At 37.9% G+C, this 144,179-nt stretch overlaps 6 protein-coding genes and 1 pseudogene across 7 annotated transcripts; 5 read left to right on the top strand and 2 right to left on the bottom strand.

Annotated features, from left to right (window-relative positions):
• The first annotated feature begins 1,421 nt into the window (after positions 1-1,421).
• On the top strand, positions 1,422-4,332 carry LOC133876116 (probable inactive dual specificity protein phosphatase-like At4g18593; annotated as a pseudogene).
• A 6,429-nt stretch (positions 4,333-10,761) lies between these two features.
• Positions 10,762-14,360, top strand: LOC133876115 (uncharacterized). Its single transcript, XM_062314401.1, has 4 exons — positions 10,762-11,061; positions 11,163-12,395; positions 12,488-13,483; positions 13,573-14,360. Exons 1-4 carry the CDS (start codon positions 10,762-10,764, stop codon positions 14,182-14,184), a joined length of 3,141 nt encoding a protein of 1,046 aa, XP_062170385.1. The 3' UTR covers positions 14,185-14,360.
• A 29,732-nt stretch (positions 14,361-44,092) lies between these two features.
• LOC133875828 (pentatricopeptide repeat-containing protein At4g21065-like) lies at positions 44,093-46,449 on the top strand. Its single transcript, XM_062314069.1, has one exon. The coding sequence runs from the start codon at positions 44,401-44,403 to the stop codon at positions 46,159-46,161; it is 1,761 nt and encodes a 586-aa protein (XP_062170053.1). The 5' UTR covers positions 44,093-44,400; the 3' UTR covers positions 46,162-46,449.
• A 33,820-nt stretch (positions 46,450-80,269) lies between these two features.
• Positions 80,270-86,726, top strand: LOC133874795 (peroxisomal 2,4-dienoyl-CoA reductase [(3E)-enoyl-CoA-producing]). Of its 2 annotated transcripts, none has more exons than XM_062312654.1 (5): positions 80,270-80,627; positions 83,734-83,918; positions 84,625-84,794; positions 84,877-85,099; positions 86,391-86,726. In XM_062312654.1, the coding sequence occupies exons 1-5, from the start codon at positions 80,326-80,328 to the stop codon at positions 86,543-86,545; spliced, it is 1,035 nt and encodes a 344-aa protein (XP_062168638.1). In that variant the 5' UTR covers positions 80,270-80,325; the 3' UTR covers positions 86,546-86,726. The 2 variants fall into 2 exon arrangements, with proteins under 2 accessions (XP_062168638.1, XP_062168639.1); XM_062312655.1 differs by having other exon boundaries at positions 80,276-80,604; positions 83,759-83,918.
• A 393-nt stretch (positions 86,727-87,119) lies between these two features.
• On the bottom strand, positions 87,120-119,530 carry LOC133874794 (ATP-dependent zinc metalloprotease FTSH 12, chloroplastic). Its single transcript, XM_062312653.1, has 19 exons — positions 118,994-119,530; positions 116,871-117,055; positions 116,017-116,243; positions 114,957-115,234; positions 113,876-113,953; positions 113,499-113,741; positions 113,275-113,415; positions 112,999-113,166; positions 108,337-108,449; positions 106,857-107,073; positions 103,322-103,393; positions 100,111-100,230; positions 99,900-100,016; positions 99,629-99,805; positions 93,420-93,539; positions 93,211-93,285; positions 92,562-92,669; positions 91,762-91,842; positions 87,120-87,675 (listed from the first exon to the last, which is right to left on the bottom strand). Exons 1-19 carry the CDS (start codon positions 119,411-119,413, stop codon positions 87,598-87,600), a joined length of 3,018 nt encoding a protein of 1,005 aa, XP_062168637.1. The 5' UTR covers positions 119,414-119,530; the 3' UTR covers positions 87,120-87,597.
• A 2,661-nt stretch (positions 119,531-122,191) lies between these two features.
• Positions 122,192-125,910, top strand: LOC133876114 (protein FAR-RED IMPAIRED RESPONSE 1-like). The gene is made up of 6 exons (XM_062314400.1): positions 122,192-122,297; positions 122,416-122,694; positions 122,800-123,407; positions 123,597-123,929; positions 124,117-124,639; positions 125,816-125,910. The coding sequence occupies exons 1-6, from the start codon at positions 122,192-122,194 to the stop codon at positions 125,908-125,910; spliced, it is 1,944 nt and encodes a 647-aa protein (XP_062170384.1).
• A 4,203-nt stretch (positions 125,911-130,113) lies between these two features.
• Positions 130,114-130,961, bottom strand: LOC133876113 (uncharacterized). Its single transcript, XM_062314398.1, has 2 exons — positions 130,873-130,961; positions 130,114-130,780 (listed from the first exon to the last, which is right to left on the bottom strand). The coding sequence occupies exons 1-2, from the start codon at positions 130,959-130,961 to the stop codon at positions 130,114-130,116; spliced, it is 756 nt and encodes a 251-aa protein (XP_062170382.1).
• Positions 130,962-144,179: the final 13,218 nt, after the last annotated feature.

Below are 144,179 nucleotides of genomic sequence, written 5' to 3'. Positions count from 1 at the left end.
TACTATGAATTATAATAAAGGAATAAGTAAATAGACTATAGTTAGATTAAATTGAAATTGTTAAACCAACCTTTGGGTGTGTAAATCATTGGGATTCTATAATCTAACTATTCTAATGTTTCCCTAACTAAGGATAGTATTGGGTCAAACAGTTCAAGCCAAGGTGTTAAAATATTAGTAACTTTGGATATTTTGGGTAACAAAATTAATTAGGATAAATCATTAATCAAATTGGCATACAAAGAAGGATAACAGTGCTTGGCTTTTTTTTAGGAAAGTGAAAAAACCAAATAAATGGTTGAAGCGAGGAATTGCGAAAATAACCAACGAAAAAAGTGTATTGAGTCAGAAGTTCACCTTAACGGCCTACGAAACTTGTAAGTATAACTACTTACTGAGAAATGATACTATTTTACTTATTGAAGCATTTGTTAAAGTGTTGAGATATAATTATTTAAATTACATGAGCCTGAGTATTTTATGAATAACATGATTATATGTTTTAATTATTTTTACATGTATTAAAATAATTTGTGAAATGAAGGAGGATGATTATGAGATCAAAGGAATGACTTGAAGAGAGACATGTTATTGCACATTTTTGATTAATGAGAATAAAAGATAAATAAGAAACTAGAAGGTTTCCTATGTTAACTGTGGAAGTCGAAGGGCTCTTCCAGGTTAAATAAGAAACTATGAAGTTTTCCTATGTTAACTGTGGAAGTCAAAGGGGCCTTCCAGGTTTAAATAAGAAGCCAGAAGTTTGAGGGTGTTCTTAAGTTAATTGTGGAAGCCGAAGGGGCCTTCCAGATTAAATTAGAAATCAAAAAGTTTTAATGAATAATGTTTAAACTAGGAGCCGAAGGTGCTTCCTATAGACGTTAACTGAGGAGCCAAAGGTGCCTCCTGATAGCCGTAAACGAAAGGTTAAAGTCCTTTAGAAAGCCGGATGAGCCAGAAGAGTCTCTTAGAGAAAAATGAGAGAAGAATGCATTTTATAAAATGAATAATGTGATTTATATGTTTTGAGATTATTGAATTGTTTCATTAATTTATATTATATACATATGCATTTTATGTGTTGCAAGTACCATGTATATTGATATATGTATAAAGCCATACGTATTAAAGAAATGTCACTAAAAAGATAAGTGAATTTTATGTATTATTAAACAGTTCTACAGTGCTTATCTTACCGGCTATGAATTATGTAAAATGATTCTTTTTGGTAAACTGTAACTTTTATTATAATCACCATGTTGGAGACGTTTGCTAAAAAGATGGCTCATATTTGAAAATGCTCAGTAATTCCTTATACTTATTGAGACCGTAGACTCATTAATCCGCCTATGTAATTGTGGATCACAATTGCATAGTTATTGTGGTAGAACTTCAAGGTATGGAAAATTGCAGGAAAACTCATGGCAATGCTTAGATATCTTTTCTTGAGGTACTCAAGAGCCCTAGACTTATGAAGTTCTGATTTGAGTTAAATCGATATTTATAGAATTTGTTTTAATGCCACGTGTGGTATATTGTAGTGTTGATATATAAAGAGTAAGATTTGAGTTTGTAATGACTTTACAATGTGTAATAGAAGCTCTGGTATGTCTTATTGATGAGTCTATAAGATCAATTGAAAGTCAAAGCTTTATTGCTGATAATTTCCACTATGAGATGTATGAACTCTAATGTTATTGAAGTTGAGTTAGTAGTGCTTAGTGGAGATTGGAGATTTTCACTTTCATCTTTCATTAAGTAAAGGCGGGGCGCTAAAGTTCCTAATGTAACATATGGTGCTTGTGCAAGTTGTGGTTGTTTCTTTTAGTCATCTCCTTGGTGCAACAGTATAGGAACTAGTGCAGATAGGGGTTTTGACAAGAGGCGATATCCAACCATGATATAAGGGCAAGCATGGCACTTGTGAACAAAATGAAATTAAGGGCAAGCATGGCACTTGTGAACAAAATGAAATTCCACATAATTGTAGCATATGGCTTGTTGCTTTGGCCCTAAGGAAGGACAGGACATGGAAAAAAAAAAGAAAAAAAAGAGAGGCTAATATACTAGTCACATTGGATAAGCCTTTGCAGGAGAATTTTCCTTTTGTTCAATTGATTCTATGGAAATATAGTTACAAATTATGTGAACAGGTGTACTGATACAAAGGAAAAGGCGATGTTAATATATTCAAATTGCCATAGACTCATAGAACATCTCTTTTGGGGCATGAAATAGAAAGTGGGAATCTTCAATCGAGTTTCCTCTGAATCTTAGGGGTCTCATCGTATGCTAGCTCTTTGGTTCTCACCAAACAGAAGTGTTTTCCTGTTATGAGTGCGCTTCATTTTAGGACAATCTCTAGCCCTATGATGTGGTTTATATCTAAGATTCAATGTTAAACATTCTTGAATATTTCAAAAGCACCCAGGACATCTACTTCTAACCTCAAAGGATTGATTTCATTGGAATATGAAGTATTGATACTGCTATAGCAGCTACCTTTTTCATGGCATGAAATCTCAGAAGGATGCTTTAGCCCTTTAGTGATACTCCAAACTCTAGGTATTATGTCTCCGTAATAGTTCTATGCATGGGAATATAAAAGTGATCTCCACGAATAGTAATTTAAAGAACATAGAAGACTCACCTCACCGGCTTAAGATCTTACTCGTAAGACTTGATTTGAAATTTTAGTGTTTTCAAGTTCTGTTATTCAAGATGTTATTTACTTTATTCATTTCATCAATTGGGCTCTTGTTTTTCTTTTCTATGGTTAAAATAGTGACTATCTATAATTTCAAATTTGAAACACGAGTGTCATCTCAAGAACACCTAGCTAGAATTAAGCATATGATCTTATTCTATCCTGTCTATGACTATTATCTCACTTTCAGTCTTACGTTACGGTCCTAGCACATTAATAAATACTAGGAGTGGTTTTCTTAATGCGTTTTCTCTCTTTCAGTATTGGCAGTGAATAGGGAAAGAGGAACATATTAAAAGCATATGCAAATGGCTGCTACTAGTAACACTGATTTGGAACCCATTCGAAAACTTCAAGTAACATCAGATAGCCATATGCCAGCGGCAGCTGCTGATAACTCCAATTTGGAAACCATTGGAAAACCTCAAGTCATAAACCTAGTAGGGGAGAATCATGCTTCAAGTGGCAAAAAAGAAGTGGTGATGCGGGGAAAAATACAAAAGGAACCTGTTGAGTGCACATCCATCTTTGTAGAGCCCATGAAGTGGATGGAAACAGGTGATTTATTCATATTGTCTTTTGTTGCAATTTATAATGTTCACAAAATGCTAGTTTTAGCTTTGATTTTGAGTTGGCCAGTACAAGAAGGTTATGTGCAAGAGAGACTCCATTGCATGGGCTGCAAAGGCCGCTTGGATTACTTCAACTGGGCAGGTATGTAGTGCAGCTGTGGAGCTTGGGTTAATCTTGCATTTCAGCTGCACAAAAGTAGATTAGATGAGTGTCATATATGAGGCGAGCCACTCTTATTGCTTCAGGGTTGTGGGAAGTTCTAGTAATTATGCTGGCGAGAGAGGATAGAGCTTCTGCTTTATTGTTAGTAGCATATAGGTCATCCAATTTGTGTAGCTGAAAATAGTTCATAGAAGTTTATTATGTCTGGGACTCTGGATGACTGATGGAGGCAAGAGGATCTATAGACAACTCTAGAGAGAAAGGGGAGCTTCTCTCTTGGAGAAGAGAGTAAGGGGAACTTCTCTCTCAATGAAGAGAGAAACTCATAAAAGGAGAGCATGTATGAAGGAGAGTTGGAAAACGAGGAGGGAAGAACCATGACCATGCTAATTTCTCCCTCCATTTTGCAAAGCCTTCACTACTTGCAATGCTTCACCTTTCATTTGAATCTTCTGGAGCCCCAAGTCTTTGGCAAAAACCACTACTGCCAAAGTTACTACTGTTTCAGCAACTATAGGATCTGTAATATAAGGTCTCAAAGAGATCATGGTTGCCAAGACACAGCCTTGACGGTCTCTAATAATGACACCCACACCCATTCTCTGCTTCGTTTTAGCCACTGCAACATCCCAATTGACCTTGGCCGCACCCACAAGAGGAGCATTCCATCTATGCCTTCCCACTTGTCGGTCGACTACTTGTTGATCACGCTCTCTTGAAACAACTTGTTTATATTCATCCAATGTCTATTTTTTTTCTTATTCATATTTGTATTTGAGAATTGAGATCCCCTAGTGAAAAGATTTGAAACAGTTTTTGCCCTGATTTGAGAAGTCTATATGACCTGAATAAATTATAATCTTGACTGCTATTTAGCATAGGTTTTTGACCATGTCATCTAGTGTACAATTTAGAAGAGGATGAATTTGCGTTAATGGTGGTGTTGGCATGGAAGATATGGCTTGGTAGAAACTTGATGGATAGTTTTTGGGGGCAGTTTACCCATCATTCTCAACTTCCTTTTCGCCTTACCTTGAGGGCACAGTGGCTTCGGCCTTCTTTTATAGGAATAATCAATCGCTTAGCTTCTTCGTCATTGCTTCCCAGATTTGTCAAATGAGTGAGCCTGGAATAAAAAAGAGTTGAAATCAGATCGACATTATTTCCAGTAAATACATATGTACGGACTTTATTGTACTTCTGGAGTTACCTTATTAGCATAATGAAGTCTTTTGCATTTGCTTCTGTTTTATAGTTTTGTTGAATTGACAATTGAAAGCATCACAGACCACTTAAAACTTGACATTTTTATTGGCAATGCACTTGCATATGTATGGGCATACCTGATAATAGGTTTTTTTTTTTTTTTTTTTTTTTACAAATTTCTATGGACGTTCAAATCCCAATAAACCATGGCCACGGTATCGTCCTCGGTCACTCTCCAGGTTAAGGTAAATGTATTTACACTTGGGTTTTAGCATGTACATCTATATGTTGGACTACTAGCAATTTAATTTCCTTTAAAATAAAAATGGTTAATATTGGATTGAATGAATAAGGAGATGAAATGAAGAAGAAAATGAAACATTCAAGGAATGGAAGTTTGTTTTAGGTCATTGTTGCTGGTCCCTTTTCAGGACCAAGTGGGCATGGCTATTGATGTATACATTTTTGAATGTTTTGAAGAAATGGAGCATGGTATTTCTTTTTAGACAAGGAACCAGACCAGCTACTGTATACGTGAAGCATAAAGGGTCTCATATTCATAGAAATGTACTGGCCTTGTAAAATGAATGTTTGATTGATGGATGGTATCATTGGTATGGTCAGGTTTAATTGGGGATAGAAGGAACTTCTTTTGGTTTTGCCCCCTTCATGGTTGGGAAATGATACTGTTGATTTTTTTTTTAAGAAAGATTTGAAGTATGTTGTATGTTCTTTATACATGGCATGGTTTAGGTGGCCTAGGAACTGATTCTGTTCTTACGAATGCATGGTCCATCCCAACATAGTGGTGGGTATGATTAGTATGGTGGCCAAGGAGGCCATTATTCTGATAATCCAGTGTCTGCCCAACTTTCTACTCCTGTTCCTTCACATTCTCCTGGCCCTTCCCCTGCCGCTGCTATGGGTTCAGTCCAATGACAGGTGAATTACAATTATGGACAGCCACAGGGTTCAGATTATGGACATTCAGGCAGCACCTCAGCAGAGCGAGCTACGGACATGGATATGAAGAACCCAAATATGAAAGTCATGGTCCAACAGCATCCCTGTGGAGGACATGGAAGTTCTCAGACTCCAACTGCTTGGAGTCGTTTTTATTTTTCCTATAATATATATATATATATATAAATTACTCTACTAAATGGGCGTCGATCCTGCATAGGGATCCAACCAATATAATATTTAATTACTATAACTAATAATAAATTCTATTAAATATAAATTAAAAGTAATATATATATATATATATATATATATATATATATATATATATAATGGTCAGCATAACAATCATGTTATCCCATTCAATCATAAAATAATTTGGTTATACAAGCATGCATATATCTCACAATTTTGGAAGACGTAAGTATATAGGCATATCTAACTTAGAAATCACGTAAATCATATACAATTTAGTTAAATAGAAATGTACATATGTTCTTTTTCATTAAGAAATGCATATTAATACGTCTAGTTCAAATCTTAGAAAACATCTCTAAATCTCATGTAGTGCAATGTAGTCATTTAACTTTGGCCCATATTAGCATCATACTAGGGGACGAACTTTGGCTCATATTATCCATTACGGAGACAACTTTGGCTCCTTCTCATTCATTATGGAGACAACTTCGGCTCATTTATCTTTTAGAATTATATGGAGACAACTTTGGCTCCACATTCATTACTTATATACACATGCTCATATTTCATGCTTTCTCATTCAAATAGCATCATGTCATCACATATTCTTTCCAATACATCTTGTAAACTTCTCAAAACTCATGAAAACGTCTCAAAAACGTCACTTCATAAACATTTCATCAAATTTCATAAAACATTCTCAAATCTCATTTCAGCATACTTTAAATCTCATCAAAATATAACTCATCATCAAAGCATTTCTTGAACATATTGAAAACAACCACAAGCATATACATCATCTCAAATAATATTGGCTCAAGATTTAACAAAACATAATATTTCATTTGCGTAAATCAAAATAGGTTCTCAGTAGGTAAAATACTCACTTTGGCTGCACGGTTTACGGCTTAATGGAGAATCCTCAACTAAAGCTTCACAATGTATCGCTGCATTTACACGTTGTATGATACATTAACAACAACACTATATTTTCTACTTTAAATTTACACTTTAGCTCTTAGATTGCTCAAGAGCTACTCCCATGGAAAACCCATAGAATTCTAGGGTTTTATTTGACAATCCAACCACAACAAGTACTAACCCATAAGATAATCGTAGGGTTAGGCACTCAAACCTACAATTTAAACAATAACCCCAAAAACTGGGTTTTGGAAAACTTACCAAAATTCACTCAAACGTGACTCGGAGCTTGGGGATGGTTTAAGAAGTTCCAAAACGTGCAAAACCTAAAAAATATTGAAAGATTAAATTCAATCTTTCAAGAATCAATCCAAAATCTCAAGAGACAAGGGTTTATGAAATTACCTTAAATCAATCGATCAAAACGTAGATCCCTTTGCATAGAGTGAGGGGCGATATAGGATCGGAAGAATGAGCAAAAAAGACTAATTTTTCACTTTTGTATCACAGGGTGTCCGAACACGATAAGTGCATGTTCGAACAAACGGACTCTGAATCGCAAAACCCAACTTACTGCCTTGGCTATCCAGATAGGGGTATAGCCTATTCGAACATGCTACTCAGTATGTCCATTTGGACATACTGCATTTCCCGTTCGGACCTCGGTCCATGCCCGTCCGGACACAACACTCAGAAACTTAGTTTTGAGTGTTTTCTAAGTGTTTTCTTGTCATTTTACTAACTCTAACCATTCATTTAATCTAATTTACATTTTAAATATTCAAATAATGTCTTGCACATTATAACTAATCTCGGGTAAGGCTATCCGAACGCATAAATTATTTGTCCGGACACGTACGAAAACTGGGACTTATTAGAAGTCCACAGCAGCGGACACCAACTTCTTGCCAAGCCTGTCTGGACATAGATTTGCCCAGTCCGAACACGAGCTGAAATTTGAACCTACTGACTAAGCCATCCGGACACAGAATTGGTCCGTCCCGACGCACAACTCAAAAACTCAATTCTAAATATTTTTTAAGCGTTCTTTTTGCACATCTTAACTAATTATTCACTTAATTAGTCTAATTCATATTTTTAGCACTTAATTAATATCTTGGACGTTACAATTAAGGCCAGTGATACTGCCACTTAATTCTTTACCTCTTTATTCTTGCGTCACTGATTTTATTAGTATTCTCGTACTTGTGAAAGCCCTATCACATGTACATAATATTTATGTATGCCCTACCAAAATGCCTTGGCTAGAGATTGAAATAACCAATTTATAAAATTTATCTGAAGGGGAAAATTCTTGTCATTTTTAATAAAAAGGATTTAGATTCCTTTTTCAGAAAAACTTTTTCAAAATGTTAGATGTGATTACCCAACACACCGGGAATGTTGACAAAGTAAATGTCTCATCCATAGATGTATCAAAGCCACCTTCATGTCACATCTGAGTATACGATCATCTCAAGATCTAGAATCAATATAATAAGTAGTCTTTTATGAGTTATTGTCTTTCCATATCGACAATATCTTTTATGAAAGACATCTCCTTGGTTCGTTCAGTGAAGACCACCTACACATCAACCTAAAGCCTTCAACTTTACTTGATCAAGGTAGATCATTAAGGTTCGATGTGTAACAGTCTTTCGCAAATGGAATGCCTAATTCCATTACCGACTGATATACATTATGTTAGGGATCATGCACATATTGAGTAAGCGCTCAGAAATCAATCTCAGGAAAATTTTTGCTTCAAGATAAACAAGGCTATATAAAACAAATACACAAGTTCGAGGGGTACTTACAATCGAATTTGGCCTCCCCAAGGCATGTAGGGCTATTTAACTCTGGCTGAGATTCTCATTGGATGTTGAATGATCAAGAACACGTTCTTGACGTTTTTTGTGTTCTTGATTAAATCTTCAAATCTTCTCTTTGATGACTGATTATGACCGTGAGTATGGACTCATAAACTATTCTCAAATCAATAGAATAGGTAGAAGTATAACCTTGTGATAACCAAATATTCTCATTTGAATATTTCTCACGATCATTTTTGCACGTTCTTGTGCCTTTCACAAAAGTATTTGTGAAACTCGAGTATCGCATTTTTTCAACTTATGAATCGATAAATTCTATCAATCAGTGAATTAGTGAATTAGTATTCATTATGGTCATTTATTTATAGACTTCGATTTACAATCATGATTGGCTTAGGAGATAAAATAGAGTTGTAGTAGAATTAGGAGTAGAGTCATGGATGAACCAAGACTGGAGCTACAGTAGAACTAGGACTCCTAGTCCTATCCTACTAGGTGCACGACCAAGGGGTGGAAAACACTTCCCATGGCCTTGCATCTCATGGCCATGAGGAGAAAAAATCTCCCCATGCGCCTGGGGCTAGGGTTAAACTATACACTCTTAGCATGGGCTTGAGTTTATCCCTTAGGCCCAATGCTCCTTTAACTCCACTTAAGCTTTTTAGAATAATTTTCAAGAGCTAAAAGCTCTTTAATTGCTTAAGCCCGTAGGAAATAAATTCTTAAACCCAATCATCTCTAAGTGATAAGGCACTTAAGAATCATATTTCTTTAGCCCATGTTTTATCAAATAAAACAATCAAAATAACTAAAAGCATGATCGAAGCCCAAATCAAATGGTAAATTTACATCAGATCAAAGAGGGACCTAAAGGAAAAAAAATATAATCAGCTTCAATAGGTTTGTGACAATATCACACGACACTGTTTATCACAATTAATTTCACTAAACAAACGTGATTGCACTCCAATATGTATTTTCAAAGTAATAAATTAATTCTTGCATACTTATTTATTACTTATTACCCCTCCATGAATCATTTCATAGTTGAATCGAAGTCAATACACTATTTCTTTATTCACTACCTCTTTTATTTGACAACTTGATTTAATGACATAATATATCCTTTTTGTACCCTATGAGATTTCATCTCAACTTGCACAAAACAAAGTTTCAGTAAATACCACTAAAACACTCAAGCCCGAGTTTTAAGATAATCATTTCCATTAAATCTATAACAAGGGGAATATTCCTTATCTCTTTGGGGAAACTTCACAAAAGGGTACCCAACTATAGCGTTTTTTCACTTAAGGGTACCAATGTAGCAAAATGTTCAATCGAGTGTATGAAGTTATCAAAACCGTTCAATGTAGGGTATTCCATCACCCTTCGTTCTAAATCGATGACGGAGGCCAAAACACGTGCGTTTCACGTGATATTTTAGCCTCGAACTACCACTTTTGCCCCTCATCTAAACGTTCAGATTTTTTAAACTTAAGAACAATCGGTCGAAAAAAAGTCACAACTCGAAGCAACTACTCCCTCAAACACTACTCACCCAATTCCTTCTTGTGACTCAGAACCCTAATCTGGTGCATTTCGTTCTAAATCGATTCGGCTTTCGGCTGTATACAGAAGTGAAATACACAAAGGGTTGAGAAAGGTAACCCTAAACCCTAACTTATATTTTAGTTTATTTATGTAACCCTAATCTGTCAAAGTTTACTATTTTGTTAATGGGTTAGTGGAATCCGGTTCAATTATGTGATTTTTGTATGTTAATAACATCATGTTTGTAGTTGAGGGGGTTTTCACATCTGGTTGATTTTGTTTGGGTACCATGTTTAGCGCTACTGTCAACATCTAGTTGTGTTTTTATGTTAGTGAAAAAGGTATATTTTTTACGTTTTGTGGTCCCTCATGTTGTGAGTATCTTGTTTGGGGTGTGTTGTGATTGGTGCTGGGTTGGTAAGACTGTGCAATGTGCTGCTTTGAATTTTGTATACTCTTGTGGTCCCTTGAGTCTTTTTGATGACTGTGCAATGTGCTGGTTTGTTTTTGTCTGTGATGAAGTGGTCCCAATGACTTTATCTAGTGACTGCAATATTGTAGTGTCTTATTCGTTTCTTTTTGTCTGCTCATTGAATTTTCAATTTCATTTTTAGTTTTTTTTTTTTTTGTCAGTTTGTAGGACACATAATGTTTAATGAATGTCTTATGTTTGAGGTGCACCACGGAGGTCGGTTTAATAGGAAAAATGGGGTAGCCTATGTTGGTGGGGATGTAACAAATTACCCTGACCTGTATGACAAAGATGAGCTGTCTTTTTTTGAGGTGGAGACTGTAGTTAAGTGCTATGGGTATAGTCCCGGTGATCTAATTTATTACAGAATACCTAACAAAAGTCTAGATGAAGGGATACGGCTTCTGTCTTCTGACCATGATGTCATTGAAATGGTGGGGCACCACAATGGTCATGGAGTAGCAGAGTTATATGTGGTTGGATTTATTTTGTATGATGTACCTGTAGATTTACCTGGAGGAGAGGAAAGTGTTGATAAGGAATATGAAGAAGAATATGAGAGAATTACTGTATATAGGAGAGATCCATTTGGAATGAGGTTCTAAGTGATGACTCGGACGCCTTAGAAGTAAATGCTGATACGGGGTATGGAGAGGCAGGAGCTTCTGTCGAAGGAGAAGATGTAGGAGTAGATCAAGAGTTTGTAGGAGAACCATCACACGTAGTAGAAGAAGATTTGGAAGCAGAAGTAGCAGTAGCTTTAGCTGCAGCTGAAGATGAGTTTGCACAAGGTGTGGGTAAGGGTAAGGGTAAGGGTAAGGGTAAGGGTAAGGGTAAGGGTAAGGGTGTAGTTGAGGGTGAGGATGAGCCTGTTTCCGATGTGTCTCGGAGTGATATACTGATCACTCCCGATAATACTAGTGGAGATGATGAGCCGGATTCTTCAAAAAGGCCGTGTGTCACCAAGAGGGTGCCATTTTCAAAATCTGATTTTGAGAAGCCGACTCTGCAGAAAGGTAATACTTTTGATAGTGTGTATGATTTCAGAAAAGCCATTAAACAGGCCAATATATTGAAGGGGAAGGACTTAGTTTACCAAAAGAATTCTAAATCAAAAGTAATTGCAGTGTGTGGAGAGAAGAATTGTAAATATAGGGTTTATGGAAGACAGTTGACGGGTGAGGCCACATTCATGCTGATTTCGCTTAGGCCCAAACATACATGTGCCCGGAAATACAAGAATCATTTGATTACTTCCAAGTGGATTGCTGAGTGGTGCTTGGACAGTTTTAGAGATCAACCGAACATGCCTGTAGAAGTCCTGAAGAAGAAGGTGAAGAAGAAATGGAATGTTGAAATCCATCCTAGTACCCTATATAGGGCTAGGAAGAGGGCACAAGAGGTGATTTATGGGAAGTTGGGTGAGCAGTACCATCATCTATGGGACTATTGCGCGACAATCAGAAGCACAAATGTAGGGAGTTGTGTTATTTTGATGGTTGAGAGACCTATGCCCAAAATGCCATGTAGATTTCAAAGGATGTACATATCCTTGGCAGCAATGAAAAATGGCTTCAAGGATGGGTGTAGGCCTGTGATAGGCCTTGATGCGTGTTTCTTGAAGGGGGTTTACAAGGGACAGTTAATGGCAGCTATTGGAAGGGATGCCAATAATAACATGTATCCAATATCCATGGCAGCTGTAGAGGCAGAGACCAAGGATAGCTGGTCATGGTTTCTTGAGGCACTATTGGCTGATCTTGGCCCCAGTGGTGTACGTAGATGGACTTTTATTTCAGATAGACAAAAGGTATCTTTCCACTTATGCTTTTTATACTGGACATTTCATTCCAGATTATGTGGTATTTTTCTATGTGTTTGACTTGCTTTTCATGTGTGTAGGGTCTTGTACCAAGTCTTATGGAGGGGTGCCCTAATGCTGAGCATCGGATATGTGTGCGGCACTTGTACGCCAATTTTCGGAATGACGGTCACCGGGGGGTATTACTAAAGGACTTGCTGTGGAGAGTTGCTGCATCTTACACACAGAATGAGTTCTATGCTATAATGGAAGAGCTTAAGGGCCTTAATCTGCCAGCCTATGAGTACCTTTCGAAGGTTGACCCTGCAACTTGGTGTAAGGGATGGTTCAATACATATGCAAAGTGTGACCTCTTACAGAACAATTTGGCCGAGTGCTTCAATTCTTGGATCACCAAGTTCAGAGATAAGACCATACTGGTAATGTTGGAAGGCATTAGGACAAGTTTGATGAGAATGTACCAGCGGAAAAGAGAAATTATAGCTGCGATGGAAGGCAATGTTGGGCCAAAAATTAAGGAGAAGTTGGAGATAGAAGAAGATGAGGCCGGACATTGTACACCAACATTTGCTGGTGATGGTTTATTTGAGGTCGAGTGCAAGGTTAGAAGGTATGCTGTGAATTTACCTGCCAAGACATGTGGGTGCAGAAAGTGGGATGTTTCTGGTATCCCATGTGTTAATGCCATCTCATCAATAAGGCATGGTGGAGGCAACCTTGAGGATTATCTGAGCCCATACTTTGGCAAGGAGATGTACCTAAAGGCATACACACCCATCATCTACCCTGTACCTAGTGAGGAGCAGTGGGCTAAGACAAATCAACCCATCATTGAACCACCTAAGGCAAGGGCATCTTCAGGAAGACCTAAAAAACTGAGGAACAGAGAGACTGATGAGACCTTAAGTCTCTACACAGTTAGAAAGGGTGTTACGAAGAACCAATGTAGGATGTGCAAAAAATATGGTCACAATACTAGAACATGCACTGCGAGGATGCGACATGATGAAAGACAAGAACGTAGACGGAATTTCTATAGAAAACATGCAGCAGATCTTGACTGCAATCTTGACAGGGTAAGTGTTTCCTGTGTTATATTTATGATTGCAAACTTGTATGTTATTCAATGTTGTTTACTAACTAGTTTATTTGATTTTGTTTGTAGTTGGATGGTTCATCCAGTGCCCCATCTGTGGCCCAATCTACTGCATCAATGCCAAGTGCCCCATCCAGTGCCACATCCAGCGCCCCATGTGTTGGTAATCCTACTCACCCAACAGGAAGTAGGGGTCAAAAGAGGAGAAGAGAAGATCGTTCAAGCAGTGCGTCTGGACAAGGTCAGGGAAGGGGTGCAAGCAGTGCATCTACACAAAGTAGAGGTCAAAGGAGCACAAGAGGAAGGGGTGCAAGCAGTCAGGGTGAAGGCATTGCTACTGCACAAGGTAGGGGGCAAAAGAGCAATCTCGGGTTGGCCACCAGGACAAGAATATCTGGCAAGTTGAGAACTTCTGTTTTACAAACAGGAATGCACAAGAGCAAAGGAAAACTCCTTGTCGATCTCACTGGAAACCCTGCTGGACCACCGAAAGTTCCAGGGGGTGGACCAGCATGCTCATGGGGTCCTCCCAGAAGTGCAACTGGTATCACTTTTAGAGTTGCTCCCCCTGATTTCGACATGCACAATTTGGTTGCTGCATCCACTGTCATTCCTCAACCAGAAGTACAAGGAGTTGCAAAGAAGAATGACAAAGGGAAGAAAAAGATGTGGAGAGTCTGAACAATATTTATTTTGTTATGTTAAATTGATATGAACATGGTTTATTATTATGTTGACATATGTTAAAGTGTGATGATAGTTATGTTATGTTATGTTATGTTAAAGTTTGATGAACAAGTTTGCTAGTTATGTTATGTTAAAGTGTAATGAATATGGTTTATTATCAATAATGAAGTTAAAGTGTGATGATTTTGTTAAAGTAATTGGTTATGCAGATTATGGTATGGAAGTATTTGGTTGTGCAGGATTGTGGTAAAATTTGGAACAAAATTTGGTACCAAGTATTTACTGCATAACTTGGTACCAAATTTGGTTATGTTGCCCACTTGCAACCATTATTGTAAATTGATTAGGCAGGTTATGGTATCAAGTGGATTTGTGCAGGTGTATCATTGTGGTGGATTTACTATCCATTTTGTAAATTTGGTACCAATTTTGCAACAAAGTTTGGTACCTATTTACTGTCCCTTTGCAAATTTGGTACCAAATTTGGTATGCCAAGTGCCCAAGTTTGGTACAAAAGGAAAAGAGAAGTGCATAATGTTAATGCTCAAGCATATGAGGATTGTGGTCAAATTTGGTACCAAAGTTGTGGCCAAAGATGCTACAAAATTTGGTACCATATTTGGTTATGCCCATTTGCTGCCCACTTGCAACCATTGCTCATAATTGAATTGTGCATAATGAATTACCATACCAAGCACCATACAATGTCAACAACATCAATATTAACAATAACATTACAGAATCTTACACTACAAAATGTTCAGAGCATTACAAAATACTACAACTACAACATTAGCATCTGATCAACAACAAAATTGATCAATTGATCATCCTACAATTGATCAATTGTTTCACTGCAACATCATTCTTAATGGAAGAAACTCTCTGCTGTACGAAGGATATACCAGCAACCACATCAACATCACCCATGAACAGACCAATGCAATTTGGTACTTTCTCTCTACTGACCGAAACTTATCCTTTTGTCTCTGTAGTTTGAACTTGTATTTCTCAGCTTCAGCCCTGCATTTCTCAACTTCATTCTTGTATTTTCCAACTTCATCCAACCTATTTATTCGACTCAGTTCATGTTCGGCCTTCAGTGCCTTCAGATTCTCGTGCCAATCTCTCAATCTCGACACAACTCTCTGACCGTAGACACAGATTTCAGGATCACGCCATTTAAAATAATCACATCTCACCTCTGGTTTCTGAATAATCGAAAATAAAATAAAATCAACCCATTTCACGGCAAGTCAGAGATAGAACCCTAAAGGAAAAAATTTGAGGAAAATCAAAAGGAAAAACTTTGGGGAAAATCAAAAGGAAAAATTTTGGGGAAAATCTCTTACCTTGTAATCTACACATGAAAAAAACCTCCTACCAAAATTACTTAGGGTGAACGACGTCCAAGATGATGATGTCTTTCCACATTTGCATATTGGACCGTTTGATCTGGACTCTGTCGACTCACTGTCGGACATAGGCTCCATTTCACCCCGGCGCCGTAACTGCACAAATGGCCAAGAATAAAAACCCGTCTCCTTCATGAACGAAAATAGGAGTGAAGTTTAGGAGGATAATGGCCAATAATAAAAACCCACCTTTTCACGATGTTGTTGGATGAAAATGTTTGAGAGCCCGATCTCTCTAGTTCGGCTACTGTGTTGCGTTGGGAGGGAAGAAGAGTGTGTTTTGAGTTCGAGTATAACGAGTCTTTTGATCGTTTAGATGAAGGGCAAAAGTGGTAGTTCGAGGCTAAAATATCACGTGAAACGCACGTGTTTTGGCCTCCGTCATCGATTTAGAACGGAGGGTGACGGAATACCCTACATTGAACGGTTTTGATAACTTCATACACTCGATTGAACGTTTTGCTACATTGGTACCTTTAAGTTAAAAAGCGCTATAGTTGGGTACCCTTTTGTGAAGTTTCCCCTATCTCTTTGTTTCATAACAAAGGATTTGGACTCCTTCTTGAAGAAGGTGTTCCCACAATGCTACATGCGATCACCCAATGTACAGATATGTTGACCATAGATTTGAACTCACTCTCATACATCAAAGTGACCTATACTTTATATCTAAGTTCACAATCTTATCAGGATTTAGAGTAATTGTTATAAGTTATCGTGAACGTACATCATTCTTTATCATAGTGTTGAAAGAATGATGAATCACGTAGTCCATTTGGTGCATGGCACTACTTTGCTCTTACACCAACATATCAACCCAAAATCCTACTTGCTTTTCCTAATCAAGATAGATCGTTAAAGTTGACATGTTATACTCTGGATGGATTTCCTTGTTCCATTTACGACTATGAACAATCTTTAACAATTTACAAGGACCTATGACTATTTTCTTTTGTGTGATAATTTCATTACTCACACCATAGTCAAATACAATGTAACTTAGAGACCTTACACGTATATAATATGAAATTATTCAAACATATTTGTACATGTAAAACATTAATGTATATGTCCAATGTTCAATATTATACAATTATAGGAAAGCATCATCAATGCAATTGGAGTTTTGGACACCAGTCCCTACACATAATTTCATTATTCTCTTTGTTCTCACAATTTATGTGACGTGGTCCCTCAATCAAAAAAATCAATTTACATGCAACAAATGCTATGTGCATGTAATACCCCAACTATTTATTAAGGTTAAGTGAACCTTAATTAAGTTAATCATAAAGTTAGGGTGGTTAAGAGGGAGAATGTTAACTTTCTATCTCAGCCAAACATTCGAATTAGTAAGCCAAACATTCAACTGGAATAGTACATTGAATGTTCGATAGTACATGATAAGCATTGAATATTGCATATTCAAGCCCCTTAATTCGCATATGTTAGGCCCTTAGTTTAGTTATGATATGATGGTTTGCATTGGTTTTATGTTAACAACATTCTCAGGACCTAAAGGAAAAACACAAGTAGTTATTTGGTTTTTAAGCTTTAAATGTAGTGAAAGTAAAATATAGCATTCTACAAAGCAAATGGCTCGAGCGCAGCTTAGCTAGGCTTGAGCGCCGCACCTAGCTTAATGAACTCGAGCGCAATTTACACCGAGCTCGCGCGCATTACCCACATCATTAGGCTTGTGCGCACATCAAGAAGCTCGAGCACATACCTCAATTCACATCCTACGCTCGAGCACACCTCAGGATAGGCTCGAGCGCAATCTGAGCTTGAGCACAATTCCAAATGGTATTGAGCGCAGTCGCGCGACAGAAGCTGACATCAAGGCAAAATCATAAAAGGAAAGAAGTTTTACTTCTCCTACTTGGACTAGAAGTCCTAGAAGATCACGAATTAGACTATTGTGCGGCAGGCATGGGGCATCGCCTTGCGAAGTGGCCAGAATTGCCACACCAAAAGCATAACCCCAATCCGCACAAAATACACCAAGGTTTGACATTCCACACTTGATGCACTGTGGAATGCTGACATTGTCATGGCTCATAGAGGCACCCTCTTTTCCAAGAAGCCTAGAACCACAACCATCCGATGGCTTCTTCGGCGTAGGGTAAGGAGGAGCTCCCAATGGCAGTGTTCGTTTCTTACTCACATGTTCTACTGCTGAAGGCTCAGCACCTCCATCAAACACAGATGGATTGTGCTCGTCAATGTATTGCCGATGGTTTCATGGCACTTGCCCTGTCTAGGCATAGCGGCCATCCAACTCATCATGAAGCCCATCATGAATTCCACAGCATAGGCCCAAAATTGAGCCATGTCGGGCATGGGTAGAGGAGGAGGAGGAGGAGGCGAAGGAGGTGATGGAGGCGGAGGTGGCGTAACACCATTCCCATCATGCACCAATTCCTTTCCCTCACGTCGGAGGAGAGGTCTTTGTCTGCGCGGCATAGCTTTGTCTGTACAAAGTTATGCCATATAAACAACAACACTTAGAACAGATACATTACAAAATCCATGCAATGCACACAAGAATTTTCATTTAAGCTTTTCCTATCTTTGTTGTAAGCTTTTAGAATCCTACAACTCTTTTGTTATACTTGGACTCTAACTCAATCCTAAACCTTTTTTTTTTTTTTTTTTTTTTTTTTTCCGCATTTCTTAACCAACTCTAAAGCTAACTGCTCTGATACCATCTGTTGTGACGACCCATTTTTTATTTTTATTTTCTTACAAACATAAATGAGTTATCACAGTGGCACGACTACATGTCACTCAGTCAACATATGGTACACATCCCATAATATGTACCTAATAATCAGAGTTACATCTAAGCAGCGAAAAGCATAATTAATGTGTAGTGGAACACATATCAATAGCGGAAACATAATATGTCTATCTGTTTAAGGCTTTAACATAATAATACTCTAATTACACAACAAAATGACGGTTTTACAATACACAAGTGTCACACAGGACATGAGCCACATACAAAACAACTAAAACAAATGCGGACTACCCACGAGTCCGTGACGTATGACTGTCGCAATGTTTTCCAATCATAGCATCCATACGCTAAGCAAGCTGGTCATCATCTACATCCGTGGAACCTGCAGCCAAAGCATCAATATCTGCATGGTTGTGGGGTTAACCACATCCGTACAAGTAAAATTATAAGTTCATCGTCTCGGTATATAATATCGAGTTCTCAGTAGTATAATAATCACTGATTTTTAGCAAAAAACCAACTTTTCTTTTAGTCTTACGTTTACAATAACAGCTACTAATTTTTTTTTTTATAAGATTTATCTTTTGAAAACACGTGTAGCTGATACAGTAAACACCGACCCTTAAGAAAACATTAAAGCATACTATATAGCTGTGTACATATATAGAAGTTTCATACATCCCACATTGGAAGCTTTTACATATATACCCATTTACAATATATTACTTTTTGGATCGGTGGCTCAGACTTACGTGCACACGGTTACTCCATTACAAATTCATGCATACACATGGGCGTTTAGTAAGGAAACAATGGCATCTTGCCTACTATATAGAGACACAAGTATTCTCAGGCTTAGGCAATGTTGGTATCTTGGTACATTGATGCTCGAAGGCATATCTATACAGAGGCACAAGTATTCTCGAGCTTAGGCAACACAAGTATCTAAGTACATTGAAGCTCAATGCCCTTTAAAACAGTAAAACAAGGGCATCTTGCTTAACTATACAAAGACCTTAGCATTACTAAAAGTGGTTAATGCCGTATCTAAGTACATTGAAGCTTAGTGCCTTTGATATAACAGTTTGATCATGCATGCACTCGAGCGGAGCTCTAGTATACTAGCACGTCTTTACTGATGAACAAATGACAGTTCGCCTATCTATACAAAGATACTAACATTTCCAATTCTGAGCAATGTAAACATCTATGTACGTTGAAGCTCAATGCTTTTAAATCATGCAACTAGTTGATAGAAATATGCATATGTTCTTGTCCGTTAAAACTCATATGTATACTAATATGTCTAGCATAAAACTATTGTATATCATATCATGAAAACATCACACTTATAAAGACAAGGCTATGCATGCTCATGCAAGTTTCTGTTTATTTTGGGACGTGAGCTCCTGATTTTACATCGACCAAATAGAATCGGACGTGAACCCCCAATACTACTTGCCGATTAGAGTGAGACGTGAGCTCCCTGTTTTACATCGACCAAATAGCATGGGATGTGAGCCCACACTAGTTATCGTTTCCCATGGGACGTGAACCCCCACTTTGTTATCCATGGGACGTGAACCTCCACTTCGTTCAGTTCTGTATGCCATATGCTTATGCTTTTTGCTTGACAATATATTATATTTCATTTTCACAACCATGCCTTTAACACATGCTTTCAATATAAACCATAGATAATTTAACACATCAATTCATCAATCAATACTTGCATAATTTAAATCCCAACTGCAGCAGGCAGTCAAACATTTAAATCACAGTTCAAATCACACTTCACACACATTTCAATTTGCAGTAACATCATTGGCATAATTTAAACATACTCAAAACTACTTAAATCATTCAAAACATATATCATTAACATATTGTCAGTTCGATAAGAAAAACACATCATTTGCATTTCTATAAGTTACATAAAAATGGTTTTTTTTTTCTCAGTGAGTAGAATACTCACCTTGGTTGCGCGGATAACAAGCTCGACTAGGTTTCCTAGACAATTCCTCACAATGTGCCACAGTAAATTAATACATTGCACAGTTCTTAACATTTTTCTAATATTAAACCAATACGTAACTCTTAAATTACCCAAAAGCTAACCCATGAAAAACCCATAGAATTTCTAGGATTTCCAATCAACTACCCATAAACAATAAATACTAATCCAACAATAAACAACACTAACCCATAAGATTTACTTAGGGTTAGACAACTAAAACCACCATTTAAACAAATTACCCAAAAACTAGGGTTTTGGAAAACTTACCAAAATTCACCCAAATGCTAGCCAACACTTGGAGAATATTTTGGAAGCTCCAAAAATACAAATCCTAAAGAATATCATAGATTAAACTCAAACACTTCAAGATTCAACCCAAAATCTCAAAGAACATGAGTTTAGCATTTTACCTCAAACCAGTTGGTAGAAACATAGATCGAGCTTCGTAGATCACATTTCTGGGGTTAGGTTTAAGGTTGGAGGCTTGGATTTTCGTAGATCTAAGGTTTTCTAAGTAAACCTTAGAGAAAATCGTGTAAAGGGAAAGAGATTCGGCGGAAATGAGTCCAAAAAGTCTCATTCTCGCATTTTAATCCAGCGCCGTCCAGACGGGACATGCAAGGGTTCGAACGCGCATGTTTTTGAGTTGCAAGACAACTGGTTTTTGGGACTACCGTCCGGACATGAATAAACAACCATTCGGACGTGAGAGCATTAGGCAACCTACTGCCAGCCATGTCCCGAGCTCAGTTTGGACTTGGTCCGAACCCTCCCTTACTGCCATGGCCATCCGGACAGGGGCAAGCAACCGTCCAGACGTAGCCGTCAGGAACTCTATTTCTTGAGCTTTTAAACGTTTTCTTGCATTTTCTCAACACTTAATTAACTTTAGTCGATTAATTACTCAAATTTTATACTTTATTCACTAAGTAATGTCTTGGACATTACATCTAATTCATACTTTAAAAAAAAAAACCCACATTACATAGAAGAAATCAATAGGATTAGTGGCTAGATTTTTTATGAGAAAAGTGCTTCAAAGTTTCAGCAACTTCTTGGAATGGAATTCTCCTTAACAAAAGTGATTTTCAGCATCTCCATGAGTGGCTAAATCATCCATAGGGTATTGATGTAGCCATTTCCAAGTAATTATGGTGTAATTGTGTTTTTCTATGAGAATTTTATGAACATGAATGATTGTTGTTTAATCTTGAGATTATTCCTTAATGTCTAAATTCGATTTTGATAAACCTTTTATCTTGTCTTAGAAAATTGTTTATCTTTATTGAACTCAATGTTCTTATTTTCTGTGATTATGTGAACGATGGTTTTAGAACTGTATTAATGGACACAGAATCAAGAGAGTTTGATAGGACATGCCTAGGAAGAATAAATTGCTTTACACCCTAGTTAGTTTAATTTAGGTAAATCAATTTATGCTTGCCGAAAAATGAGTTATGCTTATCCCTTGATTATGTGTAAACTAATTAGGAGATTTGATAGCCTATGCCTAGGAAGGATGAATTGTTCTACACCTTAGTTTAGGTAGAGCATTCATACATTGCCGAAAGATGAGCTATGCTTATTTCTTAATAAAAGAAATTTCTTGATGACATCGTTGGGTACTTGACAAACACACACGAGTCATATTATTCATGTAAGTGAAATTCTCATGCTAAATGCAATTTAACATTTTTATGAGGTTAGTGATGAAATCAATTCCCTATATCTTCTCCATACTGTCTTACTTCTATTTTTATGTTTTTATTTAGTTTCAATTAAAAAACCAAAACCAAATATCTTTTCTGAATTATATTAGAGTTAATCTTAGTAACTTAGGCCATCTCTAACAGACTTGTTACTTTAACCAAAAGGATCAAATTTGACTATTTTGAACATTTTTTCCCCTCCAACAGATTAGCCACTATGACTTTTTCTCTTCAACATTGAACAGTGAATAGCCAACACTGGCTATTCACTGTTCATCTGTTTATGAATTTTTTATTAATATTTTCTCTCTCTCCCTCTCCTTCTCTATCATTTAATAAAAGAAAATGATTAAAAAAATAATATTTTAATGAAATGAAGAGTAGAATAAAGAGTATTGTTGGAGTGTTTTTAACTGTTGGAGTAGCTAAAGTAAATATTTGTAGTTTTTGAGTAGCTACCTTAACTTTAACTGCTGGAGATGGCCTTAACAACCAAACCAGTAGTCCTTGAGGTTCGACACCTTCACATAGACCATATCCTACAAAGATTTCTTCAATTGCGAGTGATGTATTTTATTATTGATAAGCTCACGACCACATCAATATGCCATGAATGTTTATCAAATGTCGCGTAGCACAGCTCAAGCAATCAGATTGTGTGTCAGAGAGTACACCGAACGTTCGATCATAAAGCCGAACGCTCACTCAAACCCTGAGATCGTTGGATAAATAGTACACCAAATGTTTGAGAAAGCAGACCAAACGTTTGATGTTTGGCTATACTATAAAAGAACACTTCAGACTTATCCATGCTGCTTTTTGAGCCTATAAATACCCACTCCTTTGTCTCCTTCAGCCTATTTCCACCCCTTTCATTTAGTTTGTTCCTTGTGAGTGCTTGAGGGTGTTTTAAAGGAGGAAGGCACATTTTTCATACCAAAGAGGTAACTTTCTTAACTTAGTCCGTTTTTAGTAGAATTATTAGGTTGCTTACTGGCTAATTTGTTAGTATTTCTTCCTGGCTTTTCATCTTTAGTTGGTTTTGGCTTTAACACTAGCTCAACAATAGATTAGCGTATTGTTGATGTTGGACGTAACTTTTTCGACATGGGTTGTGACGACTCAATTTTTTTATTTTTTATTTTTTTGTTTATACAAAACGGAATCATCACTGTGGCATGACGAATTAGTCTTATGCCAACTCAACGTACGCATCCCATAATATGTACTGCTAGTTTTATTGGCTTCATTATATTGATAAAATCACTATCATGTAATGTTGTTGTCTTAACAAGGATACTGTATTATTTCAGAAGTTTGCAGAAATTCAAAGTTTATTTCTCTAATATGGAAAGGGCCTTAATATGACAAGTTTCAATGTCACAAGCTCCAAGAAGGAAATTTCAGAGTTCCAGGAAGATTTTGCAAAATTTCTAACTCAGCAAAAGTCAGATCTCTTGTTCATGTCTGGACCGTCCAGTGAAGCGTCCGGACGCCCTCCTGTGCCGAGAAGATTCTGACAGCTCAGCGTGCATCCATCCAGACGTCAGGGCAACACGTTCGGACGCTCTTCAATGTTCGAGAAGAATCTAGATTTCCTTTGCAAACACGGATCAAGAAAGGCAGCTTGCAACCGTCTAGATGTTAGGGCAACACCGTCCAGACGCGGCCTTAATATGAAAATGTGTGAAGCGCGTTATGGAAAGGTAGTTGCACAGTTCACCGTCTGGACGCTCTATGCCTTCATTCGGATGCCGCCTAGAGAAATCTAAATCAATGGCGATTTAGGTCTACTAAGCCTATAAATAAAGGTCTCTAGGCATGTATTATTCACAGAATTCGGTATTGAATTCTCTAGAGCTTAGAGATGGTGTGTATGTAAAAATTGTGAAGATTTACTAGCTCTCTAAGTGCTGCCCAGTGTGTGGTTCTTGTTTGTGTGAAGTCTAGCTTAGGGAGGAGCCCTAAGCTAAAGGAATCCATTGAAGACCCCTTCAGGTAGGAGACCTAGTTGGGAAGCGTTCACATTGGGTTATGTGTCTAAAAAATAAGTGACATCTAATTTACCGTGTGTGTGTGCACAATGTGTAACAAAATATTGTAAATTCGAAATTTAAAGAACACAAATATTTTATTAATGAAGAGGAAACTCAATTAAGAAAAAAACCACTCCGGGGCAGCCAAACCCAGGAAATCCACTATTAGAAGACAAAGCTAGTACATAGACAATAACACTCACATACCCGATACAGCGATCGTATCTAGCACTCTGACACGTAACCCAAGGTGAACGCCTCCCAACCAAGTATCCTACTTGAAAGGGTCTTCTATAGATTCCTTTACCTTATGGCTCCTCCCTAAGATAGATTTCAATGATGAGCACAGTAACAACACACAATGGCAATGGCTTGAGAGCTAGCGAATCTTCACAATTTCTCCCTAAAATATACTCTCTAAGCTATGAAGAATTCAATACCAAATTCTGTAAATTGTACATGCCTAGAAGCCTTTATTTATAGGCTACAAAAGACCTAAATCGACACTGATTCAATTTTCTCTAGATAGCATCCTGACGCAATCTGAGGCCGTCCGGACGGACAATTGTGCAACCGGCTTTCCTTAAAGCGCTTCACGCAATACCATATCAGGGCCGCGTTCGGACGGTGTTGCCCTAACGTCTGGACAGTTGTACATATGGTGCACGTAAATACCATAATAAGGACCGCATCCAGACGATGTTGCCTTGATGTTTGAACGGTTACAATTCTTCTCCACGTCTTGCCTTATCAAGGATAGCATTCAACGGTGTAGACCTGATGTCTAGACAGATGCAGTTGTCTTCCCATATCTGTGTTTGAGAAGGAAATCTGGTTTCTTGTCAAACACTGATGAGCGTCCGGACGCGTTGCTGTGATGTCCGGACGGATGCAACCTTGAACAGTTCGAAACTTCTGGACACTAATGGGCGTTCAGACGTATGATTGGGTTGTCCAGACGGAAGCTTGGGATCCGACTTCTCTGACTTGGAATCTGCATAGAATCTTCTTTAAGCATCTTGAAACACTTTTCTGAAATGAAGACTCTGAAATAAACAGCATCCCTGATAAAATGGCAACATTACATAATAATGATTTTGTCAAACAGAATGCAGCCAATAAAACTAATAGTGTCAGAGTGAAAGGTATGATCGTTGCATCGGGGTATGTGAATGTTACTGCTTTGTTACTAGCTTTGTCTTCCAAATAGTGGAATTACTGGGTTTGGCTGCCCGAAGTGATTTTTCTCTTAATTGAGTTTCCACTTCGTTAACAAAATATCTGTCTTATTTCAATTCAGCACTTTGATATTTTTTTACAAATTGTTCACACACACACACGGTAAAGTAGAAGTCTTTATTATTTTTCATGTACCTAACACATCAGAAATAATAAACAATGCAACGGAAATTATTATCATAAAACTAACAAGTGTTAATTACAACATCAGAGCCATACATCTGTCTATCTATTTAATTCTTAATCAAAACATTATCTACATAAAAAATAGCTATACAAAATAAGTTTTACATGCAACACAAACCATACACAAAAGTCTATACAAAAATACAGACTATCCTCAAGTCCAACACATACAACCGTAGCAATAAGCTTCAGTTGTAGTATTTCAAATACAACGCCACAGGGTCCTCATCGATGTCTGCAGTTGCTGCAACCAAAGCATCAACATCTATATGAATAGGTGAAAGTATGAGTTCACCAGCTCAGTAGTATAAAACGCACTGGGTTTTCGCAATGAGCCAACTAATTTCTTTTCTACCTTATGTTTATCATAACACCTACTATTAACTCGATGTTTTCCTTTTAAAAACACTTCGTAGTTGATAAGGTAAACACAGGCTTGGTCAAACATGTGAAATCGTATGTAAATAATTCTCGAGACTTATCTATACTCATATGCAAGAATTTCACAACTTTGGAAAATTACTGGCATACAAGCATATCTAAGTACGGGAACACATGACTTCATAACCAAGATATATTCATACACCAGCTTTCCACAACTTCGGGGATCACTAGTATTTTAGCATATTTAAGCTTGAAACCATATGTCACCATACCTTGACATAATACTCAGCCATACAAATATACAAGTACTCCACAACTTTGGGGAATACAACCGTACATGCATCTCTAAGCATAAAAATTAGTGACCTCATAGCTTGGTTATACAAGCATACAATTATTTCACTACTTCTGAGAATACAAATATACAGGCACATCCAAACATAAGAATCAATGACATTATATCCTGATTATACAAGCATACAAATATTCCACTACTTCAGAGAATAAAAGTATACAGGCATATCCAAACATGACATCGTTTAAATCAAGCATGAAAATCAATGACATCATTACCTAGTTATACAAGCATACAAATATTCCACTACTTCGGAGAATACAAGTATATAGGCACATCTTGTAGCGCCCCAGATTTTAAGACATAAATATAATGTCTTAAAATAGAATTTAAGACCTAGAAATAGAAATTTAATAAATATGAATATTTATTAAATAAATATTCATTGGTTTTAATATAAATATTTATAAGATTGAATATTTATTAGAGGTATAATTATAGGTCTAATTTATTAAAACACTTAATAAATCGGAAGCAAAGAAAACACGATTGAATAGTAGACCCGCAGGGTCGATCGATACACATCGTCGGCTGATCGATCGACCAGTCAATTGATCGACTCAATCAGCCACTTGATCGACCTTCTTCAGCAAACAGTAGGTTCACGCACCGAACAACTGTCCATTTTTTAAGAGAAATATCTCTTATTTCAAATTCTCCCCAACCGTTAGATGCGATCAAAATAGGATGATCTAGGCCATCCAAACTCCTATAAAAGAAACCCATCCCCTTCACGATCAACGCATCACTCTTCTTCATTTTCTTCAAGTTATTCTCTCTCGGTCCTCTCTTATCTCTGTGATTTTTGGGTGCATCATACAAGAAGCAGAGAAGCTCTATTCCTTTCTCAATTCTCTGTTTCTCTTGGTTCCAGCAGCCATAGTTGTAAAGAACTCTCTCTCACCGTGGGTAAGCTCTCTCTCTTTTTCTTTGTTCTATCTCTCTCGGTTGCTCTTTCCTTTTCTGTTCTTGGTGGTGCAGCAAGGAAGAACTTTCCTTTTTCCTTTGGTTTGGGTTGTAGGAGCTCTCTTTCTTCTCTCTCTAACTCCCTCTTTCTCTTTTTTGCTCTATGTGTGTGTGTTCGGTGGAGAAGAAGAAATGATAGAAATAAGAAGAAGAAAAGTAAGGGAAAAGGATCCTCTCCATTGTCTCACACTCTTTGCCTCTGTTATCTTCGGTTGCACCAGAAGGAAAAATAAAAAGGAACAAAAGGGCCCTCTCACTTTCCCTCACTGCCGGTTCCTCTAAAGTGTGTATTTTACAAAATATCCTAAGGATATTTTTGGTAGGTTTCTAAACCCTTGATTTATAGCCTTTGGATTTTATAAGTTTTGTTATTAAAGTATTCTAATGTTTTAAGTTGTGGTTTTAAACAGGGTTTTCAAAATGGAGTTATTAAATTATAAAACACGTCGTTATGATGCCTGAGTAAAAAGATGATATTTTACAAATATCGCTGTCGTGCTGCCCAAATGCTTTCAAGTATTTTTTTAGGCATTATTGATACTAATGCCGTTATTCTGCTCAATTTTATAAAAGAATAAAATTGGAATTATTTTATAACTATGACAATTAGTTATATTAACTTTTATGTCTATAAAAGGATATTATATTGTTGATTAAAAGTTTTTTTAAAACGATCCTTATGTAAATGACTATTTTAATAAAAAATGATATTTTGGTCATTATTTATAAATACTGTTACAATGCTCACATGAATTTGTGGCATTATAATTAAACAGTTTTATCCGTTATTATGTCTAAATGATGTTAAAGATTATATTAAGTTTTAAGAAGTCAAAAATGAGAATAAGGTTAAAATGTATTTTTAGTGAATTATACTAATTCACTATCATTGGTATTAAATTATATTGCAGTGAACAATTGTCTGTGAACACTTTTTGAAGAAAGAAAGAACTATGAGTATTCTACTCACTAAGAATGATACCAAGTTCTTTAATATGGTAATTTATAGGTTTATTTAATGATATGCAATTGTTTAGGTATATGAGTGAGTAAGTATTACTAGAATACTTACTGTTAGTATGTGATTGGCTGCATTCTTTTTGACAAAATCACTATCATGTAATGTTATTGCTTTAACAGGGATGCTGTATATTTCAAAGTTTTCAGATATTCAGAGTTTATTTCTCTGATATGGAAAGGGCCTTACCATGACAAGATTCAGTGTCACAAGCTTCAAGAAGGTAATTTCAGAATTCCAAGAAAATTCTTTGCAGATTCCAACTCAACAGAAGTCGAACCCCTTGTTTGCGTCTGGAGGGCCCAATAAAAGCCTCCGGACGCTCATAAATCAACAACATCCATCCGACGACGTGGGAATACCGTCCGGACTCTTATCAGTGTCTAGAAGCTTGGAATAGTTCAAGGTTGCATCCATCCAAACATCATCGCAACACGTCCAGACTCTTTTCAGAGTTCAAGAAGATTCCATCGTTCCAATGCATCTGTCCGAATGATGTGGCAATACCGTCCGAACGCTGGTCAGAGTTCGACATGTAAAAGGATTTCCTTCACAGACACAGAGATGGGAAGACAGCTGCAACCGTCTGAACATCAAGTCTACACCGTCTGGACGCTATCCTTGATAAGGCAAGACATGGAGAAGAATTGCAACCGTCCGGACATTAGGGCAACACCGTTCGGATGCCAGTCCTTATTATGGAAATTGCGTGCAGTAGTGGTGCAACCGCCCGGACACTAGGGCAACACCGTCCGGACGCGGCCTCATTCAGAAAAGATTTTCAGTGCTTTATGGAAAGACGGTTGCACAGTTCACTGTTCGGACGGCCTTAGCTTGCGTTCGAAAGCCGCCTAGAGAAATCAGATATGGACTCGATTTAGGTCTTCTTAGCCTATAAATAGAGGTCTCTTGTCATGTAAAAATCATGAATTCAGTGTTGAATTCTTCTATACTTAGAGAAGGTGTTTAGGTAGACATTGTGAAGATCTGCTAGCTCTCTAAGGGTTGCCGGTGTGTGGTTACTTTGCTCGTGTGAAGTTTATCTTAGGGAGGAGCCCTAAAGTAATGGAATCCATAGAAGACCTCTTCAAGTGGGAGACTTAGTTGGGAGGCGTTCACGTTGGGTTACGTGTCAGAGTGCTAGATACGATCGCTGCATTGGGTATGTGAGTGTTACTGTCTATGTATTAGCTTTGTCTTCTGATAGTGGATTTCTTGGGTATGGCTGCCCCGGAGTGGTTTTTCTCTTAATTGAGTTTCCACTTCGTTAACAAAATATTTTGTTCTTTAAATTTCGCATTTACAATATTTTGTTACACGTTGCACACGCACACAGTTAAATTAGAAGTTATTTATTTTTCAATTACTGAGAGTGATACTTGTTTGATTATATGGTGATATTGGTTTGTTTAATTATATGGTGATATTGCTTCTATGATGTTGTGATCTCTGTTACATTTAATGATGTGTTATGTTTGCGAATATGCATATTTTAATGCATTGACATTGCATATTATACTGTCATAAGATATGAACCTGCTAATAAAATAGGACCAAAGGTTAAAGTCCCAAGGCATCAATCAATCAGCTAGACCGAGGGTTAACATCGCGAGGCAAAGACCAAAGGTTGTAGTCCCAAGGCACCAATCGCCAATAATAGGATAAGACCGGTTTGGTTAGAGACCCACTACACCTAAATATCTATCTATAGTAAGACATGAGATGGTAAAATACCCCCGGCAATGATAAGATTGTATCATGTGTTAAAGTCTCACGGCATCTATCTATCCATCTACACTAATGACCGGGACTGTGCATATAGAATTGTTAATAAGACTGTGCGTATGAATCTGTCATTACATTATGTTATAGTATTGTATATTGTTAAATGAATCAATGTCATTATATTATTGAATGCAGTTGACTTACTGTATTACAGTATGGGATTGTGGTAATAACCACAATCACATGCAAGTTTGTGCAGGATGGAAGGAAGGACGAAACTACTTGCTAGTATTTATGTTAATTTTATTTGTGACCTTTTATGTTGATATGTAATATTTGATATGTTGGATAAGACAATGGTTATGTATTATTAAGTGCTGCATGTGGCACATATGTTATTGATTTGAGTGTATTTATTATATTAGAACACATGGTTCACATTTTTATATAATGAGGTAATTCAGTCAGCTCTGTTGTGTTATATTCTCAAGTTTTAAGAAAAGAAAAAATATTTCCCTGCAAAATCTCAAATCTGATGATGTCGTAATGTCACGTGAAAATTCAAAATTTTCACTTGAGTCTTTTTGTAAAAGGCGGGGCATTACACATCTAAACATGACATCGCTTAAATCATCATATGCAATCTAGTCAAATAGAAATATACATGTTCTTTCCCATTGAGACTCATAGACAGATTAATATGTCTAGCATGAAATACATCATAAAACATCACCAAAACTTTTCATAAACTCATGTCATGCATTGACTTATAATAGGTGGCAACTTCGGCTCATATTATTTACTATGGAGGCAACTTCGGCTCCTATACTTTCATTATGGAGACAACTTTGACTCCCTTTACTTTATTAGTAGGGTTAAATACGTTTTTAGTACCTGAGTTTTAAAAACTTTAGTTTTTGGTACCTGAATTTCAATTCGCATCACAGATTGTACCTCTATTTTGAGAAAAGACCAAATTAGTACCTCAGTCAAGTTTTCTGTCCAAAAACTAACGGTCCGCCATGTCACTGCCATTTAGCACCACTAGGAACACGACACATGTCCCTTGCGACACGTCAGTACCGACATAATTACCAAATCACCCACATCTTTAAAAATTAATTAAAAAAAATAAAATTTTAAAAAAAAAAATCAAAAAAAAAAAAAAGCCACCCCATGGTAGAGAAAAAAATAAAATAAAATTGAAGGGTTTTAGCCCATGGGGGTGGCCAAAAAAATTTAGAGGGTTTGCCCATGGGGGTGGCCGAACCACCCCCATAGGCCACGGGGGTGGTTCGGCCACCCCTAGGCCGGCCAGGACAAAACCCTTCATTTTTTTTTTTTTTGGCCATTGTTTGGCCGAACCACCCCATGGCCACCCCCTTGGCCAAAATGAGGGTGGCCGGCCACCCCCATGGTGGCCAAAGGAGCCACCCCTCTTGTTCTTCTTCTTCTTTTTTTTTTTTTTTTTTTTTTTTTTTTTTTTTTGTATTTTTTTTTTAAATATATATATATATATATATATATATATTATTTTTAATTAATTTTTAAAAAGTGGGGTGATTTGACAATTATGTGGGTGCTGACGTGTTGCAAGGGACATGTGTCGTGTTCCTAGTGGTGCTATGTGACAGTGACGTGGCGGACCGTTAATTTTTGAACGGAAAATTTGACTGAGGTACTAATTTGGTCTTTTTCCAAAACGGATTTACCATATGTGATACGAATTGAAACTCATATACCAAAAAATAAAGTTTTCAAAATTCAGGTACTAAAAACGTATTTAACCCTTATTATTATGGAGACAACTTCGGCTCCATTTACATTATATTATAGAGGAAACTTTGGCTCCTTAATCTCTTTATACATAATCATGCTCATGCTTTCAACAACATATCACTTTCATAAATCAATAAACATTTCATGAAATCCTTTACTCATAATAAATCTCATAAATCGTATCTCATTCTCATTTCCATAAATCATACTCTAAAGCTCATCAAAACATAACTCAATCCACATTTTCATACTCATATCTTAAAACACATAAAACATCATCAAAACATATCTCAATATATTTGAAAGTATTTGAAAGAATTCTTAAAACACATTATCATAAAATATCATCAGCTCGAGTTTAAGCAAATATAACATTTGTAATATTCTAAAATCACACAAAACATAATATCTTTTTCTCATTCAGTAGAATACTCACTTTGGCTGCTTGACAATTCGGCTATGAAAGCCATGCAAAGTATCACTGTATAATACGTTGTGATGACACATTAATTCTAACACATAATATTTCTAACTCTAATATCTCACTTAGCTCTTGAATTGTTCAAGAACTAAAACCCCTGTGGAAAACCTATAGAATTTCTAGGGTTCCATATGACTGATGAGTGTCAATTATTGTATATTTGGACCCCTTAAATTACATTTGTTAAACCTCTAGCTTTATTGTTTTCTAATATTTTTGGTTAGTTTTGGTGTCTTTGTGTTTTGCAGGTCTTTGAGAGAAAATGTCAGTTTTTAAGCAAAATTGCAAGGAGGCGGAAAAAACTGTCACATAAATGTACCTTGCTCTCAGAAACCATCACTCTCGAAGGATGTTTTACTTGTGATTTGGCAACACCAGGACACACAGACGATCGAGCTTCTCCATAATTGGCAAGGCAGGACCGAAGTTACACTTGAGCATTAGTTCTTTGGGCCATTCGATTGGAGCACCAAAAATCAAAGAGACATGTTAAAATCCAAATTTGGCAAGAATTGAGAGCTGTGTACTTGGCAACACCGAATTATTGCACACATTATTTCTCTCCGAGTAAGCACCGAATTTCTATACCAGGGCAGCAGCGCCAAAATATGAGGATTATTATTTTCCTTTCGTGTACACGTGAAGAGTGGGGGGCACCAAATCAGGACACATTTCTTATTCCTTTGCAAACACGTGAACATGTGGCGCAATATTGGAGTGCAATATATTTTAACCGAAGAACCCATTTGTTTTAGACCTGGGAAGACCGAAAAGGAAAGTAAGCACATTGATTTGCCTTGTACTGATCACATGCATTACTTTTAGGCCTAGAACGTGCGTGAGTTACATTCGTTTTTCTGTAGCTCGTGAGCAGAGGAATGGACAATTCCCTTCCATAAGTGGCATCACCGAACCATGAGAAGATTATTCTCCAACTCGTAGCCGTGCCGTAAATCAAGTCAATTTTCTTTCCAAATTGGCAACAGAGATTGAGAAGAAACACATATACGTGTGCGACGCCTTAGAGATTCTTGGTACAATTTTTGGTATGGTGTGAATTTGAACGTTCTTCTGATGTTCTTCACACTTCTCAATAATTCTACAAAACAACAAAAACTGAGAGACACTTCCGAGGGTCCTCTTCGATACCTAAATTAGCTTATGTGAGAAAATAATACCCTGTGCATAAAAAATTAAGTCTTAGTTTATACCTGGGGTATGGGCCTATTTATAAGCAAAGAGGTGGAGTCAAACTTGAATTAGGATTGCTGCTCCTTGTTGATCTAGAATTGGTGACAGAGTTCTAATTGGACTTTGATCCTTTATTAGACTTCTGATCTGATATCTTATTAGACTTCTGATCTGATTATTCTTCTTATCTGATTGGACCATGAGTCCTATCCCAATTCCACCAGGGATAGGACTATTGATTAAACTATACTTGGACTAATTAGAATCCTATCCCAATTCTTTGATTTCTCTGGAGTAGTTGTTAAATGTCTATCTCCTCCTTGGATCGGGTTGAGTGAAATTTATCCCCAATAGTTACCCCTCAATTCCATTATCCGAAGCTTGCTTGAATAATGGGAATTCTATGTCTAAGGAAACTCGAGCTTTGTCTCCTTCTGAAAACCTACAAAACCCGACGGTCAAATCCGACCCCCTGGCTCTTTCTCTCTCTCTCTCTCTTTCTTTCTTTCTTTCTCTCAGCAAGGATTGCTCCGAGATGCTTTCTTGTTGCTCTCGCCAAGGACCGATCCGAGAGTTTTTCTTCTTACTCTCGGCTAGGACTGATCAGAGAGTTTTCTTCTTGCTCTTGCTCTCGGCTAGGACTGATCCGAGAGTTTTCTTCTTGCCCTCGACTAGGACTGATCCGAGAGGCTTTACCTTGCTCTCGGCTAGGACTGATCCGAGAGGCCTCCCCTTGCTCTCGGCTAGGACTGATCCAAGAGGCTTTACCTTGCTCTCGGCTAGGACTGATCCGAGAGGCTTTCATCTTGCTCTCGGCTAGGATTGATCCTAGAAGCCTCGCCTTGCTCTCGGCTAGGATTGATCTGAGAGGCTTTGCTTCTTGCTCTCGGCTAGGACTAATCCGAGAGGCTTTTGCCTGCAAAAGAAGCGACATCAATGGGTTCCCAGTCCCTAGACCGGGAACACTCTGATGCTTAAGTTAGCTCTATTCTTTTATTCTAAAAATACTTATTCCCAAAATCTGGGGAATTTTCTGTCTTTTATTATAACTAGTCTGAGTTAAAATAAAAGTCTAGTTCTTTGCAAACATAAATGCTAAAAATAAAAGTCTAGCTTGAAATTCCCGAGAGTCCTTTCTACATGATCACGAGCAGATTCTGTTGTTGCCTTGGCTCTCTATGCCGTGGGCTTCTACTTCCTCAGTCCTCTCTTCTTTCTATGTCATCTCGGGGATCATTCTTCTGATGCCTCTCGTCTAGCTGAGGATGGTCTCGGGGATAGTAATCCAGTGGCTGCTGATCTCGGGGCTGTTATTTCCTGGCTGGTTCTGTTGCTCTCCCAAGAACCGAACTAGCTTGCCATTCTTTATGAATTCTTCTATTAACAACCTTAAGGTTACACACCCCTCGATGTAATGACCTGCTTGTTTATGAAAATCACAATACTTGCCTTCATTCCTGTAAGGAGGATTACCTGGTATCTTTTGTGGTTCCCGAAACATAGGATCTCTTTTGATCTCCATAAGGACTTCTGATATCTCGGCATTGAGAGGTGTAAAGTTATAATCTTTGAACTTCTTTACCAGCCTCTACTCTTCCCTATAAGCTTTTCTGAACTCTTTCCTTTTCTTTTCCGGAGCTGTCTCTTAGGGTAGCCTAGAACTAGCCATAGCCTTCAGCGTCTCTTCCTGATTGATGAATTCTTCTACCTTATCCATCAGGCCCTACAAGGTACTCGATTGCTTCCGGACCAACTTCTTCATCAAAGGCTCATCGGGTGAAATTCCCTGATAAATGGCAGCAAAGATCATATCACTACAAAAAAAAAAAAAAAAAAAAAAAAAAAAAAAAAAGGGTGTTTTGAGTCCTTTTTTTAAAAGCCGTTTTAAGGCCTTAAAACGACTCAAAAGCCGTTTTCAAAATGGCTCAACATATGGCATATTAAAATCTAGTTTTGAGCCGTTTTGAACTAAAACGACTCTAATTTGAGCCGTTTTGGACCAAAACGACTCTAACTAATTGGAGCCGTTTTAAGAACTATAAAACGACTCTAAATGTTTTTTTAAAAAATAATAATAATTTTTTTAGAGCCGTTTTAGGGTCCTTAAAACGACTCTAAATAAAAAATTTTACAAAAAAAAAAAAAAAAAAAAAAATTATTTTGGAGTCGTTTTAGAGTTTCTAAAACGACTCCAAATAAAAATATATATATCAAAACCCCTTTTTCAGTACACTATACATCCAAACAAGAATCCCCCTAACCAGGAACAACACCAATAAGCTGGACTAAATGGCTACAACCAAATCGCCGAAAATCAGCTTTATCTTCTAAGCAATGGGCTATTATCATGGACATATAGCATAAATCAGGGACAACATCTTGGGAAAGTATTCCCCATAATCATCAAAGAAAATGAATACATTAGCCAATAACAAGATTTTTAACTCAAAACTATTCTAATTCAAACATCAACCTTCTGAAAATGCAGAACACTGACAGTCATACCAAACACCAAATGGAAAAACAGGGGAACCATTCAAAACCTAAATGTTAGTTACAAAAAAATCTCGACTGAGTTTTTTTCCTCGTGCTCTTCTTCCTTCTTTGCAGCCTTCTTTGTCTTCTTCTTCGGCAACTCGGGCTTCGACTTAGCCGTGCTCTTCTTCCTTCTTGGCCGCTCGCTTGGCCAAGCTCCTGGGCTAGTCACCATCGTTGGCGGCAACTCGGGCTTCGTTGGGTCTTGCTGCTTGCCACTTTGTTTCTTGGGCGCCATAAGAGAGACAATGAAAGAAAGCCTCTCTCTCTCTCTCTCTCTCTCTCTCTGATTGCGTGTGTCTCTCAGTTGGATGCTCCCTCTCTTTTTCATCTTTCTGGGTTCAGGCGAAAAGAGGATAAACAAGAAAGAAAAAAGAAAAAAAAAAAAGAAAAAGAAAGAAGACAGAAAGAAGTTGCCTGTTGTTGCGTGGGGCAAGGCAGTGAGTACCTTTTATAAGTGAAAAAGAAATAAATGAATATTGAAATTTTTTGATAGTTTGAGGGGGGTTATTGACACAATTGGTATTACCACGATCGATCACTTAGATCGTACCACGATCGATCGTGGTACGATCTATGCGATCGATCGTGGTACGATCTATGCGATCGATTGTGGTAGGATCATGTGATCAATCATGGTACGATCAATGTGATCAATTATGGTAGGATCTAAGTGTGATCAATCATGGTACGATTAATGTGATCGATTGTGGTAGGATCTAAGTGTGATCAATCGTGGTACGATCAATGTGATCTATCGTGGTACGATCTAAGTGTGATCGATCGTGGTACGATCAATGTGATCGAACGTGGTACGATCAATGTGATGGATCATGGTACGATCAATGTGATGGATCGTGGTACGATCAATGTGATGGATCGTGGTACGATCAATGTGATGGATCGTGGTATGATCAATGTGATGGATTGTGGTACGATCTATGTGATCGATCGTGGTACGATCAATGTGATAAATCGTGGTATAATCTATGTGATGGAATGTGGTACGATCTATGTGATCCATCGTGGTACGATCATGTTCCATCGTACGATCTATGTGATCGATTGTGGTATGATCATGTGTGATCGATCGTTTTGATCAAAAAGGCTCAAAATTATTTCAATCCGTTCTAACCAAAACGGCTCAAATTAGAGCAATTTTAACCAAAACGGCTCAAAATTATTTAGAGCCGTTTTAAGTAAAACGGCTCTAATTAAAGCCATTTTAACCAAAACGGCTTTAATTAGAGCCCTTTTAACCAAAAATGGCTTAAAATTATTTAGAGCCCTTTTAGAAAAGCGCTCTAATTTGAGCCTTTTGAGTTAAACGGCTCTAATTAGAGCCATTTTAACCAAAACGGCTCTAATTCGAGCCCTTTTAACCAAAACGGCTCAAAATTATTTAGAGCCCTTTTTAAAAAGCGGCTCTAATTAGAGCCACGTTTTTAAAAGGGCTCGAATTAGAGCCGTTTTAGTTAAAAATGGCTCTAATTAGAGCCATTTTGTTAAAACGACTCCAACAAAAACGACTCAAAAAGCCATTTTTTTTTTGTAGTGTATCCTTAGTCGGATCTTCGACTGTAACCTTCTCTCGGTTGAACCTGGCCATAAACTCCTTAAGACTCTCATTGCTTTGCTGGTGTAACGACAACAAATATCCCGAAGGCTTCTTCTTTGTCCGGAAAGCTAGAAATTCCATTAGGAATATTTTGTACAACTCCTTGAACTGATCAACAAAATTTGGGGGCAGCTTCCTGAACCAGTCCTGGGCATTCCCCGAAAGAGTAAGGGGGAAGGCCTGACACGCTACTTCATCGGGTGTCCCATGAGGTCTAGATGAGCTCGAAAATTCTCTAGGTGATCTAGAGGATCTCCGTCTCCAACATAACTTAGAATTTGGAGTACCTTAAACTTCTCTGGTAGGCGATAGTCTGCTACTTGTCTAGTGAAGGGTGAGTCTGTACCCTTTAGGAGCTTATCCACAACTACGGATTTGCTTTTGTCCTTCCTTTCCATCTCCATGTATGTGCACCTTCTCTCCAAGTTGGCAATAAATCTGCTCAGCTCTCCTTGACGATCATCCTCCCTCCGAGGATTAGTGTTGCTGTTGCAATCTTCTTCCTCATGCTCATCCCTGTTCATCTCGGGATTGGGCTGTCCCAACCTCCTGCGCAACAATTCTGCATTTAAGGCTTCAATCTGAGCTTCTAACGCTGCTATGCAATCCTGGTCTCCACTGGGCGGTGGAGGCTGTGGATTATTTTGAATAACCGGTTCCAGTGGGGCTCTGGGCTGTCGGTTGGTCTGGCTTCCGGAATGTGTGTTCATCACTATGTTGGATCTTCTTATTCTTTTATGAGGAACGAATGATCGTTTCCCACAGACGGCGCCAAGCTTTTGGTACAGTTTTCGGTATGGTGTGAATCTGCACGTTCTTCTGATATTCTTCACGCTTCTCAATAATTCTGCAAAACAACAAAAACTAAAGGACCCTTTCGGGGGTCCTTTTCGATGCCTAAATTAGCTTATGTGAGAAAATAATACCCTGTGCTAAACGTGTAAACAAGGGGCACAAGTCAGAATTGTATTTTTTTTTTTTCTTAGACTTTCAGTTTTGTAAGTTCTCTTTACACTATTTCTTCTTGCATTATTTTCTTTTTGTCACTCAATGCTTTTGATTTCAATTAAAGTTAGCATGATTCTTTTAGTTATGAGAGGCTAAATCTTCAACTAAGATTGAAGATGAAACCTCGTAATTGATAACACCCACGTTCTTGTTATTTTACTTATACAATTTCGATATTTATCAAAATATTGTTCAAGTCCAATATTCAATTAATTGATTTATGTCTTTTAGTTGAATGATTATTTATTAAAAGTTAGATATTCAATGTGTTTCAACCAATGGATACATCGAATTATTTAATTTGAAAGAGGATATCCTAGTGATTTGTTTACCAAACGGGCACATTGGATGATTTAATCTCAATTGGATATTCGTTGTGATTTGTTTTTGAGTTGGATTCATTGAATGATTTAATACGCATTTTTATGGAACCTTGAATAATGAATATAGCTTAATTGTTTATCGGGTGTATGAATAAAATACAAGAACGTGGTGTTTAATTTGGCGAGGTGGATTCTAAAACCTTAGTGTTTTTTATTAATTGTTCTTATTTAGTTTTAATTTAGTTTATTATTTTGCTTGATGAAAATCTCAAAAATTCGGAACTAGGTTAAAATATGATTAGTTTAAATAAAAATTATTTTCGCAACGCAATTCCCTTTGGTTTCGACCTCACACTTGCACACGCACTTTGCTACGTACAATTCGTGCACTTGCGAATAATTTAAAAAAACTCACAACAACGACAACCCATTAACTAAAAATAATAACCCATACGATTATCTTAGGGTTTGACACAAAAACTACAAATTTACAACACTCAGACAAAAATTAGGTTTTGGGTCTTACCTTGATTTCTCACCAAAATGCAACCCAATGCTCGGAGGTTGTTTATAATACTCCAAAATACACAAAACCTATAAAAAATTGACAGATTAAACTCAAACTCTCAAAAATCAACACAAAATCTAGAGGGACTAGAATTTTCGGATTTACCTCAAACCAATCGGTAAAAACGTAGATCTTGTAGCATGGATCACATTTCCGGTGTAGTATTTGAGTTTGGAAACTTCAATGTACTAGGATCTAGGGCTTTGTCTCAAAACCCTAGAAAGAGAGAGAAACAAAGAAATGAGTTGAAATGGGCTCGTTGGTGTCTTAAAATGCGCGGACACGTAAATGACCCGTCTGGACACGCATGTGTGAAATCACAGACATGAACTCTCTGGGAAGCCTATCCGGACACGAAAATCGTCCGTCCGGACACACGTAGAAACCGGGACTTACTGGAGTCCCTTTCACAGGCCGTTTGGACATGGTAATAGACATGCATTTTCTGCCCAACCCCTCCGGACGCCAAATTGGTCCGTCCAGACACGTGCCGAGAAGTGAACTTACTGACTAACCCGTCCGGACACAGAATTGGTCCGTCCAGACACACCACTCAGAAAATCAATTCTAGATGCTTCCTAAGTGTTTTGCTTGCACATTTTACCTAATTATTCACTTAATTAGCAAAATTCATATTTTTAACACTTAATTTGTGATGACCAATTTTTTTTTTTTCTATACAACATACAAAATTAGTCATCATAGTGGCACGACTACTTGTCGCCAAGCCAACATATGGTATATACCCCATAATATGTACCTGATATACAGAGTCAACATCTATGCAGTGGATACCATAATCTGTATAACGGAAAGCACATTTATAAACCATCAACTATTATTTACACAAAAGAGCCATTACAACGTCTATCTGTTTAAGGCTTTAAACATAACATCAATTATATACTCAAAAGAATGGCTAATCAAATACATGTGTCACAAGCGACACGAGACAAATACAAAAGACTACAAAATAATGGACAGCCTATGGTCCAACAATTATAACTGTCGCGATGAGCTTGAGTCATAATATCCCAAATACAGTGTTGCGAGGTCATCATCTACATCTGCAGTACCTGCAACCAAAGCATGAACATATATACGGTCGTGGTGTTAGCCACGTCTGTACAAGTGAAGGTATGAGTTCATCATCTCAGCAGTATAATACTCACTAAATTTTCACATAGAACCGACATTTCATTTTATCATTCGTTTACAATAATAGCTACAATTTATACTTATGAAAATTCGACCCTTGAAAATATATTGTATTTGATAAGGTAAACTCTAATATTTCAGAATCATGTAAACAACATACTACATAGCTGTGAATGTATATACGTATTCCCATCTATCGCTTGGAAGTACATACATACAAGCCCATTTACACATATTATCTTTTACATACATAATAGGTGACTTAGCTATACATGTATACAAGCTTTCCAACCCTTAGGAAATACTAGCATACAAGTATATCTAAGTGAAAAACATATGGCATTAGACATGGCTATACAGAGATACAGGCATTTCCAAATTTTGGGAAACACGAGTATCTAAGCACAATCAAGCTTAATGCCTTTTAAAACGTTTATGCAATCTAGCTATAAACATATACATATGTGCCATCCCATTCGACCTTATAGACATATCGATATGTCTAGCATGAAAACTCATCAATACACTCTAGCCGATAAAAATATACATATGCTCTTTCCCATTAAGACACATAGGCATATTAATACGTCTAGCCATGAAACATATTAAAACATCACATAAAACAATGTTATATATGTTTATCAATTGTTCTCATTGGTTTCTGTTTCTGATGCCCCGGGACACTTTGCCAGTGGTCTTACACATACTTGTTCTTGATGCCCCAGGGCCCTTCAACCTGGTGGTCTTTCACATGATCTGCGAAGATATCTTTCAACCTTAGTCTTACGTTCAATGTCAACGATTTCCTACTGTTTCTAATGCGCCAGGGCTCTTCAACCTAGTGGTTCTACACATGGTCTGCTAAGATATCTTTCAACTTTGGTCTTACATTCAGCGTTAATGATATCGTTTCATGCTCATGCTCAAATCATCATGCATTTACGTTTCATTATCATACTTTCAATACATAACTTTCTCATAAAACATAAACATTTCATCAGATCATTTTCTCAACACAAATCATATAAATCATGTTTCATTTTCATCATACTTTAAAACTCAATTAAAACATACATCAATTCATATAATTTATATCTCAACCCCAGCATACATTAAAAACCCATCAAAACATTTATCATTTCATTATTTCATACTAGTCATTTAAAACACATAAAACTACATCAAAACACAGTTCAAATCATGCTTTCATATTCATATCTCAAATCACTTAACATCATTATCATATCTCAAATCACTTCACATCATCATCATATCTCAACATAATTGAAAGTATTTAAAACACTCAAACACATATAATCAACATATTGTCTGTTCGAATCAAAACAGACATATCATTAGCATTTCTATAAAATACGTAAAACATAATATCTTTTTCTAAGTGAGTAAAATACTCACCTTGGTTGTGCGGATAGTGGGCTCAACTATGGTTTCCTAGGCAATGACTTGCAGTGCACCATTGAAATCAATACACTGCACCATATTTTAGCATTTCTATTTCTAAACTTCCCAAAAGCTCTTGAATTGCTCAAGGGCATAACCCATGAAAAACTCATAGAATTTCTAGGGTTCCATTTGACAACCCATTAACACAAAACATTAAATCATAAGATAAAACATCTGATTTCACCATATGATAACATGTACATCATGCGTATTTATACTCACTAAGTCATGAACTTAAGCTTGTATCTTTCTACCTATGAAACATGTATTGTTTTGTAGATAGTTTTGAAGATGACGGACCGCATGAATCGTTATGTTCACCTAGAGGACATAATTCGGATTATTTTTTAGGAGCTTAATCTTGTGTAGTTGAAGACCATGTGGGCTGGTGATGAGGACACCCGTCGCAATATGTTCGAGGCCTTGAAACTTGATGTTTTTATGACTCTTAGATTTGGCTTATAATATTTATGTTGTGTTGATGACTGGTCTTTGACCGTAACATTTGGGAGAATTATCTATGTTATGATATTTTAGTTTTGCTTTGGTTGTTTTTCGGATTGTAGTTTTAAATTAGTAGATATCTTTGTATGTAAGTGAAAAAGTCTTCCACTATAGGCTTTATTCGGAGAGTGTGAGATCCCCGAGTCTTATTCCTTATGGAATTTGGTTGGGATGTGAACCATGAAGTTAATTACTTGTTAATTAATTTCACTGGATTGTTAAAAGGTGACCATGCCGCATAAGTAGGGGTGGGCAAAAACCGCAGGATCCGATCCTACCCGCAAAACCGCACCAATCTGACCCACAGGAACCGATTTTTAGGTGTAAATTTGCGGGTATGGATTTTTTATTGGTATATCTGTGCGGGGCGTGGTGCGGGTTGGGTGTTTTAAAAAAATCGGAGCCCCGCCCCTCCCCACACTGCACAACAAACAAAAGCGTAAAAAACCCTAATATTCTACCCTTGCACAAACACCCCGCCTCTCCTCTCCCCGCACCGCACCGCACAACAAACAAAAGCGTAAAAAATCCTAATATTCTACCCTTGAGCTGCAGCCTCTACCTCTTTACTCTTCATTTTCATTTTTCTTTCACCCTTCTCCTGTTCTTCACCACGCCGCACACTTTTTCATCTTCTTTATCTGCGCCGCTCTTCATCTTCTTCATTTGCGCCGCACACAGACCAAGTCTTGCCTTCCATGCGCCAAGAGTCCACGATGGCAAGACCTAACAAAACCCTAAGTTCTAACTGAGTCACCCCCTTCCTTCGAAGTGCGAACCCCGAGGCCCTCCATCCTCAGTCCCTTCTTTCTTCATTTTTTTTGGGTTTGCAGGTATTTTCAATTTTTCAGAGCTTCACGAGTCTCGTTCTATGGCGCCAAAATTAGGGTTTGTTTGTTTGGTTGCTTTCTATTTTATTATCAATCAACAAATTGTTCCTTCGGATTTTATGTTTGTATGTTTCTCTTACAATTATTGGTGGTTGATCTAGGGTTTTCTTTAAGGATTTGGTTTCCTTTGTTGTTTGTGGTATTTTTCTGTTTCCCCCGTCCCGCACCGCACGGATATTTTCCATTTATTGCGGTTCATGGGTTGGATTTACTAAACCCGCAGGGTTGCGGGGCGGGGCCAGCCAAAAATGGTGGAAATCCGCCCCGGCCCGTCCCGTGCCCACCCTTACGCATAAGCTTTGAGCGATGAAAGGGATAATAAGGTAATATATAGGCATTTCTCATTTGAGAGAGTATGACATGACTCCTCCAAGCATAAAATAAAAAATAAAAAATAAAAAAAAACAAAAACAAAAAAACAAAAAAAAAATTTAATGAATGAATGAATTGTTTTATCACTAAACCAAAAGAATACAACCACAACTAGCAAAAAGCTAGAATCGCATCAACAAAACAAATCCCAACGAAGGGACTTAAACTCAAACAACATAGCAACAAAGTAACACCAAACACTAAGCAGAGAACAGATCTGCAATCAGTGCGAAACATCCAACCCAATGCCCCAGTTTTCACAAATGACAATATTAGAAGTAGACACTTTGAACCTACCTTTACAATTAACTCTATCCTTAATATCCCAAATTATGTCGTTCCTCTGTAACCAGAGGTGATAACCACTGCACCTAAACTCAACTCACATAGAGTAGCACTAAAGCTTCCAGCTAGCCCTCCAATCCCTTAAGCCAAGAGACAGAACAACCTTAGCCCAATCTATAGGTGAATGATTGTGAATTCCATGGAATTTTTGTACAGCTTGTAACCCACCCATATATGATATATGATATATGTCTACATAATTTCTTATGGGAATTATGCAAATGAGAAATCCGGGTGTCCCAAGACCAAGCCTTCTTCCATGGACGCAATCTACAAGTTGCACGCTCTTCTCCTCAAGACCGGCCTTCACGATGACCCTCTCTATCTCCGACGCCTCCTGCTTTCTTGCGCCGCCGCTGCCCCTCACAGCCTGTCTTACGCTCGCTCCCTCTTCGCCCACATTCCCTCTCCAGACATCTTCGCCTACAACACCCTCATCAGAGCCCATGCCCACTCCTCTCCTTCCCACGCCCTTTCGCTCTTCTCTCAGATGCGCCTGGCTGCCGTCTCGCCCGACGCCTTCACTTTCCCATTCCTTCTCAAGGCCTGCGCTCGTCTCCAGCTCGGTCAAGGCCTTCACTCACTCATCATTAAGCTTGCTTTTGATTCTGACATTTACGTTCAGAACTCGTTGATAAGCTTCTACGGCCGCTGTGGTTCTGTTCAGCTTGCTTCTAAGCTGTTCCAAGAAATGCTCGAGAGGGACTTGGTCTCGTGGTCGTCCATCATTGCTTGCTTTGCGAACAATGGTTTCGGGTTTCAAGCTTTGGACCTGTTTCGGCAAATGCAGCTCTCGGTCTCCGAGGATATAAAACCCGATGAGATTACTATGCTCAGCGTAATATCGGCGGTTTCAAGCTTAGGGGCGTTGGAATTGGGTCAGTGGGTTTATACTTTTATCCGCAGAAGCGGGCTGGAGCTTTCTGTTTCACTGGGTACTGCGCTTGTTAATATGTACTCGAGGTGTGGGTCCATTGAGGAATCGATTCGAGTGTTTGATGAAATGCCTGTTAGAAACCTATTGACATGGACGGCGTTGATTAATGGGCTTGCAGTGCATGGCCGTAGTAGAGAAGCTCTGAGGGTCTTTTACGAGATGGAGAAATCTGGCTTCTGCCCGGATCATATCACTATTACCGGGGTCTTAGTTGCTTGTAGCCATGGTGGTCTTGTTGAAGAGGGTTGGCAATTTTTTGAAAGCATTAGAAAAAAGTATGACATGGAACCACTGCTTGAGCATTATGGTTGCATGGTTGATCTCCTTGGCCGGGCAGGCTTGCTTTATGAGGCCTATGACTTTGTGGAAAGAATGCCAATGAAGCCAAATTCTGTGGTTTGGAGAACTCTGCTTGGAGCCTGTGTAAATCATAACCATCTTGAGCTGGCAGAGAAAGTGAAGCAGAGGATCTATGAGCTTGACCCTTTTCATGATGGTGATTATGTGCTCTTATCAAATGCGTATGGTGTAGTTGGTAGATGGGTTGAGAAGGAAGGAGTGAGGAATTTTATGAGGGAAAAGAGAATCAGCAAAAATCCCGGCTATAGTATAATCAACATTGACCAAGTGATTCACGAGTTTGTTTCTGGAGATAGTTCGCATCCCCAATCTGAGGAGATTAGGAAATTCTTAGTTTCAATAATCGAAAACTTAAGGCTTGGAGGTTATACTCCCTATACATGTAATGTGTTACATGACATTGAAGAAGAGGATAAGGAGCATAGTCTTGGTTATCACAGTGAGAAAATGGCCGTTGCTTTTGCACTCCTTAGATATAAGGATAGCAGGACGATAAGGATCATGAAGAATCTTCGAATTTGTCATGATTGCCATAGTTTCATGAAGCATGTTTCAGATAAATTTGATAGAGAAATCATCATTCGGGATCGAAACCGGTTCCATCATTTTGTTAAGGGATCATGTTCTTGTAGGGATTATTGGTGAAGGATGCTCTACTGCCATTACTTTTTCCTTTTTCTTTTTTCATATTGATAGCTCAATGAGATAACTCTAGAGTAAAATGCATGTGGTCAATGTGGAACTGGCGTGTTACAACCTATGTCAACACTGTTTATTGATAGATAAAATATTTAATTAGGCAATATCATAGTTAGGTCGTTTCCTCAGCTACAAGGACATTGATAGGTTGGTGCCATTTCGGTTTCATAATGTTGAGAAAGATCTATTTGTGTTGAAGAAATTATGTGAATTCAGTTACATTTATCCGAATGAAGTACAGATCGTTCGAATGAACATAGTTTTACATGTGCGAATAAGTGAGATATAATGTCAGATTAATGCTGCTGCCATGTGTTTGTTCCAAACGATACTAATTTCTTCATTTGATGGCAATTGCTTTGAAATTATTTTTCCTTTTCATCCTTTGGGATTTGCCCTTAATATAATTGAAATACAAATAAAAATATCTACAATTTTTTGTTTTTTAAAGTTTTGTTTTATTTCTAAACATTTCTTTCAAATTGATAATTTGCACCATTTGGGATTATATATATTGTATTATGCTCTATATCGTATCATCAATACAACACATGAATTTATAAATTTAGAACTATTATTTTGAAAATATTATTATTTTTTCAGACATTGTATTTATATATCTTTCAGAAACTATATTTCTACCATGATTTTGAAAGATCAAATACAAGAAATTTGAGACTAATATTTGTTAAAATTTTATTAAGGGATAACTTCACATAAGGATACCGAAATATCGGTCATTTTGATTTAGGGGTACTGAACTTCCAAACACTCAAACTAAGGTATCAAAGTTTCCAAACGTCTTAATAAAGGGTAATCTGTTAGGAGTTGCTATTAAATCCTACAAAATTCTCAAAAAACCCCTCCTGTTTTTTAGGGGAAAAAAAAATTGCTAGGATTAAGGTGTTGGTCAGAATTTAACGTAATTTGCAAAAACACCCATGCTTGAATCTTTGAAATATTTTTTTAAAAAAAAATTAAAAAAATAAATACAAGAGTATTTTAGGAATTTTGATTATTCTTGCTATTAGGATGTGTTTATCATTTTATCCTTTGATTAAACCAGTAATGTAAATGTTTATTTAAACACTAGTGATGATGACGAAAAATTATCAAAGAGAATTAATTCCAAACTTATGTTGAAGGAGCTCAGGTTCTGATGCAGAACGAGAATCGTGGATGAAAGAAAAGAAGAACAGCGTCTTCAATTCTGTAAAACTAACAATAGCTTAGAGAAGAAAACAAACATAAATTTATGTATTTCTCAAATATTCATTATCAGAGTTCTAAAGTTGTTTTCTCCATACAACGAGGTCTCTTTAACTAGTAGAAAATACAAAGCCTCCAAAGGAAATAAACTAATTGCTAGAAACCTAAATATGAGAAAATCTCCTAAAGTTGGAAAACTAAAATTAAAAGACAATGAATCCTTTCAAGAAGCAAAGATTCAACTTAAAAGGTAAATACTAACTAATATAGAGCCTAATTAACTGAAAGGAAGAAATTTGAATATATTGACAAATTCCTAAAGATTTGGGAGATGATTTTGGTCGAAATCTTGTGATTGAGCCCCTTTCCTTTCTTGATCGAATCTCCTAGATTTCGTTCATTAATGTACGTGCTAGCTGTTAGAAAGTCCCGCTAGCACTGAAAGTCCCACTCGTGAAATCCACGCTAATGCCCAACTGTACATGTTAACCAATATCGTCGGCCTTAAAAGTCCCGCCGGTAAAATCCTTGAACATGGTTGTCGGATTCTTGTTGCATATTCAGCTCCTGTTGTAGCTAATACTCTAGGAAATCATCACTCATCTTAGCCAATACCGTCGGCACTGAAAGGCCCGAAGGCATATCGCCTCCTGCCATTGACCCTGTCGGTGATATACAAAATACATTTCCTCTTGTACTTCTAGTGCCGGAGATTGGTTGTTATCTTGCTCAACTAGTAAGGGATGTCCCACTTGAAGTTTGTTGTTAGAAGGAACCCATTGTTTGGTTCTAACGATATGGTATTTCCGTCGTAACCCCAGCTTGCCAACAATTCGACAATTTGCCACATTGTCGTACAATCCCGATTGTACAAGTTTGTCGGCAAAGATCGTTATTGGGTAACTTTGTCAGTAGTAACCCAGTCAAAAGAGTAACCCCCTTCGATAGTAACGCCATCGGTAAAATGACCTCGATAAAATGAGCCCCTCGGTAATATAACCCCCTCAGTAAGTCCTTCAAGAGGCCCCGATCGGTCTTCGCATAGGACACAATGTGTTCCATATTTGCGCATGTGACGACCCAATATTTATATATATATATATATATATATATATATATATACAAAATGCATTATCACAATGGCATAACATTCATAAGCCAACATCAATACAACATATCTCATAACATGAGCATAACATGTCAGAGAATAAACCTGTAGCAGTGGAACTTCTAACATTAACTCAAATAGAATAATTACAACATACAAAGTCATTTAACCATCTATGTAATTAAAGCTTAACAATGTATTAATTACGTAACAAAAGAATAGCTATACAAAAGTGAGTCACATGTTATACATTGCCATAATCAAAAAGCTATGAAAAAATGGACTATCCATAAGTCCAACACAAACAACCGACGTAAAGAGTCTTAGTCGTGGTATCCCAAATATAATGTCACAGGGTCTTCGTCGACATCTGTGGTACCTGTATCCACAATATTTACATCTATACGATCGTAGTGTTGACCACATCCGTATAGGTGGAATAATGAGTCCACGATTTCAGTAGTATGTAACTCACTAACTCTTCTCAATATAGTATGTGACTCAGCTATACTCGTAGACAAGCTTTCCAAACCTTCAGGAAATACAAGCATACGAATACATCTAAGCAAGAAACATATAGCATCATAACCCAGTTGTACTCATATGCAAGCATTCCAGGCCTTTGTGAAATACAAGTATTCCAGTACACCTAAGCATGAAACCACTTAAACCATTATATGCGAACCAGCCATAATAATATACATATGTTCTATTCCATTCAAACTCATAAGCATATTGATACGTCTAGCATGAAATACCACACAAAACATTTTATGCATCCCAGTTGTAACAATATACATATGTTATGTTCCATTCAAAATTTACATACTGATACATCTAATCATGAAAATATTATAAATCATGTCACATATCATCATCATATCATGCTTTCCTTTTTGTGGTCAGGAGGATGATGCATCTTCTATGTTTCATGAAAAATTTGTATTAGAAAGGTGGGTTGTTGGACCGCGCTTGTGATTAGGCATGTGCAAAAGGGTGAGAAACCCATTGTGAAACCAAATTTGAACTCTCCATTAACCCCAAAATCAAGGCCTACGATACTCTACAGCACACCCTCTAAAAAAGCCAACCTAGAGAAAAATGCAAGTGGTTTGCCATTGCAGGCCTTCTCCTCTGTACTGATGTTTGTTAGGAATGGTGATGCAAAAATACGATTGCGCAGAGAAAAAAAGAAAAATTCTCATTCCAAGATCGAACTTTATGAAGAACATGTGAAGAACATTGCTATTTTAAAAATTAAACAAACAATGAACACAAGAACACTTACTTGGTATTACTGCCACTACTTGACAATTGGGAAAAATCTTCTTGCTCCTCCAATATGAATCCTGTGTAGCCTTAGGGATGTTGAGACCTTCAAGTCTTCTTACCAATGACTAAGAATAACTGAGAGTGCTCAAGAATATAAAGCTCTTAGTAAGTAGTGAAGAACTTAAGTAATAGTGTGTTTTGAGAGAGATACAGGATTCTCTATTTATAGACTTAGCATAGTGGGAGAGGAGACATTTTTTAGCCGGTTGTGAAAACCCTAGCTTGCACATGCTCCAAAAACACAGCCAGGGTTGGGGACTAGTTCCCCAGCCTAGGCTCTTATGTTGTGGACTTAGGCTTGGGTTTTATCCTCAAGCCCAGTCTTTTATTCATACATCTCATGCACTATTTTTTCTCTAACCCATGTTTTAAACAAAAGCAACTCAATAAATAAAAAGCCTAACATGGTTAATTTATATTAGCTCGGTGACAACGGTGAGAGACCTAAAGGAAAAAATAAAAACTAGCATCAAATAGGGTTGTGACACTTGTCATCTCATGACTATCACAAGTTACTATTTAATTCCAATTGATTCCACTAAACAATTGTACTTGCACTATATTTTATATTTTTTAATAATTCAATTAATTCCTTGAACAATTTTTAATATTTGACTTTTGATTTCTGCATGAAACTTTCTATAGCCGAATTAAAGTCAATAATATTGTCACTTTAATTCTACCTCTTTATCCTTGAGTAACTGATTTGATTTATTATTCTCGTACTTGTAAAAACTCTTTTCACCATGTACATAAGTATTTTAGTGTCCCCAAATGGTAGCTCAATCGGCTGGGGACCACGCCTCATGAAGCGAAGGTCACTAGTTCGAATCCCCCCTCCCCCCTCTTGTGTGGACATGTCAAAAAAAAAAAAAGTATTTTAGTAACTCTACCCTAACCAGATATTGAGAATAATTCAATCCATAAAATCTACATCAAGGGAAAATCTCTTATCCTTTAAAGAAATGACTTCGATTCATTCTTTAGAAAGATGCTACATGTTATTACCCAACACACCAAAGATTTTGATCGCAGTAAAGATCTCACTCCTAAATTCATCAAAGTAATATTCACTTGACATATGAGTTAACAATCCTCTTAGGATTTAGAATTAATTTCACAAGTCTTTTTGTGAGCTAAGTTATTCCAATTGATAGTGTTTCATAGGAATGAAAACTTGTTGGTATGTAATTGGCTACATTCTGTTGGACAAAATCACTTTTATGTAATGATGCTTTTATACAGGGAAGCTACTTTATCCAGAGTCTACACTTCTGTTTTGTTCTTCAAAGAAGACTCTGTGTGGATTTCAAGGCAATTAAATTCGGTTCCCTTGCAACTGTCCGGACGACGTGATATTCTGTCCGGATGCTCAATTGTCCAAGCATCATCCGTCCGGACGACGAGAACTTTCCATCTGGACCTTCCTCTATGTCGAGAAGCTTCGAACTGATACAGCTTGCATCTGTCCGGACATTTCAGCAGCACTTCCGGATGCCACTCAGTGTTTGATCAGCCATGAGATTTCTTTCCAAACACAGATATGGGAAGACAGCTGCAACCGTCCGGACGATGTGGATTCTCGTCTGGACACGCTCATTCATAAGGCAAGTCGTGCATTCAAAATCCAGACGTTCGGACATTAGTCTTCATGGTCCGGACACTCAAGCTTCAAATATGGAAATTGCGTGCATCAGATCAACCGTCCGAACGATAGATGCTATGGTCCAGACACGCCAAGCCTTGATATGGAAATTGCATGCAGCTAAAGTACGATCGTCCAGATGCTAGGGTAACACCGTCCGGACGCGAGTTAAATCAGGAAAGAATTTCAGCGAAATTTGGAAAGCCGATCACACAGTTGTCCGTCCGGATGCCTTATGTCTACTGTCTGGAAAGCGCCTAGGTATTTCAAGCCAGACGCTCATTTGAACCTGTAGCCTATAAATAGAGGCCCCTAGGCTTGAGAATTGTAAGAATTCGGTATTGAATTCGGTAGTGCTTAGAAAGTTATATTTTAGAGTTATTGTGCTGAGTTAGTCTCCCTCAAGCATTGCCAAGTGTTGTTGTTGTGCTAAATTGAAGTCTATCTTAGGGGTTGGCCTTAAGGTAAAGGATTCCATTGAAGACCCCTTCAAGTAGGTGACTTGGTTGGGAGGCGTTCGTGTTGGGTTACACGTCAGAGTTCAAGGTACAACCACAGCATAAGATTATGTGAGTGCTACTGCTTTGTAACTAGTCTTGTCTTCTGAATAGTGGATATCCTGGGTTTGGCTGCCCCGGAGTGGTTTTTCTCTTAACTGAGGTTCCACTTCATCAACAAAATATCTATCTCTTTTGATTTCGCATTTTGATATTTTGTTGCACACTATTGCACACACTTGTTAAAATTAGAAGTCTATTTAATTTTCAATTGGTATTAGAGCTTGGTACACTCTATTAAGATTCAATTCTTGAGTGTTATCTTTCCTTTTAACTTCTTGTTTTATTTCAATGTCTCAAAATCTTAATATTGTTCCTGCCTTTGATGATACAAACTATGGCTATTGGAAAGCTCGTATGCGATTCTTTTTAAAATCTATTTACTGTTAGAATATTGTTGAAACTAGTTGGACTAAGCCAATGGATGCAACTCTCGAACTAGTCACTGAGAAAAATGCACGACTTTCTAATGATAAAGCCTTCCATGCTCTATGTCAAATGCTTTCACTATCTAAATTCGCAAGAATCTCAAACAATGAATCCGCTAAAAAAGCGTGGCAAATCTTAGAAACAACATATGAAGGCACCAAACTTGTTAAATCCGCCAAACTTCAAATGTTGATTTCTAGATTTGAAGAAATTAAGATGTTGGAAGATGAGACATTTAGAAAGTTTTACTCCAAAATGAGCGACCTAAGAAACTCAATGGCGATTCTTGGGAAAACTGCCTCGGATGTAAAACTCATCCATAAAATTCTAAGATCTTTGCCTGAGCGTTTCAGAATCAAGGTAACTACAATTGAAGAAAGCAAAGACTTGGAAGAGATGAAGATTGAAGAGTTGGTGGGTTCTCTTCAAACTTATGAGCTGTCCTTGCCCCCACTCAAAAAGATGAAGACCATTGCCCTGAAAGCTTCCACGAAGAAGGTTGAAGTCTCATCTGGAGACGACTCTGAGGATGAAGAAAAAGCTGTGGCAATGCTGGCCAAAAATTTCGGAAGATTAATGAGAAATGAGTTGTTCAAGAAGAATTTTTTCGAAAAAATGAAGAAGGCCCCCAGAGAATCTAAACCTGAGGAAGCTAAGAAGAAAGATCCCAGAGGCCCAAGATGTTTTGAATGCTCAGGGTGTGGGCATATACAAGCTGGCTGTGGGAACCTCAAGCAGGGAAATGGGAAGGCATATAATGCGACTCTCAGTGATGAGTCTGAAGAAGAAGAAGCTCCTGAGCAAGAGAAATTTCTAGCCTTTGTGGCTCCGCATGTAGAAGATGAAGATTCTTACTCAGAGCACAGTGATGAAGATGGGGAAGAACTCAAGGAGGCTTATAAAACCCTCTCTGTAGAGTTTGAAAAGCTGAGGGAAGCTCGCAAGCAGCACATTCATGATCTGAACAGTTTACAGACTGAGAAGAGTTTGTTGCTGCTCAAAATACAGGGGATAGAGGAGAAGCTGCTAGAGACACAGCTACAATTGGAGAGGGTCACCGATGAAAAGCTGACTCACATGCTATCAATCCAAAAGAGCCCAACTGACAAGACTGGTCCCAGGTATGTAGCTCCTTCTTCTGATATTCCCTCTACTTTCAAGACTGTCTTTGTTAAGCCTACAGTCCCCGAGCCTCCACCCACAGTTGAGGATAAAGGGAAGGACAAAATAAATGGAGATACTCCAGTTACTTAGAAGGTACCTACCATCAGAAGATCTCTCATATGCCATCACTGCGGATTAAGTGAGCATGTCCGACCCCAGTACTCCCTTCTCAAAGCTCAAAGAGCAAAGGTCAAGAAAGAAGTGCCCAGACAAGCAAATTATGGCACAAGACCTCTGGTCCAGTATCAGACACCATGGCATCAGGCTCCTTGGCATCAAGACCCAAGGCATCATGCCCCACGGCGCCAAGCTCCCTAGCATCAGCGACCTCAGTAGAGATTTGTTCCTGCCAATCATAGTGGCAAATCCAAGACCAACAAATCCAAGTACTTTAAAAAGTCGCAGAAGAAGGAGGATGATCAATACTACAAGGAGCTACCTATTTGGATGCAAAGCATGATGCAGTGGATGAATCAGCAAATGAAATCTTGCCAACAACCACCCATAGGAAGGCAAGCTTGGGTCAGGAAGAAGGAAGACATTCACCCCTTGAGGGGGAATGGACTCACCTAGTCGATGAAGGTATTCATGCCTAGGATTTGGTTCATAATCCTAAGGCATCAGGTTTGAGTGCATTGCTTATTCTTCTACCGTTATATCTTGTGTTGCTTTGCAATGAGGAACCACTGTTGTTTGCCCCCTATTTCTCTTAAGAGAATATTGCAGGTACTATCTGGGGAAGACAGAAAAAGCATGTCGGGCGACTGTTTTTCTGTATTGGCAATTTTAATCCTTCACAGGTTTGATTTTGCATTATTTGCTTATGATGTTGTTTCCATATGGCATTTTTTTTAAAAATAAAAAAATAAAAAATATTGGGGGAGAAAATGCAGGAATTTTATTTTTTCTTTTCTTGGCATGTCAGATATTGCTTGCATTTTTGCCTGATATCTCAGTTCATTGTGCATTAATTGACTATGCTTAAATATGATTGAGAGTTTATGACTTTATATCTACCAAGTTTTTAATGTGCATGTAAAAGTTGGATAGTTACTTTCCCCATGCGATGAAAATGTGCACTATCCAAGGCTCCCCTAAGGTATGCTTCTGGAAATTATAAGAGAGATGTTTTTGATAAGATGATCAAATTGACCAACATGCTAGTTGAACCTAGAGCCTAAAAATTCTAACATTCTCTCTAGGTTGCAGCACCAAAAGAATCAAGCAGTTATTCTTATGAATTTCTTGTTATATGCTTATATTCACTACATTTGTGCTGAATTAGCTTTTTATCTTGTCCTTCATGGTGCAAGTAAAATTTTGGCGTGTCCTTCATGGTACAAGTAAAACAATTAGGTGCTGCGTCTTAGGGGGAGTGTATTGGATGAGCGTTGCTAGGCCTTAGTAAATAATAAGGTTTTACTTTTGACTGATCTTTCATTTATTTTCTCCATTGTCTATAAAACTGGTTGCTTTTTGTCATATCAGTGAACTTCATACCTTATTGAGAAAGTCTTCACACACACGCATTGTATGAGTTGAGTAATCTATTAAAATTTTCTGTCTATAGGAAAATTTTGTGCTGATTGAAATCAGAACTCTCTTTTATATCTCTGCATAGTTTTGAGATGTTATTTGACTGTTTATCAATTGATTATACATGCGTGTTCTAAAGCTAACATTAGGAAAAAAAAAAAAAAAAAATTTCTGCAATTTTTCCTTCAATTTCTGTGTGAAGCGTCTGGACGGCGTCTCTTTGCGTCCGGACGAATGTGGCTTAGGTGTCCGGACGGTAAGGTTACACGTCCGGACGCACGCGGCCTGTCGCATGCTTATATGGCAATGCACGTCCGGACGAGTTAGTGATCCGATCGGACGAGGACCCCACAAGTTTTAAATCGATGCTCAAACCCTAGCCGCCACATCTCCATTTGTTTTCACTCGATTTTTTAGTACTTTTTGTCTTCTAGTGCATGTTTTCACGCGGGTTTTTGCATAATATCGGCTTATTTTGTCCTCTTGTGCATTTTTCTCTCCATTCCAGGTACTTCTTCAGTTCTTTTTATTCTTTTTAGGGTTTTGCTAACTGTTAGAATATTGAATCTTTTGGGAATATGTTTTGAGATTCTATGTTGCATCTTGGTGACATCTGTTGTGTTGGGAATATATGTTTTGGCATTATTTTGTAGAAACATGTCTACTGGCAGTCCACAACGTAGAGTCTGACAGAGGACAGAAGGAGATTTGGCAACCCTGAGAGCCAAAATTATGGACAATGTTATTGCCGAGCGGAACGTTGTTCGTGCTGGCATTATGGTGGCTCCTATGGACAGTATCCACGATATTATCCAGACCTACCACTGGAGATTTCTTCACAATTGTGCTTGTGTTGTGCTCACCAGGCTGGTCAGATTGTTTTATGCTAATCTCGAGGTTGTTCAAGATGATGACCATAGGATGGTTCTTCAGTCCTTTATGGAAGGACATGTTATCACTGTTGATCCTCAGATTATCAGTCAGTTCATTGGGGTTCCTATGCTCCAGCTTCTTGCCAACCCATATAATGAGGTAGTCTTGCCTCTTTCTCTGGATGATCTCAGAGAATTTTTCCAGGCTGTCCCTCTGGGTGAGGAGCGTGCCACTACCATCAAGATCGATATCCTGTCTGCTCCGCACCACATGCTTTCCAAGATCATCCTGCACAATATATGGCTTGTTACTAGGTGCAAGCATATTTTGGGAGTTATCCTAGAGGCTCGTGATGAGGGCAATACCAGTTTCCCCTTTGGCTGCCTACTGACTCAGATCATTTTACAGTCAGGCATCAATGTCACTGGCGAGCCCAAGATGAAGATTCAGAACCCCATCAGCAAGTAGACGCTGATGAAGTCTAATGCCCAGCTGAGACTAGATGATCAGGATGATGATCCACAGCCCCCTCATATTCATATAGTAGTACCTGATATGGCATCCTCTTCTCAAACTGCTCCTCCACCTCCACAGCAGGATGCCGGCTATGCTCAGATATTGAAGGCTTTGGCTGCACTTCAGGGAGGCATGAGCTCTATACAGCTGGCAATTTCATCTATTCAATAGGAGGTTCACCCTACTAACCTCTGTGTGGAGCAGAGCTAGCAGGACATCCAGAAGTGTCTCAGGCATCATCATCCATCCAGCAGTGATGATGAGGACGATGCGCCTATGGCTGAGGCATCTTGATTTTTTATGTGTGCGCCTGGTTTTTTAGTGATTTTGAGACAGTTTATCTTTTTGTCTTTTTGTGGATTATTTGCTAACACATTATAACTCTTGGATACTTTATTACTCTATTTACCCTTGTCCTTCTAAAAAATTTAGGGGGAGTAATTGTTGTGTGGTTTTTCTTATTACTCTATTTTACTCTTTGTCCTTTTGTGACAAAAAAGGGGAGTAATTTTTGATTTGGACCAAGATTGTATTTTTAACCCGTCAAGTGATTTTTGTCCCAGAATAGCCAAAGGGGGAGTTTATTGGTATGTAATTGGCTACATTCTGTTGGACAAAATCACTTCTATGTAATGATGTTTTTATACAGGGAAGCTGTTTTATCCAGAGTCTACACTTCTGTTTTGTTCTTCAAATAAGACTCTTTATGGATTTCAAGACAGTTAAATTCGGTTCCCTTACAACCGTCCGGACAAAGTGATATTCCGTCCGAACGCTTAATTGTCCAAGCATCAGCCATCTGGACGATGAGAACTTTCCGTCCGGACCTTCATCTATGTCAAGAAGTTTCGAACTGTTCCAGCTTGCATCCGTCTGGATGTTTCAACAACACGTCCAGACGCCACTCAGTCTTTGATCAGCCATGGGATTTCTTTCCAAAACACAGATATGGGAAGACAGCTGCAACTGTCCAAACAATGTGGATTCCCGTTCGGATGAGCTCATTCATAAGGCAAGTCGTGCATTCAAAATCCAAACGTCCAGACGTTAGTCTTCAGGGTCCAGACGCTCGAGCTTCATATATGGAAATTGCGTGCATCAGATCAACTGTCCGGATGATAGATGTTATGGTCCGGACACGCCAAGCCTTGATATGAAAATTGTGTGCAGCTAAAGTGCTACCATCCGGACGCTAGGGCAACACCGTCGGGACGTGGCTCAAATCAGGAAAGAATTTCAACGAAATTTGGAAAATCGATCTTACAGTTATCTGTCTGGATGCCTTATGTCTACCGTCTGGACGGCACCTAGGTATTTCAAGCCAGAAGTTCATTTGAACCTATAACCTATAAATAGAGGCCCCTAGGCTTGAGAATTGTAAAAATTTGGTATAGAATTCCATAGTGCTTAGAAAGTTATATTTTTGAGTTGTTGTGCTGAGTTAGTCTCTCTCAAGCCTTGCCAAGTGTTGTTGCTGTGCTGAATTAAAGTCTATCTTAGGAATTGGTCCTAAGGTAAATGATTCCATTGAAGACCCCTTCAAGTAGGTGACTTGGTTGGGAGGCGTTCGTATTGGGTTACACGTCAAAATTCAAGGTACAACCACTGCATAAGGTTATGTGAGTGCTACTGCTTTGTAACTAGTCTTGTCTTCTGAATAGTGGATATCCTGAGTTTGGTTACCCCATAGTGGTTTCTCTCTTAACTAAGTTTCCACTTCGTCAACAAAATATCTGTCTCTTTTGATTCTGCATTTTGATATTCTGTGACACTATTGCACACACATGTTAAAATTAGAAGTCTATTTAATTTTCAAAACTCACATGGTTCATTCAATGCATTACACCTACACATTAACCTAAAGTCTTTACTTTACTCGATCAAGATAGACCATTATGATTGATGTGTAATAGCCTTCACAAAAGGAATGCCCAATTCCATTACTGACTGGGAACAAAAAGGTTTTTAAACTACAAAATTTATAGTCTAAGATCTTGTATGATAACATTACTTATACCATACACTATATTCAATGTAATCAAAGGACCATTTACATTAAAATCATAAATAAGTGTGTAAAAAGATTATATGGCATATGCTCAATTAAATAAATTAATGAATAAAAAATTTATTCATTACATACTGGAATGTCATATAAATGAATACATTGGGATTTAGAGCATAATCCCCAACAATGCTCTCCTCCATCCTTCTCTTGGCCCTACTTTTCACCATGGCCATAGCTCGAGCCTAACCCCATCCAGGGAGTCCTAGCAGTTCACCAAATGTGAGAAGAAACATATCAAGAAGCTCAAGTCCTCATTAAAGAGGTATGCGCCTAACAATATGCCAACCCTGCCTATCAAACTCACCATAGAGAAGACATTTGGTTACGATTTTCCAACTTTGCCTTTGAGGATAAGGGCCAATTCAACAAGGAGTGAATGTTATAGGAATGAAATAAACAAGAGTTGTATGAACATTATAGGAATGAAGGAATTGGGCATGAAGAATAACATGAAGATAAGTGAGCTGTCGAAGAGGTTGGATAAGTAGAAGATGTCGGATAAAAAGCTAAGAACAATTGTGGCCACTTTGAAATTAAACATATGCACAACCTTCTTTGACTCCAACTGCCCAACACATGCAACTAGTCACTTTTCAGTATCATGCCTTATAGAAACAGATGAGTTACGTGACTATCAAGACTTGGTTGTTTACATTTATTTTGGTTATTCTTACTATTAGGATGCATTTATCATTTTATCCTTTGATTAAGCAGTAATGTAAACGTTTATTTAAACATTTTTTATGATTAATAAAATGATTAGAGAGGATTAATTTCAAACTTATGTTTGAAGGAGACCCACTTTCCTCTAAGAACCTACCCTAATTTACTTGTTGTGGACTTGATATTCAAGTTCATGATACCGATGCTTAAGTTAGCAATGTTTAAGAGTGGATTTTCTATTTGAGGATCAAATCTAGAGTGTCTATTGAAAGAATGGTTATGTGAACATACCTGAAATGATCATATATCCTCTCCTTATGCAGAACACCCATGATGGAGTAAGACCTTGGCTAGGCGTCGTTCACAGATGGAATACAACCTTGTCCAATCATAGTGCCGAAATATGATCGTGTTAATCGCAGTGCCGAATTACAGCTTACTGGTAGGGTATGGTCATAATCTGATGCTGCATTGGATTTCATGCTAGCTAGCATTTAAGATGAAACCTAGATTAGTTATTCTTTGAGCCATTGTAATCCCCCAAACATTTTATTAGGGTTAAGAAAGCCTTAACTATTGATGAGGGATTAAGGTTGAATGAAGAGGTAATTTTTTGATTCTCTATTCTGGCCAAACATTCGACAAGGGAACACCGAACGTTCGAAACTTAAGTCACGAACGTTCGAGAATCTAAAGTATGTCACTGTTCACACAACAGTTTTGCGTCAGAAGGTACACCAAACGTTCGACCGTATGTCAGAAAAGAACAGGACAAGTGTGCAGGCGTATGTCCAAATAGTACATTGAACGTTCGATATAAAGGACGAACGTTTGACTAAAGTACACCAAACGTTCGAGAGGAAAGCTCGAACGTTCGATGAGAGTTTGTGTGATGTCCGAGACATTATGTATTAATTAAAATACAAAATTTGATTAAATAATTGATTAGAGTTAATTTGGTGTCTTTAAAGTGCAAGAGAATATTTTTAAGTCCGAAGAAAAGAAATTACAAAAGAAAATAAGAAATACAAATAGTAGAAAAGAGATAAAAGATGAAATGATAAATGAAGGAGAAATTAAATAAATGGAAGAAAGATCAGATTAATAACGATGGGGAGAATCAAATTCTGAAGGGAAGAAAAGTCAAAGACCAAGAGGGGTATTCCATGTTAAAAGAAAAGGTGAAGTGTTAGGTGACTACAAGACAAAAGAAATAAAAAGGGTATATATATATATATATATATATTGCGCCCCACATTCAAAGAAAAATGATGAAGGGCAAACGCCCTTCACACAAAAAGGGGGACCAAATGGCCATTAAATAAAAATAAAAGGGAAAAGGGCCAAATGGCCTTTTCATTTGAACGGACATCGTCAATTTTAAAAGGCTCCAGGGAGCCTTTTTTTTTAACAGTTCCGAAAATGGTGAGTTTTGCTCACTTCTCTCTTAAGGTTTTAATGGAAAAAACCATGATCTACGGAGATATAACCGTCCAAATTTAAATCCGACTTCAGAAACGTGATCTACACATAAGGATCTACATTTTTACCGATCGTTTTGCAATAAAACACTAAACTCATGATTTCGTGATTTTGGGTTAAAATATTGAAATGTGAGTTTAATCTAGTGTTTTCTTTAGGTAATGGGTTACTTGAAACTTACTTGAAGCTACCCAAACCATAAGTTTTGGTTTGGTGAAATTTTGGTGAGTTTTCCTCAAACCCTAACTTTTGGGTATTTAATTTTAATTGAGTTTTTATCTGATTAACCCTTAGTAAATGCTATTAAGTTGATAATATTGTGTTTAGGGTAGTGTTTTATAAATTATGGTTTAAGTTTGAAAATCCTAATTTGATGGGTTAAATTAATTTGGGGGTTTTAAAGTGTTTACAACCTAGATTGTTAATTTGTGGATTAATTGTGGTTATTGTGATTATTAATCCCAAATTAGCTATAGGTTTTGTAAAAAGATATTAGTGAATATAATTTTATGGCTAATATTATTAAAAGTGTTAGTGAAAATAATTTATGAGTTAGTGACATTAATTGCGGGTTAGTAATAAATTAAATAGTGATTTTAATATCTAACACTTAGTAAATACATTGGGTTAGTCTTGTTTGCGCTTTAGTTAGTGTCTAGGATTTATGGGTAGACGTTTGGAATCCTTAAAAAAAATATTATGGGTTTTCCAACGGTTTAGCCTTGAGCGATTCAAGTACTAATTATGGTGGTAATTATTTAAAGTGCTAAATAGTGCAATGTGTTATTCCACAGTGGTACATTGCAAGGTAGTGTCTAGGAGACCTAGTGCTTAAATCCGCATAGCCAAAGTGAGTATGCTACTCACTGAAAAACTACTATTTTTTTATATTATGGATTTGCAAAATATATATGTTATTCTATAAAACTCAAACTAACTGTATGTTGATTATAACTATTTTGGATGATTTGTGTACTTTTGAGTATATTGAAAATATGATAATGTTTTGAAGTATGAATATGATATATGGAGTTGGAATGAATTATGTGACTATATGATGTTAGTTTTTGTGTTGGCTGCATTCTGTTGGATAAAATCACTTCTATGTAATGTTGTTGCTTTCACAGGGATGATGTTTTATTAAGAGTGTACACTTCAGTTATGAGCTTCAAGAAGACTCTGTGGAGAATTCAAATCAGTCAGTTCAATTCCCTTGCATCCGTCCGAACGACGTGCTATTTCGTCCGGACGCTCTTCAGTCAGCAACATTCGTCCAGAAGACGAGAACTTTCCGTCCGGACGCCCATTAGTGTCTAGAAGCTTCAATCGGTTCAAGTTTGCATCTATCCGGACGTAATGGTAAATCGTCTGGACGCTCTTCAAAGTTTGAGAAGACCCAGCGATCAAGTGCATCCGTACGGACGACGTGGCAATACCGTCCGAACGCCATTCAGTGTTTGACAAGCATTAGGGTTTCTACCTCAAGACACAGTTATGGGAAGATTGTTGAAACCTTCCAGACGATGTGTGATCCCGTCCGAACGATGTCCTCCATAAGGCAAGTTGTGCATACAAAGTTCAACCGTCCGGACGTCAGTTTTCATGGTCCGAACGATCAAGCATCATATATGGAAATTGCGTGCACCAGTTCAACCGTCCAGACATCAGTCTTCAGGGTCCGGATGCTCAAAGCCTTATTATGGTAATTACGTGCAGCTGAAGTGCGACCATCCGGATGCTAGGGCAATACCGTCCGGACGCGGCCTTGTTATGGAAGCTTTCAGCGCTATTTTGGAAAGGCAGTTGCAGTTTACCATCCGGATGCTCGATCAAGCTGTCTGGACACCCTCGGGTATTTTGGTCATAACTTTTTATTCAAATATCGGATAGGGACGAAATCAGCATCGTTGGAAAGCTAACAAAAAATACTGTGAATTAATGGTCCAGACGGCCATTACTATCATCCAAAGCCATCGGGACGGAAACATCCAGCGTCCGGACGGCCCTGCAGAATTTTCCAAAATTGCTTTTCGGACACTGAAACAGTAGCCCGTCCGGACGGCCAAGGCTACCGTCCGGACACACATGCCAGAGACTCTGATTTTGACCTTTTTTAGGTCTTCTAAAGCCTATAAATAAGAGGCTCGAGGCATGCATTCGACACAGAATTCGATAGTGAATTCCTTAAAGCTTAGAGAGGGTGTTTAGGGAGATATTGAAGATCTGCTAGCTCTCTAGCTTTTGCCAGTGTGTGATTTGATTAGCTGTGAAGTCTATCTTAGGGGTTGGCCCTAAGGTAAAGGGTTCCATTGAAGACCCCTTCAGGTAGGAGACCTGGTTGGGAGGCGTTCATCAACAGTTACACGTTAGAGAGCAAGGTACGACCACTGCATCAAGGGTATGTAAGTGTTACTACTTTGTATCTAGTCTTGTCTTTTGAATAGTGAATATCCTGGGTTTGGCTGCCCCGAAGTGTTTTTTCTCTTAATTGAGTTTCCACTTCGTCAAAAAAATATTTGTCTTCTTTAATTTTCGCATTTAATATTTTGTTGCACACTGTTCACACACACTTGTTAAAATTATAAGTCCAATAATTTTCAATTTGTATCAAAGCAAGTACACTATGTTAAGGATTTATTTCCTGAGTGTGATCCTCACATCTCTTTGTGACTTCTATTTTTTTGATTACACATTTTATCATGGATTTCTCTCAGTTATCTGAAGAAATTTGTGATATTGAGCTCTCTAAAGTTTTTGCTAAATTGGATAAACTTGTTTCTCCAAAAGAGCTCAAAAAGGTGAAGCAAGAAAAAGAGTCTTTGAATGTTCAGTTATCTGAATCACAAGCTTCGATTGACTCTTTGAGATCTGAAAATACCATGCTATTTTACATTATTGATACATTTGAGAATAAATTAAAAGAATCTGAAGATCTCTTGAAAAAATTCTCAAGTGATAATTTGAAGAGCATGCTTTGTATTCATTCAAATATTTCTAACAAGCCTGCTTTAATTGTTGATGATATGAGTACTTCTACTTCACATGCTTCTGATTATGAATTAGATTCTGTTGATATCAAGCCTGTGATAGTAGATGCAGCTTGTTCTGAAAATTCTTGCTTGAATAATTGTGTGAAGCCAAAATCCAAAGATACAGGTACACAAGCTCATGGTAAGTTTGCCCCTACTTGTCATAATTGTGGGAAGATTGGTCATATTAGGCAAAATTGTTATTTGTCGAGATCCCACAAGCCTTGGATTAAGCAGGATGCTCTGAGGAAAAGTGAAATTGAAGATTCTTCCTCATCTAAATATGTCATTCCTCATAGGAGACATATAAAAGGTAAGGGCAATAAGAGCTACATCAAGCATTATACCTCCGATGGCTCTTCAGGCTCCACAGCATCAGCAAAAGTTTGTTCTTGACAATCAAAGTGGCAAACAAAAGAAGAACAAATCAAGGCACTACAAGAGAAAGCTGCAGAAGCCCAAAGGCAGCCATGGCTATGAAGGATTGCTAAGCCTAATACAAGGTATGCTAAGGAGTATGGCGAACATGGACATGACCTGCAAACCATCTCCACGAGTTAAGCAGGTATGGGTCAAAAGGATGAGACCATTCACCCCTTAAGGGGGAGTGGACTCACCTAGTAGGTGATGTCTCCCATGCCTAGGATTTTGGTTCCTAAATCCTAGTGCATGTCAGGTATGTTTGCATTGCATTGTTTTTCATGTCATATTTTATTCATACTTTGCATTCTGTTTGAGGAACCATTTATTCTATCCCCCATATTTTCTCTTGCTATCTTGAGAAACTTCGGCAGATTTTTTTTGGGGATGACAGTTAAAATCACGTCGGGCGGCTGCTTTTCTGTCTTGGTATTTCTAAACCTCTCTCCCTGAGGACAGGTTTGATTTTACCTTACATGCTGGGACTAGATGTCATTTCATTTTCTATAAGCATGTCTTTGTTGTTTTTTTGTTTATTGGTTTTCAACAAAAAAAAATTTGGGGAGAAGATGCGGAACTTTATTTTTTCTTTTGATAGCTTTTCAGATATTGCATGTGTTGTTGCCTGATATCTCAGTTCATTGTGCATTGATTAAATATGCTTATATATGATTGAGAGTTCACGCATGATATCTGCTAAGTTTTCCTGTGGCATCTTAATGATAGATAGTTACTTTCCTCATGCGATGAAAATGTGCACTATCCAAGGCTCCCCTAAAGGTACATCTTTCCTGCTCTAACTTTTTGCTTCTAGAAATTCTGGATAAGATGAGAGGTTTTTGATAAGATGGCCAAATTGACCAGATGCTAGTTGAACCTAGAACCTAAAAATTCTGGCATTCTCTCTAGGTTGCAGCACCACTAGAATCAAGCAGTAACTCTTCAGTTTTCTGTGCTATATGCTTACATTCACTGCTTATGTGCTAATATAAGCCTTGTCCTTCATGGTGCAAGTAAAATTTTACCTTGTCCTTCATGGTACAAGTAAAATAATTAGGTGCTGCATCTTAGGGGGAGTGTATCAGATGAGGGTGGCTAGGCCCTAGTAATTAATAAGGTTTGACTTTTGACTGATCTTTCATTGATTTTCTCTCTTGCCTAAAAAATCTAGTTGTTTTTTGTCATATCAGCTAAATTCATACCATTTGGGAAAAGTCTTCACACACACACACACGCATTGCATGAGTTGAGTACTCTATTTAAAATTTCTATTTGCAAGGCTTATTGAATACTTAACTCTCATTTATATCTTTGCATATTTTTGTAATGCTATTTGACTGTTTTATCAGTTGATTATACATGCGTGTTCTGAAGCTAACTTTAGGGAAAAATATTTTTCTGCAAATTTTTCTCCAATTTCAGATTTTCAGTGCGAAGCGTCCGAACGGACCTATTCTTACGTCTGGATGAGCGCAGTCTTGCCATACACTGTTCTAACAGTAGCCGTTCGGATGGTTAAATGACAAGTCCGGACGGGATCTCTACAGGTTTAAGACTTGCGTCTCTTTTTCTGCCATACACACATCTCTGCATTTTTATTGATTTATCATGGCATGTTGTGTGTTTTTCTCGTGGATTTCTCCCAAGATTTTGGCATTCTTTGCACATCTCTTCTCATCCCATAATTTTCATTGTGTCTTCCGTTATTCTTATAAGTCTTTGTGCTTTTAGAATATTGGAATAATTGTTGGGATATTTTCTTGAGATAGTGTGCATGAAAATCCTATTCTGTCTGTGTGCTGGGCTGATCTTGATATATTTATGCCTTATGAATAGCTGCATAGCTTATATTTTTTCTTTGGCATCCATTTGACAGCCGTCTTAAATACCACATTATTTTTGGAACTAACAGGATCTAATGGTATTTTTGAAGATATTTCTGGTTGGTTTTGGTTCAGGAATATGATATCTAGCAGCTCCCAGCCCAATATTTGACAGATGGATCATTTGGAAATCTGACTGTTGTTGAAGTTGGATGTTCAAAATTCCAAAGGTGTCAGGATCAAGATGAGCTTTTTCCCCTAGCTCATGCAGAGCTTTCACTAGCATTCCCTCAGATATGTACCAGTTAGAGGTTCAGTGGTGAATCTCCTCATTGATCTAGCAGACCAGTTGCTTAGAGGATGTCAATCTGCAGATAATCAGTTTCAGGCTTTGCAAAATCAATAGATTGAAGGTTTTTCAGTCCATGGTTCCCGGCTTTCTGAGCTAGAAGCCGAAGTAGTACAAATCCAGCTTTTTATACGGATTTCTCTCCGTTACTTGACTTCAGTGGATCAGCAAGATTTGGTACTTGGAGGATTTTTGTCCCTCTCTTTTGGGCCACTTGCAAACTCTTCTCTATTTACCTATTTTTTTGAATTTTAGAACGTTTTTGTCTATGGATATTATTACTCTATTTACCCTTGTCCTTCTGAGACACTTAGGGGGAGTAATTTTTGGTTTTTCTTCTTACTCAGTTTTACCCTTTGTCCTTTTGTGACAAAAAAAGGGGAGTAATTTTTGATTTGGACCAGGATTGTATTTTTAACCGGTCAAGTGATTTTTGTCCCAGAATGGCCAAAGGGGGAGTTTGTTAGTTTTTGTGGTGGTTGCATTCTGTTGGACAAAATTACTTCTATGTAATGTTGCTGCTTTCACAGGGATGCTGTTTTATTCAAAGTCTACACTTCAGTTATGAGCTTCAATAAGACTTTGTGGAGAATTCAAATCAGTTAGTTCAATTCCCTTGCATCCATTCGAACGACGTGGTATTCCGTCCAGACGTTCTTCAGTCAGCAACATCCGTCTGGACGACGAGAACTTTCCATCTGGACGCCCATTAGTGTCTAGAAGCTTCAATCAGTTCAAGTTTGCATCCGTCCGGACGTAATGGCAAATCGTCCGGACACTCTTCAGAGTTCGAGAAGATCCAGCATTCAAGTGCATCCGTCCGGACAACGTGGCAATACCGTCCAGACGCCATTTAGTGTTTGACAAGCATTAGGGTTTTTGCCTCAAGACACAATTATGGGAAGACAGCTGAAACCGTCTGGACGATGTGTGATCTCGTCCGGACGATGTCCTCCATAAGGCAAGTCGTGCATACAAAGTTCAACCGTCCGGACGTCAGTCTTCATGGTCCAGATGATCAAGCATCATATATGGAAATTGCGTGCACCAGTTCAACCGTTCGGACATCAATCTTCAGGGTCCAGACGCTCAAAGCCTTATTATGATAATTACGTGCAGCCGAAGTGCAACCATCCGGAAGCGGCCTTGTTATGGAAGCTTTCAGCGCTATTTTGGAAAGGCAGTTGCAGTTTACCGTCCGCACACCCTCGGGTATTTTGGTCATAACGTTTTACTCAAATATCAGATTGGGACGAAATTAGCGTCGTTGGAAAGCTAACAAAAAATTATGTAAATTGATAGTCCGGATGGCCATTACTATCATCCGGACGACTCCCATCCCGACGGAAACATCAAGCGTCCGGACGGCCCTGCAAAATTTTCTAGAATTGCTTTTCAGACACGGAAATAGTAGCCAATCCGAACGGCCAAGGCTACCGTCCTGACGCGCATGCCAGAGACTCTGATTTTGACCTATTTTAGGTCTTCTAAAGCCTATAAATAAGAGGCTCAAGGCATGCATTTGACACAGAATTTGGTTGTGAATTCTTTACAGCTTAGAGAGGGTGTTTAGGGAGATATTGAAGATCTGATAGCTCTCTAGCTTTTGCCAGTGTGTGATTTGATTAGCTGTGAAGTTTATCTTAGGGGTTAGCCCTAAGGTAAAGGATTCCATTGAAGACCCCTTCAGGTAGGAGACCTGGTTGGGAGGCGTTTGTGTTGGGTTACACTTTAGAAAGCAAGGTACGATCACTGCATCAGGGGTATGTTGAGTGTTACTACTTTGTATCTAGTCTTGTCTTCTGAATAATAGATATCTTGGATTTGGCTGCCCCGGAGTGATTTTTCTCTTAATTGAGTTTCCACTTCGTCAACAAAATATTTGTCTCCTTTAATTTCCGCATTTAATATTTTGTTGCACACTGTTCACACACACTTGTTAAAATTAGAAGTCCAATAATTTTTCAGATGTGGTTGGGAATTTTGTAGACTATGATTGCATTGTAAATGAATGTGATTTTGAGTGAATTATAAAATTGGGAACATGATGCATTGCGTGCCTATGAGCACAACCCAGTTACTTGTGTGCCTACGAGCACAACCCCGTTACTTGCGTGCCTAGGAGCACAACCCAGTTACTTGCGTGCCTACGAGCACGACCTTGTTACTTGCATATGCATACATATATTGTGATGTGATGGAATGTGTTGCAAGTCTTATATATTGTAGTTTTGCTTGACGTGTTAGTTTGTTATGAGTCTCAATGGACAACAACATATGCATATTTGTATCACCTGGTTGCAAGTTTTTAGGCTAGACATAGTAGTCGCATGATTTATGAATCATTGAGTTTGAGAGTGCATCGATGATCGCATTGCCCAGAATTAGAAATGATAATGTCTATGTAATACCGCGCAAGTTGTCTTGCAAATGCAATAAGTGAATGAGAGTCGGCATTAGAATCAGAGATGCCATGTCTATGTAATACCGCGCGAGTTGTCTTTGTTCTTCAGCTACGATGTGCTTGTATATTAGAGTCTGACTCTAGTACTCGCATGATCACAATGACTTCCAAAGGCAATAAGTGAACGGGTGTAGGCGTGGTGTCACCTAATTCAGGAAATGTGGATGTCTTAGTACAGCTAAACTAGATGCCATGTTTTCCTGCTTAGACGTACTTGTATGCTTGAGATTATTCGCATGCATGTATGACTGAGCCACTGATCAAAAGTAATATATTGTAGATGAGTCGATATGTAGAAGCTTCCAAGGTGGGATGACCAGAACTTCTATATATGTTCACAGCTACATAATATGCTTTAAATGTTTTCTATTAGTCAGTGTTTGCTATATCAGCTATTTGAGGTTTTTCAAACAAAATTTTATAAAATTTGTAGCTGTTATAGTGCTCGCAAGACTATAAAGGAAAAGTTGGTTCTTTGTGAAAACTCAGTTAGTTTAATATCACTGAGGTTTCAGTATGTTTTATACTGAGACACTAAACTCATTCTTTCACCTATGCGGATGCGGCAACCGTGCAGACATTGATGCTTTGGTTGCAGGTTTTGCGAATATAGATATTGACTCGTCCACCTAGCGTATGGGATGCTATGATTGGAGCACATTGCGACAGCCATAAGTCACGGATTCATGGGTAGTCCGCATTTTGGGTATTTTATTTATGGCTTGTGTCTTACATGGCATATGTATTTCTTGAACTTGTATTTTAGTATGTAATTAGTGTAATGCGTTTTATAAGCCTTTTATAGATAGACTTGTAGATGGCTCTTGTTGTAATTAACTATTATATATTAGATGTATTTTCACTTCTGATATGTGTTCTGCTGCACATTGATTATTATATTCCATTGTTAGATGTAACTCTAATTATCAGGTGCATGTTGTGGGGCATGTGCCATATGTTGGCTGAGCGACATGTAGTCGTGCCACTGTGAAGATCCGTTTGTATGTTTTTAGAAAAAAAAAAAAAAAAAAGTGTCGTCACAGCAAATGGTATTAGAGCAGTTAGCTTTAAGGTTGTTAGGAAAAGCAGAAAGCGGAAATGTAGGGTTGTGTCAGAGTTTAAGTGTAACAAAGAGCCATACAAAGATAGGAAATTAAAATGTAATACTCTATATGCATTACATGGATTTTGCGATGCATATCATTTGATTTACGTATAGTTAGCTTACCTCTCACTTTCACATTGTAGGTTAACTTCAATGTGATTGTGTAGAGTATATCGCTTAGACGGGGAACGGGTTAGAATAAGCTTCTTAGGTGCATTGCATGGGTATTGTGATGCATGTAATCTTCTTTACGCAATATTGTCTATGTGGAATTTCATTGTACAAACAAGTCATGCCGCCTAGACAAGCAATGTTGATACGCAATGAGGAAAAGGATTCCTCAATGGGTGATTGAGGTAAAAGTGATTTTAGGCACCTCTACTGCCTTCTCCCCCTCTGTCGAGGAAATTGTTCGTTAGTAGTGGCTTTAGGCATTCGTCATTGATGGACCTTCGACCGTGAGTCATTTGAGTAGAAAATGGTCAATGCCATTGGGAGCTCATGCTTCCTCACCGCCGAAGAAGCAACTTATTGGTTGTCTCTAAGTTCCTTGGAGAAGAGGATGCCTTTGTGAGCCACTTCGGTGTCACGCGTTTCACTAATTGTGGGAAGCCACACTTTGGTCTATGTGTCTTGTAGAATCACGGGTATGCTTTTGTTGTGGTAGACTTGGCCACCTTGTAAAGCTATGTCCCTTGTTAGCCGCTTTGACTCAAAGCAGCTCTAGTGTTGTCCAGTGTAGAGTGTGGGAGCTACGCTCGGATATATGTCGTGGAAGATCTAGGGCACATTGTAAATATGTTCGAGGAGGTTGTCAACTTGTTGCCATCAAATTCAAGTACCAGTAGGCAGCTATCAGCTAAGATAGTTTGCTCAAGTGTGGTGTGCCCACTCACACCGAGCAATGCTGAAGTCTGTCCAACCATCGCAAATGTTGCCGATGCTGCCACAGGTATTATACCTTTAAGTTTTAGATTATGTGCATTTGGCTTATTTGTGTCTTATCCATTCGTATGTCTCACTATGCATAGTTACATGCATAATGGGCACCAAACCTTTAAAATCAACGTGTGTGATCATTTCTATTGGTGACACATTTGTCCACAGTAAACATGGAGGTCATTGCCTTAGCACTATATGGGTAGTTACATTGCTAGCTCTAGTGTTTGACACGATGAGCTACAGTGTCTTAACTCATTTAGTTTGATATGTTAAGTTGTCCACCCTTGTCTCATTTGCATTTGTAAGCTATGCATATTGAGCATTGAACCCTTAGATTAGAACTTATGCGTGGCTACTCATGTTGATGACGTCTTCGCTTATAGGGAGCGTGTAGACAAGTGTGCCATCGGTATTAGAGAAAAGACTCTGCTAGCAAAGCTAGCAGTGTTATGCGTGTGGAACTCTAGTGCTTGGCATGTGTAGCTTCAACATGTAGTATGTGAGTTTTAATGCCATGCATATAGAATTTCGATGCTCAACATGCTAAACAATAAAGCTTACCATGTTGAACTATGATATTAACTTGTTAGGGCTTTGGTGTCAATTTGAAATGGATTGACGATCAAAGAGTAGAAGTGAACATAGATAATCACGAGTGGGTAGTTGTATTCCTACCCCATAGTATAGAGAGTCCGGACTTTGCGGGTCTCGTTTGAGAGTTACTCCGCTATCTCTCTCCAACGTTCAACAATGATAAATGTTCGAGATTGTACACTTGTGTGTTTGGCTTATGCCTAAGCCAAGCTCAAGTCGAGTCCAAGTCAGGAACATCTGGATGGTGCAAATGTTTTCACTATAGTCACGAGTCTATGTAGTCGTGCATAGATTACCGTGTGCTAAACCTAGCGACAATCTAGAATGTGTGTTCCATAAAGAAAACTGACAACTTGTTCAGTCAACTCTAAAGAGCCTCGGTATTCTTAGGAATTGACTTTCTTCCAAAATGCCATTGACTTTTGGTGAGAAAGGAAATGCGTCAAAGTCAACGATCCATATATAGTATAATACCCTGTATTTTAAGATATTAAATAAAATATCTTAAAATAAGATTTAAGACCTAATAATATAAATATGAATATTTATTAGATAAATATTCATCAATCTTTTTGTTCATCAATTTTAAGAATAAATGTTTATAAGATTAAAATATTTACTAGAAATATAATAATGGGTCTAATTTATTAAAGAGATTTAAATAAAAGAAAATTCGGATGAACAGTATGTTAATCGATCCACTTACTATTCATGTCGATCGATCGACACAAATAATCGATCGTTCGACACTAAATAAAGGGTGAACAGTGTGTCGATCGATCCACCAAAAAAGTCGATCAATAGACTTTCTGTAGAAACAGATTCATGCACCGAATCATCTACGATTCGATTTTTATTACAAAATCTCCCCAAATCTTCTCCCCAGCCGTTAGATACGATCATTTTGGAGTGATTTGGGCCGTCCATTTCACTATATAAGGAACCCAACCTCTCCTTTGATCGCACATCTCAACTCTCTCAATTTCTCTCCCAATCTCTCTCAAATTCTGTCTGTCTCTCTCTCTCAATTTTGGGTACAGCAGCAGAGCCAGAAGTAATCCGAAGCTCTCTCTCTCTCCCATGGGTAAGTCTCTCTTTCTCCCAAACTCTTCTTATCTCTTTCTCTCTCTATCCCTCTCTCTCGGCTCTACCTGCAGAAGGGTGAAGGAAGAAAAAGAAATAAGAAGAAAGGAAGAAAGAAGAAGACGAAAAGAAAAAGAAAAAGAATATTTGGTTTTAATTAAAGTTTTGTTTTAATATTGTGATTTGTTAAGTAATCTAATGTTTTTAAGATGTGTTTTAAATAGGGTATTTCAAGCGGAGTATTGAAATATAAAAATACGTCGTTATAATGCCCGAGTGAAAATATATTATTTTACAAAAGCGTCGTTACGCTGCCCAAATATTTTAAAGTATTTTAGGCGTTATTAATATTAATGCCGTTATTCTGCTCGGATTTTATGAGAATAAAATATGGTTATTATTCTAATCACTTGTTTTGAAACATAAAGCTCATTATTTATATTTGGTAAATTATTATGTTTATTTGATATAAAAATAAATATATATGTTTTTTAATGTTAAAGCTTTTATAATGTCATTTTAACTAAAATTAGTATTTTGGCTATCATATATAAATGCTATTATAATGCCCACATGAAATATGTGGCATTATAATTAATCCATTTTATATGTTGTTATAATGTCCAAATAACATTATATTGATTAAAGATCAAAAATGAAAAAAGAAATATTATGCTTAAGGATCTTAATAAATGCCATAATAAATTCTGATTAATAATAAAATGTAATTTGACAAATTATAAATGTGGAGATAATTAGGAAATTATATTAAGGTTTAAACAGGTCAGAAATTATAATAGGATTAAAATGCATTTTTAGTGAATAATACTAATTCACTATTTGCTTGTATTAAATATGTATATATTGCAGCGATTATATCTGTGATCGCTTTCCTGAAGCCAGAAGAATTACTGTGAGTATTTCTTACTCACTGAGGATGATACGTGTAGTTAGTCTTTAATGACTAGCGATTTCTGTTTTATTTAAGGGATAATTATACTTAACCCCCCTGATTTATCTACGGTGTGGCGATTTACCCCCAATGTACCAAAATTGGTACATGACCCCCCCGAACTTGCCAACGTGTGACAAAATCAACCTTCCATCCAATCGACCGTTCGTTTGGATGGAAAATCGGTCACGTGCACGTTTAAGACAGAGACCCTCCTCCAAGTCACATGACTTGCACGTGACCGACTTTTCGTCCAAACGAACGGTCGATTGGACGGAATGTTGATTTTGCCACACGTTGGCAAGTTCAGGGGGGTCATGTACCAATTTTGGTACATTGGGGGGTAAATCGCCACACCGTGGATAAATCAGGGGGGTTAAGTGTAATTATCCCTTTATTTAATTATATATATGCACATGGTTTGGCATTTGATATGTTTAACATGCTTTGATTGGAATTATGTATATGATGTTGTTTGCATGATTATACTGCAATAAAGTTATGAGTTATGAATGGGTTAATAAAAAGACTGGAGGTTTAGGTACCAAGGCGTCAATGAATTGAGGAGACCAACGGATGAACTGAGGTTTACGTACCAAGGCATCAAGCAATTGACTAGACCAACGGGTAAACCGAAAGCTTAGGTACCAAGGCATCAATACACTGATAAGACCAACGGATAAACCAAGAGTTGAAGGATTAATGATAATAAGCTAGCGAGCACAAGGCCCACAGTGGGACCACAAGGCTCCGTAGTAGACTGGCGAGCATAAGGCTCACAGTCAAGGCACAAGGCCTTAAGAACCTATAAGCTTTACAGTTTAAGGAGCACAAGGCTCATAGAGAACCCCTTAGCTAAGTACAAGGCTTTAGCAAGAATAAATGCAAGTATATGACTTAAGTAAATAAAGAGTTAAAGTACATAAATGAATGTGATTAAATGTATGTGGATATAACTGTCATTTGATTGCATTGTATATGGTTAAATAAATCAGTGTATCACTGTGGTTGAGGACTGTTGACTCACTCGACCACAGCATGAGATTGTGGTGTTAACCACAATCACATGCGAGTTTTTGCAGGAATAAAGGAAGCAGCTTAAGGACAAGACTTTTAGTGTATAATCATTATTTGGAAAAAACAGTAGTTATGTATAACCATATTGTATTATTTTAGAATGTAATTATTATATCAGAACAAAAGGTTATTATTTTTATATTAAGGTTATTCAGTCAGCTCTGACGTGTCATTTTTAAAGAAAAATTATATTTCGCTGCCAATATTTAACTCTGATGATGTCGTAATGTTACATGGAAATCGAAATTTTCACTTACGCTTTTTTGTAAAAAGTTTATCGTTACATATGGTAAGACTATTACGAGTTTTTGGTGATGCCATTTGGATTGACAAATACACCATTGGTATTTATGGACTTGATGAATCAAGCATTCCACAGGTACCTAGACATCTGAGTAGCTGAGTGTACCGTTGACACGTTAGTTTATTCGACTAGTCGTATCGAGCATGGAAGACACTTGGTATCAGTGTTGGAAGTGCTTAGTAAAAGGGATTCTTCGCGAAGCTCATGAAAGTTGAGCTCTGGTTGTGGAAGTGTCATTCTTGGTTTATGTAATGAACAAGAATTGACTTGTAGTCAAAACACTAGAGTAAGAACACACAATTGCACCTGTGCTTAAACTACCCATGGAAATTGTTGGGTATGCAGCTTACATAGATACATCACGATAGGCGGGGATGCACCCTTGTGTAATAACATGGATATAGCCTATGCTACTTATCAACTATGGATCAGGAGTAGCGTCGTTCTCCTCATGGTTCGCAGATGGTAGCTATTATCTACACTCTACCATTTTGTGGACAATGCCTCTATGTTGAAGTGTGTAGAATTCACACTTATCACCCAAGTCTTGATGCACTTTTATGTTGAGAGATGGAAATGTAAGACAACAATGATGGCTTCTTGAGTTAAGAGATCTTGATGGCAAGATGTCCTGACGTGTAACTTAAGCCATTGTCACGGCTAAAGCACTGTGTATGACGTTTTAGCTTCAAGGATGGGCTCCATTATGGATGAATTGGACTGTCCCTGGTGCTAAAAGCAAGTCCGTTGTGTAATCGGTCATGATGTCTCTTAGTTTTAGTAGGCATTCAAGACAATTTTCCATATTTCTCAGTTGCGAGTGTGTTTACGACTATCTACTTGTGATGAGCTTCTTCATATTCATTGAAAATTGACTTATGAAGAGGTGTAAAGTGAGTGATGGTTTGCAAGAAAACACTAAAATCATTCTGTTAGTGAGAACTCTAGGGTGAAATCATGATGTTGAGGAAGCCACATGAGTGCTCTATCATTAAATGTGAAAATGATCCCCCATTTTAGCGAATAAATCCGGGTATGATTGTTGTATCATACCACTTTCGCGTAAATATCCAATGTAAAACGCATACTTGCATAAGTGTTTCTAATATAGAATGCATGCTCGTATTTGTGTAAAGCAATTTGATGTCCAAATTTCGAGGACGAAATTTTTATAAGGAGGGCGGGATGTAATGTCCGAGACATTTCGTAGTAATTAAAATATGAAATTTGAGTAAATAATTTATTAGAGTTAATTTAGTGTCTTTAAAATGCAAAAGAATATTTTTAAGTCCAAATAAAAGAAATTACAAAAGAAAATAAGAAATACAAACAGTATAAAAGAGATAAAAGATGAAATGATAAATGAAGGAGAAATTAAATAAATGGAAGAAAGATTAGATTAATAACAATGGAGAGAATCAGATTGTGAAGGGAAGAAAAGTCAAAGACCAAGAGGGGTAGTCCACATTAAAAGAAAAGGTGAAGTGTTAGGTGACTAAAAGACAAAAGAAGTAAAAAGGGTATATATATATATACATATGTGTGTGTAGGGGGGGAGGGGGGGGGGGGGGGGTGACCTGCGCACAACATTCAAAGAAAAATGATGAAAGGCGTTAGGGGCCAAATGGCCATTAAAAAAAAATAAAAGGGAAAAAGGGCCAAATGGCCTTTTCAATTGAACGAACGGCGTCAGTTTTAAAAGGCTCCAATGAGCGTGGAAATAATCATGATCTATGGAGATCTAACCTTCCAAACTCAAATTCGACTTCGGAAACGTGATCTACGCATAAAAATCTACATTTTTTTTCACCGATCGTTTTGAGGTAAAATACTAAACTCACGATTTCATGATTTTGGGTTAAAATATTGAAATGTGAGTTTAATCTAGTGTTTTCTTTAGGTAATGGGTTACTTGGAGCTTACTTGAAACTACCCAAACCATGGGTTTTGGTTTGGTGAAATTTTGGTGAGTTTTCCTCAAACCCTAAATTTTGGGTATTTAATTTTAATTGAGTTTTTATGTGATTAACCCTTAGTAAATGCTATTGGGTTAATAATATTGTATTTGAGGTAGTGTTTTATAAATTATGGTTTAAGTTTGAAAGCCCTAATTTGATGGGTTAAATTAATTTAGGGGTTTTAAAGTGTTTAAAACCTAGATTGTTAATTTGTGGATTAATTGTGATGATTAATCCCAAATTAGCTATAGGTTTTATAAAAAGAGATTAGTAAATATAATTTTAGTGCTAATATTATTATAAGTGTTAGTGAAAATAATTTATAGGTTAGTGAAATTAATTGCGGGTTAGTAATTAATTAAATAGTGATTTTAATATCTAGTCCTTAGTAAAAACTTTAGGTTAGTGTTGTTTGAGTTTTAGTTAGTGTCTAAAATTTATGAGTAGATGTTTGGAACCCTAAAAAAAAAAAATATTATGGGTTTTCCAATAGTTTTGCCTTGAGCGATTCAAGTGCTAATTAAGGTGGTACTTATTTAAAGTGCTAAATAGTGCAATGTGTTATTCCACAGTGGTACATTGCAATGTGGTGTCTAGGAGACCTAGTGCTTAAATCTGCACAGCCAAGGTGAGTATTCTACGCACTGAAAAACTATTATTTTTATATATTATGGATTTGCAAATATCTATGTTGTTCTATAAAACTCGAACCAACTGTATGTTGATTATAATTGTTTTGGATGATTTGAGTACTTTTGAGTATATTGAAAATATGATGATGTATTGAAGTATGAATATGATATATGGAGTTGGAATGAATTATGTGACTGTATGATGTGGTTGGGAATTTTGTAGACTATGATTGCATTGTAAATGAATGTGATTTTGAGTGAGTTATAAATTGGGAACATGATGCATTGCGTGCTTACGAGCACAACCCAGTTACTTGCGTGCCTACGAGCACAACCTCGTTACTTGCGTGCCTACGAACACAACCTTGTTACTTGCATATGCATACATATATTGTGATGTGATGAAATGTGTTGCACGTCTTATATATTGTAGTTTTACTAGACGTGTTAATATGTATATGAGTCTCAATGGACGAGAACATATGCATATTTCTATCACCTGGTTGCATGTTTTTAGGCTAGACATAGTAGTCGCATGATTTATGAAGCATTGAATTTGAGTGTGCATAGATGATTGCATTGCCCAAATTAGAGATGATAATGTCTATGTAATACCGCATGAGTTGTCCTGCAAAGGCAATAAGTGAATAGGAGTAGGCATTAGAATTAGAAATGCCATGTCTATGTAATATCACGCGAGTTGTCGTTGTTCTTCAACTACGACATGCTTGTATATTAAAGTCTGACTCTAGTACTCGCATGATCACACTGACTTCCAAAGGCAATAAGTGGACGGGAGTAGGCGTGGTGTCACCTAATTCAGGAAATGTGGATGTCTTAGCACAGCTAAACTAGATGCCATATTTTTCTGATTAGATGTACTTGTACACTTGAGATTACTAGCGTGCATGTATGACTGAGCCACCGATCAAAAGTAATATATTGTAGATGAGTCGATATGTAGAAGCTTCCAAGGTGGGATGATTGGAACTTCTATATATATTCACAACTACGTAGTATGCTTTAAATGTTTTCTATTAGTTGGTGTTTGCTATATCAGCTATTGGGGGTTTTTCAAACAAAAGTTTATAAAATTTGTAGCTGTTATGGTGCTCACAAGACTATAAAGAAAAAGTTGTGGTTCTTTACGAAAACTTAATTTGTTTAATATCACTGAGGTCTCTGTATGTTTTATACTGAGATAGTAAACTCATTCTTTCACCTGTGCGGATGTGGCAACCCTTGCTACCGTGCAGACATTGGTGCTTTGGTTGCAAGTTTTGTGGTTATAGATATTGGCTCGCCCACCTAGCGTATGGGATGCTATGATTGGAGCACATCACAACAGTTATAAGTCACGGATTCAGGGGTAGTCTTCATTTTGGGTATTTTATTTATGGCTCGTGTCCTACGTGGCATATGTATTTGTTGAGCTTATATTTTAGTATGTAATTAGTGTAATGTGTTTTATAAGCCTTAAATAGATAGACTTGTAGATGGCTCTTGTGTAATTAACTCTTATGTATTAGATGCATTTATGCTTATGATATATGTTCCACTGCACATTGATTATTATATTCCGTTGTTATATGTAACTTTGATTATCAGGTGCATGTTATGGGGCATATGTCATATGTTGGCTGAGCGACATGTAGTTTTGCCACTATGAAAATCCGTTTGTATGTTTTCAGGAAAAAAAAAAAAAAAGGTTGTCACAGTTTCTGAACTTTTATTTTTGCCACCTCAGCCCTTTTAGAAATACATGGTAACTAAAGGGATTATATCCATGTCATACCGGCTGATGTGACGTGTTTTAAGTTTTTTTTTTTTTAAAAAAAAAAAAAAGTTTTAGAAAAGATAAAAAGTAGCATTACTCGTTGAATCGTAACACTTAGGGATCGAACACGCACAACTTAGATACGCGACTAGGGATGTACAAGTAGAACGATTATTAACTGCTAATAATCCCTAACCGTTAACAACAGCTAACAACTGCTAACCACATAATCGCCAAGGCCAGTTGCAATTACCGGTTATAAGAATTGAGAAAAGCAATTAATAACCGAGTAATCAGTATATAATATATATCATATAATAAAAACCTATGATTTAATCATTTAATTAATTAATTACACTTTATTGTTATTTTTATAAAGCAATTACAACCTACATTTTTCTTTCTTTACAGATGAGTGCTTATGAACTTGCAAGGAGTAATTTGATTCCCAGCCTTCGAATTATTAAAAATATATGTAACAAAACAGTTCAATGGCAATCTCCGATATAAATTTATGTCCAATTGTACATGCTTATTGGATTGGAATTTGGAACTCAATTCAATACAAATTCAAAGTGAATCTTCACCATCATACCTGCACCCAACCTAGCAATATAATCCCTACCAAAATGGCCTTTTTTCATCCAAATTTTAATCATCAAAAAGACCTTGTGTCATTTATTTTAGCATGAGATTATTTCAAAAATAAAAAAATAAAAAAATAGTGCAATAATATATGACTAAAAAATTGCTGTTTTAAATTTCTATGAAAAAAAGTTACCGATTAATATCCACATTTTAATTGCCGCGTAACTTTTGATTACGGTTAACCGCTAACAAATTTTGTAATTACAGTTATTTAGAAATAAATAACCACCAAAACTGATTACGGTTAACCGCTAACCAATTTTGTAATTACAGTTATTTAGAAATAAATAACCACCAAAACTGATTACAGTAACCGCAATCGCAATGGCAATCGATTGAATACATCATAAGCTAGCGATCATAGCCATGGGATGCTACACACGAATTGCACGTGTGTAAGACACATTGACAAACGCAGCCAGCCTCTGAGACACAGAGAGAGAGAGAGAGAGAGAGAGAGAGAGATGGATTCACCGTTCAAGGCAGAGATACTGAAAGGGAAGGTGGCTCTAATAACTGGAGGTGGCTCGGGAATTGGGTTCGAGATTTCAACGCAGTTTGGTAAACATGGAGCTTCAATTGCCATCATGGGTCGACGCAAGCAAGTTCTTGACTCTGCTGTCTCTGCTCTCCATTCTCTTGGAATTCCGGTGCTCTCTTTGTTTCCTACTTGGTCTCCTCCTCACTTTTACTTTCTCGCTTCAAATTTCCCTGGAATGCTTTTTTGCTCAGGTTCTTCTATTTATTTTTCTCTGTTATGGGTTTGTTTGGTTGCTGAAGAAAATCGATCAAACGATAAGAAAAAGTGGTTTCTCGGTTATGATTCTGCTGGGCTGATGAGAAAAGTGAGAAAAGGGAAATAAATTGAGTTTATTTTCTTTTTGACACGAATGCCGATCTGGGTCTAGATTAATTCTTTTGAATTCCTGCTTCCATCTGATACATTGAGGCACCATGTTCGTGCTGCATACAGTATTGTTGCTTGGTCTCTGATAAAAATTCCCATGCTCAATTGCACAAACCAGGGTGGCTTGGTAGGGGGTTGTAAGCAAGTTGAAATTTCCCTAGGCTAGCTGAATTTAAATTTTCAATCTTAGTCCTCAGTCAGCAATACCACCTAGCATCCTTCTCTTTACCATGCGTATGGATGCTTAGTTGAGTCCAGGGAAAATATTAAAGTTTCATCTCAAAGATATAATTTAGAAGGACGCGATGACCTTCTACTTAATGTTTATAGTTTCTGTGGAGAGAAACGACTTCCATGATGTAATACCCTTTTGCGTGCAACACTCTCATCTCCTTGTTACTTGAAAATTAAGTATCTGCCATGTGATCTTAGGATTATCACGTGCACTAACAAGGCATCTGCCAGTTTTCTTAAGCACAAACAAAGCAGGTAAAAATGACTATTTAATCCATTGCACTATTCTCCTTGTTGAGTCAAATGATGATTGCGACAATGGATTGAGATCTATTGACAGGTTTCTCAGTGGGGTCGAGGAATAACAAAGAGTTGGTAGTGTCTCATATATTGTTTGCTGATGATATACGCTGATTTTTTGTGAAGGTAAACTCCGAACAAATTTGACATTTGCGGTGTATTTTCTTGTGTTTTGAAGCATTTTCAGGGTTGAGAATCAATTTAGCAAAATCAGAAATTGTTCCTGTAGGCGAAGTTGAAGATGTAGAAGAACTGGCTAGTATTCTTGAGTGTAGAGTATCTTCGTTGCCAATGAAGTATTTGGGTTTGCCATTGGGTGCTTCTTATAAGGCCTCTTCTATTTGGAATGGCGTTATTGAAACTTTAAAGAATTGAATGTCGGTTGTCTGGATAGAAGAAACTAATTTATCTAAGGGTGATAAATTGACTCTAATCAAGAATACTCTATCCATTCTACCTACGTATTACTTGTTTATCTTCCCTATTCCCATGGGAGTGGCCAATAGGCTTGAGAGACTTCAGAAGGATTTTTTAAGGGGTGGTTTTGGGGATGAATTTAAATTCTACTTAGCGAATCGGGCAAGTATTTGCACTCCGATAAAATCAAGTGGGTTGGGAGTTAGAAATCTAATTCAGTTCAATCAAGCCTTTTTGGGGAAGTGGTTGTGGCGGTATGATATGGATACAGAAGCATTATGGAGATTAGTGATAGAGACTAAATATGGTAGTATAAGGGGAGGTTGGTGCTCTAAGGAGGTAACAGGAACATTTGGAGTGGGAGTTTGGAAACATATTAGAAGGGGGTGGGATAAGTTTTCCAACTTTGTTAGATTTTAGGTGGGGGTTGGGTCAAAAGTTAGTTTTTGGCATGATGTTTGGTGTGGGGATAGTCCGTTGAAGATATCTTATTTGGATTTGTTTAATATTGCTCAGAGAAAGAATGTGTGGGTGGCAGATACCATGCAATTTTGAAAATAGATTATTCAATGGAATGTAATTTTTACTAGATCAGTTCAGGATTGGGAGGTGGAGGTGGTAGTATCTTTCTTTGAGAGGTTGTAGTGGTTGAGTGGTGTTGCATATGTAAGAAGAATGGGGAGTCCTTTGATCATTTACTGATTCATTGTGAAGTCGCAAGAGAATTATGGAGTTCCATTCTTAATCTTGTTTGGTGTGGAGTGGGTTGTGCCGAGACGGATAATTGATATTTTAGTCAATTGGGGACGACAGGTTGGGCATGGTATAGTTTTGAAAGTATGGATATTGGCTCCATTGTGCTTGATTTGGTGTCTTTGGCGAGAGAGGACTGCTCAAAATTTTGAAGATGTAGAGACTTCGCTGACAGAGTTGCGGAAGATTGTGATCAACACTTTACATACTTGGATATCTACCTATCATAGTTTGCTTGTTACTAGTTTTGCAGATTTTTTGAATTTTTGTTCTTTTTCTTCAAATTAAGGGTTCTCTTGTATACTCCATGTGTACTAGAGTTGCACCTCTTTGTGCTTAATTAATGATAATAAATTACTTACCCCCCCCCCCCCCCCCCCAAAAAAAAAAAAAAAGGAATTATCTATGTTAATTAGTTACTCAAAGTCACTTGGGAAAGATCTGATAATTAACAACAAAATCCTTCTATAGGTTTAACTTTCCTATCAATATATGGAGAGAAAACAGAAGAACCCCTCGAAAGGACTCTTAAGAAATCACTGATTGGATCTACTCACTTGTTGCTTGTATGACTGAGAGAAAACACAGGTGCTCAGTTTTGGCAACACTGATTATCTTTTGCTAATTTTGTTGGTCTAACTGATAATGTTTTTTAACCCATAGAATTTAGATTCGGGATCAATGGTAAAATTATGGGGATGTTTGAAAGCTAACCCATCCAGAAAATATTTTGATATGTCGACAGCATAGCATCATTATGCCAGTCAGCAACTCTGGCGGGAGCTAGTTTTATTCAACTTGTTTTAACTGGTGGTCAGTTTGAGTTGATTCAGTGACATGAACTGCTACTTTTTTTTAAAGGAAAAACTTTTGAGTTGGAAGCACGAGAGGTGGTCAATTCACCAGTTAAACTGCATTGGATTGCCTAGTTTGCTAGGGTCCCACCAAGTTTCTTGACAACATAAACACACGGTTCAGAGAACCTGCTAAGAGTCCAAAACTCCATTTGATGATTACATGTTTGATTCTGTTCAGTTGGTTTGTTTTTAAGTAATGTTCAGTACTTCACTGATATAATTTTTCATAGGCATCCCTTTTATTTGATTTTCGAATTTTTGATTTATTATATAGATCAGAATCTTATACATTGACTTCAAAAAAAAAAAAGTCTTATACATTTTGCATTTCTGGAGGCTGTTGGCTTTGAGGGGGATGTTCGCAAGCAGGAAGATGCCAAAAAAGTTGTGGACTCAACCTTCAATCACTTTGGCAGGCTTGACATTCTTGTGAATGCTGCAGCTGGAAATTTTCTTGTGTCAGCAGAGGATTTGTCTCCTAATGGATTTAGAACAGGTTGTATGTCCTAGCTTATAACAGTAGTGAGTATATGGTTCAATCTTTTTTTAATTTTTTTGGTGACTTGGTTTTAGACATTGCCATCAAAATTCTTCTTGTATTGATCTTATGCAAATCATGGGAAATGTTTTAGAGATAATTTCATCTTATGTTGCAAATGCTTAAAATTTGAAGAGTATTTTCAATAGGTGGAAGACCCTTTTTTGGGTAATGAATATCTGTGCTTAATGTCATGAGAATTGCTTTACCTTGGGAGGAGTTGATGTCAAATTTGCTCTATTTGGCTTGAAAATCGAGTATTCTAGAGAACATTAAAGATATATTAAGTAAAAATAAGAAAATAAAGAATTATTAAAAATCATATGAAAGTTGGCCTAAAATCTATGTTGTCATTTGAAGATTTGAGAATACAATTGAGTAATTTTACTCTTTTAGCTCTGACAAAGATCATAATTTTTTTTTTTTTAATAAGTTCTTACTTATATAAAATAATAATAATAATAAATAAATAAATAGAGGACAAGCATGATTACTTGAGTCCCCAACTTGAGATTTTCTATAATTATGTGACAGTTGAGAAAATTGATTTTTATTTTTATTTTTTTTTTCTTACTTGGTGATTAACCCTTTAAACATGCTTTTCAAGATAGGCTCTATTGAGGTTTTGAACAAATGTGTTATCGGTTTTAACCATGCCCTACAGTTATGGATATTGATTCTGTTGGTACGTTTACAATGTGCCACGAAGCACTTAAGTATCTCAAGAAAGGTGGGCCAGGGAGAAGCTCATCTGGTGGTGGAACAATTTTGAGCATTAGTGCTACTTTGCATTACACTGCGGCTTGGTATCAAATTCATGTATCTGCAGCTAAGGTTTGTTGCATAGTTTTCTAGATCTTACATATATCTGACTCCAGTGTTTAACTTCTTCACAACATTTTTTTTTTTCCAACAGGCTGCTGTGGATGCCACTACAAGAAACTTGGCACTTGAGTGGGGGACTGACTACGATATTAGAGTCAATGGGATTGCACCAGGTCCCATTGGTGATACTCCTGGCATGAGTAAACTTGTTCCTGATGAGATAAATAGCAAAGCAAGAGACTACATGCCTTTGTATAAACTAGGGGAGAAATGGGATATCGCTATGGCTGCTCTCTACCTTGTTTCAGATGCAGGTTTTTAACCTTATTCACTCATGCAATTATCTATCACAAAGCTCTGTTTTGTTATTATGTAACTATCATTATATTTGTGTGCAAGTATAAATGATTCCCAGAGATTTTAGTGCTGATTCGGGGAGCATGGGTCTGTCCTGCCATGCTATTTTTGGTTTCAGGGACAATTGATAGTTGCTGAATGTGAAGTCCGATCCAGTTATATCTCTGATTATTTAAAATATTTACAGTTCCTATATTCTGTTGCTTGGCCCACTACTTGGCTCTGATTTATTTTTGTTGCATAACAATTTATTTGATAAGCAAACAAAGTTGTTAGAGAAAGAGATTGTCCTATTTAGCACATACATCATGCAAAGGATATTATTGAGGTGAATAGAAATTTCTTATAAACTGGTTTGATATGTATCCCTTATTATATATGAGAAGCACATATTTTTTAAATAGCATTAATAAAAAATAAAAAAATAAACAAAAAAAAACATGTGCTTTTCACATGCTTGAAGGATACATGTTACTTTTAGAGGCTAGTTTGTAAGAGTTTCCTACAACCCAGTTGGTAGGAAATTTCTGTTTGATAGAGAATGCAAAATGCCTATAGTCATTAGTTAGGATTCTTCCAATGGAACTTATGCATGTGTGTTGACATCTTGAAAGTCCTGGAAATATGGGAAAGGAAATAAAGCACAGTGCAGTAGATGGGTTTACTGTAGCCGGTAATTTGTTATAATGCAATGAACTGCTGTTATATAACTTGCTTACTGATGCTGAGTGAATTTGGTGGGCGTTTGTGTTTGTCTTAAAAGAATCTCTATTATTTTTTTGATTTGCACTATTTTTTTTGGGCCCAAAACCAACTTATTTCAGCTGTTAGCCTATTCTGTGTGAATGTAGCTTGACTACTTTAAAGCTACAGAACATACATGGAGATGATGTACCCTCATTTTTTAAAGTGATATTGAGATAAACTTCTGATTTTGTTCGTTTGTTGCTGTTTTACAGATTAACCTTCTCAACAATGACAATTTTTTTTTTTCTTAAAACCATGTTAATGGCTGAAAAAATTCCCAAGAATATATATGGTGGAAAAGGAAATATTTGGTTTTCATTATTTTGAATATACCAAATATTAACTTGTTTTTGCATTGCCTGATATGTAATGGGTCCTAATGGAGATTCATGTTTGTAGAGAATTGCCACTTTAGACTTAATATGTACTAATTTTTGCCAATTATTTGTTACCTACCTTTTTTATATATCCCTGGATCACTCATCCATATAATATTTGTAGGTAAATACATAAATGGAACCACTATTGCTGTTGATGGAGGACTTTGGCTAAGCCGGCCTCGCCATCTACCAAAGGAGGCAGTAAAGCAGCTTTCACGTGCAGTTGAAAAGAGGTCTAGACAGAAACCAGTGGGACTTCCAACCAGCAAGCTGTGAGCCCACAGGATAAGAATATGGTCCTTTGTAGGCTTATTGTTCCTCTACTTAGCAAAATTATAATAAACTACACTCGATGCCCTATATAATATTGAAATATTCTCATCCTGTGTAATTCAGTCTCGAGTTCCAGACTTGGTTCCATTGTGGATGATAAAAGTTATTTGCAAATTCTTTGAAATCCCATAATCACAAATATAATTCAGTTTCATGGCAAAAAGCCAGTGCTTGAGAGCTAACCATCGAGACTTTGGGCTATCCGGACACATACTTCGTGAAATGGTTCATGCATGTTTGTTGCGGCGGAGGGTTATGCTTAAATTGGCCTAGACAAGTGAGCAGCTTAGATATGTATTCATTTGGTTGTATAGGTACAAAAAAACTTAATTAGAAGAAACTCAATCTATTAAATTGAGATTGATGAAGGCGGCTGTGGATGGTGGTTGGCTTTGAAGGCCAACTGTTATTTTACCCCTTCTCCTTGCACACGTTTAATGAAAGTGGAATCCAGATAATTGCAAATTTTGAGCTTACCAACTTGAAGATGATCATTTTTCGCATATGATACAATGGGTCATGAAACTGAAGGATATCAATTTCCTTTTATAAAAATATCGAACTAGAATACAAATGCATGCCAGAAGGCGGATTTGATGACCTCATGAAATAACTCTAGTATATTTTGGAACACAAATGAATAAAGATGATAAACAAAACAAAACTGGGAGCCTCATCTCAAACTACAAAACCATGCATGATCAGAGGTTTCTGTCAATAAGCAGCTAGTTATATTCAAGCCTCACCTGCAGACAGGCATCCAATATTCAGAGAATTTGACTTCAATGCAGCAGTTAGCATCCTCACTTCACCTGGTAGTTCACTGGTAAATCTAACGCTTGCTCGTCATTGGTGGTTCTGTTAAATTCAACAAGATACGTCAATGAGGCCGTGAACATCCCAGATGGCTTGCGACTCCTGATGATGCACAGGAACTGAAAAGACTGTCACTTTTTAAGTGCAAGGAACTGTAAGTATGAGCATCTGGAGACATTTTAACATCTGTGGAGTGGCGCAGGATATATGTCCAATGGTTGATATCGCAACTGATCTTTGTGCGGCAGTGGTCCCTCCTAAAATAAGTAAAATTAAAAACTCAATTCGACAAAAAAGGAAGAAAGGTATGGTTGGGAACAAATTCATCCAAGAGAATACTAACATACAAGAAATCAGCATGCATATTCAAACCTGACTAATAATCACTATGAATGCAAATAAAACATAAATCAATTCTTTGTATTACTAAATAATACCATTTTTCTGAACGAATTCTACTATTTTTTTGATAAGTAAGAAGATTTTATTAAAAAAGCGTAAAGCGCCCTAAGTACACAGGAAGTATACAGAGGAACAGCTCAGCTAGCCCACAAAAACAAAGGAAAACCCAAATACAAAGTGAGGCCCCAAAAACCCAAAGGTAAGCCCCCAACATACACCCAAGAAACAAAAGAAGCAACCCACACACCCAACAATCACCCAACAAACAAAAGAAGCACCCCAAATACAAAAACAACCCCTACCAAGCACCCAAGCCTACCCCGAAAGCCCCCAAACTAAAACTCCCTACATCATGAGAGCTTTTCCTTTCCCACGCTTGGAGGAAGTGTTAGCATCGCCATAATTGATAGAGCTCTTCAAATTCAGAAGCTCCCTCTTGCCTTTTGTCTTTTGGCGAGCAATCATTTTGTCCCGATGGATATCTTCTTCCAAGGCATCCAAAATAGCCAAAGACTCCTCATCTTGAACACCATCCATCTCCCAGTCCAATGGTAACCCCTCCCAAAAATCATCGTCCTTCTCCCAAACAGCAAGCTCCCCATTTAGATCAAACCCAACAGGCCAATTCCGAGAAGGAGAAAATCCATTGCCCTCTACGGGTGGAGGACAGCTTGGGGGGGAGGGAAGACTTCCCACTCCAACATCCTTGAACACCCGAGACGGAGGGTTGAGAAACCCCTTCCGAAGGAAGCTTTTCTTCTCTGAACCCGCAGATTTCTTCACTGGAGGCTCTGTAACTGAACCCTTCCATACAGACGTCTTCGAAGCTTCCAAAGAGTCAACTAGCAACACCTCGTTCCATTTCACAGAATGGCCTACCCTGAGATCTCTAGCCTTTCTGTAGTATCTCTGGAAAGGCTTGGAAGGTTGCAAAACAAGAAAAGAACGGATCTTCTCTCCCAGCTCAACCGCGCCTGATGGAGAAGGAAAATCGGCCATCCCAGTACCAGCCCCGACTGAAGAGAATGGAAGAGAGGCGTGAACAGAATCCACTTTAGACCTAACCGGAATCGGTGCGACGTCCATGGACGCCGGAGGTAGCAAATCCAGAGCCGGCGAAGGGGGGAAAACGAAAGGGGAGGGAGACATGGCGGGAACGACCGCCGGAAACGACCCACATCCAGAACTTGGCACCTCCTGGCCCACCCCATAAATTGCCGCCGTCGATATCTCTGGCCGAAGAAAACTCCCGCGAACGGCCGTCGAAGTCGCACCCAACAAACCTATCGGCTGCAGCAAAACTTTAGGTTTAGGTCTTGGTCTCAGAGTGAACCGACCCAAACGGAAGCCTTTGCGAAAAAGGCCCTTCCTAGACCCAGAGGACCGCCCCAGCCTTCTCCCAAAAACCCGGCCCAAAGCCAAATATAAACTAACGAGCAAGTTTCTCCACGTGTGCAAGTTCAAATTCAAAAAACACCCCCTATCTGGAAAAACCCCACCTCGTGCAGAGAAACTCGAATGACGAAGCTGCTTACCCATCGGACAAAGAGGTTTGTCCAAATCCAACGGACCATCCGGAGGGGTCACCTTCACAGGGAAAGGCGTCACCTCTGCTGCCGGCACCGGAGCCGAACTCACCACTGTCGCATATGAAGGCCCCGACCTATCGACAGAACAGCCCAGCGTTTCCCCTTCCTTCTTCCCACCCAGACTGTCCGTCGCAACCGAGGACCACCTCCCACAACCCACCGCAGCAGAGAGAAAGGCAGAAATCTTACTCAACTCCCCGGAAAACTTGCGCCAGCCCCAACCTCCGCGACCCTCCGGGATCAGAACGAACCCTCTCCGACCTCCCAACCCAAACACCGCCGCCTCTAAGAACTGGCCGTCTTTATTGCCACCCCTCCGAGCAATCAACAACTTCGGTCCTTCCCTGTAAGACTTGATAAACTCTTGTTCTCCAGGAAAGCCCAAAAGTGTTTCCATCGTCGAAGCAAGCCATGCAGAACACTGGGAGCTTAGAACGACCACTCCATGGAAGCCCTGACGCTTCTCCTCCACCCGCACCACCGACGCCCCCTCCAAGACCGAAAGGACAAAGGATTTTGACTCCACAAGGAATCTCCTCTCCATTACGGCACACCCAAGCTCAGAAAACCAACCCAGACCGGAAACGCATACTTGCCGGAGAACACAGAACCCCACCAGCTAAGCACCCTACCGAAAAAAGGAACCACCCACAAAAGCACAAGAGGCACGATGCGCAAACCCGAGAGACTGGGACGAGGAACGAAGGAGGAACCTAGCTTGACGCGCTCGCACGCGCCGTCGCTAGGCAGAGAGAGAGAAACGTATTCACTACAAACTCAGTTTTTCCTGACACTTCTTTCTACTATTTTTATCTGTTTTATTTTTATTTTTTTCTGGTAAAATCCATTCAAATCACAGAAAATCAGGATTTATGAAATAAAAAAGGGTAAACTTTAAGAGTAATAACAGAAAATCCAAATACAAATCAGTTGTATGCATGATAAATTTAAAACTTCTTTATTGCGTAATAAACTAACAATCAATCATTGCATGCACTCGAATGACGATATATATTTCTTGATTGCTACACTGAGTGACAAACAGGTGCTAATGAAGTTACACCTCTTGTGTGTTTCATATAACATTACCATTTCTTTATTTGGCATGTCATTCAGTTCAAGGGCTTGGTGCTGGCTTTGTCAACTCCAGATTCTAATTGTATACTTCTGAATCAACAAAACTTACAGTCTGGATAATCATGTCAAAGTTTCAATTATCATCAAGCACTAAGGTTACGTTTGGTACGTGGAATGGTTATTCCATTACGAAAATTAATAGTTTTTATTAAAAATAGGAGAATGTGGAATGAAATAGCCTTGGAATAGTCACTCCCTCATGGGCAATGGGAATGGCTATTCCAAGTGTTAGATGCTTATCATATACTCTAACACCAAGGCTATTTTATTTCACCTTCTTCCATTCCTAATAAAAGCTATCTTTTTTCTAATGGAATAAATATTCCACGTACCAAATATAACCTAAGTTCTTCCTTATTTCGTAGCCTAAAGGCCCTAAAGAACAACTTTATCAAGCCTAAAATAATCAACCTTATCTTTAATTCTGGAAGGACAGACATGTTGTTCTGAAAACGGGGGGAAAAAAAAAAACAAAACAAAACAAAACAATAAAAACAAAAAACCAAGCTTTGTAAGTTGGGACTTGGCACAAATTTTCCTCTGGGAAAATATTGAAACCAATTTTCTGTATTATCAGATGTTTTCGGATTAGTGCCTGCTTCAGCAATCATACTTAAATGAGGAATTGGTAATTATTGAAAGTTATGGAAAACAAACTGGCTCCAACATCCAAATCAACCTTTAGGTTACGTGTTTGGTATGCGGAATGTCTATTCCTTTAAAAAACCAGATTAGCTACTCCTCTCAAATGGAGAGGTATAGTCATTCCCTCAAGGACCATGGGAATAACTATTCAAAATGTTAGAGTATATGTATACTTTAACACCAAGGCTATGTTATTTTAACTTCTTCCATTCTTAATAAGGCGATTCTTTTTTTTTAATGGAATAGTCATTCCACGTACCAAATGTATCCTTAAAGTGTAAGTCAGGAATCGATCTCATGCAAAAATCTATGAAATCTCTTCACCTAACCAATCAATTTAAGGTATGCACGAAGCAATTTGAAGCTGCTAGAACTAACCAAGATAGAGTTTCTCAGAACCCCTTTTTCCTTTTACTTTTAACAATGTCTAAGTCAACCTTAAACCTACGGCGTGGAGAAGATATCTATCATTTAAGATCAATTTGGAACTTTAATGGAAGTGTAAGCAAGGAGCAAATTTTTTTTTTTTTCCTGGTTATCATGATTGCTGCAAAATGAATTGAAAAGTACCTCTTCCAAGTTGATCTGGAAGGGCTTTACAAAATCCTCAAACATTACTGGTGATAGGCCCTTCATTTTCTCTTCAACTTCCTACAGAAAGAAACCACAAAAATGGTGATTTATATTAGGGAAAAAAAACTGCTTAATTAGTTGCAAGTAATAATCCGAAGTTCATTAACGAAATTCAATTAGGAAAGAAAATAGTGAATAACAATTGCAAAAGGTACGAATGCAGTTGATCTTAAAACCTTGCCAATTACTGAAATAACTAAGAGATGCCAGGTTGTCTGCCATTCAACTAAAATTGAAATTTTGAAGCTAACCCATTACGACATCTGCTACAATGTAAAATTCTGCCCTAACTCTTTTCCAAACATTATGAAATTCAAAATCTTCTTCCCACCTCTTCCTCCCCTCCCTTCCCCTCCTATTATGTGATTTTTGTCATTTCATAGGAGAAGGAATTTTCAAGTGGTATTCTTTTCTTTATTCACCCCACCCCCCCCCCCCCCCCCCCCCCCCCCCCCCCCCCCCCCCCTTTTTCTTTCCTAGTTGGCTAAGCAGGATTTAAGCACTTGTATTGTGTATTAAGTAAAGGTGGGTTAACATAAAGAGTGCACCCTATGTAGTTTCATGCCAACAGAGAGACTTAAGAGTTGAGGACACTTTATACTAAGTTCATAGAAAAAATATTAAGGAAACTTTAGCTACTCAATATCTGCCTGATCATACTATCCAAAACTGCAAATTTTGTTCTAAGATAACAATACAGTCAGAGTGAAATGATTAAAGGGGGTTCATTAGAATACCAATCCAGTTATCCTTGACTTTTCCAGTAGTTCTTTTGTGATCATGTCCAGTATATGCCTGTTATCCCTCAGACCACGCATAGCAAGTTCTTCTGCTTCTTCAATGTACTGCAACCAACATCAAATCTACTGAATAAATTTTAAAAGGAAATATAAGTGTATTAGGATCACATAACAAACAAAGACATGAATAAACCTTTCACATGTATTCCTTCAAAAAGTAGATTATTTATCATTTATTTTCTATTTCCAAATGGAAGCTCGCAGAGACCAATTCAGAGGCTAGCTTTATGCTTATTTATTACTTTCTTAATGTCATCACGCAATTGGTTACTGCGAATTTTGTATGGTTTTATTTTTAAACAATTAATCAAACTAAGAATGCAAAATCTTCAAATCTAGATGAAATCATCTTTTGTCTTTGAATAACTTCTGCACAAGGACACCACACTTTACCATTCTTCTGCCATATGAACACGCATCAACACGTGAGAATCAAATGCATAACGACATTCCCCATAGTTTCATACTGTGGGAGGTTTTCTTAGGCCATAGAGTGAATAACTTTTATCAATGGAGGCACTGCCACCAACCCCTTCCCTAGTATGAAGCTTAAGACAATGATGCAAAAGGAAGCAACCATAATTACCCTTGTCAACTCCCGAGTAAATAGCTCAGAAACTTCGAGTGTCATATTTGCCGGAATCACATGAGGGTCATCCCACTGGCATCATGAAGAAAGCATAACACAAAATCACTTGCTAAAAAATATTTGTCAAAATTTACAATGAGATGATATGCAGCTATAAAATATTTCTTTCCATATTTGCATTTACTACGGAGAAATGTAGAACATACCCTGTATCTTATCAACTCCCCATCTGAACTATCTGGTCGATCCATCAGTCCAACTCTTTTTGTTAAAGAAGTAAGGCCCAATCTGGCATTTTGAGGGCTGATTACCATCTCTCTGGCAATCTGATAAACAATTTAAGTGAAATATGGGATTAGGAATTGGGAACCAAAATGTTCTTTATAAGTAAATCATTTTATTAAAAAAAAAAAGGATAATGCTCCAGCATAGAGGAAATATACCAGCACAACTCCAAAAAAGAAAAAAGTTAAAATTTGAAGTTTAAAAGATCAATAAATTCTACAACGGAAGTGGAATGCACACCGCTGAAAGTAGATATCCAGTTATTACAAAGTTCTCAGGAATAAAGATTTAATTGAGATCAAGGTAATTTCCCCCCCTTCAAAAGTCCAACTATTCATTTCTCTCTTAATTATCCAAAATAAGGCACGTGGAATAGAATTCCAAATTTACTACTCTCAAAATGACTATATTTGCTTTGCCAACAAGCAAACAAAAAAACAGCTACCCTTGGCCTTACGCATAAAAACTCCAATAGGCGAAAAAGCAAAAAACAAGTGACAAAGCTCTCTTGCCACCGTACAAAGAAATAAAAAGGTGATATACTGTTTTTCCACTCTCCTTATATATACAATACAAATCCACCAAAGATCGTCCACTGTCAAAATATCCCCCGCACAGCCATCAAACCAAAAAATAAAACCTTCGATTTTAACCTTTGCTCTCCATATATTCTTCCATGGTAACCGTATCCACTTTTCTTCCCGATGCTCCATAATAAGAAGGAACATTGAATTTTACCAAATTATGATAACCTTCAATACATCCTACCCTACCCTTCACCGGATGGACAAACATTCAATACATCCTACCCTACCCTTCACAGGATGGAAAAACATTGTACGAAAGATTGAAAAAAGTAGCAACAGATTCCAACTCTCAATTTTCCAGGTCAGATTCCAATACCAAAAGTCCTTAATATTCAAAGCTCTTGATTTCTCTGGAACCAAAATGTTTATTGATTACTACTCAATGAAGGCCCATACTTGAGACAAATTTAGCTATATTATTCTATTTCGGAGGACAAGTTAATTTGGAACCTCTCCAAAAGGGGTTTATTTGAAGTGAAGTCCTATTATGAAATGTTAAATAGGAAAGATGGCCCTTCATTTTTGTGGAAGATTATCTGGCGTGTTAAGGCTCCGACAAGAGTGGCTTTCTTTGTATGGACAACAGCTTTAGGTAAAATTTTGACGCATGACAATTTGCGAAAGCGGAATGTCGTGGTGATAGAGTGGTGTTGCATATGTAAAAAGAGTGGGGAGTCAATAGAACATTTGTTACTTCATTGCGAAGTTGCCCAAGATCTATGAAGTTACATTCTTACTTTATTTGGGGTAGAGTGGGTTATGCCATGAATGGTGCTGGAGTTGTTGACTATTTGGGGTAGAGTGGGTTATGCCATGAATAGTACTGGAGTTGTTGACTAGTTGAGGAGCGTCGTTTGGGTATGGTCCAGCAAAGGAAGTTTGGCAGTTAGTTCCTTTGTGTTTAATGTGGTATATTTGGCGGGAGCGGAATGCGCGACACTTTGAAAATGTAGAGACATCGATAGTGGAACTAAGGAAGCATTTGCTCAACACGTATATTTGGATAGCATCTCAGCATAGCTTGGATGTTTTTACTTATGCAGATTTTTTAAATTTATTTTATGTTCGTTCCTATTAGGGGCACTCTTGTATACTTTCTATGTATTAGGGTTGCGCCCCTCTGCGATTTATTAATGAATGGACATTACATATCATAAAAAAAAAAAAAATAGCTATATCATTGCAAAGAAAAGTTGAATGTCAGCAATGCTCATTGTACTTCGGTTAGATATTTGGAACGAGGATCATCTTCTGGCCATATCAAGAACGCATGGTCTTCTTTTCTATAGTCTATAAACCACTTCATTTATAAAGAAGAAATTGCTCTGAGAAACTAGAAGGTAGATTTTGTATCAGTTATCAGGCTGGCACCAACTTTGCAAGATTTCTGCAATGACCAGGCCTATGAGTGTACCAAAATTTTATGAGCCCAAGTAGCACAAATAGAGTTGACGGATTAAAGAGTTTCCATTGCAAAAAGAATGGTAAGATAGTATGAAAATTAATGCAAATAAGGATTGGTTTGCCTTAAAGATTGTCTGACACACTTGATCCCAACTCCAATTGATGGCCAACATGTAACTCATGATACATTCAAAAACACAAACCTATTAGTTACCAATTTTATTTTTTTTTTCCCAATACACCACAAGAATAGGCCTCACTTTTCTTCTGATAAGTAATCGACAAAGTTTATTAAAAGCGTGAGGTGCCCCTCCCTAAGTACACAGGAAGTATACAAAAGAAAATACATAACTAGAAAAAGCAAAAAACACCCCCAATACACCCCCAAAACCCCAAGGTAAAACCCTATCAGATTTACAGCCAAGTTAAAACCCCACCCACTCGCCTAATTTCGTCCCCACCCTTGCTGAAGCCCCACCAGACGACACCCCCTTAATCTACTCACAACTCTAATGCACCTTGCCTTTTCCCACGGCTTGAATCGCCTTTGGCATTGTAGTTTATGGAGCTCTACAAATTCCTGAGCTCCCTGCAGCCTTTTATACCACGATGCGAGAGAGAAAGTCTGCTCCTCACGACCCCCACAAGAGATCCCCACAATAGGACATATATCCTTCACACAATACAAAGCCCAGTCTGAGTAAACAAAATCTCCCAACACAACAGGGGGATCGATACACAGAGAAGGATACATGACCTCTCCAACCTCACCAAAACTAGAGAAAGGTACATTTGCGAGACAAAGCAATTTCTTTACTCATCCCCACTTGTTGATGTTCCCCACCATAAGAGAGAGAAGCCCCCACAATAGACCCTGTAGTATCGTCACCAACGGTACTAAGAACACTAGCAGCAGCTTCCCTACATCTCATTCCTTTCCCTATAAGTAAAAAAAAACTCCTAAAAAACCACTTGAATCAAATTCCCTTATTGTTCCCTAAACTAAGGAAACACTAACGGAACCAAAAATTGTACCCTACATCTAGAAAAGCAAAAGTAGTTCTCTTAGATAAAATGTCGAAATGTTTAAAGGTTACACTCCAAAGACACCACATCAAACACAGTGGAGCCCTCCTCCATAAGTGCAACGCCAGAGATTAACTAGGGGTTGTTTCTCTCCGATTCCTCTCGCCTTCTCTCTTTGCTAGCAGCTTTCGTGCATTTTTGGGGTCCGAGTTTCGGTTTGCAGGATTTGTAGGTTGTGTTTCTCGTAGGGAAGTTAGTCGGTGCTACTCTGGTTGGGTGTATCACTGTCTCGGCGATGTAAACATTCAGGTTTGGACGTCTGTTTTCCGGGGGTGTAGCGAGATGGAGAAGAAATTTTTTGTGGAGGCGAAGTCTTTTGCATTCGTGGCTTTGGATGGGGCGTCGGTACTGAGGGTGGTGGAGAAGAGAAATAAATTTCTGGGTGAGGTCGTACTGAGTGCTCAGTGCTCTAATTGGTTAGCATCAACGTTGGAGGTGCTAATGGGTATTCCGGAAGATCAAGAATTTGTCAAGTCTTTCTGAGAAGGTTCGAAAATTCTGATTGCTCGGAGGGGTGGGAACAGAACTGGGCGATTCTTAGAGGCGACAGTATTTGGTTTGGGCGGTCGGAAAAGCTTCATTATCATCCCTGAGGTCGTGGAGGGTGGGGTTGGCAGAAATTCTCCGGCGAGTTGCGTAAGGCTGTCAATTTCCTCTCTGCTACGGTGGGTAGCGGGCAAGGCTCTTCGTCTTCGTCGACCAAGAAGGATGCGAAGGTGCTAGGGCCGAGTATGGGCTTGGCCTCAAAGTGGATGGGGCCGTCCTTTGCGGAGGTGTTGTGCTCGGTTCCGACCTCTACTGCGAATAAGTTGCCCTTGGTGGGGGAACCTCGTTCCGGGTTGAGGGTTTCGCCGGAGGAGCCGGGTGCTCTTGATCCCCTCCTGGCGCCGACTCATGCTGAGCAAGTTTTGAACTCGGCGGTGGGTTGCCCACATGATCCGTTGGTTAAAGACCGGTCTCTTGATTCGCTGGACAAGAAGCCTTCCTCACATTCAAATTCGAATTTTGAACGTTCTATGATGTGCACGTGGAGCAAGCTGGTCAACGGTTTGAAAGTGGTTTTGGGCCGGACTATTAGGATTTGTTTGGGCCGGCTTGCCGGGTCTGGCTTGGGTCAAAAACGTTCTGGTTTTCGCTTGGCCCGACTTCTGCCGAAACCTAAAGCTCATACGGCAATCGAACCAGGGACGCCTCCTTTTCCAGCGCCATCTCGGCCGGAGCCCTCGTCGTCAGCAGTTCCAAGGGCTCTTCCAGTTGGTTCGTCTTCTTCTGGGTTCTCTCTGGCGCGTCCTCCTCCTAGGGGTTTGGAGGCTGTTTCATCGAGGAAGGGTATAGCAGTTCCAGGGGCTTTTCCAGTTCGGTCTTCTTCTTCAGGGGGGAGGGTCTAGTAGTTTGAAGGTGGATACTAGCCGGGTCACTGCCTCTAAGTCTTTCGGTGCTTCTCTAGCAGTATCCCAACTCACGGCCTCTCCTTCCGCTGGAGCTACTGAGTTGGGGGAGAAGCTGCGCTCTTCTCCTCCCGTGGTTTCTAAGCCTTTTCAGAGGTATATCAGGAAGGCGAGGGTTCTTAGGGAACGGGTTTCGTGGAAGTGGAATGATGTGCTACTTTTAGATTCCCTGGAAGCCTCAAAGATGGTCGCCAACTTAGCTGTTAAGAAGGCTTCGGTTGCAAAGACTCTAGCGAAGAAGGTTGTTGAGCCTCCAGTGAAGAAGGACTTTCTTAGAAAGGGGTTTCTCAACCCTTGCCCGGTTTTGCCAACCACTTCCCCTTCGCCACGGAAGGTCTTTGATGGGGGGATAGTCGGGCATGGGCATTCCTCCAATCCTAGAGGCTGCTCCAGTTCTTCTCCTGTTGAGGGTAAGGGTTTCTCCCAATCTCGGAATTGGCCAATCGGTTTTGATCATAACGGGGAGATTGTGGTTTGGGAGGATGATGTTGATTTTTGGGATGTTTTGCCTTTGGATTGGGCGTAAGAGGGTGCTTTTGGGAAGGAGGCGTTGGCAATTCGGGATGCCACGGAAGAAGAATTTCAGCGTGACAAGATGATATTGCGCCAAAAGTCCAAAGGCAAGAGAGAGCTTCTGAATCTACATAGCTCTATCAACTATGGCGACACTAAGCCTTCCGCTAGGAGTAGGAAAGGAAAGAACCTTATGTTGTAGAGTTGTATGCTTGGGTTGGTTTGTGGGTCGTTCCTAAGGCTTTTGGTTTTTGCTCAGGATCTTGTGAGGGTTGTTGTTCTTGGGTTTTTCCCTCTGTTTTTTGGGTTTGCTTGTATTTCGGGTTTAAGGTTTTTGGGGTGTTTTCATGTTTTTTGGGTGGGGGTATCTTCTGGGATGTATTTTGTAGTTTAGGCTTTATGAGAGTTTCTTCTAGATTTTGGGTTTTTGGGGCCTTCGGGATTTGTGTGCGAGTAGGTTCTTGTGGGTTTTCTTATGTGGGCTAGCTTGGTATTCCTGTGTATACTTCATGTGTACTTAGGAGCGCTTTTCACTTATTTTAATAAAGTTTTCTTACTTATCAAAAAAAAGTAATTCTCTTAGCATTATTTTAATATTAAAAACTCTCTTTCCTCTCTTATTCATCTAACATTTATTTGAAACAATATTTCAATGATTTCTCTTTCATCTCTCTTTCTCTTAGCATTTAATTTAAATAATATTTTATCCTAAAATCATCAAACATTAACATAGCTGCGGTAAATCCCAAGGATCTATTCTTTTGAATTTATAGATAGGTGCTCTCTTTTTTCTTTGAATTAAGGGCTTCATGTATACGTCCTGTGTACTATGGGTTGCGCCCCTTTGCGCTTTTTGAATATACTTTACTTATCAAAAAAAAAACCCCAAGGATCTATGCTCCTAAGTGTTGTAGTTTGCATAAACAGTTTAGACAGAAAAGGTGGAGGCCATTGTTCTGTTACAATAGCCTACCACACATCTTATCATATAGGTTTGGGGGAACATCACAATGATGAAAATACCCCCAAACCCTAATGACTCACAAATCCTAATAACTCTTCTAACACTAAGTTATGCACAACTATGATTACCTTCGTTATCTTCTCTAGATCATCCCTTCCTCCATCAGTAATGTCATCGCCAAACACAACACGTTCTGCACAACGCCCACCATGAGCTACCACCATTTGCATTTTCATGTAGCCAAAGGTTGTATAACCTTGGTCTACCATATCTTCTCGGGGATAGAACACAGATATTGCGGTTTCCTGTTCATGTTAAATAACTTCATCATAAGGCAACTCCTCCAACATAACTTAATAGCATCTACTAGAATTCCATTTCTATAGCCAGAAATTTCACCTTGCCACCAGGCAGGAGCTGAGAAAATGCATGCCAATCAAATCGAGGAAACAAATGAGCTAATAGTATGTGACCAGCTTCATGTACAGCCAACAGTCTCTTCTTCTCAAAAGACACCTGTTACAAATAACACATACTATATGATCAAAATAATTGTACATAAAACTTTTTCTTTAACAAGCACCAACAGAAATCAATATAAGAAACATACACTTTGTTCGCATTTCTGCTGCTCTTCCTCTGTGAGAAGTACGCCCATACCCTCAAGCAATTGTTTATCTAGCACATCAACCATGTCTTGCTGATAGATCTTGGAGTGTCCTTTCCTCACCTGCAACCAAAAATTATTTTTGTTTAAGAAAAATGGAAGGGAACCTACCCTTCAACTCATAGTTGTTGCTGAATGCATGAAAGATGACTAAAGGATGTGCCAGAGTTAAGAGTTCAATTTAAAGAGTAAAATAGTCACAAAAATAATAAACATGACAGACATCAGTTTTAGACAGTCTTACATTAGATTCCAATCAGCAATGAACCGCTTCAAGATAATAAGATGTTCACCGAGTATACTCTAAAGGAAAGGGTTCAGATTGTGAAACAGGATTCAGAATGAAAATGTCAGAGCATCAGCACATATGCATGTGCAAAATCTGAACCCTTTCCTTTAGACAAGCAAATCAGGTAAAATCACCTTGAAGATCAAAACTAGCTAGAAGCCTAGTTGAAAGGTACGCACTTTCCGGAATTAAAAGAGAAACAAAAGACCGCATTCGGGACCTTAGATAGAAGCTAAAAGGTAAAGAAAGCAAGTGATGCACGTGTGATTTCTTCATATAAAGCAATAGCAACAGTTACCAAACACCTGAAAAAGGTAATGACTACAGCAATGGGTAATTCCCTTTTTGGCACCAGGTAGTCCCCATCATGAAATCCTTGCGTTGACATCTCTCTCTCTCTCTCTCTCTCTCTCTCAGTGCACGCGCTGGGGGGGTGGGGGTGTGAGTGTGTGTGTGTGTGTGTGTGTATAAGATGAAAATAAAAAATAAAAATCCATTTGTTTCATAATGTTGTGAACAATTACTTGTGCCTTAAGATCTTGATTGGGCTGAATAACATTTCAAAAGGATATTGGGAGAGATAAGGATCCTAATGGTTTGGCCACGACTCTCAGCGCGTGAGGATAAGTATTGGCACGTGAGATTGGGATTAGAGGTGTATCATTGCAATTCTGGTTGTTTTAGTTTATCTAAAGTGAGAGATGGGATACTTGGGATTTTTCTATGTGGAAGCTAAATCATTTGAGATTCATTTTGAGATCGGTGTTGGTGGCACACGGTTAACATAGAGTAGCAGAGGAACCTTCAGAGTAGTGATCCTGGGAAGGCTGAGGACTTTGATGGAGGCATTTCTAAAAGGATGGGGGTTGAGCAAGTTTTACAGGACCAATTGAGTGGGCAATACAGTGTATATCTTGCAGCAGTGAGGCAATAATCATGGAAGATTTTTGGAGTTATCAAAATATGGTGGTGGAGGGCAGCAGAGCTTCGTGATTTTACCGGAGGGGAGAGAAGGAAGTGGATGGGCTAATTGCCTGTCGCAGATGAGACGGCTGGAAAAGTATTATGAGAAGAAAGATGCTGGGGGGAACAAAAATGGGGAGAAGCAGGGAGTTCTCTAGAAATAAGTCAGTGACAAATATGGAAATTCTTGGAAGGAGACAAATCACTGGACGGAGATCATGCGGGTAAAGGGGGAGAGGACGCGTTGACAAAGCCTGTTCTAGAAAGGGATTTAAACTTGCAACCGTTGAAGAATATGTTGATATCGATTAAAAATGAAGCCGAGAGGTGGTTGGGTCTATTCGAAATGGGGCCGAGGGGATGGAAGGACCAGTAGAAAATAAATTAAAGGAGATGAAAGAGTGATGGTGTCTGAAGAGAGAAGATTTTAGTGATGGGCTGACAGGAGGATGGGTTTATATAGAATAAGGAAGTGGGCTCGAAGGGGAAAATGGGTAAGGAGAGAGTATCAAAGCCCAGACATCAAATGGAAAAACCGACGGGATGGAGGCAAATAATATCTCGGTGTACAGTCATCGAGTTTAGCCTAAGCCGGTAGGCCAGAGGGGTGTGATGGAGGGGGTGATGGGCTCGACGGTGGGGACTTACCGAAGTACGGAGACGACAACAGTGAAGGTTGTTTTTGACCTAGAGGGTGCTGATGTAGTCAATGGGAGCAAGCGTGGTTTCGTCGTCAGCATGGCATCGGCTTCTTTGGCCCTGAGCTTGAAGCCCGATATGGTGGAAGAAAATAAGGGGCCTATGGCAGAGAAGGCCGGAAGAGCACAAAACAGGTGGAGGTGAGAATAGTGTAGTTGGGGAGTCATCTTTGGCTTTGCTTTCTCGTTTTCAAGAGGGTTAGGGAGACGTTGTGGAGGGGGTCAAGAGTGGCTGGGTATTAAAGGGGGGGTAGTTTTGGTGGGGGATTGAGACAGTGTGTTGCAGAGAATCGGGTGGAAGTGAATGGGTCGGGGGAAATGCGGAAGTGTTTGGACTCTGAGCAGAGGGTGGTGTATGAGTTGGGTAACCAGATTTTATATCAAGGGGAAGAAGGAGATCAGCTTTCTGGGTCTGCACTAGCTATTGTGGAGAATGAGGAGGAAGTATGGGGATTCGTGGGTAGCGGATAGGTTATGTTGTGGGGTTGTGGGTGATACTGCAATGGAAGTGGTGTCTTGTACAGAAGAGGAAGTAGGCGAAATGAGATGTTGGACATTCATCCACTAGCGGTAATTGGCGAAAAATGAGGGTCTTATTCAGTGTCCCAGATTGGGTGGAAAGGATAAAAAAAAATTTGTCATGTAGTTGGATTGTCTTGTGAAGGCTTTGAGGATAAACTTATGGCTTTGTTCACTACAATTGAAGCTAGTTGACCTCAAAGTGGGGTGGGTAGTGTCACAGACTTGAGTGAAAAATCTGTGAATGTATGTTCGGTGAATTATGATGTTAAGGGAGGTAAATCTAAAAGAGTAACAGACAAGGGGAGGGGTGGTAAATGATATTTATGAAACCTAAAATCATATCATGGAATGTGAGAGGCCTGAATGACAATGAGAAAAGAATGGGGATTACAGGGCTTCTAAGGGAGTAGAAAGCTGATATTGTGGATTTGCAAGAGACAAAAATGGAGGTTATTAATAGGGAGGTGGTTCGTAGTGCATTCATGTGGATTGGTTGTATTTGGGGTCGAGAGGGGCATCAGGAGGAATTCTGTTAATGTGGGATAGGCAAGGGGTGGAGAAGATTGAGGAATGTGTAGGGAGGTTTGTGGTAGCGTGTTCTTTCAGATGTGAAAGTTTAACTTACCGAATACAGGTACAAGGGATTAACTATCTCAATAAATAATATGAAAGTTTAACTTACCGACATTATTGCTGCTTCATTGACAAGATTACGGATATCTGCCCCAGAAAACCCAACAGTACGGAAGACAAGCTGTAGAGTGGAAAGAAAAAGAGATTACAGGAAGCCAAAAACTAAATTAAACCTTCAGCTGTACAATGAGAACTACAAAAATAAGAGCTAAATATGAAGGGCTAAACAATCAGTGTATATTTCATCTAGGAACACTAAAAAGCAGAATGAGACTACAATCTACCCAAAAAAAAAAAAAAAAACCAAAGAGAATGAGATTAATAACGTGGAAAACATAAAAAAGCACAATCTAACATGGTTTTCCCGGGGAGCAATTAGCATCACCATTTTTGGCCAATGGTCCAATAATGAAATGCTAAAAAGACCAACAATGACAAGAGCAACCCAATCACTAAAAATGCTCAAGACAGTGACATTGAATGAACAATATTTACAAGAAACTGCATCCTCAAGCTGATAAATATGCACTTTCAGATCTTGATATATTTTACCGTTTAGAAGAAAGCAGAGAGTTTTTCAAAATGACAACAAAACATTGATACAATTTCTCATATGCTCTATAGGCGGACATCAATGCAGCCATCACATCATGTTGAGCTCCATCAAAGATTAAAAGTAGATATCAGGCTTTTTCTATAAATTTTCTAGCACTTTTAAGATAGACCTACTTCCTATATTTCTCTTTTCTCTATTAATTCATTAAAGATCCAACATTAACTTGATTCATGTCCATCCAATTCACTTAAATCCTTATTATAACCTCTACATCTTTTGTTTGGTGAGAATTTTAATATAACCTCCACATCTTAAGAAGTTTTTTTTTTTTTTTTTTTTTTTAATAAGTAAAGTTTATTTCAAAAAGCGCAGAGAGGCGCAACATATAGTACACAGGATGTATACATGATACCCCTAATTTAAAGAAAAAAGAAAGCACCTATCTAGAAAATCAGAATAAAAACACTCAGACATAGACTGTAGTTTCACTCTCCACATAAACAAAGTTTGTATCACCAACTTTTTCAAGTTAATCAAACCAGTCTCACAATCTTCAAAATTGCGTGCATTTCATTCCCTCCATACACACCACATCAAACACAAAGGAGTTATTTGCCAAATTGGTATCAACGTCCGATTGCCCTTTTGTCCCCTCTAACTCCCTAACATATCTTTCACCGATCGCGACATTACCCACACCACACCAAATAGCTACAGGATTGTTCTCCAACACTTTGTAGCAACCATACAATGTAGGAACAAATGATCAATGGGCTCTCCAGAACTCTTACAAATATAGCACCACTCCATCACAATAATGTTCCTCTTTCGTAAATTGTCCAAAGTTAGAATTTTTCCTAAAGTCGCCGTCCATACAAAGAAATCCACTCTCAGGGGAACCTTAACTTTCCAAATACTTTTCTACGGAAATGAAGACTATATAGGACTAGATAAAACCTTATAGTAAGACTTTACTTCAGAGGATTTTCTTCGCCCTGGAATCTAACAAATTTTATCCTCTCCTTCACACCTAACTTGAAGAGAATACAACATCTCAAAAATCTACTAACCTCTTCTACCTCCCAATCATGTACAAGTCAAATAAACAAAACATTCCACAGAATTGTGCCATTTTGTCTCTGCATATTCTCCTCCACCCGCATCCTTGCCACATGCAATAAGAAACAGCTCTGGAAAAAGAGTCTTCAAAGGTAACACCCCACACCACACATCATGCCAAAACAAGACTTTCGAACCATCCCCGACCTCATATCTCACATGAACTGCAAAAGCATCTCATCCCCTCCTTACTCCTACTCCAAAAGAACCCCCAACCTCCTTAGAGCACCAACCACCCCTCATACTTCCATATTTGATAGCCACCACCTTTCTCCAAAGAGCATCCATTTCCAAAGCAAACCTCCATAGCCATTTACCCATCAAAGCTCTATTAAACCAAAGTAGTTAAATATAAAATCCATGTAATTCTAAAAGATAAACCTTATAAACACATAGGCAGTTCTGAGTTAAATCTGAAGACTACTTACAGAGTTAGGGCCTATGGATGGCCCAAGTTCTCCCTGAACCAGTGTAAGAATCAATAGAGAGAGAGTAGAAAGAAGCATGAAAGAGTGGAAAACAGGAAAGACCACATGAACAACTCTTTGCTAAAACCAAGCAGCAACTGTGACCATCCACATGGCTAGATTACGAAATAGCGACCATCACAATATAGAAATAGAGAAAGCTGGAATTGGCACCAACCACATAATGGTGAGGTCCAAGGAGTTAAGTGTCTTTAACTTGGGACTATGTGTGTGTGTGTGTGTGTGTGTGTGTGTTTGTAACTATATGGATATATTTATATCCAAAATTATTTTTCATTTGTTTGCCTGTGACTAAATGTATTCATGTTGATTACAGAATAAAACTACCATTAATTTTCCTGCTCACAGAATTTTTGGCAGCCAGAATCAGAAGCATAACATCACAAAATGTTGGTATAGGTCACAGTAGGCCAACAATACAAAGTTACAATCTCTGCGGCTCCTCACTAGATCAAAACAATGAATTGCGTTCACATTAGAGTTGGCATATACGTAGAAATCTTTTCCCTTGTGCTAAAAAAGCAAACTTGGTGTTTTATGGGGAATTCAACAATGATTTAGGAGACTTGTCCTTAAGAAGATATAGCAAAAGAGAAGATAGCATGGCGGTAGAAAGAGCATGGAGTAGCATAATCAATCGGGCATTTGCTTGTAGCTTTGTGGGCAAAGAAACTAGCTTATATGCTTATGAAAGTTATGGACTCGAGCATGATAACAGGTAAGGAAATAATGTTTTCCATTCTTAATAGCGAAAGTTTTTTTTTTTTTTTCTCTTTCTGAAGCTCTTAATATTGACATAATTTTTTTTGAAAACCATTGCGCATTCCAAAAATAGTAACATGGAATCCTTATGCACTAGGAAATTGAGGCCAAATAGATACCATTAAAGTGTCCTACACCTACTGCAGCTTCATGGCTCATTAAGCCATAATGACAAAACACCAATATAATAAGCAGCTGTTTTAATGCTACTCCATGTTCTTTCTCAGACCCATGTGTTCTCAACAAGCATACTTTAAACCATAAAACTAATTCCTACGCCTATATAGTAGGTAACTGCACGTCCATAAACAAGTTGTAATCTATACACATTTTGGAAGTTAACATGTCACTTTCCATGTGAAAGCAGAGTCCACTTCACTGCACCAAGGAGCAGACAACTGCAGATTTTGCAAATGCCTCCACTATCCATTGTAATCATAGCCCCCAGCCCTCGCTTTTCAAATCCAGCTTATCAAAAATCAAGTAAGCCAAAAAAAAAAAGAGGTAGCAGCTTCTAAAATTAACATAAATTTATCAAGACAATAGGAGAACATTACAAAGATGACTAGTGCGTGTGTATGTGGAGAGAGAGAGCACAAACTGATTAACTTTGCTTATTATATGTATCACCTTTTAAACAATAAACACCAACCACTTACTTTTTCAAAGTCGACATCTTCTGCAAGTTGCTTTCCTGCACTATGCACGCCGAAAATTTGCACTCGTTGCTTTGCATCAGGCAGACCAATGTACAAACGACGGTCAATACGTCCACTGCGAACAAACTCAAGGTCCAATTCATCTGGCCTATTGGTAGCACAGATGAATATCACAGCTTGTCTGAGTGAGAACCGATCAACACCAGTTTTTTCCTTCCTATATACATAATAAATCGATGAACATACTTATCAAAAAATAAAATAAATAAATCGCTGAACATGAAAATTAATATAACAAGAAAAATAATACCCAAAAAAAGATAGCTCAAATTAGAATGAAAAGTCAACAGCACAAGAAATTATAACACACTTTTTCTAAATTAATTTCCCTATAGAATTCCCTGGGAACTTCTACACTATAGAATCATGACCAAATAACTCTTTCCCATGGAGCCATCAACTAAAGGCAAAAACATTTTTCTCTCAATTTTGGGGGGAAGGAAATGCATATCAACGTAGGGTTCCTTTATGATTCACTAGGGTTCAAATAAGATAATTGTTGTAAAACAGGAGGCAATTTGTGATAGAACATATTATGGTTACAGCAACTAAACAAGAAACTAGTGGATCTAGCATCCTTAAGGCTTAGTATTTGTTATTTCAACATAAAGTAGCCAACAAATCTTTAAATATTCTACAACTAATGAGATTTAATCAGTGCACGAATTCGTCTTTCATAAACCAGAATCTTAAGCAACCATAACAGACAGATAACTATTTGTCATGGATTGTCAAGGTCACCTGATATGCAAGGATTATTCAACCTACAGTATTGATTTTCTTTGCAAAAGATGAAGAATCCTTGAAAAAACAACAACAAAAAAGGGGGGGGAAAGAAAGAAAGAAAGAAAGAAGAAAGAGACGAAGAAATACAAGTTACTCCACATTCTTCAAAACAAGAAGCTACATCCAAAAGCAAAAGAGGAATTACACTAAGATACAAGAAACAAACAGACCCATCAAAAACATAACCACCACCAAGAAAAATGAAACGCCTGATATGGTATCTCCTCTCTTAGTCAATAAACTCCAATTTCTCATTAGATGACTGACCACCTAAACTCTCATCCGAAGGATGTAGAGAAGCAAACACCCATAAAGAAAACTTCTGGGGCCTCTAATGATAGCAGAGTTAACTTCAATCATTACTGAGGTAAAACCCATTCTGGAAGCCTCCTTTATAGGCATTCAATATGGGCTAGAACCCAGGTTGTATTAGCATACTATACTGGATGCATAGAGTAAAATAAGCATAACCTACCCCTAACGGTCCTTCCAAAATACCATCTGACAAGAGTTTCCAAGAAAACTAGTTTCTGATCGGTCTCTTTTTTCTTTTTCTTTTTTGATAAATTTCTGAATGACGTTTAGAAGTATTGTGTAGTAAAAGACACGAAATGGGTTAAACTAATACACTTACTCCCCATCAAGCTGTGTAATCAGCGCCTCAAATGTTGCCCTTCTTCGAGGATCTTTTCTTGCATGCCTTCCAGCAATAGCATCAATTTCATCAACAAATACAAAAGAAGGAGCCTGCACAAAGCATATTTAATCAGTATGATCTTTTTTTTCTATATAAGTAATGACATATCATAAATAAAGTGTAGAGGGCGCAACCCTAATACACAAGGAGTATACAATAGAACCCTTAATAGGAAGAAAGAAGAGAACATATATTCAAAAAATCTGCAAAAGTAAAAACACTCGAGCTACGATGTGCCACTATCCATATATTTAACATGTTAAGCAAAAGTTTTTGTAACACTAACACCAATGTCTCTACGTCTTCAAAGTGCCGAGTATTCCTCTCACGCCAAAGACACCACATTAAACACAACGGAACTAGCCTCCAAACTTCCTTAGCTGGACCGCACCCAAACAAATCACCCCAACCAGTCAACAAATTTTTTTTTATAAGTAAATTTAATCTTATTGAAAGCGTAAGGCACTCCTAAGTACACTGGAAGTATACAGAAGGAAATATCTAGCTAGGAATGGAAAAATGGACAAAGAAATTGGCAAAACTAATCGACAGTGGGAACAAAAAAGCCATCGTCCAAAGATACAAAGTATGAAAAAACGTAGCTAAAATATCCTCTATGGAACTCTCCAAATCCTCAAAACACCTAGGATTTCTTTCCTTCAACCACAAGGCTCGTGATTTTCAAGAGTTAACTGTAACACTTGAATTAGTCATTAACTCATCAAGATGTATCATAATTGATACGTCTAAAATACGGATATCACGCCCCTGTAGCACTAAATATCAATTCAACATAATAGGAATGCAGTTTCCCATGAACAAGTTAGAAATGCCCCAAATTTTTAAGTCATTTCATGCATGAATTATTTGGCACGGAAACCAGTATCTATTAGGGTTTATGCTCTAAAATCCAATTTCTATTGTATGATGTTTTACTTTATTAAATAAAGTTGTTTATTTGCTGAATTATTTCAAGAACATTGGCCATATTACTGTTTACATGTATGCATTAATTGATTATTATTTATCATATATGCGTAAGTCCTTCGGGTATATTGAATATGGTCTGAGGTGTATTAATAAGATTATCACACAGAAAATCTCAAAACCATAAACCTTGTAACTTATAAATAGTAGTTCGTAGTCGGTAATGAAATTGGGCATTCCATTTGATAAAACTATAGTCCTATCAATCATGATCATGTAAAATGGAGACTTTTGATTAATGTGTTGGTGATGATACAATGCATTGAACGGACCAAGTGAGTTGTTAATTCTATGATTTTCCCAAGAACTTTTACTTTGTGTAGGTTATATAGAGGGTGAGTTTGGTATTTGGATATTATTCGCATGAATGGTTTGGCCAATCATGAATGATTGATTGTGAGACCGTGTAAATGGAACTTATTCTTAAATGAATGAAGAGATAACAAAACAATTCATTCATTTATATTAAGAAATGTTTATGCAATAAGAGTAGGGGTTGATCAACTGAGTATTCTACTTTCTTATTAGAGTCCCCTCTAGGGAATGCACTAAGTTTAGATGTATACATAGGCAAAGCCATGTACAATGAATGATGCAAGCACGACTTGGGGAGAAATTTTTTTTTTACCTACTTTTAACAAGTAAATTATCTACTCCATCTAACTAGTTCCAGGTTCGAATCCTGGGCAACCCATTATCATTATAATATCCAAATTATATATATATGTATATATATATATAAGTAAAAAAGTTTATAAAAAGCGTAAAGGCGCCCCTATATATAATATCTAAATTATATATATATACCGGAATTTGATATTCTTCTATTCTTATATAAGATTGGACTCTCAATCCTAAAGGGAATGTGCACTCAAATGTGAAGTAGAGGTCACTATGATACATTTAGGAGTGAGATATTTCATAATCTCGATGTGTTGAGTGATCACACGTAGCATTGTAAGAACACTACTCCTCAAGATGGAATCCATAATCCTTTGATTTAACCAAAACGACATGAAATATCCCCTTAAGATAGATTTAATGGAATTAATTATTCTAAATCTCTGACAGAAGTGTTTTAATAAAGAATCACTAAAACTTTACGTACTGAATGAAATGAGATTTCAAATAGAACAAAAATAATCAAGGGATTAAATTAGGTACTCAAAGATCAAGAGGTAGTGAATTAAAGTGACAGTTATTTTATGAATTTAATTCGACTACAAATTATTTCATGGAGAGGTCAACTACAAAATATAAGAAGTTATTGAGAGTATTTGAGTAATAAAAAGTAAATACTAGAGTGCAATTACAATTATTTAGTAAAATTAATTGTAATTTAATAGTAACCAAAGACAAGGACAAGTCATAAGATGACAAGTGTCCTAGGCCTATTGGAGCTAGTTTTATTTTCCCTCTAAAGTCCTTCCTCAAGCTAATTATTACACTTATTGGGCTTGACCTAATTACACATGCTTTTCCCTTGGATGGCCGTGTATGTGGTAGCATGGAGGCTAGGTTTTCCAAGTCCTTTTATGACAAGAAAACCAAGTACTAATTTAAAGGGAGCTTGTGTAGGCATTAGAGCCGACACTCTTGGTCTCTTAATCAAAATTTAAGAGAATGTTTAGATGTCTCAAAACCCTAACCCTACACGTTTTTTGTGAGAAGGAGCAAGAGAACCAAATCAGCCCCTTGTTCCTAGTGGTAGCCAACTTGCTTGGTGAGGTTCTTCCATTGCTATTTTTTTTGTTTTGGATGATCCTTTGCCATGTTTTCTTGATGCTATTCAAGGGATTTTTCCGCTGTGTTTTAAACATATAATCCGAACAGCAACTCCCTACAGGGGATGGAACCAGACATGCAGTGAGCTACACTACCAAGCCTCATAAATAGCTTATCATTGCACGGCATTTCATACAGTACTCAACAGGGGTGAAGTGGAATTTAAAGCCAAAGCAAAAAAATGGAAGAAAGAAACGTATAACTTAGGAACAGAAAGTAAGAATAAAAAGAGAAGAATGATGTATCCTTCTGACACGAAGATAAGAAATGAAAAGAGAAAAGAAAAGAAGAGAAAGAAAAGGTGTAAAGCTTTAATTCACAATATAATAAATAGGATACACAAATTTGCCCCTAAAAGAACAAGGGTCTCAAACAATATCACCTCACATGGAAGTATTTTCTAAGATCCTAATAATTAGTTGCAACCTGGCCTATGAGTCAGCTTCCAAGTTAGCTGACCTAAGGAACCGATATTACCATCCTGAACCTGTAATACACTCCCAGAATCTCTTAAACAAAAGAATATTATCCCCTGGAACCCAAATTACCATCTCGAACCTATCTCTTCACCAACACAAAAAAAAAAAAAAAAAAAAAAAAAAAAAAAAAAACACCCTAATTCAATAAATCAGAGAACCCCATGGGACCTGGTGTTATAATGCAGCTTGTGTACAAGTACTACTTTCAAATATTTCCCCATGCTGACAGGAGAGTTATGATTGAGACAGGGGTATTCATGTCTTTCACATGAATAGAATTAAATCATTTAGTTTTTTAAATTTGCAAACTTTACTATTTAACGATGCAATTCATGTCTTTCACATGAATAGAATTAAATCATTTAGTTTTTTAAACTTGCAAACTTTACTATTAGACGATGCAACCTCAATGTTTGTGACGTAAATTCCAAGTTCAAAGGCTCTTAATGAAAATGAAATAGCAGGTATATTAGAGGATAGGAAAATATTTAAACAAATGAAGAACTATGGAAGGATGGGAGAATTTTTTTTTTTATTATTATTAGTTTTTCTTTTATATAAGTAAGCAAAGAAGTTTATAAAAAACGTAAAGGCGCCCCTAAGCATACAGGAAGTATACAAAAAGGACACCAAAACAGGAAAAAAGAGAGTTTTATTATTAGTAACCAAAATATCATTAAAAGGCGCAAGAGGCACAACCCAGGTACATAGAAAGTATACAAGAGATACACACCTAACTAGAAAGAGAAAAAAACAAAAACGTTGAGAAAATCATGAAAACTAAGCAAATTAAGATAGTTTAAAGCAGTGATTCAGTGGTAAAAGTAGTGAGGAAGAAAGATTTTAGTTCCACCACCATCTTCTCGCTGTCTTCAAAACTTCTATTTGAGGTACTTGCAGCTGGTATTTTAAGATATACTAAAAAAATCAAGAATCATATACAAAGAGCCATGAGACCAAACATACACTAAAACTCATTCAAAGCATGAAAGAATACCCCATGTATTGTAAATTTAACACATAAAAGGAATCTGATTATGTTTCCTTTTCTTTTTCTTTTTCTTTTTTAAAGCAAAGAATAATCATATAAGAAAACAAATGACCCAAGTACATAGGACAAATACAAGAGGTCCTAAAAAATTACACCCTAAAGCTTAATAAATCAAGAAATCAATGACTTTTCATTATTAAGTAAGCAAAAGAGCTTAAGAGCATTAGGACTTACGATGTGAAGAAATCCTCAATTTCTTGAGGATCATATTTTAGATGAAAAATTTATTTTACTCATGTTAATAAATGAATTACATGTTATTGCTTTTAAAAAATTAATAAAGAGATTAATTCTTACATTTCTCCTTGCGATAGAAAACATCTCATTGATCCTTGCTGCACCGCTCTTTTCACTATCTGTAAACTCTGCACCAGAAGCAAAAACAAAGGGCAACCCACTTTCCTTTGCAAGTGTCCTTGCAAAGAGTGTTTTTCCTGTTCCAGGAGGTCCAGAAAGAAGCACACCCTGTTGTGCAAAACACCATAAAATAATGTCTTAATATTACTCTTCTCTTTATTAAAACACAGGTCCAATAGAGATGTTTGCATCTTTGATAATACTTAAAAAAGTTACCCGAACAAATTTCACGCCCTTTTCATAATATTGCATGGGGTTTCCCATATAAATCATCAACTCATCGAGAAGATCCCAAACATCACCCCCCAATACTACTTCCTTATACATCGATTTTGTTTCACTGACATCTCCAACAGGCTGCATGAGTACAAGATGTATTAGAATTTGCAAATTTTTATTTGAGAAGGAAGGAAACAACAATTTCAGGGTTAAAGATTTACCAGGATAAAATTTTCTGCATATGCCATATCAAAGAGTTGATTATACTTTTTGTAAAGAAAACGCTTAGAAGTGATGTGCAGAAGCATCACAGACTCCCTTATAAGCCACAATATCAAAATTCCAGGCACTAATGCCATCAAAACTTTCATAAAGTAATGGATCTGACGCTTTTGGAGGAGATCAACTTCAACTCCAGAACTGGAGATAATCTCAAACAAGTAAGGGTCTAAAGGAATATCGACCTATCAAGTGTAACAATATGCAATTAGAAGCCAAGGAATAGTATGTTCTGGATCTGACAGTAACAACTATCAGATTGTAGACAACATCAAAAAAGAAAATAAAAAATAAAAAAATATTTAGATGGCAGACTTACAACATATTCTAATGGGAAGCCTTCTTTCATTGTTACATACAATCTCTTCAAGTCTTCTGTAAAGACTACAGCGGCAACCTGCCCAAAAAGAATTCACAGCATCAGAAACTGCCTACCTCCTGATCCATTTGGATGCATAATGAATATGGCATTATGAAACATTTGGACTGCAAATAAGAATGAAGTTAGAAAGTTTTCTAATAAAGCATTTGAAATGACTCTATTTTACACCATTAGCATCCAATGTGAAAAGGTTGCTCTAAAAGACTGTAAATCTATGGTTCAATTCCATTGCATTATTCTTCTACATTGTGACGTGGCACGGGCTGTTTGGAGTTATTTTTATAGCTTATTCGGGGTGGAGTGGGTTATGCCTAGTAGCATTTTAGATTTATTGAGTGCTTGGGGCACCTTGCTAGGTCGTGGTTCTGCTATCCGTATTTGGAAGCAGGTTTCTTTATGTATTTTGTAGGGCTTGTGGCGTGAGAGAAATACTAGGCTTTTTTAAGATGTGGAGGTTACGGTTGGGACACTTTGTAGAAATGTGCTTAATATGTTATATTTGTGAGTGTCATCACATAACCCGGGTCGTTTGTCGTTTGCTGATTTTTTACTTTCATGTTCGTTTATCTCCTCTGAGTAGGGGCTCTTTTGTATACTTCCTGTGTACTAGGGTTGCGCCCCTTTACGCTATTCGGGTTGCGCCCATTTGCGCTATTTAATGAAATTATTACTTATCAAAAAAAAAATTCCATTGCATTATCACAGTTTATATAATAATGCATTTAGTATTTCAACAAATGAGTTTGGATTAATTGTCTTATCATTTTCTCTGACTACTAATTTTACTCTAAAGGTTGGATTTCAGGGGGGAAGGGGGAAGGAGGAAAGATTCACGCATATGTGCATATGGTCATGCACTTACTTGATTAGATACTAGAGAAATCCAAATGTTAGATAAAATCTCACCAAAAACCAATTGGGGGATAGAGAGAATTGTATTTCATGCAATACCAGCAACAAGACACCAATGAACCCAAAAACTGAGAAAGAACAAAGCAAAGGTGACCAACATTTTTACCTCAGAGCAATCAAGTTTGTGAAGAAAATAAGTGTAAGGAAGTTTAGGACGATAGCGCCACCATCTCTTGGATATCCAGAGTGCTCTACTTCCTTGTGTCTCTGTTACTTTTTCCACCACATCCTTGCGAAGACTGTTTTCAACCTCTTTCATGTCAAACTCAACTACATACTTGGCATTTATGGAATCTAATTGTCCAGCTGACTTTTCCTTTCTGAGGATCTCCTTCCAAGTATGAAGCCTTTCACGCCATGTTTCTCTACTTTCTTGAGCTTCACCTGCCAAACAAGTATGCGAGAAATTGGCTGGTAGGAATCAAACAGTACTCATATACAGGGAGGCCTAGGCAAACTCCCAATCAGCTTCACAAGATTTTACAATATGGCATCCACCATTAGCTTAGCATTATGTTATCTTGAGTGCAGACTACGAATAACATATAGAAATGCAATTCCGTGGACAAGTTTTTAAAGAATCATAGTAGCTTCTTTGTAGAGGGTTTTGAAACTGAAAAGCTATTCTAAGAGGCCAACCTAAACGTCCTAAAAACAAAATGACAAAACATATAACTGGGCTGAATAATGGCCAGCACAAAGATCTCCAATAACTTTCACTAATGGAAACCAATTCCAGTCCTTATTTTTCCCCTTTCTATATTTCCTGTGCAGTCAATTCAGATCACCAAGTCCAGTTGTAATATATTTATCTCTATTACTATATTAATAAAAAATTCTACGGCATTCTATCTACTTTTCAAATCATAATGCCAAAAAATGTGGACATTATCCTCTTCCCGCATAAAATTATTATTCATATGATCTTTCCCAAGATATCGAAAAATTCATGTGTTACAGATTTGTTATGAAATCCTCATAGATATCATCTTAACAAGAATATTTGCTATTAAAACAAACTAAAAACAAATGAATGCAAGATCCAAAAAGTATGAGAGAAAAAAAAAAGAGAGAGAGAGAGAGAGAGAGAGAATATATAATGCAACCTTATCCCAAAGTATACCACATGTTTATGAAACATACATTCACTCCGATACATAACTAACCCGAAATGCCCAAGTCTTCCTTCAGTTCCTTCTTTTCTTCTGCATTCAATTTGATATCACTCTCAATAATTTGTTTCACATTGTCCGGAGTAGGCTCTCGATCATCATCCCATGCATCCTCTCCAACATAAGAACTATCATGAATAAGTGTTCCATCAGGTCCTTCAATAAACTTCTTCATTTTCAGGCCTTTGGGCATTGTCTTCCTCCATATACCCTTCTTAAACCTGCAAAATTATAAGGACAATCAGAGGCTCTGAAATTTAACAAGTACAGCAAAGTGGAAGAAATCCTAAACTTCTTTGTTCTTATTCCTATCCATCACATGCTACTATTTCTCCATGGAGAAATGTCCAACTCTCTTTAAATGTTTGCAGTTGTTAATTTCAAATAGGAGGGGAAACAAGAAGACAAAGAAAGAAAGAAAGCTCTTTGATGGAATAGCTTTGTCTTCTTTTGTTGGACAAAGTTATTAGGGAAATAGCTCATATGACCTCTGTTGGATTACTAAATCAACTGTTACTCTCATTTTTTAAGCCAGTAAGTAAACTACCCAGTGTAATCAGGTGTATTTAAGCTTTCCTGGATCATTAGTGTTTGATTAGAAGCTCTATCATCATCTAGTCAGTGTCTCAGTCAAGTCATAAATCCTAGATTTGATTGAGACCATTATGATGTGAATATTCTTGAGGAAAATAAACCTGAACCGTCATTCAATCAGATGACTTAGTGGATCTTTTTTCTTCTCTATTCATAAAATAATAATAAATTTATCTAACTCTTAACATCATGATATATCATAAGAATATAAATTGATTGATTATATCTGTAGTTAAAGTAAGAAATCTACTTACTTTCTAACATTACTAGGAGATGGCTCAGGAATCAATGCCTCCATATAAGCCTCTGTTAGCTCCTTTCTTTGGCGATTTAGATAAGGAGCTCGAACAGCTATATATATTCTTTGGCAGGAAATTATCACAACAAATATATAGAGAATCAAGGCACCAATTCGTTTGGGCTCCCATGTTTTGAGATCCTTGAGGAAAACAAAGGAGAACAACTATATCATTATCTAGCTTATCATAAAAGTTGCATATAGAATGGTTAAAAATTCTCAAAAAGGAAACTAGGCAAAACTATATGGGTTCAGCTGCATGAGCCATTATTCCACCATCTCAATCTCAGATTTCAATTTTTCCTCTTGTACTTGGAAAGTTCAATTGATGTTCATAAGTTGAGCAAGGTTCAAGACATGAATATACAAGTGCAAAGCAATCCTAAAATTGTTGGAAATCATATATCTTTGAAAGAACACAACATCATAAAAACATATTTGCTCAAAAAAATTAAGAAAAAATGAAAATGAACTGCACGACTATGAAAGGCTTCACAATCACTTTTGCTTCCATCAAAATCTTAATTTTGCTTGGAGAACTTGTTTTAGGTCAGTCATTTATTTATATATCTCTGCTATTTCCTTGAATTTGCTAAATGAACACTTCCTCTCGATCTTACCTGGACTATGTCTTACCCTTTTCACTTACACGCGTAATTGCATCTAACAAATTCGACTCTAGTGCTTCAGCTATCATATTTTTTTATCAACTAATTCAATCTTATTAGAAAGCGCAAAGGGGTACAACCCAAATACACAAGGAGTATACAAGAGGGACATCCAATTAAGGAGAAGAGGAAGAACACAAATCTAGAAATTCTTGAAAATTAGAAAAACAAGAACTGTTGAGAGCAACTATCCATCCATAAACTTCGGGTCAAAGGTTCTGGATATAAACTTCATATCAATTATTAGCCATCTCATGCAATTCGTTGTGGGCAGTTATGAGTAGGAAAAGTTATTTATATAGATCTTTCGAAATTTAACACATTCAATCATTTGCTAATCCAATACAATAAATATATTGGAAATGCAAATTAATTGGAATTTGAGGACCACAATCAAATACATCAGGTTCAAATGTAAAAAAAGAAGAAACTTAACAATAGACCATGGCTCAATTATTTTGAACAGTGAATAGTGCAAGGAAGATTAGAGCTTGTAAAACAAGATAACACAAAAGAAACTGCAAGCGATTGATCTTAGCTTATGTTTTCAAACTTTGGGGGTCTCCCACGAGGGGAATGTGAATGGCTTTTTAGACTATATGGCTCAAATTGACGTGGAGCAGCGTCAAGAGGCTTCAGTCTCCACTTCTAAGTTTAAAGGGAGTCGTGAAGTGAAGAACTTAGAGTGCAAGATTAATTATGATGCCAAGAGTTTTGGTTCTAGCTGGGGCAAGGCAAGAGGGCCACTAATGTGATGTAATAGTCTCTGGGTTTTGTGAGCCGGTTATGTTGGGGTGTTTAGGTTTCCTCTGTTTTTGGGTTTTGCGGGTGTATTTCCTCTTTCTCTCTTTTTCCTGTTTTGGTGTCTTTTTTGTATACTTTTTGTATGCTTAGGCACGCATTTACGCATTTTATAAACTTCTTTGCTTACTTATCAAAAAAAAAAACTGCAAGCTTTCTTCCAATTTGGATTGCCCCCGTTCACTTAGAAAGGCTTATGAAGCAGTTCCTTGCATCAAACCATGCATTGCTTTTCAAAGAAGATGAAAGCTTAAAAAAAAAAAAAAAAAAGAAAGAAAGAAAAAATTATAGGTGAAATACGTGTTTTAAAGATATCACAAAATTTCTGTGAAAATGGTCAATTTTTCATGCTATGTGAGGTGTGTCGTTGCAAATGATTAATCATTACAAGTAACACTTAAGATTTTTCCATTTCCGCCAAGCTCATATCTCGTCCTTGTCTCTACCAGCTAACATTTGAATGCATCCCGGTGCCACCCCCCCTCCCTTCTCCAACAGTTCAGAAGAAAAATCGTCAAACCTGTCCCATTTTCTATCCTTCTACTTCTATTTCTTAGGCTAGCAAACAAAGATTAAAACAAAACAGTCTCAAAGTGAATTCACAAATTACCTTCCAACGCTCCCACCGATTCCAACTCACGAACTCGGGCACCAACTCAGTCCTAAACCTTTCCAACTCAGCCCCACCCTTCCTCACCCCTTCACTAACTTGCCCTACAAACTCGCCCACCTTCACATTGGTATCTTCCAAATCAAACCCAATTTCCTTCTTCACCGACTCGCCAAGTTTCGACCAGAAGCGCCCGGAGCCACGGCGGACTGACCGAGTCAGACTCAACCATGAAAACCCATCAGACCCATTTGGGTTTGCGGAAGCTAGAACCCGGAAAGTGGGTCTCTGGCGGGAAATTTTGAGCCTGTGTTTTGTGGGAAGCTTGAAAAGAATGGAACTCTGGGAGTGGGAGGTCTGTGAGAGTGGTGCTGAACAGAAAAGTAGTGGGTTTGGTTTGTATGGGATTGTGAGCTCCATTTTTGGATGCAGAATTGAGAGATTCAAAGTGCAAAACGAAACAGTAGCAGCATATTTGCTTTGCGCTTCAACTTTGAAGTAGTTTTTCGACCGTCTTATCTGGGGTTTTGGTGTTTTTTTTTTTTTTTAAAAAAAAAAAAATGTTTTCCTATGCAGGGGTTTTGGGGTTTTATCCTTTTATTCGTAGGCGTAATAATTTTTTAAAAAAATAAATTAATTAATTAATAATTAAAAAAAGGATTTGGCTTGCTGTAAACAAAAAAACTAGGTGAGATTCGGTAGTTTTTTTAATAGTCCTAATTTAATTTCAATCTCTCAAGCATATTCTCTCGATTAGAGCCAAACTTTTATCAATCAATGTGAATGTTGCTGAGCAATGCCTTTTCCCAACCCCATGCAATTCAAAAGTTTGGAAACATTAGATCAATTATTTATGATCGAGTAATGATACACATTCTCACTTTCACAATTTTTTACGTGACTTTTAAAACTATTATTTCACAATTTCTGATATGACTTTTAAAATTGTTGTTAAATTTAAGATAAATCTTTGATTTCAAATTACCATTATATCCTTTAAAAAAAATTACTATTATATCAAAATTTAATGATGATCTATTCTAAATTCAATTGTAATTTTAAAATTTACTTAAGATATTGTAAGAGTTAGAGAGTGTGTAGCATTTATTACTCTTCTAAATTGCTCATTTGGGAATGAGTAATGATAGGCTTGCCGTCCCCTGCCCAGCCCTTTCCTACGTGGAAAACGCATTTTCACTTTTAATATTTAAAAAATAAAAATAAAAATCGAATTTTGAAAACTCAGATATCTATACTCATTTTCCCATTTTCTTCCCAGAGCTTCCCCCCAAATTCTTCCCTCCCTCTCTCCATCTACCCATTTTCTTCCCACCGTCGACCACCACGCACGACCCGCCACCGTTGACCACCACGCACGACCCGCCACCATTGACCATGCACGACCCGCCATCGTCGACCACTCATGAGCCCACTACTGTGCATTCTCCATCTTCGGCTAAAATCCAACCACCGGCCGTTCTCCATCTTCGGCCGTCTTCCAGTTCCGGCGACCATTTTTTGGTTTTTTCAGCTACTGGGACCCAGCTCTGCCAAGGTATTGTATTAGCTTCCTTGGCTGCTTTGTGTATATGTACATGTTCATGGATAGATTTTTTCGCCGGTTACCTTATCGTTCCACTTCTACTTCAATAACATTTCTATCTTGAACTGATAATTCTGGAATCATAATAGGTTCGACTACTTTAAGATATTCTAGAAAAAAAAAATAGAAAAAAAAATAAAAAAATAAAAAAAAAATTGCTTGCTATATGTTTGATTAAAATCCGCTAAGAAGTTCTTGTCTTTCTTCTTCCATTATAATGCTAACCGATGGAGCTATGTATGGGCACTTGTGAGGTTTTTGAGCTCTCTTGGTCAATTTCTACGCGTTCGTATTATATTGTTTCAAATGAATCCGTTTTACATTTGGTAGCTTCTGCGACGAATATGTTATCACGTAGTTAATATACATGTTTATTCAAACCATTCAAGGAAATGATGTGGTTTTTTAACATATATATATCCTCTCATTTGGGGCAATCTACAATTATTTTTATTTTTATTTTTATTTTTTACTTTTTCTTTAAGCTCCATGGCTCTGGAGATATTTCATTTATGCTTATTTTCTATATGAGATATATCTTATGTGGATTGTGGATGTAACGACCCACTCCCAATGACACAATATTGTCCGCTTTTGGCTCCCCAAACCAGACTTCCCAGGAGGTCACCTATCCTGGGATTGCTCTCGCAGAAGCACGCTTAACTGCGGAGTTCTGATAGGTTCATAACCATCACGGCTTTAAAACGCGTTGTGTCATAAAGGGTACATTTATACATATAAGCACATCCTCATTCCCAGGCGATGTGGGACGTCACAGTGGAACCTTGATTGTAAACTGAAAAACCCACATGGAACATGATGTTTCAGAATGGGATGTTGATGCTGGGTTTGGGTCAATCTCTGAATGGGTATTGGTTCTTGCTGCCTAATTGGATATTTAGTGGGTTATGGTAGAATTTTACTTGAAACAACTTGATTGTTTGGGGGTAACTGAACCTCTTAGAGGAGATGTTGAAATTCTTGAAGCATGTGGAGTACCCGATTTTTTGGAAATTGAAAGATAAACTGAAATTCTTAATGTTTGGTTAATTTTTCTTGAAGAAAATAATGTGAGTATGAGTATGAAGGTTTAGTTCTGGTTTAGGAGAGTTTTTCTGCAATTACTACTACTTTAGTTGACGCCACATCCAACCGAATTTCTGAAACTTTAATAGTTTGTTTCTATAAATTTGGCTTTCATGAATTGAAATGAGTTTTTTTTTTTTTTTGGAATTTTGAAACACTAATGACGTATTTCTAAGTTTCTATTTCGCTATATTTCTATTCCTTGACTTTATCCGCAATAAAAAAATATGGGTTTTGTTGATTAGTTGAGTTTTTTTTTCTTGGCTCTGCCCTGATAATACAGTTTTTTCTCGGTGCATTCTAGGCCTGTTCCCTTGATACAAAAATAAATTATGATATTCTAGGTATTTGTTTATATGGTTCTTATTTTTTTGGGTTTGTGAAGTTTTGATATTGTTCTTATGCTTAGGCCTTTATTGACTGCTATGTTTCCTGAGTGCTTTTCTTGTAATTATGAACTGAATGATAATGCACCGATATGAATCTTTATTTGTTACAGAAACTTTTAGATGGACTTATCACAACTGGACTTGATTTTACAATGCGAAGATGATTGTTCATTGACACATATTGAACTTGATGATGTTGTGCCCATCGAAATGGACCCTCAAAATAGTATGTTGGGCACTTCATGCTTACTTTTAATTTTTGTAACATATCTTAGAGTAAATGTTATTATTTATAGTTGGGTTCTTTACACCATATTTATTTATTTATTTTCATTTTGTGATAGATGGAAATGGAAATGAAATTGTAGCTGATGAACAATTGAATGATAGTGTGGTCAATTGTCGGTCCAAGGCCAAGCTCATAGATGGAGATAAACTTGTTGAGGAACCTAAGAACGGTATGTTATTTGGCTCCATAGAGGAAGTTCTTGACTATAATAGGAATTATGCAAAGCAAGCGGGTTTTGGTGTGATACAAAAGAAGAAGAAAAAGTATGAAAATGGAGATGTACATTACATCACTCTGACAAGTGCTCGTGGAGGCAAAGCATCATCCAGTTCAAGTAATAACCTTTGCAAGCCTAGCAAAACAAGCAAAACGGTGTGTAAGGCTACTTTGAATGCAATGTTAGTGGGTACAACGTAGTATGTGACAAATGTAAATCTAGGGCATAATCATGATTTAAGCCCAGGTAAAGCGAGATACTTTCGGTGCAACAAGAAGTTGAATCCTGCTACGAAGAAAAAGCTTGATATAAATGATAGAGCTGGAATCTGTACGAATAAAATTTATAACTCACTAGCCGATGAAGCGGGGGGATATGAGAATCTTACATTTGGAGAAAGAGAGTGTCACAATTATATTGCGAACTCAAGACGCCTTGGCATAGAATGTGCCGCAGCACTTCGTGATTATTTCAATAGAATGCGGAAAGTGAATGATGATTTCTATTTTGGTATAGACGTGGATGATGAGTGTAGGCTGAGAAATGTGTTTTGGGCTAATGCACGAAGTAGGGCATCGTATGAAGATTTTGGTGATGTGGTTACATTTGACACAACATACTTAACCAACAAATACGAAATGTCATTTGTCCCTTTTGTGGGAGTAAACCATCATGGTCAATCAATTCTTTTTGGAGCGGCATTAATTTCAAGTGAGGATACGGCGTCATTTGTTTGGTTGTTCAAGGCATGGTTGAAATGCATGAAGGGTCGTGTGCCAAGGGCAATTATTACAGATCAAGATAGGGCCATGAAAAATGCTATTAATAAGGTGTTTCCGAATGCCCGTCATAGATTTTGTTTATGGCATATACTGAAAAAAAAAATTCCAAAAAAGTTTGGATCACATTCACAGTACAATGCCTTTAAGAGTGCCATATGAAATTGTGTGTATAATTCTCATACATGTGACGAGTTTGATGCATGTTGGCAAAGTATGCTTGAGTGTTATAATCTGGAGGAGAATGCATGGCTGCATGATTTATACAGTAAACAGACTTTCTGGGTACCGGCATATTTGAATGGTGTATTTTGGGCCGACATGACTATCACACAACGTAGTGAGAATATGAATGCCTTTTTTGATGGTTATGTGCACTCGTCCACCTCATTGAAGGAATTTGTATATCAATACGATAATGCTTTACGTATGAAAGTTGAGGTTGAGAATGTTGCTGATTTCGATTCCTTCAATACCACAATTTCATGTGTAAGCTATTGTCCCCTTGAGAAGCAATTTCAAAAAATTTACACCCATGCAAAGTTTAAAGAAGTTCAGAAGGAGATTTCAGAGGTAATGTATTGTGCTTCCTCTCTTTTAAAAAGTGAATGTGGAATTAGTACCTATCAGGTGATCGAATGGGTAGAAATTAATGAATTCTATAGGGAAAAAAATTGTTTTTAATGTTTGCCACAACGGCCCTGCATGTGAAGTGAATTGTAGTTGTTGTTTGTTTGAATCAAGAGGAATTTTGTGCAAGCATGCCATATCCGTGTTGACTACATTTGAAGATGTGGATTTGTTGCCCGAAAAGTATTTTCTAAACCGATGGAGGAAGGATTTGAAGCGGTCATATAAGTTAATCAAGAGTAGTTATGATCCCTTGAGTGGCAACCCTACTACAGATCGATATGCTGAACTGAGCAAAAATGTGTTGAAGTTAGCCACAATTGCAGCACCAAACGTGGACCATTGCACGGAAGTACAAAATTATGTTGATATGTTAATTAAGAAATTTAGCGGTCCAAGCTGTGAACAAAGTCAATCTTCCCAATCGCTCCCAAGTGCAAAAGATCTCCCAAGTGCACCTATGATAGATGATGGAGACATGGATTGTATGGCGGTGGAGGTGTGTAGTCCTCTCGTGGCTCGGACTAAAGGGAAGCGTCCATCAACCAGAAAAGTGTCTGTGGTTGAAAAAGCGGTGGGGAAAAAGTCAAAAGGAGGAAGCAAGAAACAGAGTAACACAAATCCCGAGCTGCAAAGGAAAAAAGAAGAAGAAGGTATTCATAGATTCGAAAATCGTTGTATGTGCACATATTTGATGTGTAATTTTAATATTAAATTTAACATTTTTGAATAGTTTATTTTTTGAAGACATGCCAAAGATTGCTAGTAGATGAACTGGACACAAGTGAAGATCCGTTACTTTTTTCAACTGATGTGCAACATGACCAAGTGATTGAAACACAAAATAGTGTACTTACACAGGTGCTGAAAGGGAGAAAAAAAAAAGTTCATATACGTGCATTTGATTCATACATGTTGACGAATAGTTTAATTTCATATATGTTAATCATTCGAGGTATTTGTCTCAGACGTTCAGAAATTCACAGTCATCATGTATTTTTGAAGGAGATTTCATATACTTGTCATAGGTGGTAAGGTCTCTTTGATTAAAGTAAATTTTTTTTTTTTGGAAGGTCAATTGTTCTTACTAAAGTTTGCTTGTGTCTAATTTTTATTTCAAGGTTCCAACTGGTTATGTTTTGTATCTCATTTTTTTTACACCCATTTGCATTTATCGTTATTTGAGTCCATGTTTTTTTGTTCTAGTTTGTGTCAAATCTGATGCTAAATTTGAATTCCATGATTTTTTCTAGTGACTGGAGCTAATGTTGTTCTCTATTGCTAAATTAGTGGGCTGCATCATGAGGAGTTATGTGTTCTCCTGTGTTACAAGACAAGGGATGTTGGTTCCTATTATTATTTTTTATTTTTTATTTTTTTTTTCCATTTATAAGGACTAGTGGGGACAAGTGCTATGTGGTTGGCAAGGACAAGTGCTATGTAGGTGCATGACAGGTTACAAGAAAGAAGTAAGGTGACTGTCTCTCAGTTTTTCACAAACACTTGAGTCCTCTATGTTGGCTTCTTAATTTTCCAATTTAATTAGGTGGCTTTGACTCAAGAAACTATTGAATCAGAATGGTTTCTTATTGGCCAATTTCCAGTTATTTTTTGCGTTCTTTTGGTGCTGTATCAGCTGTACTTGTGCTTTTGTTGGGATTCCTACCCTTGTATTTTGTGTTTTCTTTCTTTTCTGAGATCTTTTGTATCTTTTTTCAGTTAATGAACTCTAATCTTGCTTGGAAAATAAAAATAAAAATTGTTGCGTACTGCTTCAATTTCAGCCTCTATTTTTCTGTTGTGTACTACTTTTCTTTTGATATTTTTAGTATTTGTGCCTCATTGCAATTTTGCAATTTTATCAATGCAGGGAAGAGTTAAGATATGGGAGGTCATTGTAGGCGTTGCAAACCTTGTTGATTGAGAAGGTGTATTCCAAATCAAGAGTAGTTTTATTGGATGATGAGATTAGGAAGTCTGTGTTGAGAGGGTTTGATCCTGAATGGGGATGATAAATGGCTATGTTAGTTAAAAGTGGTATTGGTACTAGATATTCATCAGCTATCAACAAAATTCTATTCATTTGAATATATCTTATTTTATTTCTTTTTTAAATTTAATACATGTGTATGTATGTACTCAAGGTGGAGGTTCTGCTTGAACTTGTAGGTGGAGATCAACAGACGATGACCTACCCATAGCATATCCATATGTAGAATTTCAAAGAGGGATGGTACTATATCTGGACCATTGTTCCATATGAGCCCCCTGCTCCACTTTATGCTTTGTTCTTTAAGTTAATTAGGTGAAGGATGAGAGGAGTTCCACATCCATGACTCAACCCCCCCTCCTATTTTCTCCCCTTGGTTGAAATTCGACATTCTCTGTCAAGTTTAGAGAGAAACAGAGAAAGCATTGAAGAGAAAGAACTCTTTGATTGAAAAAATGAATTAGGTAATTACAAAAGTGTTTCAAGATACAAATATATATAGGCTGAGTAACACAAGCCAAAAAACTAAACTATCTGTACAGCTGGAAAAACAGAAAAGCTAACTTAACTTTAACAAACTAACTATACAAAAAGAAAAATTCTTTTCTTTCTTTCTCTTGTCTTTGATACTCCCCCTCAAGATGGATGGTAGATGTCCCGAATAGACATCTTGGACAGTAAAGAGTGGAAGGAAATAGAACCAAGGGGTTTTGTTAGGATATCAGCAAGTTGATGCTTAGAAGATACATGAAAAGTCTTGATAATTCCAAGCTGAATCTTCTCCCGAATAAGATGGCAATCGATTTCTATGTGCTTAGTTCGCTTGTGGTATACTGGATTGGTAGCAATGTGAAGTGCTGCTTGGTTGTCACAGTATAGAAAGGCTGCTTGGGGATGAGGAACCAGTAAATCTTTAAGCAAAGAAAGAATCCACATAATGTCGCAACAAGTCGAGGCCATAGACCTGTATTCAGCTTCAGCTGAAGAACGTGATACAGTTTGTTGCTTCTTGGACTTCCAAGCAATAAGAGAATTACCAATGAACACACAATAGCCTGTGATAGATTTTCTGGTATCTAAACATCCTGCCCAATCCGAATCGCAGAATGCCTTGAGATGTAATTCAGTGTTGGCAGGAAAGAAGAGGCCTTGAGTTGGAGCATATTTGATGTACCGGAGAACCTGATGAGCATCATCAAGATGAGGCTGTCTCGGTTGGTCCATAAACTGACTAAGAGTTTGGACCGAGTAGGCAAGATCAGGCCGAGTAATTGTTAAGTAAAGAAGGCGACCAATCAAGCGCTTATAAACAGTAGGATCCGATAAAAGAGCACCATCAGCTCTAGATAATTTCAAATTCTGCTCCATAGGAAATTGAACAGGTTTAGAAGCCAAAAGACCCGAGTCCTCCAAGATCTCCAAAGCATATTTCCTTTGACTCACAAAAATACCAATAAAGGACCGTGCAATCTCCAAACCAAGAAAGTACTTTAAGGAACCCAAATCCTTAAGCTTAAACTTAGCATTCAACATAATAATGAAAGAGGAAATGGCAAGAGAATCATTGCTTGCAATGGCTACATCATCAACATAAATGAGCAAAGCAATGAAAGAAGAACCTTGAAGCCAAGTAAATAAAGAATAGTCAGCCTTAGATTGAACAAAACCAAGACTAATAAGAGTTGATGAAAAATTTGAAAACCATTGTCTTGAGGCTTGTTTTAAACCATACAAAGGCTTGGTTAATCGGCACACCTTGGACTCCCCCTTAACACCAAAACCCGGGGGCATCTTCATATATACTTCCTCATGTAAATCACCATGCAAGAAAGCGTTATTGACATCTAATTGGTGTAAAAACCAATTTTTGGTAGCAGCAAGGGCCAAGAAACATCTAACAGTTGTCATTTTAGCAACGGGAGAAAAAGTGTCATGATAATCCAAACCTTCGCACTGTGTGTACCATTTGCTACTAACGGAGCCTTATATTTCTCAATGCTACCATCAGCCTTATGTTTGATTTTATACACCCACTTACAACCAACAGGTCGTTTAGTGGGTGGAAGATCACAAACAACCCATGTCTTATTCTCTTTAAGAGCAGCTATCTCAGCTGACATAGCCTCACGCCAATGACCAAATTTAACAGCCTCATGATAGAAAGTAGGTTCAGTTTAGATGTAATTGAAAGACAAAAATGTTGTAAGCTGGAGATAAACGATCATATGAAATATAAGAAGACAAGGAATAAGGAGTACCTGTTTTGCTGACTATTGTATCTGACTGTTGTGCTGCAGAAGAAGACAGAGAGGGTATAGAAGAGGCCAACTGACAATGATAATTCTGCAGATACTTAGGTTTACTTTTAGGTCTGGTAGATTTTCTAATAGGAACAGAATCTGATTGAGGTATAGAAACTGTTGGAACAGAAAGAGAATTGGAAGATTGAGATGGAGATGAATGTGGAAAAACATATTGAAAAGGAGAGGAAAACTGTTCAGGTGAAAGAATGGGAGAAGGATTAAAAACAGGGGAATCGGAAGTGATATCAGAAATGGGAATAGGTAGAGAAACAGGAAAATCTAATGATGAATAAATAGGTTTAAGAAAAGAACCATCAGCAGAGGTATGAGTAAGATTTATAGCAAAAGGAAATACATGCTCATGAAAAACAGCATCTCTAGAAAGAACAATGGATTGTGTATGCAGATTGTAAAATTTATATCCTTTTGTACCAAAAGGATAACCAATGAAAACACAAGGAATAGCTCTAGAGTCAAACTTGGTCCAATGCCTAGAAAGAGTAGAAATGTATGCTAGGCATCCAAAAACCCGAAGATGATTATAAGAAGGAGAAACTTTATAAAGCATTTCATGTGGTGTTTTATTAGACAACAAAGGAGTAGGAATTCTATTTATGATGTGAGCAGTGGTTAGAATGCAATCACCCCAAAATGAAATAGGAACATGAGATTGAAATTTTAAAGCTCTAGCTACATTAAGCAAATGTTGGTGTTTCCTCTCCACAACAGCATTTTGTTGTGGAGTTTCAACACAAGAAAGTTGATGAATTGTACCATGAGTGGAAAAGAAGGTATCCATTTTGAATTCAGAACCATTATCAGTTCGGATGCACTTAATTTTGAGATTAAATTGAGTATGAACAAGGCTAAAAAAAGATTGAATGAGTGAACGTGTTTGAGATTTGTGTTTCATCAAATGCACCCAAGTAAAGCGAGTATAATCATCCACAATTGTGAGAAAAAAATTTGAGACATTTATTGAAGTATTGGCCATTGGCCCTCATATATCACAATGAACCAATTCAAAAGGCATACAAGTGGCAGCACTATGTACAGGAAAGGAAGATGATGTTGCCTAGCTGAATGACATATAGAACATATGTCTTTGGAATTACAAGGAATTTCAGGAACATTATTATGGAGGAAATGCATTCGGGAAGCAGATGGGTGGCCTAATCTATAGTGCCATACATCAGAAAATGAAGACTTTATTGAATTAAAGCAAACAGAGAAAGATCTGATAACCGGTGTATGTGAAGATGATATGGAGAAAACCTTTGGTTGCTACAGTAGATAAAACAAGCCGACTTCTTCCTTACCCACTCCAATCGTCCTCCAAGGGCACAAAGTCTGGATAAAACAGAAACCAGCAAGGAAGATCAGACAGGCTTTTAAAAATTTGATGATTTTGCTAGCGAAATTAGATTGAAAGAAAAAGAAGGCACACAAAGGACCTCAGTCAGTGTAAGACTTTCGATATAACAACAGTGCCAATGTGTGTGACAGGAACAACCGAACCATTAGGTAATTTGACAAAAGTTGATACAACAGCAGTGATTTTTGTGAAAAGGGATGGGCAATTGATCATACGATCAGTTGCCCCTGTATCAACAATCCAGGAAGTGTGTTTTGAATATAAAACAGGAGGCTTTACTAGGTAAGCAGCGGAAAAAACAGAGTATTTGAAATCAAGATCATAATGACTAGAAGTGTAACCTGACACTTGGGAGGAAGTGGAAACCAGAGCAGAGGAAGATGCATAGATGCTACCTGCCATGTTTGCAGAAGGCTGAGGAGCAATGGACTGTTGTTGGAGAAGAGACAGAAGTTGTTGTCATTGATCCGGCGTGATAGTCAACTGAGGCACAACCTGATGAGAATCATGTTGTTGAGAAGAATTGATGTCCATCTCCTGGACATGATTTGCATAATGTGCAGATGAAGAATTCCGAAGATTCTTGGTAAATTTGAAACCCAGTGGAAAGCCATGCAGGCGGTAACACTTTTCAGCAGTGTGACCTAGTACTCCACAGTGAGTCCAGACGGGCTTCTCTTTGCGGTAAGGCTGTTTTGTGAAACGAGAAACAGGTGCAGTAGATTTTGTCATAAGAGCAGTAGATTCTTGACCGAGAATTTGTGACTTCACAGAGATTTCTTGTTGTTTTTCTTCTTGGATGACTAAAGAAAAAACTTTATTCACAGAAGGCAGAGGTTCCATAAGTAGAATTTGACCTCGAATAGCCGCAAAGGACTCATTAAGTCCCATGAGAAAATGATAGATATACTCCTGATGATAATTCTCAGCAACAACCTTCATTCCTCCACAAGAACATGGGGGAATTGAATGATAATTGCTGAGTTCATCCCAGAGTGACTTCAGAAGAGTGAAATACGAACTAACATAAGAATTTCCTTGAGAAAGGACTGAAATTGACCTCTGTAATTGAAAAACCCTAGGTCCGTTTTTCTGAGAAAAACGTTCCTTTAGATCAATCCACATACTGTGAGAGGTATCAATATAGATGACGCTTGCGACAATTTCTTTGGAAACCGAATTCAGAATCCAAGACAGAATCATGTTGTTGCAACGCACCCAAGCCTGGTATTCAGCCCAAATTCAATCGAAGGTTGAGGAAGAGATCCATCAACGAACGCCAGCTTATTCTTGGCAGTAAGAGCCATTATCATCGATCGGCTCCAAGTGTTGTAATTCTCACTGATGAGCGGTTGAGATACAAGAACTGCTCCAGGACTTTCACCTTGAGGTAGATAGAAGGGACTAGCTGGATTGGTAAAAACAGAAGGGGAAATCGTGAATTGGAGAGGTGGATTTTTAGTCTATGGTGGAGGATTATCAGCGGGTGGAATTGGAGAAGAAGAAGAAGGGATTTCCGACGCCATGGATGTACGCTCTGATACTGAAAATTGAAATTGACTTCTAAAAATAAAGTGTGTGCAACGAGTGTCAACAAAAATTAAGCACAGCGAAAAATAAAAGACACAGTTTTTGTTGATGAAGTAGAAACTCAATTAAGAGAAAAAGCACTCCGGGGCAGCCAAACCCAGGAATTCCACTATTCAGAAGACGAAGCTAGATACAAGATAGTAACACTCACATTAACCCGATGCAGTGGTCGTACCTTGCTCTCTGACGTGTAACCCAACACGAACGCTTCCCAACCAGGTCTCCTACCTGAAGGGGTCTTCAATGGAATTCCTTACCTTAGAGCCGACCTCTAAGATAGATTTCAGTTGTAGCGTAGCACACTTGAAACGGCTTCAGAGGGATCTTGAACTTCTTTGAGCTCTTGTGGAATTCAATACCGAATTCTTGCAGTTCTTAATGCCCAATGGCCTCTATTTATAGGCTGAGGTGCAGAATGGGCGACTGCTGTAATATGTACGGACGCCGTTCGGACGGTGAACTTGGGCCGTCCGGACGGACAACTGTACGACAGGATTTATCGAAAATTTCGCTGAAAATCTTTCCTGTTTAAGAGCCGCGTCCGAACGGTGAGACACTGACGTCCGGACGGTCGCACGTACGCTGCAAGTAATTTCCATATAAGGCTTAGCGCGTCCGGACCAAGGGGGATGAACGTCCAGACGGCAATTCTTCAACACGCAATTTCCATATATGCTATGCGTGCGTCCGGACCAAGAGAGGCAGATGTTCGGACGGTTGAAGTCGAATCGGCAATTTCTTTAACTGATGAGCGCGCGTCCGGACCAAGGCTGATTGACGTCCGGACGGTGATATTTGAATTGCGATTCTTGCCTTAAGGAGACGCGCATCCGGACGAGATACCACATCGTTCGGATGGTTGATAGATCTTCCCTTTATTGGAACTTGGAATGAATCTGAGACTGTTCTAGTACTGATAGGCGTCCGGACGGGCTGCTGAGATGTCCGGACAGATGTAAGCTGGAACAGAAGCTTCTCAATACAGTGTAGGGTCCGGACGGAAAAGATACGTCGTCCGGATGGATGGAACAGTGGACAAATGGGCGTCCGGACACGTTGTACGGACTGCTGACAGGGAATCTGAAATCTTCTATCTTTTTTGCAGTGCAGAGTCTTCTGAAAATGCTCTGACAAGTAAAATCATTTTTACAGCGTCTATACACATAAGTGATTTTGTATAAATGTAGAATGATGTCAAAATACTAACAAACTCCCTATTTGGCCATTCTGGAACAAAAATTACTTGACCGATTTGGAAATACATTCCCGGTCCAGAAAATAAAAATTACTCCCCCTTTTTATCACAAAGGGACAAAGGGTAAAATAGAGTAATAAAAACCAACTGTCATAAAATTACTTCCCCTAACGGTCTCAGAAGGACCCGGGTAAATAGAGTAATATTAGTTTAAGTTTTTAACAAAATAACAGAAAATAACAAAATGTCTCAAAATAACAAAAAAACAATAAAACAAAGGGAAATCAAACATCCTCTGGCATGTGTACAGTCTGAGCTGCAGCATCCTCATCATCACTGCTGTGCGGATGATGGACTCGAAGGCACTCCTGAAGGTCCAAATGGGTTTGCTCCACCCGCTTGTTGATAGACCGCACTTCGAGCTGCAAGGAGGAGATGGACTGCTGCATGGTGGACATTGTTCCCTGAATGGTAGCTAAGGCCTCCATGATTTGAGAATAATTAGCCTCTGGCTCAGATGGCGGGACGGTATGAGAGGATGAAGCCACGTCTGGAAAAGCAACATGAATAGCAGCAAGCATGTCATCGTCAGAATCCTCTCGTCACAGCTGCGCATTCGACTTCATCAGTGTCTGTTTGCTGAGGGGTTGCTGGATCTTCATCCTCGGCTCTCCATTAACATTGATACCCGACTGAAGGATGATCTGAGTGATTAGGCAGCCGAAGGGGAGACCGGTATTGCTCTCATCACGAGCCTCGAGCATGACTCCCGGAATATGCTTGCAAAGACAAAAAGGCAAGCGAAGATGAACAGCATAAACAAACTGTGCCCTCTTCAATATCAGATCACTGCGCCTGGCAACTGGCCAGAGATTGTGCTGAACAATTTTGGCCAACATACGATGAGCCGGAGCTAGTGCACCAATCCTGATGTTAATTGGACGCCCCTCACCCTGTGGAACTGCATGGAAGACCTCTCGGAGATCGTCCATAGATGGAGGAAGCACCACCTCATTGTAAGGACTGGCAGGCAGATCAAAGACTGGTACTCCGAGGAACCGACTGATGGTCTGAGGATCTACAGTGATGATGTGTCCGTCAACAGTGGATTGCAGTACCACCCCATGCTCATCATCCTGAGCCACCTCAAGGTTGGCATAGAAGAGCCTAACTAGCCTGGTGAGGACGATGCATGCACAAGTGTAGAGGTAGCCCCAGTGATAGGTCTGGATAGTCTCATAAATGCTATCCAATGGAGGCACCATGATGTCAGCACAGACCACGTTTCGCTCAGCGAGGACATTGCGGTCCATGATCTTGGGTTGGAAGGCACTCTGCTCTTCCTCTGTCCTCTGGCGGACCCGGCACTGGGAGCTGATGGCAGACATGATTCTGCAAAAGAACCAACAAGAATTTTTTGCCAAAAATAATCCACAAAAAATATTCTTGTTAGTGTAACAAAAATTTGTCAGAATAACAGCAGTAAAAAGGACTTTTGTAAAAATAAAAACTGAATATATCACAATTTTAGTCCTAAAAATATCATCACAAATAATCCCAATATGCATCACATAAATTTAATCTCAGTCCAAAATTAACTCTCTAACAGTTTAAAATAAATGAACTGAAAAAGAAAAAGACTAAGAAAAAATACCTGGAATGAGAATGCACAAGAAGACACGTGGAGAAAACTCCAAAGACTCAAGAAATTACTCACAAAGTGTCAAAAGAAGGGATTTTGTGGGGTATGGAGGAGTGATATCGGCGATTTGGGCTATTTATAGCCTCTATGGGATGCCCGTTCAGACGGTGTTTTGATAACGTCCGGACGTGCACTGCCTCGGAAAGGAGCAAAACGGTTACGAACGTCCAGACGAATTAAATTATCCGTCCGCCCGAGGATGACAGCTCACTTCCGGACGTGGAATGGATCCCGTCCGGACGACAAAATGCCGTCCATTCGGACTTCAAAAAGGGAACCGTCCAAACTGCTGAACTCCACCCGTCTGGACGCTCCACACTGAAACACCAGAAAAACTAAGGAAAATTTTACCGAGATAAAATTTTCTCAAGTCAATGTCAGAACATGCATGTATAATCAACTGATAACACAATCAGAGAGCATCTTAAAACTAAACAGAGATATAAAAGAGATTTGAGATTTTAATTAGCACAAATATTTTTCCTGGTCATAGAAAAATTCAAATAGACAACTCAACTCACTCAATGCACGTGTGTGTGTGAAAACTCTTTTCCCACAAGGTATGACTTTCAATATTTTGACCAATAGCAACTAGATTTTCTTAGACAGGAGAGAAAATAAATGGAAGATAAGCCAAAAGTCAAACCTTACTAGGGCTTAGCCACCCTCATCTGATACACTCCTTCTGCGATGCAGCACCTAAGTGATTTACTTGTACTATGAAGGACAACGTAAATGTTTTACTTGCACGTAGAGGGCAAGGCATAAAGCAAATGTAGCACATAAGCAGAGAATATATACTGTAAAGCATAGATTTCATACGATTAACTGCTTGTTTTTTACGGTGCTGCAAACTATAGGGAGTACCAAAGTTTATAGGCTCTAGGTTCAACTAGCATGAGGTCAATTTGGTCATCTTATCAAAAACTTCTTCTCTTATCCAGAATTTCTAGAAACAAAAAGGTCAGAGAAGGAAATATGTACCTTTAGGGGAGCCCGGGATAGTGCACTTTTTCATCGCGTGAGGAAAAGAAGCTATCCTACTTTTTGGATAAACAGGAAAAACACTTGGCCAATATAGTCATAAACTCTCAATTATATCTAAGCAGAGTAGATTAATGCTTACAGAATTGAGATATCAAGCAAAAAGACATGCAGTATCTAAAAAGTCAAGAGAAAATAAATCCTGCAAATTCTCCCCATTATTATTTTTTTTTTTTAAAAAAAAACAAAACAACAAGCAATATGAAAATGACATCATATGCAAAGGCAAGATCAAAATTGTGTACGTTCAATGATGCCACTACAGAAAAACAGTCGCTCGACCTGCTTTTTCTGTCTTCCCCAAAAAGTACCTGCATAGTTCTTTCAAGAAACAGAGGGGGCAAACACAATTAGTTCCTAGATTGCATATAACGATATGTCATGTAAAATGAGCAATCAAACCTGATGCCATAGGATTATGAACTGAATCCTAGGCATGAACACCCGAAACTGCTAGGTGCATCTGTACCCCCTCATGGGGTAGCTGTCCTTCTCGACCCAAGCTTGCCTTCCAGTGGGTGGTTTCTGGCAAGACTGCATCATCCACTCCATCATGTTCTGCATCCAGATTGGAGGCTCACTGGAGTATTGCTCTTCTTTCATCTTCTGAGGCCTTCTAAACTGCTTGGGTTTGCTCTTGTAGGTGCCACTGTGATTAGCTGGTACAAACCGCTACTGAGGCCGCTGATGCTGAGGAGCATGAGACCAAGGGGCTTGATACTGATACCTTGGTGCTTGGTGAGGTGCCTGATGCCATGGAGTCCGATGCTGAGCCGCAGGTCTAGTGCCATAATGAGCTTGTCTGGGCACTTCTTTCTTGGCTTTGGCCTTTTGTGCTTTCAGGAGGGAGCACTGAGGACGAACATGCCCACTTAAATCGCAGTGGTGGCATATAAGAGGTCTTCTGATGGAATAAGGCTCCTGAGTGCCTGGAACATCATCGTTGACCTTGTCTTTCCCTTTATCTTCAACAGTGGGAGGAGGCTCTGAGACTGTAGGCGTCACAAACACAGTCTTTGAGGAAGAGGGAGCATCAGAAGAGGAAGCTACATACCCGAGACCAGTCTTGTCAGTTGGGCTCTTCTGGATGGACAGCATACGAGTCAGCTTCTCATCAGTAACTCTTTCTAGCTGGAGCTGCGTCTTTAGTAGTTTTTCCTCGAGCTCTTGAACTTTGAGCAGCAATGAGCTCTTCTCAGTCTGCAAACTGTTCAGATCATTCAGGTGCTGCTTTCGGCCTTCCCTCAGCTTCTCATACTCTATGTAGAGTGTCTTGTAGGCCTCTTTGAGCTCTTCCTCATTATCACTATGCTCCGAATAATACGAGTCTTCTTCTTCAACATGTGGGGCTAGAAAGGCCAGAAATTTTTCAGACTCTGGAGCTTCTTCTTCTGACTCATCACTGAGAGTCACATTGTATGCTTTCCCTTTGCCCTTTTTAAGATTCCCGCAATCAGCCCGGATATGCCCAAAGCCTGAGATTCAAAACATCGGGGTCCTCTGGGATCTTTCTTATCTTCTTCCTCAAGTTCAGCTTCTCTGGGAGATTTCTTAACTCTTTCAGAAAACTTCTTCTTGAACCGATCATCTTTCATCAGTCTTCAGAAATTTTTGGCTAACATAACTACAGCCTTTTCTTCATCCTCAGAGTCATCTTCAGATGATGCTTCTACCTTCTTCTTGGAAGCCTTTAGAGCAATGGTCTTCAACTTCTTGACCGAGGGCAGAGATAGCTCATATGTTTGAAGAGATCCAACTAGCTCTTCAATCTTCATCTCCTCAAGATCCTTGCTTTCTTCAATGGTGGTCACCTTGATTCTGAAAACGCTCAGGCAAAGATCTTAGAATCTTTCGGATGAGTTTTACATCCGAGATAGGTTTCCCAAGACTCACCATGGAGTTCCTCAGGTCACTCATCTTAGAGTAAAACTCTCCAAAGGTCTCTTCTTCCAACATCTTAATTTCTTCAAATCTCGAAATCAACATTTGAAGTTTGGCAGATTTAACAAGTTTTGTGCCTTCATATGTTGTTTCCAAGATTTGCCATGCTTCTTGGGCTAATTCGCAATTTGAGATTTTTGTGAATTTAGATGGAGAAAGTGCCTGGCACAGAGCATAGAGGGTTTTATCATTTGAAAGGCGTGTGTTCTTCTGAGGGACTAGGTCAAGTGTTGTTTCCTCTGGTTTAGTCCAACCAGTTTCAACAATACTCCAACAGTCAATAGATTTCAGAAATAAACGCATACGTGCCTTCCAATAGCCGTAGTTCGTACCATCAAAGGCAGGAACAGAATTAAGAGTTTGAGACATTATGATCAAAAGAAGTCAAAAATAAATAACACTCAAGAAATTAATTTTCTCAGAGTGTACCAAGCTCTGATACCAATTGAAAATTGAAGTTGACTTCTAAAAATAAAGTGTGTGCAACGAGTGTCAACAAAAATTAAGCACAACGGAAAATAAAAGACACACAGTTTTTGTTGACGAAGTGGAAACTCAATTAAGAGAAAAACCACTCCGGGGCAGCCAAACCCAGGAATTCCACTATTCAGAAGACGAAGCTAGATACAAGATAGTAACACTCACATTAACCCGATGTAGTGGTCGTACCTTGCTCTCTGACGTGTAACCCAACACGAACGCTTCCCAACCAGGTCTCCTACCTGAAGGGGTCTTCAATGGAATTCTTTACCTTAGAGCCGACCTCTAAGATAGATTTCAGTTGTAGCGCAGCACACCTGAAACGGCTTCAGAGGGATCTTAAACTTCTTTGAGCTCTTGTGGAATTCAATACCGAATTATTGCAGTTCTCAATGCCCAGGGGCCTCTATTTATAGGCTGAGGTGCAGAATGGGCAACTGCTGTAATATGTACGGATGTTGTCCGGACGGTGAACTTGGGCCGTTCGGACAGACAACTGTGTGACAGGATTTATCGAAAATTTCGCTGAAAATCTTTCCTGTTTAAGAGTCGCGTCCGGACGGTGAGACACTGACGTCCGGACGGTCGCACTTCCACTGCAAGTAATTTCCATATAAGGCTTAGCGCGTCTGGACCAAGGGGGATGAACGTCCGGACAACAATTCTTCAACACGCAATTTCCATATCTGCTATGCGTGCGTTCGGACCAAGAGAGGCAGACGTCTAGACGGTTGAAGTTGAATCGGCAATTTCCTTAACTGATGAGCGCGCGTCCGGACCAAGGCTAACTGACGTCTAGACGGTGATATTTGAATTGCGATTCTTGCCTTAAGGAGACGCGCGTCCGGACGGGATACCACATCGTCCGGACGGTTGATCGATCTTCCCTTTATTGGAACTTGGAAAGAATCTGAGACTGTTCGAGTACTGATAGGCATCCGGACGGGCTGCTGAGATGTCCGGATGGATGCAAGCTAGAACAGAAGCTTCTCGATACAGTGTATGGTCCGGACAGAAAAGATACGTTGTCCGGACGGATGATGCTGGTCTGTCTGGCATCCGGTCGGGATGAACACATCGTCCGGACGGATGGAACAGTGGACAGATGGCCGTCCGGACGGGATGACACGTCGTTCGGACGGTTGACAGGGAATCTGAAATCTTCTATCTTTTTCGCAGTGCAGAGTCTTCTGAAAATGCTCTGACAAGTGGAATCATTTTTTACAGCATCTTTACACATAAGTGATTTTGTCCAAACATAGAATGAGGCCAAAATACTAATAGATACCATGTCAAGTTTAGAGAGAAACATAGAAAGCGTTATAGAGAAAGAACTCTTTGATTGAAAAAATGAATTTTGATCTTATGGAAGGCCTCTTCCATTCCACTTCTACTTTTCACCTCTGTTCTTATACTATATAGCAGTTGTTTTAGGGAGACATGATTGAACCAACATATAATATTTCAAAGTGGTATATGCAGTGTGAAATTATCAAAGTGATGAAACTTCCAAATGTTATTGTTCTATTATTTCGTCATTACAACATTATTTCATCCAATCGGTCCCCTCTATGGTTTTTGGAAGCATATATATATAGTATGGATCGGGGGGGCGATCAGAAGAAATATTATGTTGTCTAAGACAAAGAAAGAAATGAACTCCACAAGATATAATATGGGAAACAAGAAAGTGAATTGAATAGTCAAAAGATTATGAAATATGTCTTTTTTTTTTTTTTTTTTTTTTTTTTTTTTTTTTTTTTTTTAAGAAATGAATTGAATGGTCCGGTGAAATATGAGCATCTGATTTTTCCATGACCCTACCTAAATTTCATAAAACTTCAAAGAGAAAATCCAATACTAATTGATCTAGCAAATGTAAAAGTGGTGAAAAGTATGACCGATAACTTTTTACATGACCCATAAAAAGTAACTTATAGTTAACTTATATAGTCTTATACCAATATATTAACATTATTCGAACCCAACACGCATTGACAAATTTTCTCCACTAACAATGAGAATGTCAATTTAGGATCCACAATCCAAAAGACTATAAGCCGACCCTTTTTTATAAAATTATCTGTCTATCTTTTTTTTTTTTTTTTTCTTTGTCTTTCTTGTGTTCTTCATCCTTCAAAACAATGGGCGGCACAACATAAAGACTAGGCAAAAAATAAAATACACAAAAACTGGATTCTTAACAGTAATTTCCTAGTTTTATGTCTCTAAAACTTACAAAACTCAGCTAAACAGACCAGCCAAAATCACCCAACAACTAAACAAAAGAGCAAAGAAATTGCAGGACCATCACTACCAAACACCAACCCAGCTCATAAATTAAGCACCTTAAGATGACTTCAATTAATTTGAAGTCCAAAAGATTCACAAATCATTTCTCCATTAATATTTTAAGACCAAAAGACAACAATTCAGTTTAACATACATTTAAGAAATTCATACAAGCATAAAACTCCCATCATCATGCACCACTTGCATATAAACGGATCCATTTCTTCAATGCAATTTCCATAGATAAAAAAGTTTCATACAACTGAACTGTTTCCATAGTTTCATTTTAACATCAAGTTAGTATGTCTAGATTGACTATAACTACAAAAATAAAAGGCTCAAAGCAAAATGACACTTAACAACGAAACATGAAGCATCTTCCCATTATGTTGCACTCATTGTTCCTTACATTTTTTTTCAATCAATTCCTCAACTTTCTCCTCCATTTCTTTCAAATGTTGCGCTAATTGTTCCTTACATTTTTTTCCAATTAATTCCTCAACTTTGTCATTGTCAGCCTGTCTTCTCTCCTCCATCTCTTTCAGATGTTGCGCTAATCTCTTCTCGTATGCAGACATCTCCTTATCAGCCCATTCAAAAAAATCACAATCACCGGCTTTCTGCATGAAAAAAAAAAGGTAAGCAAAAATGTCATAAACTACTAACGACGAAATATAACACAAAGCTAATTTCAGAATATAACAAAAATTACCTTGTAGTTATTACATCCATACCACTTTTTAGCGAGATTGGATGTGGTCCAAGAGTTCCTTAAACGTGTAGGAACTCCACACTTACATAACAGAGGACCGCTTGACAAATCACTTGTTGTAGACATTTATTTGTACCTACATTCAGAAGCATATGACATGAGAATCTTCTATATATTGAATTGGGGGGCTAAATATATGTTACTCAAACAAGAAAGATACAATCATAACCTTCAGATATGTTAGAATCAACTAAGATAAAGAACTTTTCCTCTAATCAACTTCAACACTAGAAGGAATAAAACACTCAACAGAACCTAAATATTTCTTACCCCAACTACTTAGGGACAAGAGTAGTGACTAGATTTACATAAATTGAAGTTATTGTCCATACAATGCAATTTAGAACATAATTGGATTGAAATCCGTGTGTGGATTGATTCAACTGCTGTCAAAGTAAGTGCATCACCTATACATTGCAGTGAACCAAACATGCCGAATTCATAAATTCCACATTGCAGTGAACCAAACATGCATCACCTTGTACTATACATTGCAGTGAACCAAACAAGCTCAAATTCCACCAAAATCCATCTAACATAACAAAAAAAAAAAAAAAAAAAAATCATCAAATTCTACCAAACAAAAAAAGTAGGTTTGCCAATAATTCTTGGGCAAAGAAAATAAGCAATGTTAAAGCACCCAACTGAAACACCATAACAGTTTTGGCCGAGCAGCACCATATCAAAGAACCCATATTCAAGATCAAAGTATTTTCTCTCTGTTTGTCCTCTCTTTCCCTACTGTTTCTCATCAACTAAGCAGAGCAAAAGTGTACACATTTTAAGCAATTCAAAACTTCTACATAAATTACGAAAACATTTACTTCGAAGCCAAGTTTTTCAAAATTTTAGAATACATATTCAAGAATGATAATCTAACAACTTGCAAGCTATGCTTTACAAGTATAATACTACATGCTAACTCTAAGCAAAAGCCAAAATCTGTTCTTCAAAAAAAAATTCCAATTCAGTTTCTTCATTCTTGGCTCAAGAAAGAAAGAAAAAAAACAAGTGATCTTTCCAAAAAAGAGTTTGTATTGTGTTCAGTTGTTGCTCATTAGTCATTTGTGCAGCTATTATAATTTAAAAATCATATGAAATAGTAGCTCCTAAAAATCTGCTAAGCTAAATGACATGCATTGATGCTGACATACACTCATACACAATATAGACAATACTTTAAACGGCCAGTCTCAATCTGGGTTGAAGGACAAGGTTTGTGGTACATCGATGACCAAACTATAGCAGGTCACACCTTGTGAACATTACATGTAACAAGGAGTTACCTTCATACAAATTTATGATGCCCATTAGTAAAAAGGCTCAAAATCATATTCAAACTCAAACCGATGCGTTGTTTGAGGTAGACTACAATTTTATCAGCAATGATAATTATTTGAATTCATAGACTTCCATACGAATATGCCAAAAACATTAAATTAAACCAAGAAAGTGAAAAAGCAAGCAACTTTCAGATGGCAACACAAAAATGTTAGCTCCCAATTCTAAATTCAGTGATTCTCAAAAGGAAAAAGAGGAATTTAAACGCACCACTATGAGAGATTACCTGGAAAGGAAATGAGCTGAATCGAGCTCTATGAGATCCCCAATCCACGCAAAAATCTATACCCCCAGTTCAAGGATCTAGAAGCTCAAGCTTTTGGGTATTGACTTTTCAAGAGTTTGGAACAAGGGAATAATGACCAAGAATGAGCCAAATCTTAGCTAAAAACAACTAAAAAAACCAGATCTGGAGAGAAAATCAAACCTTAAACCCAAAAAAAAAAAAAAAAAAAAAAAAAAAAAAAAAACTAAGAAAACCTTACGGTGGATGGGCTCGTCGGCGACGGTGGTGGTTCAGCTGGGGCTGCTCGTGGCGATACAGTGGTTGGGTCGTCGGAGCCGAACCGGAGATGGAGAACGCAGGTGGTTGGGTTTTGGCTGGAGATGGAGAACGCACAGTGAAGTGGCAAGCTCGTGAAGATAGGTTTTGTTAAAGTTGGCAGAGCTGGGTCACAGTAGCTGAAAAAACCAAAAAATGGTCGCCGAAACTGGAAGACAGCCAGAGATAGAAGACGGCCGGAACTGGAAGACGGCCGAAGATGGGGAACGGCCGGTGGTTGGGTTTTGGCCGAAGATGGAGAAAGCACAGTGGCAGGCTCATGAGTGGTCGACGGTGGCGGGTCGTGCGTGGTGGTCGACGGTGGGAAGAAAATGGGCAGATGGAGAGAGGGAGGAAAAATTTGGGGGGAAGCTCTGGGAAGAAAATGGGAAAATGGGTATAGATATCCAAGTTTTCAAAATTCTAATTTTTTTATTTTTTATTTTCTAAAAAAAAATTAAAGTGAAAAGGCCCTTTCCATGTAATTAGGGCTGGGCAGGGGATGCCTATCATTAATTTTAACTGAAGATACAACCTGGGCCATGATGCTGGGATTTGGATTCTAGCAATAAGTATTGCAGGGTCTATAAGAGCATTTGTAATGAGCTCGTCAAAGTGAGGAAATCGTCAAAATTAGCTGAGTTTCATCAAAATCGGGTCTGCAACGAACTCGTCTCTGCTACAGTAAATTTGGTGAGCGCTGAAATGGCTCGTCTGGTCTGCTGAGGCCAAAGTCGATCGTCTCTTCTTGTTTTGCAATATTTTATTCAATTTTGCGGGTGAAGGTCGTTGGTCTGAGAGGTGGAAATCGATCGAGGGCGAAACTGATTTAGGGCAAAATTGATCCAGAAGATGCCAGCCGTGAGGAAAAGCCGGCCGTCGAAGAAACTGGTCGTCGTGGAAAGCCGGTTCCAATGGATCTAGAAGCAGAGAAGTCGAGCCTCCACCGGTCGTCGAAGAAGCCGGTCGTCGAGCCTCACCGGTTGTCGAAGAAACTGGTTCGCGATGAACAGCCAGCCGTCGAGCCTCCACCGGTCGTAAAGTCGCTGGTCGTCGAAGGTTGGGTCCGTGGAAGTGGGTTTGGGTCTGGTCGAAGTCTGGATCGGGAATTTTGTTGGTTGGTTGAATGATAATAAAAAATAGTATTTATTTTAAAATAGAGAATATTTGAAGAGTTTGATATTTGAAGCTTTTGAAAATTAAGTAGCTAAAATAACAAAAGTGATATTTTTCGTCAAAATCTGCTGAAATTTTGAGGAGTTCACTACAAGTGCTCGTAACAAATCTTGATTGTTCTTTTGTAATGAAACATTAAAATTGTGTCAGGTCAACAAATTAATTTAAAAAATAAAAAATAAAGGAGCTAAAGCAGTGAAAACAAAAGGGACCAATGTTTGCTCCTCAAATAATGATCATTTAATAATAATCGTTTAATAATGATGTGACTATTAAAATTATCATTGAACTTGCAAATGAACAATATTAAATTTTGATCAAATTGTGATTATTTTTAAAAAAACACAAAAAGACTTCTAAAATTACTCAAGCCAAAAAATAGCTTTTGAAAATAGTTAAGCTACTCTCTGTTGTCATTAGTAGTTCACTTATACCAAGGCAGTCAAATGGT

The sequence above is a fragment of the Alnus glutinosa genome, chromosome 8 (assembly GCF_958979055.1).
Source record: "Alnus glutinosa chromosome 8, dhAlnGlut1.1, whole genome shotgun sequence".
In the NCBI taxonomy this organism is placed as follows: Eukaryota; Viridiplantae; Streptophyta; class Magnoliopsida; order Fagales; family Betulaceae; genus Alnus; species Alnus glutinosa.
Note: the sequence above shows the minus strand (reverse complement) of the source record. Positions and strands in the feature narration are given on the sequence as shown.

What these genes read in the sequence shown, in the direction of transcription:
- LOC133876114 (XM_062314400.1), top strand. Translation starts at nt 122,192, where the DNA reads ATGGACTTATCACAACTGGACTTGATTTTACAATGCGAAGATGATTGT. An exon ending in CGAAATGGACCCTCAAAATA is followed by an intron (nt 122,298 to 122,415) that starts GTATGTTGGGCA and finishes ATTTTGTGATAG; the next exon opens with ATGGAAATGGAAATGAAATT. An exon ending in CAAAGCATCATCCAGTTCAA is followed by an intron (nt 122,695 to 122,799) that starts GTAATAACCTTT and finishes ATGTAAATCTAG; the next exon opens with GGCATAATCATGATTTAAGC.
- LOC133875828 (XM_062314069.1), top strand. Translation starts at nt 44,401, where the DNA reads ATGATATATGTCTACATAATTTCTTATGGGAATTATGCAAATGAGAAA.
- LOC133876113 (XM_062314398.1), bottom strand. Translation starts at nt 130,961, where the DNA reads ATGGCTCTTACTGCCAAGAATAAGCTGGCGTTCGTTGATGGATCTCTT. An exon ending in GGGCTGAATACCAGGCTTGG is followed by an intron (nt 130,781 to 130,872) that starts GTGCGTTGCAAC and finishes TACCTCTCACAG; the next exon opens with TATGTGGATTGATCTAAAGG.
- LOC133874795 (XM_062312654.1), top strand. Translation starts at nt 80,326, where the DNA reads ATGCTACACACGAATTGCACGTGTGTAAGACACATTGACAAACGCAGC. An exon ending in TTCATGTATCTGCAGCTAAG is followed by an intron (nt 84,795 to 84,876) that starts GTTTGTTGCATA and finishes TTTTTCCAACAG; the next exon opens with GCTGCTGTGGATGCCACTAC. An exon ending in CTACCTTGTTTCAGATGCAG is followed by an intron (nt 85,100 to 86,390) that starts GTTTTTAACCTT and finishes TAATATTTGTAG; the next exon opens with GTAAATACATAAATGGAACC.
- LOC133874794 (XM_062312653.1), bottom strand. Translation starts at nt 119,413, where the DNA reads ATGGAGCTCACAATCCCATACAAACCAAACCCACTACTTTTCTGTTCA. An exon ending in ATCTAGAGAAGATAACGAAG is followed by an intron (nt 93,540 to 99,628) that starts GTAATCATAGTT and finishes ATTGTTTATCAG; the next exon opens with ATTGCCAGAGAGATGGTAAT. An exon ending in TCCAGATCAACTTGGAAGAG is followed by an intron (nt 87,676 to 91,761) that starts GTACTTTTCAAT and finishes TACTTATTTTAG; the next exon opens with GAGGGACCACTGCCGCACAA.
- LOC133876115 (XM_062314401.1), top strand. Translation starts at nt 10,762, where the DNA reads ATGTTTAATGAATGTCTTATGTTTGAGGTGCACCACGGAGGTCGGTTT. An exon ending in GAGTAGCAGAGTTATATGTG is followed by an intron (nt 11,062 to 11,162) that starts GTTGGATTTATT and finishes TACTGTATATAG; the next exon opens with GAGAGATCCATTTGGAATGA. An exon ending in TTGACTGCAATCTTGACAGG is followed by an intron (nt 13,484 to 13,572) that starts GTAAGTGTTTCC and finishes TTTTGTTTGTAG; the next exon opens with TTGGATGGTTCATCCAGTGC.